Consider the following 144,179-nt stretch of genomic DNA (forward strand, 5'->3'; position numbering starts at 1 on the left):
CCATTTGAGTTTTTTCAACAGTGTGTGATTTTGACTTGAGTAAGTGTCTGCTATCTCTGCTTTATTTGTAATAGTGGTATCAGAGCATAGTGTTCATGTTATAGGGTTTTCTGAGTCAAAATCATGTCTGATCCTTTTTTTTCGAAATCTAGGGTTTTCTTTTCTTTCTTTGTGAAGGTGTTCTTTTAAATCCTAGGGGTTTTTTTTAGGAGTCTTTGTCAGCGGGTGTTTGTTGTGCAAGTCTCAATCAATAATCTAGGTTTTTAGGGCATTTTCGTGCAACACGAAAATGTCATCAACCCGATTCGAAATCGATACATTTGATGGAAAGGGGGATTTCGAAAGTTGGAAAAAGAATATGAGAGTTCTTCTCTCTCATCATAAAGTGCTTATAGCACTCGAGGCAGATGACCGCAAATGGTCACCTGAGCAACTAGCTCGAACTGATGAAATCAAAGAGGATGCCTTCAATTTGATATTTCTCCACCTCGGTGATTCTGTAATCCGTAAGGTTGACGGTATGATTAATCTATTGATCTCTGGAATAGATTAGAATCTTTGTATTCTGTAATGTCTGCTCCTAATCTGGTTTATTTAAAAGGCATGTTGTTTAATTTTAAGATGAATACCTCTAAGTCTATGGATGAAAATATTGATGAATTTATTAGACTTGCTTTGTTATTAAGAGGTACTGATCAGGCATTAGGTGATACTAGTGAAGTTATGATTCTGTTAAACTCATTACCTGATGACTATGATGTTATGAAGCATGCTTTACATTATACTGGTATAGTCCCTAGTATGGAACTTGTTATTTCTGGTATTAAGGCTAAGGAACTGGAACTTAGCACATCTAAGAAAACAGGCAATAATTTGTTTGAAAAAAGAAATGTTGATAAAAGACATAATATAGGGAATGCTGAACAATTTAATGGGTTAGGGCAAAAGGGAAAAAAGAAAGATAAGAAGGGAAAACAAAAACCAAAATGGAAGTGTCACCATTGTGAGAAGAGGGACATATAAAGAAATATGGCTATGATTATTTAAGAAAACAGAAACAAGGGGGTAATGCAACTGTAGCAACTAGTAGTTCTAACTATTTAGCAGAGGTGCTTAATGTATCCAATTGTTCTATTAAAAATGAATGGATTATGGAATCTGGATGTTCTTTTTATATGTGCCCTAATATTGATTGGTTTCATAATTTTAATAACAGGGAAAGTGGAATAGTTTATATGGGTATGGGTAACAACCATTCATGTAGTGTTCAAGGTATAGGTGATATTACTCTTAAGTTGCATGACAACAAGGTAAGAACACTTACTGATGTAAGATATGCACCTGGTCTTAAAAGAAATTTGATTTCTCTTAGTACACTTGATAAGTTAGGATTTTCTTACAAAGCTGAAAATGGTTTTATGAATGTTTTTAAATGAGAAGATTTAATCCTAACTGGTGTAAAGAAAAATGGTTTATATGTTTTAAATGGTTATTTTCACTCCTCTGTTAAATCAAACTCTGCATGCTATATTAATACTGATAAGACAGAACTATGGCACTTGAGACTTGGTCACATGAGCCTGAAAAGTTTGCAAGCACTGTCAAACCAAGGATACATTGGTTCAGTGTCTGCTGAGTCCCTCAATTTTTGTAAACCATGTATGCTAGGCAAGCAACACAGGATGAGTTTTCATAAGGGAACTCACCTGGCAAAGGCATGTCTTGAGTACTTACATGCAGACTTGCGGGGACCTTCCCAGTTTCCCACTCATGGTGGTAATAGATATTTCCTCTCTATTATAGATGACTTTAGTAGGAAGGTGTGGGTATTTCTGCTAAAAACAAAAGATCAAACGTTAGAGAAATTCAAAACATGGAAGATCTTAGTAGAAAATCAAGCTGATAGAAAAATCAAAACTCTTAGAACAAATAATGGGTTAGAATTTTGTAACAAAGAGTTTGATGAATTTTGCAATTCCCAGGGTATACTTAGGCATAAAACTGTTAGAAACACACCCCAACAAAATAGGGTAGCTGAAAGAATGAACCGAACCCCCATGAAAAAAGTGAGGTTCATTTTATTTACTTCTGGTATGCCTAAATCCTTCTGGGGAGAGGCATTGGCAACAGTTTCACACCTAGTAAACTGAAGTCCTTCCACTGCCCTTAATTTTAAATGCCCTGAAGAAAAGTGGACCGAAAGAAAATAAATTTAAATTACCTAAGAATTTTTTGATGTGAAGCATATGCTCACCAATCTGAAGGTAAGCTGGAACCGAGATCCATAAAATGTGTATTTGTTGGGTATCAAGAAGGGACTAAAGGATATAGGCTATGGAAAGGCAGTCTAAGGGTGTTAAAATTATTATTAGCCGTGATGTTATATTTAATGAAGCTATTTTCCCTTGTAAATTATCTAAAACAGAAGAAACAAACCAACATAGTAACACAGATAATTTTATCAGCTTAAGAGGAACTCAAATTGAGGTGGAGCACCCAACTATAGATGATAACCCGCCTGGTGCTCCAGAACCTCAACCAGAAGATGATCCCTCGCCCATATCAAACTTAGACCAGACCTCTGATCATGAGGATCAAAATGGTGAAATTGAGATTGAGGTGGAGCAGCATGACTCCCCTCAACATGATCTTGGTGATTACCAACTTGCCCGAGATAGAAGTAGGAGGATTGTAAGACCTCCTGCTAGGTATGCTTATTCAGACCTAGTGTATTGTGCCTTGGTAGCAAGTGTTGAAATAAGGAGCAGTGAGCCTTCCTCTTAAGAGGAAGCTATCAGCTCCAAGGACGGTAAAAAATGGCAGCAAGCCATGGATGAAGAAATGGCCTCCCTGATGGCCAACAGAACTTGGATTCTTGTCTTTCGTCCAGCAAATCAAAAGTTGATCCAATGTAAGTGGTTGTTCAAACTAAAAGAAGGTATATCTTCTAATGACCCTATTAGATATAAGGCAAGACTAGTAGCTAAAGGGTTCGCTCAAAGGGAGGGAATAGACTATACTGAATTTTTTTCTACTGTGGTTAAATTTAAGACAATCCGCATGATGCTTGCAGTTGTAGTTCAATTTGATTTAGAACTTGAACAATTAGATGTTAAAACTGTATTTTTGCATGGTGACCTTGATAAACACATTTACATGGTTCAGCCTACTAATTATGTTGTTTCAGATAAATCTAATCATGTTTGTTTGTTGAAAAAATCATTGTATGGCTTAAAATAGGCCCTAAGACAATGGTATAAAAAAATTGATAATTTTGTCTTAGGGGCTGGTTTTGTTAGAAGTCAATATGACAATTGCTTTTACTTCATACTATCTGATATTCCCATTTATCTATTGTTGTATGTAGATGATATCCTGCTAATTAGCAAATCTAAGTCAAAGATTAAGGAGTTAATATTAGGAAAGACATGAAAGACTTATGTCTTGCTAAGAAAATATTATGAATGAAAATTGAGAGGAATAGAAGCAACTATAGCCTCAAAATAAATCAACATGATTATTTAGTTAAGGCTGTTCATAAATTTGGAATGCAAAATTGTAAAACTGTTACAGTTCCCCTGGCTGGACATTTTATTTTATCTAAATCTCAGTGTCCCACATCCAATTCTGATATTGTAGAAATGGAAAATGTCTCGTATGCAAATGTAATTGGAAAAATTATGTACTCAATGATAAGTATCAGGCTCGACATTGCATATTCAATTTCCTTACTCAATCGATTCATGTCAAACCCTGGGAAACCTCATTGGGATACTTTAAAACATTTGCTTTGGTACATAAATGGTTCTGTAGGTATTGATTTAAATTTTAAGAAAATGTTTGATACACTTGATCTTGTTGGGTATGTTGACTTTGATTTTGCAGGGGATAAAGATTACAGAAAATCCACCACTGCCTTCTACTTTACCTTGGGTGGAAATTGTATCAGCTGGAAGTCTCAACTGCAGCCACTTGTTGCCCTGTCCTCTACTGAGGCACAGTACGTGGCTGTAACTGATGCCTTCAAGGAAGCCACATGCCTTCAAGGAATTCTCAAGAAAATTCACTTGCTTCAAAGCAAAGTAGTGGTTCTCTTGGATAGCCAAAGTGCCATCTATTTGTCCAAAAATCCGATGTATCATGATCGAACCAAACATGTGGATGTGAAATATCATTATGTAAAGGAAATGATAGCCAATGGAATTGTGGGTATCTAGAAAGTCTCTACAACCAACAATCCTGCTGACATGGGCACCAAGGTATTGACTACAACCAAGTTCAAGCATTGCTTGAACTTGTTACATATCGATGATGGCTAATTCCTCGGCCATCTAGAGCAGTGAGGGTGAGAATTATAGCATGTTGCACTCATATGTTAGATCTGGTATCCTAGTCATTTGATGCTTCAAGGTATTTGTTGTTTTATGAAGCATCAATTGATGCCAAAAGGATGGGAGGTCACTTGGCAACCTTGGGTTGCCCTTTGGGCGCCCACTGGATGTCCACTTTGGCAGCCTCCTTTTGGCCCAAGCCTAAGCCCTTAACTTTATCGGATAGCTTACTGTAGATTGCTTTACATGATGCCATCCGAGCCGTTGTTGTTGCCTTTATTCTTTTGCATCGTAGCCGTCTAATTGCCTTATTTATCGCGCGGCCTCAAGATTGATGAAAGATCGTGGGAGATGAAAAAAAGAGAGGGTGGCCGAGAGTTGTTCATTTTTAGGGTTTTATTCTCTCTCTCTCTCTCTCTCTCTGTAAATCCTTTGTACAATCTTCGTCTTTGTCTTCGTTTTCATTCATATGTGTTCTCTAGTTCATTTAAGGTAAGCTCTTAACATGTATTAACTGGTTTTGAGCATTTTAGAAAGCCAGGGGTGTCTAGTTTGATCTTGTTTTATATGGGTGTAATCGAATTTATTTGTATAGTGCAGTGAGCTCCTCTCACCGAAGCTCAAGTGGGCGTAGCCCCTTTTTGGGGTGAACCACTATAAATCTCTTGTCTCTTGTTTCTTTTGTGTTTTTTATATCTACTGTATTTATGTTTTATACTCTCTGTCGTTTGAGTTTTTTCAACAGTGTGTGATTTTGGCACGAGCAAGTGTCTGCTATCTCTGCTTTATTTGTAACAAAAATTGTTATCCCTTTGTCTCTTAACTGCCTTTCATCTTCTTCTTCTCTATAGTTTTACAGAATTTCTCCTTCGCATAAATTTCTATCCATATCAAACTCATAACCTTTTCTTATTCCAAAATAACCAATGAAAACTGAAGGCAAGGCTTAGGGAGAAAACTTTCCTTCATGAGGTTAGGTATTTGTTGCATAACAAAGACAATCAAAAACTCAATGAGGCAACTAGAAAGAAAGAATACAAGAAGTAAATTGTGGTCGTGAAGGAGTTTACTAATAGACAGTAAATTGAATTGAAATGATTTAAGATGAAGTTGTCGGAGAAAATATTGAAATCGTATTGTATTGTTGTTCTTATCTTTCTTGCATACAAAGCATATGTATAAATTATATGATTATGGGTAATAAATATGGAAAGATTATATACAAAGAAATATATATACAAAAATATCTATTTTTCTAAGGAAGCGACACTTACAAGTAATTAATTAGGGCAAACAAATTTATGATGGCATGTTAATTGTTTTCTTATCTAATGTGAATGAATTAAAATATTTTTTTCTTACGGAAATCAAATTAATGATGCAATATATTATTATGGGTATTTTTTGGACAACTTTTTATGGGTTAGACTCGACCTAGCAAGTCGACTCAATCTCCTAGAGCCCAATAGGGCCAAGGCCGAGCTCGTCAAAACAAGGTCACACGTTGCTAAGACCCGAGCTCAGGCCACGAAACCAAGCAAGCTCTCAGCGATACTTCCAGATCATTGGCCTAACCGTTCAACTCGCATAACAACAAAGCCGCTGAATAAACGAAGGCGAGACACACATAGATTCCTAAGGCAAACTAGATCCCTGATAATACGGAATCCACTCCCAATTTTATGGAATTGATAAGGACACTTTGTCCCCTATGACATTATCCCTCTATTTATGGATTTTGTGAAAATTGTAAACACCCCACACTATATATAAATAGGAGTCAAAAATACCATTGTAAGAGGATTAACAATAATGATTTACTATTTTCTGTCAGAATAACCAGAGAACAGTTGTGAATTAGGTATCGTTCTAATCGAATTACGTAAAAAATTTCTTATGTGTGACTTATTATTTGTTTTCATTTGTTTCTCTTCTTTGCATTTATGCTCATTTTTTTTTATTGCGGGCCTACGAATCACAATCGACCAACTCCAAACATTGACATATATTAACATATACTGAAATATTCACGTGAGAGTTAAAAATATCATTGCACATTTCTATTCGAGCATATAAAGTATAAAATATAATCTAAACTCCTATTCAAGTGAAAGTGAGAATATCTTGTGATAGATTTATCCCATTTGGTACACAAAACTGTCCAGAATTAATAAACTATCATTCACCATCACTCACACTATTTAAATTAAAGCAGATAGTAACCCCCTTTGAGATAAGACAATACATACAACAATTTAAATAGACAAACACATCCCCATAATTAAAACTTGTTGAGTAATTTAGTAAATATCAACAAAAACCATTTGTTCTTATAATTCATGCAATCTATAAAAATATTCTACTGGGGCAAATTTTCTCTATATCTATTAGTAATTGTAGGCATACAATATATGTAAATTCTTAAGATAAATATCTAGAGTTTCAACTTACATAAAAAATTAGCAAGAATAATTTAATATTTATATCCATAATATATAGTTAACATAATATATAAATATTCCTTAAGTAGGAGAAAGTACAATATTCCAATGCATTCAAGATATGATAAAATACTTTTTATTAAATATCAGTAAATACACTTTAGTTCACCAAAAAATTATTTTATAACACTCAAAGATTTCAAATAATATTTTCTAGATATCAAAAATATAAAAAAAAATGCCAGAAAATATTTTTAGGCTAGTGAAGAAAAATAGGGAAATCTGTGCAATAGAAGCTCTGTACGTGCCACAATAATGCATGCGATATGAGTTGCACAAACCAAAGGTTTCTTCAACCTCTGGCAAAGTAATTCGTTGCGAGTAGGTTCAAACTGCGATCACGCACTGCAACAAGAATCCAAAATGTGATCCATTGCAACAAAGGTTGCCTTTAAGCTTTGGTCGGGTTGCCCAAGAAACCCAGATGAGTTGTTTACGGTCACCTAACTCTAAATCCTTTAGTTTTTCTTTAAAAATATACTCACTATTTTTAATGCAATCACTAAATTAATATTACCTACATATGATTCTCAGTCTTTTATCTATGTTTTATAATTTTAAAAAAAAATACCTAGAAAATCAAATGGGCTATGTGATTATAATTTCTACAATCATGGTGTACCGAAACTACAGAAAAATGGAGACAAAGAAACAACCTAGTAAAAGAAATGAAAAGGCCCAGGTGGAGAAATCTGAACTTAATTAATAGGCAAGGGCTTGGAACCTCCTAAGGTAAGGGGGCTAAATGTTGCATCTACATGTTATAGTTGAGAGAAAGTGGCAATTCTTCCAAGGAACCCATTCAAAAACCTAAAAGATAGGCAAATAATTATGAAAAATTTAGCTGCTATAAATTTAGCGTCTAGGAACAATTATTATTTTAGATACCCAACATCAAACAACAACTAGTTACCATTCATGTAACCACATAGATGCACACGAGCCAAGAAAAATTACATGGATTGGAAGTAAACTATTAATTAGCTCTTGCAAACAAGCCAAAAGCTGGATTTATAACAGTGACGCCACCATCAAGTGCAAGATTATGCCCGCTAACATACTTGGACTCTTCACTTGCCAAATAAAGAGCAGCTTCAGCCACATCCTCTGAACAAAGTGTAACCCCCTTAAGGTTTGAATACACGCCCGATGGTTCGTCCTCATTCATATTGAAAAAATCCAAGGCCACTTTCGTTGGTATGAAGTAAGGTGACACACAATTCACACGGATCCCAAATTGACCGAGTTCTGCGGCAATATTCTTGGTTAATCCAATCACTGCGTGCTTAGAGGCTGTGTATGCATGGCTTGCCACCCCACCGATACTTGAAGAAACGCTACCGACCATAATAATGCTACCCTTTCGTGCTGGAATCATTGCGCGGGCTGCGTGTTTAGTGCCTAGAAACACGCCTGTTAAGTTAACACTAATTACCTTCTCAAAATCGGACATGTCATTGTCAAGAATGCTGGGTTTTGCTTTGTCTATTACAACAGCATTGTTGACAATTATGTCAAGCTTTCCATGCTTGGCAACGGCAATGTTGACAGCATTTTCTATGTCTGATTCAATTGTTACATCACAGTGTACAAAAGAAGCTAGTTCAAGCCCCAAGTCCTCACACACAGAATTACCCAAATCGTCTAAGATGTCCGCAATAATTACTTTCGCCCCATGTTTGGTGAATAATCTTGCTATTGACTCGCCAATTCCACGTGCACCTCCAGTAATTATTGCCACCTTGCCCTCTAATCTGGATAAGACTAACCATTTTTCAGTATACGTGTAATTTACTAAGCTTTCTAATAAATAAAATTAAGTAGGATAATATTGCCTTCAATTGGGCGACAAAAACAGTTTGTAAATGATGCAAGAACTGAAGATATGTAGGATTCACTTGAAGAAGGATCATTGTGATAGCGATGATCTTCGTGATTGTGTTTATTGTTCTTCTTTTTTTTCCTTTGAAATGAAACACTTCAATTTATGATGCTGCTGTTGTTACTTAGCATATGCACATATAGATGCGGCATACCTTGGAGTAGTAGCTGGGACTGTTGAAACGCTTGACATGATCGAATTGCTGGTAAATCTCACCTTACTTTGAATGGTAGGCTATGGCTTTGATGTTTCTTTAGGTAGCATTACCTTCCTCTTATATATAATGCCGCAAATGTCCTATAGATTAAGTAGTTCACCTTTGAGTTAGAATTAAGAGAAATAGAAAAGGAGCTAATGGTCATCATAATAAGTCTTTGTTTAGGATTTATGCACTTAAATTAATCTTCCTGCCGGCCAACCAACGCATGCCTCAAAAACGACGAAATTGTGACTGTTGAGTGAAACATATATAGAACGTGTTAGCGCTGCATTAATTTTTTTATATCTAAACATTAGGCCTCAAAAACCCTTATACTTTGATATCTTTTTATGTAGACACTTGAATTTTTTGTTGTTTCGATACAACTCTAAACTATACATTTTCGAGTCAATTTAACCTCTTTTCAAAAATAATATTCTCTATAATTGGTATATCTAACATTTGTATTGATTAAACATTCAACAAAATACACAAATACAAAAATATTATTTTAAGTGTTCAAATATCATTTTTTTATAAATCATTATTTTAAATACGTTTTACAAACTTATAAATTAAATAAATAATTATATAATACTAACTTTTTTTAGATATAATTAAAGAATAAAATATTAAAATACAAAATGAAAATTAGAGAAAATTTTTAAAAAATAAATCTACATATAATAAAATTGAAACTTCAATCCAATTTAAAGTGAAAGTGTTTGGTTTGAAGTTTCAATTTTATTATATGTAGATTTATTTTTTAATTTTTTTCTAATTTTCTTTCAATATTTTAATGCTTTATTCTTTAATTATATCTGAAAAAAAGTTAGTATTATATGGTTATTTATTTAGAAAATTTTTATTTAAATAAGATAAGATTCCATCAAAATAATTTATCTACGATCTTATCAAAATAATCAAGGTTAGTAATTAAGGTTGTTGAAGTTTTTGATTAAGAATATCTACTGTGCATGCATGTCATATCTCCAACCCCAATGTATCAACATGTGCAAGCCGATTACGATGTTTCTACTTTTTTTATTTATCTAGTCTAGATTTGAAAAGAAAGCATATTGGAGTCACGACAATGAAGATCTAGACATGATCAGAGAAATAGAAAAGGAGCTAATGGTCGACATTAGAAGTCTTTGTTTAGGATTTAGGCACTTGATTAATTTTCCTGCCGACCAACCAATCAAGCCTTAAAAACGAAGAAAATGTGATTGTCGAATAAAACATATATGGAAAAAGTGTCAGCGGTGTCGTCATCTTCATTTTACTTGTTAATTACGTGAAATCATTGAAATACTTCACCTTTGACTTAGATTTTTTTTTTTTTAATTTTCTATATCTGAACATTAGATGACAGAAAGGATTCAAGAACCAGAAGTTTGTTTGCTACTACTAAAACAATTTAAGATGCATCAAAAATAGCTCGCCAGAAACTAGAAGATTAAAAAAGAAATAACCAACACATATGTTATGAATTTGGATTGAAAACAAATCATGAACAAACCATCAATCACACAAACGAATACAACGTGAAAAATCCAAATCGAAAATGTTATTATTTGTGATTTAAATAGTGTTGATTTATAACATGTTTTCTTATTTTATGATTCAATTATATTAATTTGACATATATATTTATATATATATATGTTAATTGTTAATTTGGGTTTGTATTTCATGTTCATTTGAAATGAATTTATGTAATATACTATTGCTGCTTTTGCCGTGTTATATGGCTGATTCTATTGGAGTTGTTGATTGTCTCTTGGATCTCATCCTATGGCTCAAGTCTCTTGCCCCTTTATATATAAGGCTTGACGGAAGAGAAATGGTCATTCTGAACCCTAGACGCATCTCGCGAACTCTCTCATTCTTTCTCTGAAAGTAGCAAAAACCCTAACCCTAAGCTCTCTATTCTCTGATCTTTCTCTATCAACGATGAAGTCTGGTAAGTGGGAAAGGTAATAGAGAGATTGTTTTTGAGTGTTGTAAAAGGCTTGTACATAGCTTGTGTTTGGTTTGTCTATGTTCTCCATATTGTAAGTATAACTTGTATATTCTTATTGTCTTTTGTGTACACTATAAATCTTTGTATTGTAATCTTGATATTTCTAGTGGATTGACTAGAGGCGAAACCCTTGTTGTGTGTAGGATCTATTTACGGATTCGAATACGTAAAGTTGTTGCCTATTTGCGTGCATGTGTAAGGGTTTACTTTTCTGTTCTTTCGGATTCTTGTTTCTTCGATTCCGTGGTTATTTGTTTGTTATTAAGTGTTGGTATTATTATGAATTTCTAAAGTTGTATTTTATTGATAATCAAAGCACTTATTTATACAATTTATTTAAAATAAAAAAAACATAAAAAATGCAGCCAAATCTGCTGCATGTTGCACAACAGAAAACTTCCTAAAAAATAGCTGAAAACTAAATCAAGCCTAACAAATTAGAAATTCCAGCAAAGCCATTGACTGAGTCTTGTTGCAGCAGCTAAGGCATGTTGTCAACACTCTTCCTTGACTTTGATGCTACAAATTTTTAATTTTGGCATGTCTTGGATATAAGCATATGAGTATTTTCATAGCCGGCCCAACCAATTTGGGGGCTCTAGGCAAAAAAAAAATTTTGAGGCTTTTTTAAAAATATTAATTTTTTATAAAAAAAATAAATAACACATAATTTTTTTAAAAAAAAAAATCATCATTTCATTAAATTAAAAAAAATTAAAGTTCAATCCACTACAAAATTTGTTAATTTTTTATTTCAATCAATTACATAATTGATGTCATTTTTTATTTTTATTTATTAATTTTTTTTTAAAAAATGAAAATATCGTTTAATTTTACTAAATTTGTATTCAACATCAAATTCATACTATGGGTAAAAAAATATTATTGGTAGACCAACATTAATTCAGTTATTACAATTATTAGTTATAAATTAGATGAGTAATTTAATTAAATATTAAAAATAATCTAATAATTTTTTTAAAAAATTTACACTAGACCCATGAAAAATGTATTATAAATTTATATTAGACTCCATCTCAAATCATATCTATGTTAAATAAAAATGGTTGGAGATACATGTTAGTTGAAAAGTAATAAAAATAAAAGAAAGAGACAACTAACTTAGCTGTTAATCAATAATCACAACACAACAATCAACAAATTAAAGCCAAAAAAATACCCACACAAGAATACAAAAACCTGAAAAACAATATATGTTATACACCCAAAAATAAAAGTTAAAAGTAAAAAAAATCAAAGTTATCGAACACAGATGTTGCTGCTATCTGCAGTCTGTCGAAACGACGAAGCCTGAAAATTGAAGTTAAAGGCTTGAAGCGAGGCTGCAAATTGTACTATGAGTTTGTGAAAACTGAGTTTGAAGCCTGAACTCTGAAGCAAGCAAGTACGAGATAAAGAGAGGGGGGCACTGAGAAGTGAGAAGAAGAAATGAAGAAAAATAACATGTAGAGAGCCAGTGACCTAGATTGCAGAGAGAGAGAGAGAGAATAGAAAAAAATGGGTTTAATTGGGATTTTGAGAAAGAGAGAGAAAGAGAAGTTGGAAGGGAGAGAGAAGTGAAAAGTGAGTTTAAGAATTAGGAACTATGAATATATTATAAAATTGGGCAGACAACTATACAAAATTGGACAGAGAGTATGGGAAGAAAATATAAAATTAGTATTTTGTATTTAATTTTTTAATAAAGTATTTATTATTAAAAAATAAAAAAAATTAAAAATTTAAAAAAATGAGCATTTCACAATTGGGGGCCTGATGCAGCCGCTTACTTGGCCTTACAATAGGGCCGGCACTGGGTATTTTATGGTTTATGGTTATGAGGCATAGGTATGGGTATAGGGCATAGGTATGAATATGATTTTGAGTAGAGTTAAAATAACTCATCCTCTTCTGGTTGGCTATTCATCATTGCTGCTTTAGCTTCATTTTGTTATTGATTTTTGCACACCCTCTCCATATGACCCAATTGACCACATTTATTTCATTTGACATCTGGTCTCCACCAACACTTGTTCTTTGGGTGATTTGTCTTTTTACAATGAGGACAAGTAGGATGATTTCCACCATTGTTCTTCATAGACTTTGCTTGAAAAGTCCCTTCAATATGTCCTTCTTGCCTCATCAATCTTCTTTATTCTTGAGCCTATAAAGCATTAATTAACTCTGCCAAGGAAATGCTTGACAAATCTTTAGCATTTTCTAGAGAATGGATGGTGGCTTCATACCTCTCTGGAAGTGTAACAAGTATTGTAACATCCCGCATCGAGTGATAGGAAGGACCGGAACAACTTACCCCTGATGGGCCTACACGAACTTCCCAAGGGGGTCACCCATCCTTGGATTACCCCAAGTCAAGCACGCTTAATTTGGAAGTTCTTTACCAACATTCAACCCAAAAGGTATCCAGCTAGTGTTGTTTCATTCCTTATACTATCCTCAATATATACTAACTTCTCTGGGCTCTCGAGGTATTACATTCTTTCCCCCTTGAGCACATGACATCCTCGTCATGCGACCTTACAACCGGTCCCAGATCTCCCCCCGATGCATGGCCAATGTGGGATTCGCCTAAGGTGCCTACACGCACCCCCCCTCAGGGACTCAGCGTCATCGCTTAGGTTTACCCCACCACCGCACTTAGAAGCTTAGGGGTTCAGGGGTTGGCTCTGATACCACCTATAACATCCCGCATCGAGTGATAGGAAGGATCAGAACAACTTACCCTGATGGGCCTACACGAACTTCCCAGGGGGGTCACCCATCCTTGGATTACCCCAGGTCAAGCACGTTTAACTTGGAAGTACTTTGCCAACATTCAGCCCAAAAGGTATCCAGCTGGTGTTGTTTCCTTCTTTACACTATCCTCGATATATACTAACTTCTCTGGGCTCTCGGGGTATTACAAGTATTTTTTCAATAATTTTTTGATCAAGAAAATCCTTACCTAACAACCTCACTTTGTTAGCAAGGCTAAGCAACATGTTAGTGTACTCCTTCCCAGTTTCTGACTCCTTCATTCTTTGCATTTCAAACTCTCTAATCAAGTTTAACACTTACATATTCTTTGCTCGTTCATTGCCTTGATATTCTTCTTTGAGATAATTCCAAATGGCTTTTGCTAAAGGCAGGTTCATGATTTTTGTGAAAATATTGGGAGAAACTGTAGCATACAAGTAGGCCATGGCTTTAGCCTTCCTTGTCTTCCTCTCCTTGTGAATCTTTATTTGGTTCACAGTTGGATTGGCCGGCAAATCAATGACTACGTAATCTTCTTCAACTGCTTCACAAAGATCTTGTGCCTTTAGATGGACTTTCATTTTAATAACCCATATTTGATAGTTGTCACCACCAAATATTGGTGTTATCGGCATTCCATGACTTGATTTTGCTTCCATCTTTGCAGATTGTTGGCTTGAATTTGAGTGTTTGTGAATATGATTTTTTTTTTTTTTTTTAGTTTCTCTCAACTCACAAGTCCCTCAAGAAATATGCTCTGATACCATTTGTTCATATTATTATGGATTTCTAAAGTTGTATTTTATTGATAATCAAAGCACTTATTTATACAACTTATTTAAAACAAAAAAAAAACATAAAAAATACAGCCAAATCTATTGCACGTTGAACAACAGAAAACTTCCTAAAAAATAGCTGAAGACTAAACCAAGTCTAACAAATGAGAAATTCCAGCAAAGTCATTGACTGAGTCTTGTTGCACCAGGTAAGGCACGTTTTCAACATTAAGCGAACAGGTTCAATAGAAAAAAACCACAGGCAAAAAAATAAAATATCACTATCGAATATTGCTACAAAATATCACTACCGAATATTGCTACAAAATATCACTACCGAATGATCTCTAATTTCTCAACAAAGATGCAGTTTGCACAATAGAGGACGTGCATCCAAGAAGAGATGATACAATTCCAACTAGAGAGGATGCACACTCAAGAAGAGATGATACAATCCCAACAAGTGATGATACAATCACAACGATGCTACAATTTCTAATTTCTCTTTCAATACTTGGGGATCAACCAAATGCCCACAAGTCGTCCTTCACAAGTTTCCACCCTTCGAGTGGTTTCAAGTCAACTAGTCGCTCCATCCAACCCAAGCAATTCAGCTTATCATGACACTATTGATGACATGTATGATGATTACTATTAATTTTCAATATTTGTTGTGCAATTTTACTTGCGATACTATTTCTCTTAACTAATACTTTTGTGCTTTTGCGATAATTTGTATAATTATTCATTTATTTGGATTTTGATTTTGTAGATAATATATTTGACTTGTTAATAGGTTTTGAATCGGATATTTTTTTATCATTCTTGGGCTTTTTTTTGGGCAAATCTAAGAATTATAGATAGATTTTTTCCATCATTAAATGTTCAATTTTAGAGACGGATCATGTTTCGTCAGTAAAATTGAATTTGTTTTCCATCGCTAATTTTAGCCACATAATGAATCCATCTCTAAAACTAGTGACGGAAAATTGTATTTAGAGACGGATATAAATTTGTAGCTAAAATTAGCGAATAAAAAGAAATCTCGTCTTTGAAATTTTTTCCATCCCCACAACCAAATAGTGACCAATTTTATTACCGTTTTAGCGACAAAAATTTTGGTTTTAGTAAAAAAAAAAAAATCTGTCACTAAAATCTTTTTGTTTTTTTTTTTTTTTTTTTGTAGTGTGTATGCATGTTTGAGGACCACTAGCTAGAATTGATAGAATAAATTAGACATTAATTTATGGCAAATTGTTGTAGATGACATTCACCGAGATGTTGATGCTATACTTGAGACATTACATTAATCCTTTTTAAAAGTTCTTTCATACCTTGTTGAGAACTTCGTCAACTCAATATTATATTGTATATATATGTGGATTAGTTTGTAAGTCTTTTTTAAGATTTTCTTAAGGGTTACCAAGGTTGTTGAAGTTTTTGTTTAAGAATATCTAAACTGCATATCTATCTCTGACCCCAATGGATCAACTAGTGCAATACATAAGGCAGACTGTGCAAACTTTAATTTGTTATTGGCAAAGCCAATTATTTTGTTTCTGATCTTGCTTGAATATAATAATAAATTTATTTATTGAGAATGTAGTTGTTAACATATTTAATTATGTAAGAAAGAAAATAATCAAAGGGTATTGAGAATCAAGATCCTTCCTAATCTGATTCTCTCTGTATATTTTTGACTTATTACTTTTGTTTTATTGCTTAGGTTGTTTTCACTAAGTAAGGCTATTAGATAGGTAGGTCGCTATTATTAAGCATATTTTTATCTTTTCTTTGTGTATAAATTTGTTATTGTACATTCAAATTAAAAAACACAAAAATTATTCTTTCAAAGGAAATTTTACGTGGTATCAGAGTGGGTCATCCTTGTAATATCCTAGCTTTCTGCCACACACCCTCCATTGCCTCTTCTCTCCAGGAGCGGCATATCCACAGTTCTACCTAAAAGCGGCACAACAAGTTCTACATTATATTAAGAAAACACCTAGACAAGATATCTTCTCTCATCCACAAGTTCATTACACTTGAATGCCATTTGTGATGCGGATTGGGTTTGATGATGTCGAGACACATAGAAGTCAACCACATGCTACTATGTTTTTATTGGGAGTTCTCTAATTTCTTGGAAAACCAAGAAGCTAGCTATCGTCTCTCGCTCAAGTGCAAAAGCAGAATATCGTTTCATGGCATCTGTTTGCTGTGAGATCACTTGGCTCCAAAACACTTTATATGATTTTGGAATAAAGCATTCACAACCGATTAAGCTATTCTATGATAATCAAGCTACTCTACACATAGCTTCCAATCCAGTATTTTATAAACGAACAAAACACAGAGAAATTTATCATCATTCTTATTCGAGAAAATGTTCAAGCTTGGGTAGTCAAAACTTATCATATATATATCGACATCAAATCAATCAACCGACGTCTTCACAAATTATTAAATGTGCCACAGTCTTCAAATCTTGTCAGCAAGTTAAGAATAATTAACATCTATTCTAACTTGAGGGGGAGTGTTGATAATCAATATCCTACCTAATCTAATTCTCTCTGTATATTTTTTGCTTATTGCTTTTTGTTTTTTTGCTTAAGTTGTTTTCCCTAACTCGATAGGTAGGTTGCTATTATTTAGGCATAATTTTATCTTTTCTTTGTGTATAAATTTGCTATTGCACATTCAAATCAAAACACACAAAAATTACTCCTTCAGAGGAAATTTTACAGAGGGTGCAGTGCAGTTCCTATGCAAAAACTTCAATATCTAAGTCAAACACTCAAATTCATTGAAGACTTTGATACAATATTGAAATCAATATCAAAGAAATATCTCTTTTGAAATGATAGCTCATTTATTTATAAAGGAGCATGAGAATTTATGATAAGTATTCATATTCTTTTGAGATCAATTAAGATCGATTAGGATTCTTATATATCTTGTTTATCCTTTTACAGAATTTAGGGAAGGATTTTTAGATATTAAAGTTATCATATTCGCACTTTATTTGAAACCTCCCCCACAGGGGGATTTATTGGACAAATTCCAAGAGAACGCAGTCTCCTGAAGCTTATTATAGTCTTTGGGAGACTGTAATCTCCTGAATGATTAAGGTCTCCAGGAGAACCTGCTCTCTCATAGATGTTTTGTATTTTTGGGAGGTCTCTTGAAAACTACTTATTTTGGTCCATGTCAGTTTTTACTTTTTATTTATGTGGTGCTTAAAAGAAAACATATTGGAGTCACGATGATGAAGAACTAAACAAGATTTAAAAAAAAAAGGCTAATGGTCATTAATTAGAAGTCTCTGTGTAGGATTTTTAAGTTAATTTTCCTGCTAGTCAACCAGCGCAGGCCTCAAAAACGATGATATTAATTGTGATTGTAGAGTGAAACATATTGATTGATGTAAAATATATGTAAGCTCTAAATTAATTTGATTTCACCATGTTGGTCAGAACATTGCATTTTTTTCCATGGCAATCACCATCCGAGAAGAAATGAATCAGGTCTGAGGTCTCTTCTTCTTCCTTCTTTGATTTTTTTCCATGGCAAGCACCATGTTGGTCACTTCCATTTGATTTCTTTTTTCATTTTCCCCTTTCTTTGCTGTTGTGCCTGCTTGATGAATGATTCATATATGATCAGTTTCTTTTACTTCTTGTCATGCTCCAACACAATCATAGCTAATCTTCTCTTCTCTCCCTCTCTCTGCGCACATTATATATATATATAATATTTTAAAAGCACCAACATTTTTCCATTTATGAAATTCTCAAAGTCCCAATCTCTACAATTTGAACAACCTTAGAATTCAACTTGTTAAATATTAAATTTCTTAACTTTTTCCTACTATTCACTAGATGGCTACCAATAACCAGATGAAAGGACATGAGCAGGAGATCAAACAAGACTAAACACGTATTTCTAAACCCTATTTTAAACAAAAGTTTTAATGATGCTCTCCATATATTATGTATAATTGTGAAGGTGTTTGCTATGCCAAAGGAAGCAATATTTTCCTGATGTTGGTGCATCTCATTTCTTGTCTAGGCTTCTAGGCTTTTTTTTGGAAGAAAAATGCTATTGGTACAAATAACTAGGTTACTGAGAGGATAATCGAAGGCATCACATGACAAAAATGCCCTAGCCAAATTTGCAAATTTACCACTCCTGCCCTTGGTTGCCTCCTCTCTTCTCTACCATGGCTTCCTCCAACAAGCTCCATCTTGTAATACCCCTTGTTCGTATAAGGTTGCCATATAATTTCGATGAGTTTAGAATGCTAAAAAAATTGGCTTCATTGCAGTTATAAGTACCGAATCGACTGTAGGGAATGTCTCAGAGTGAAATTGTCTAAGGAAAATGATATAGTTTTGATAAGCGTTCCGATATAGGATTTATGGTATCAAAAGAAATCGGATCGGAAACAGTTTTCGGTACAGCTAAAATGCAGCTGCCATTTTAACTGCAAAATCGAATCGTTATAGGAGGCTCCCGAAAAATCAACAGAACCCTAGGGGGCTCCAATTTTGCGTAATGAGCAACCCTTCAGTGGTTTCGGGATGGAACGATAGCCCGGTAAAGACGTTGGGGTAAAATCGCCATTATCGAGTTAATCTTTGAAGTTATTAATTTTGTGTTTTCGGTATTAAAATGCAAATTAATTTGAGGTTTGAGGGCATGGTTGCAATAAAGAAATTTCTCAGGTAATATTAAGATGGAAATTGGAGTTTAAATGAGTAATTTTTTTATTTATTAATGTAATATGTAATTATATATATATATATATTGCGTGTTGTGTGTGGGTGTGTTTGCCCATACCTCTGCAACCCAAAGCCATACCCCTGCAATTCATCCCACGCCTCTGCAAATCCATTGCAACAAGTTGAGTGTGTCACACGCAAGAAGGAATGGGCAGTAAGGTGAGGGAGCTGTTGATCGCCTATAAATAGAGAGGAAAGAAACAAATGGGGAAAAAGTAGAGGGAGCTCGCGGAAGAGAGTTGTGGCCGAGAGCTTGAGGGAGAGAAGGTTCGAGCTTGGGAAGGGAAATCCGAGAGAAGCAAGGGAGAGAGAGTTGGAATGGAGATGGGTCGCAGCCAACAGCGGCCATGGCCGCGCAGAAAAGGAAGGCCAGCAGTAGGGGGCAACCAAATGAGGATCGAGCGAGCTCGGTTGAGGCCAGAGCAACGGCCGGCGAGGCCAAATGCGGCCAAAGCTAGCCGCACAGTTGCAGGCGGCCAGTCACGAGGCAGGGGAGGCTATCGTGATGGCAGCTCACGACGGCAAGCGCGGTGCAGCCGGTGCAGCGGCCTGCGGAGGCGCTAGCGGGCAACGAGGGAGGCGGCAGCACGCGGGCAGTGGCAGGCATGGCGGGAAGAGAAGGAAGAAGAAGAATGAGGAGGAGGGAGGAAGAAAAGAAGAAAAAAAAAAAGAAAAAAAGAAAAGAAAAGGAAAAAAGGGGAAAAAATAGAAAAAATGTTAGAAAAATTCTAAAAAATAGGATTTGGGGATTTAGTAATTTTTCAGAGATTTTGGAAAAGAAAGCAGTTCAGTCACACGTTTCGAGGTTATGGCATGCATACCGAGGAAGCCAAAGAAGCTAAGTTAAGGTAAGTAAAATTCCCTAGAAAATCTCAAAAATTCAATAATATTATTTTACAAATTTTTATAGTGAAATATTCGAGGAAATATTTGATAAATATTTAGTTTGGATTTATTGAGGAAAAATAGGAAGAAATAGAGAGAAAAATAAAGAAAATGCAAGAAATTATGAAAAAATAGGTTTTAATATTTAGTTAAATAAATTTGGTGATTAAGATGCTTTGAGGCTAAAGTTGAGGTGACTTATTCGAATTTTGAGATTGGCATGCAAATCGAGGCGATACACGAATTTCGAGGCCTGTGCGAATATCGAGGTAGCCCGATAAGCTTGAAAAGGTAAGTGGTACTTCCCAACTGAACTTAGTTTTATGGAAAATGCTTGGTTTGTAAGTGATTTATGTTTCTCGAAAATGTTTTCATCATATTAACATGCTCGGATATGTATCCATCACGTAGACTGCATACATGACATGCTATGAAATGCATATGTACACGTTGATATCATTGATCACGCGCATTGTGGCCGTAGGGAGTATGAACTGGCACTGCTGCTTTACTAAGGGTGCACCCATACACCCCGGCTTCGAAGGAGGTGGCCGCAAAAATGGTAGGTAGCATGAAGGGTGCAGTTGACACCTACGATGAGTAAGACATTGCATTCATGCACAAAATATGTTTTCAATATCCATACTTAGATGATTCATCATCTAACTTGGGCCTTGTCCCTAGAATATTCAAACGTTTCAGATGGAGATTGTAGCAGATACGAGGATAAATGAGGCATGAAATGGCACTTAGCAGAGTGCATGAAGAATGAAATGTATGTTATGTAGCCCATGTATTTAAGTTCTGCTATTTTGAATTCTGAACGTTTTGAGGAATGTTGATGTATGTCCTTATGGTTAATCTATGATCAATGTTAAAATATTAGGTTTCGATCATTGCTTCCGCATTTGATGTGTATAATGATTCTCTTTTGAGAAAAATAATTGAAAGTTTTGGGACGGATACGAGAAATAATGTGATTTAGGATTAGTTTCAAAGGAAAAATTTATTGTTCCAGAATTGTCCCAAGTTATAACGCGCCCGGAAAAGCGGGGCATTACACGTCTCGCCTCACTTCATCGTTGCCTTTGCCTTGCCGATTGCCAATGCATCCTCTCGTCGTCCTGCTACAACGCCTCATGCAACCGCCATTGCATCCTGTAGTCGCCTTGCCGCAATGCCTTGTGCCGACCACTGTGCTGCACCATTGCATCACCACTGCAGCCTCGAGATGAAACTCGGGCTTCTCCCGTCTACAACGGCTTGATGATCGGACTTCATCATCAGATGAAATCCGATTCGATCATCGAGCCTGTTATCCCATCAGTACAAGTAGCACGGTTCTTTTTGGAAACCTCTTTTGGCCTTAATTCATCCTTTAAAATTTAATTTCTTTTCTTGCTAGTTGACAAAGAAGAGAAATTAACAGGTTACAACAATGATGAAAATGAAACAATCAAGGGTTGCATTCCACAAGCAAAAGCTTGTTAGAAGAAATACTAAAAATCAAATAACAAAGGATTCCATTGAATTTTGTGTGTATAATATTGTTGACTGTACAAAGTATTTACAAACAAATTTAACAAGATAAACATAAGATCTAGTCAGAGTAAAGATATACCTAATCTAAAATCGAACTTAAATTGATATAATTTGGGATATGAACTAATTTGCACAGAAAGTAGGCATCAAAAAGAACAGCCCCTATAATAGGTAATTAATTAATTAATGGATTACTATTCAGTATTCCGTTATGCTCTTCTCCTTTCTTGATTTGGACAGTTTAGTTAATTAGCTGGGCCTGCAACGATGAAACAAGCTGGAAACAATTAACGAATGCTTCTCGAGAGAGACAGTCAAAGAAATGCTGTCGAAGAAACGAGGACGCATTGTTTTACTTGATTCATGCAAAGTGATATCAATTAATCTTAGCTATTTTATGCATAAATTATAAATATCACAAAGATAACAAAAAATTGAATCTTCAAAATTTGTCATGCCACATAACGGAAAGTGCACTCTAATCACAATCAAAATACCCACTCAACTAATAATAACACTCATAATATATGGTACTCTGTTGTGATTTTGTATTTTTCTGTATATCCCAAATCTTATGTAGAGACCTCTATTTATAGATAAGAAAACCTATCTAATAAGGTTTAAAAGATAAAGATCATCCAAATTTCGAATTTATCTTACTTAAAGATAATTTTATCAGATTATCTTATTTAGAGATAATTTTGTTTTAAGATAAGACTCATCTCATCTTATTTTATTTCTGATCAAATTGACTCATCTTGATCGCATTCGAATATTAATTGACAATTATCTACAATTATCAATTATGATGTATTTATCTACAATTAAGATAAATGATTTTGTTTTTCTAGGAGAAAACTTAGCGGCAAATGAGTCGGAGAAGTTGATTACAGACGCAATAAACTCTATTAAGGCAGACTCGCCTACAAGTAAACAACAGTCCAATTAACTTGTTGCTTAATTTTACAGATTAGAAGAGGTAGGTAGGAAGCAAACACCTGCGGAATGTCTTGGTCACGAGTATAACGTTTTGTGCCACATGATGCGAAGAACAGTTAATGACGATTTCTTCAAGGTTCATTAATCGTCACTAATTAATTACATGTAACTACTGCTACTGGTTCTCCAAATTCCCACAAATTTCCTTTCATTCTAGGGATAAATTAAATATGCCTGCAGGGTTCAAGAGCCATGCTGATAGATAAAGACAAAAGACCCCAGGTTAATTTATCATTATTCTTACATTCTCGTCAAAATTGTCCTTTAAATTTGTTTTCATTCAGTTCCAGTTCAGTAGTTAGCTCTTCCACACACACACACAGATTCATACTTGAGAAAATCGCCAAACTCATGAGTAAAAGCATGATCAACAAATCAAGAACATCGACTAATTCAACTGGTTCCAAATTTCCAATTACACCAAATGTTTAGCTTGGTTAACTACATGATAAAACAAAAGGACTGGGTTCTCAATGGAAATGATTCTAGTCAATTAGTTAAGAAACCATCCCGTCCTAAATTAACTTATTTGGTTACAAATCCAGGGAATGAAATTGAAGTATCATAATGTTTGGCTTTTTCCTTGTTTGTTTCAAACAGTGGAAGCCTCCAAAGCTGGAGTTAGTGAGAGAAGAAATGGTGGATCAGCTTCTCGACAAAGTAGACGACGAAGAATGGGAGCCACTGCAAATTCCACGTAGATCTATCCCTACTTTCAGCCTGCAATATTCCAAACTATAGAGCTAATGGTGAAATGGCAGCTGGAAATATTTTGTAAACACTAAACAGTGGGCCATAGTATGCAAGTGCTAGTAACTGCATGTGTGTGTGTGTGTGTGTGTGAGAGAGAGAGAGAGAGAGAGAGAGAGAAAGAGAGAGAGCGAGCGAGATATTGATATAATTGAAGACTAAATACTAGCATTCAACTATTTTAATACTGTTACTACCAAGGTTCATATTTACCGATCTATATCATCAAACAACACAAAAGGAAATTGACAAAAGGGGAATTTTGGTATGGAAGCTCGTGTAGTGCATGATTCTGCGTGGAGACTGAATTTCACTAACACAGGATGAGAAATTACTGCTCACCTTGTATAAGTCCATCCATAAAAGAAGATGCAATTCTTAAAATTACCAGTAATGCATACAATATGAATCATAAATTAATTATCACTGTTACTACAGAAGAAAATGGTCCTCATGTTCTTACATCGTGAAATAGAAAATACTAATGATCAATATGAATGGATTCTTGCAGTCCAAATGGAAGAATCTTACTACATCTTTTGGGAGGATCCGAAGAATTACAGCTATACAAACCTTGCAGAGGTTTGAGACATCAACTAAAATAATCAGACCCTCTCTATATATGAAACTGAATCAATGCCAAAGCTTCAGGCAAAACCCAGATGGCACAACAGCAGCTCTCCTGCTCGAAATGGCATCCGAGAAAGTGTCTACTAGCTGCCCTGCCAGAGACGCTGGATCATCAATGAGAGTATCCACAAACACCTTCACAACCCTCACTTCCTGTGGGGTTGCTCTCAAGCTGTACCAGGTCAGAAATTTCTGTCTAAAGTTTGTCTCCATATGTCCCTCGCATTCCAACCATCTGATCACTTTCACGCAGTACTCAAAATCCCTATCGCCATTGCCAGACTGCTCCTCGTCCCGCCTTTCCTCACTTCTCTTCTTTGACGAGCTTCCTGCTTGGGGCTCCTCTTCCCGTCCAGACCCACTATCAAGAAACTTGCTGCTGGGTTTGCATCTCACATTTCTTCCCACACCATCCTTTAAGTTTTCCAACTTGCAAGGGGTAATGGGCAAATCAGCTTCTGAGCTACCAACAAATGGCATGCACTCCATGCCTGCTTGAATGTGAGTATTTGAACCACTGTCAGTGCTCGTCTCCTCAATGGTTTGGCCTTCTGGAGAGATCTTCTCAATATTTAAAGCATTAGAATTGGGGGGAGACTTACTTTTCCTTACGGCACCTTCTTCAACCAACAGAGACACAGAATCTCCCGGAGTTCCTCCTTGACCTGTGCCTGAATGGTCAATCACATCATTAGGTAAATTTGTAGCACTTTTGCCAGTGCTTTTGTTCTTGCCGTAAGTGAGATCATTGCCGTCTCTGTTGTCATTCTCATTGCTACAGAGAGGAATATTGTTAGTTTCGTCCTCTACGGAAGATGGATTAGATAAACTGCTAGAATTGGTTGTTGGACTTTCACTTCTTTCTACTGCCACATTCTGCGTACTGTGGACCACATCACCAGCACCGCCAGTTTGGAACTGAACTTCACACGCTCCCATTTCTCTGGTGCTACCACAGCAAACAACCTTTATAACATACTCTGTAGCTGGACTTAGTCCAGACAGCAAAAATCTTGTATTTGGTGTAAACAATGTACATGTTGACTCTGATGGGTAGTCTGTATCTTCAGTTTTTCTATGCCACAAGGTATAATCCACAATATTTTCAGCTGGTAGATCCTTAGAACCCAATATCACAGTAACAGATGAAGCAGAGACATCTTCAAGGCGGATTATGTTCGAAGCTATCAATTTAAATTCTGCAAATATTAAAGCCTCATTTAACAGTTTGAAAAGGCTACTAAGTGATCAGGCAATCATATCAGTTTACCCGAGAAAGGACCAAACTAAAAAGGAGGAACTACAATAGCCAACAAAATCTCACCAGGAACAGCAAGTTCAATGCAACCTATGTAACAAGATAACAGCAAAACCGGCAACTTCAGTTTTGTAAAATCAAAAAAATAAGTTTCCACTGGCAACTTCAGTTTTGAAAAATCCAAAAAGCAAGTTTCAGGAGGGAAAAAAAAACAAAACAAAACACCTGAAACTTACTGCCAGCATAAGTTGGCCTTTCCTCTTGTTACACAGGGACAGCTCCTTATCCACGGGAACTCCATAAATTGTGGCTAGCAATAATGAATAAAACTGACCTTGAATTGCAGGATTGGATGACACATGGGAAACAGTTTCAGCAAGCATTGTATCTAGGGACTCCACTGCAAAGGCACAGATTCGCTGAACCTCTGGGCCTGAAGAGAGCCTGTTGACAATACCCCTAGCCATCTTCACGGGTAAACCAGTTAAAGGACCAACATCTGCTTCAAGCTTCTTCACTGCTTGATCCACAATTTCAAAAAGCTTGTGGTAGTGCTTGGTTCCAGCAAGAAGCCTTTGGCTCAAGGAGACACGATAGCACAATATATCAACCCGCCTGGTATCCTTTGCTGTTATCAGTTGTTTTCTCCAGCATCTAAAGATATTAAAGAAACCAATACAATGAGACAAATTATAACTTCTTTCTAAGCAATCTATTTGACCACGTACCAGAAAGCTTTACACCAACTCTTTAAAAAGAATTCAGCACTTCTCTGAAACCCTTAAAAGAATTATACTTCAACTTAAAACCAGACAGCTTGACTACAGCAATCTGCAATCCCAGTGTGTGTGTGCATGTGTAGATAGATATATATATATGTATATATATAGAGAGAGAGAGAGAGAGGCTGAAGACGAAGATGAGAAGGAAGACTAAGAGTGAAGAGGAGAGGTTTTAGATGGACGGAGGCTTTGGAAGCTGAAGTCAAAGACACAGGAGATGGAAGCTGAAGCTGTTTGTGGAAGAAGTTTTATTTTCTTTCCTTTGAAATGGATGGACCAAAAATGAAAGGGGTAAAAGTTGTGGTGAAAAATTTTGGAAAAATTCAACCACTTCCTGAAAATTTGGAAACAATGAGTCAAACAGTGTTGCCGGAATTTCCATTCCATACAAACCCCTTTTAATTTTCACTTCATTCCATTTCAAAGGAATGAAAACAAACACCTTTCCACAAACATACTTTAGTCTCCATCTTCGTCAGCTTCAACTTCAGCTTCCAAAGCCACCATCCATCTTCAAGCTCTCCTCTGCACTCTTCAGCTTCATCTTCAATCTCTCTCTCTCTCTCTCTCTCTCTCTCTACACGCTCATAAACATATATACATACACACATAGTTGTCAAAAGGCTCAAGGCACACTAAGGTGCAAAAGTTGATCGCCCTCATTTATTAAAATTTTGTATAAAAATACTTAATACATTATTATTTTTAGTATATATATATAAAGAGGTAATGCAAACTTATAAAACCATAAATAACAAATAACGAACACTATATTATTATTCCAATAAAAAATGGCTATAACAACTAATATTATTTCAAAAATGTACTAGAAGTCTAAAACATCAACATAAAGCATTGTTTCAAATTCAAGTTTAAACACAAGAGACAAATTCATAAAATGACAAGAAAGTAGAATGATATACTATTTGAGAACATAACAAATCTCAATTCACAAATAACATTTAGATCATCCTAATGTACCAAAACATCAGCATGAAGCATTGTTTCAAATCTTTAGAAGTTAAAATTATACTCACTTCTCTTTTTTCAAAAAATAAAAAAAAAAACAGATATATGCAACTGTGCTTTCATATTGACAAAAACATATTCTCCAACAATAATCAAGCAACCTTTCAGAAATAAGAAAGAAAAAAAATACCTCAAGTTTGCACTGACAAGTTTAATACTGAGATTTGATGGTTGAATCTGCTATTGGATCATTTTTAATCCTTTTTCCTTTTTCTTTTCAAATTTTATGTAGAATAGCTATTGAAACTTCAGAGGGTCCCTTTTTTTAATGTTAGATTATAGCTAATGAGGTGTTTTATTATTTTCTGAAATTTCTTTTAATTTTTCCAGTTATTACTGGTTAGATTTAGCAAGGTCATCAAAAACAAAAAGAGATGACATAGACGCAAAAGGCATGTGCCTTGCACCTTTAGGTGAGGCACACACCTCAGAGAGGTTCCCTCAGCTGAGCCTTGAGCCTATGAATGCCTGAGGCGCACCTTTAACAACTATGCACACACACCCCATGGTAGTACTTTCTCTCTCTCTAGACACACTGAAGAAAAAGAAGAATGAATTTGCAAGAATTTTTCTGATTTTTTTGAATTTAATCCTATGATGTTTCTGGAAAAAAAAAATTAAACACAGATTAAGAAAGTCAAAACACTATTTTCAGCTTTCTTTTCCTTTTTCTTTTCTCTTTATTTTTTTTTTTTTTTTTTTTGAAAAATGACAGCAATATCACATGACAGGTTAAGTTTTCATTTTTTAACACAAAATGAACACAAAACAAGATTTTGAAAACAAACACTGAAAACGAACACAAAAAAAACTCACAGCATTTCTAACCAGCCCCTTAATGAACAACTAAAGCTAAAATTAGAAAACTCACAGTAACTAAAGGAATTAAGAATAAATTGGAAGTGTGAAATTACTAAATCTAGTCCAAGTTAAAAGGTTCACAGATATCATCCAGCAGCTTCATTTATTTACTATGATGGACATTTAATTAGCTAAAATTTCCAGAAAATAATTGTTTGGGACGCTCAGAAAATGATGACATAATCCATTCTTGAGAAAAATTTCTCAAGATAGCACATATGTTTTAGAAAAGCATGAAGGTCGCTAAAGCATTATGACATTCATGACAATCCATTCTTTGTCATCTTCTTCCTTTATTTTTATTTTTTTTTATGGGGGAGTGGACTCTTTTCATCAGGGGATGCAGCATAACCTGTTCATTGTTGTCCCCAGTTGACCTGAAGTCTGCTGAAGCTTAATAATCAAAACTTTCATAAAACCTTTCAAGAATCCAATAAAGCCCCTCATGTCAAAATCTTGGTGCATGGACCTTTTTGAAATTGTGAATACTTTGTGCCAGACACTCCACACTTGGGATACAATATGGGATATTGTTTATTACATGGTTAATTGTATGTGGGCCAATTACACTCCTTTCTCACCCTCAACTGGCACTACAATCCTTGTCCCACTTCTACCAATCAAATAGTAGCATACAGAAAAAGTCCTAATACAGGGCAGAAGCACTTTTTCATAATCAGTCAACCCCAAATGTGTTATCCCTTCTATTCAGCTAAAGAATCCCATCACATCACTAATCCTTTAAACACTTTTCCTAGGGAAAGTAGGTAATTACACTACTAGTCTCTAAACTTTGCACTCTGTAACAAACTGGTCACTATACTTCCAACTTTTGCTACCGTAGCCATTAAACTTTAATTTTTGTTATCATTCAGTCTCTCTTCTGATTTTTCATCAAATTTTGTTAACAAAAACTGGCACGACATGCATTAATATAAACCCAAAAATCACTTAATGTTAAAGTTAACGTAAGCCCCACAATCAAGTGATTTTCAAGTTTATATTAATTCATACTATGTTAGTTTTAGTAAACAGAATTTGACGAAAAATCAAAGGACTAGATTGTAACAACAATTAAAATTCAGTGGTTGTGGTGACAAAAAAATAAATACAATCATCAATTTGTTATGAAGTGCAAAGTTTATGGATTAACAATGTAATTTACCTAGAATGTATTATATGATTTCAGTTAATAAGGTACCCAGGAGTGTAGACCATGAGAAGAAGCAGAAGGTGAACAAAACAATATCCCGCCCAGACTGGCAAGCAGTTATCACGTTATCTGACTGAGATGTTCATCAAATTTGCCTTCTGTCTCCTTGAACTCCTACTCCAGCCTACCAGAAATGGATTTTCTGTCACCTCATCCAACCTTACAAGCACCAGCTACTCTATTAGCAGAATTTTACCCCACAGAGCCAAGGGTTATGCATCATCCTTATCTAGATCTACGCAGTTTTGGTTGGGGTTTTATAATAGTGATCAGCCCATTGACTGCAAGCCAAAGGCCTTTCAAATTCCATCCTGGGACAACAGCTAAACAGCCTCCAGTTAAAATGGAAAAGGGAACAGAGGCTCCATTCATGTCAAAAATCACATGCCCACACAAATACCTTAAGCCTAATCAACCCAAGCTTGCAAAGAGGCAGCTTCCAAGAATTACAAAGCAAAGAGCAGAGGTACTGTAACGACCTTTGTCCTGTAATTGCAAACTCATGAATCAACTCCATAACATAGACCATCTACTCTACCTTAACTGCAAACATGGATGCCAGTCACGCCACTCCAGCTAATTATAATATGCCAACATGGCCACTTTCTGACTCTGTCTTCAAATACTTCCAATCTAACTCCATTAAACCGTTGCTATAGATGACCCTCCATTGCCAAAATCAAATGGTGGGATATTCACCACTATTGTAACCCAAGTGCTAATCACAACCTCAACAAACCTGCCTCCTATTATCCAAGACCAGCACCCAACCAATCTTCCCAGTCCTGGTTTCAAATTGCCAAAAGACACCCAACCAATCCTCCCCCAGCCTCAGAACCCTGTTTCAAATTGCCAAGATGAACCTTCCTCCCTAGTAACCCAGGTTTCCCCTACCCCCACAGGAACCACGTTCCAGATCACACACACTGGGACATGGTGATTTGGCATCTTGAAAGGAAATGAAACATTCTAGTTCACCTAGATTGAAGACCCAGAATAAAGAGAAGGGAAGAGAGATGTAGCAGAATAAAGAGAAGGGAAGAGAGATGTAGCAGTGATGGGTATCATTGTGCCATCTCCAAGCTGTGATTTTTTAATGATGGGTCTCAGTTCCTCTAGTTGTGGTGTCATCCCAACTTTAAAATGAATATCGAAAGAGGAAGTGTAGGGGAAAAGAGAAAGAGGATTGGGGGAAAAAGAAAGAAAAAGCAATGGGGAAGGGATAATAACGGCTCGAAAGACAAAAGTTTTTTTTTGGGGGGGAGGGGGGGGAGTGGAAGGTGGCAGCTGCAAGAGGGATGGTTTTTACACCCACCCACCCCCCACCCCCCCGGGTTTCAATCATTATGGACCAGCCTTTTGGCTGGACTTTTCTTTTTTAAAGCCCAAAAACTCGGTGTGGTTTAATAGAAAAGCATGAAAACATAACGAAGAAAAACTCTTTGCCTGGACTAATTTTTTATGTTTTTTAATGGAAAAAAACATAAAAATTATTTAGCAGAACAACACCAAATATGTAACTTAATATATTAAGTTACTATAATGGAAAAAAATAAAATTTATGTATGGAAGAAAGGGAATAAGCCTAGAATTAAGGAGGAAATAAAGAAAGACAAAATAAAAATAAAACAAGAAAGACGACTAACCCCCCCCCCAAAAAAAAAAAAAAAGCAAAAGACCCAACATGCTTCCAGAAAAGCTCATTAGTCATCTCTATCTATAGTCTTATCTTCTATAAGACCCTCATTTATGAGATATTCTATCATCAGATCAATAGAGTAAACAAATCTTCATTTATGAGAGCTTTAAAGGCAACTTTGAAACACCACCCAGAACTAAATTCAGGGTTAAGATGCTAACTCTAACTGAATGTAGAAACATTTAAAGTTCCTATTCCCTACCATTCAATTTCATTAAGAGATAACATAAGAATTTGAAAATGCAGAACATACAATCATAGAAGCATAGAACTTCCATTAAGTTGCATGGCATATGAAACTAAAATAGACAACAGTCCAGAGGCACAAACAGAGGTGAGAATTTACCCAAGCAAATCATTTGCTTTCCTGCAAGAAACACAAAAGAAGCTTCCATCCATCCCATCTCTTGCAATGCCAGATTTTTCATGCCTTAATGCACATTCCAAGTGACATGACATCCCACATGCATCACCTTGATAGGGAGGCTCTGAGCTGCAAGTTAACCACAAGCTAGGGTCCTTGTTGTCATCATACTTGTAACAGATGCAGCATGAACACCTCTTGCAAAATGCATCTTCTTGATTTAACTTTGCTTTGCAAGCAGAGTTTTTGCAGAATATAGTATTGCTTGTACCACCTTCACTGTTGTTGATCGAGAGATTGTTGTCTGCAACAGGAAGTCTATTAGGGTGATCAGATTTCCTTTGCCTTTTGGAAGCTCTTTGCCCAACAGCAGAAGACAGCGGATCAGTGTCTGTTATGGTCTCAAGTCCCTGTGATCTCTTCTCAGCTACAATTTTTAAAAGGTTCTCTGTGATTTTCAACTTTGTCAAGCCAGTATACTTCCTTTCTTTTCCCATCTCAGCACACAGTATCTGTAAAATCTCCTGTCGACTCCATGATTGTAGCATTTCAGGGGCTCCATGAGACCACTTTGACAATTCATAAACAAGCTCTCTCTTTTCCTCCATACTCAACTTACTACATTTTGAGGGATCAAGCACAACTCCTGAGGCCAACAAAACAGAATTACCACAGTTACACAGTAGCTCTGAAAATGAATCTAGCATATCCATGAATTAAATTCCCAGGACAATTATCCATACACAATTAAGAATAGAAAGAAAAGAATAAGAACATTGGAAGTAAGGGGTTAGAGTTCTAACATTAATAAAGTTATATGACCCCACAAAAACACCTAAACCTCAAGGTTTCAAATCCTCAAACTGTATATTTTGTTTACGGATTAAGATGAAGTGTTTTGTCCAAATTACATTAAAAAAAAAAACTTAGCACAAAAGGAATCTAAAGAAAACAAGAAATTTTAATTCATTTTTCTCCATAACTGGAATGGCAGTTTATAACTCATCTCTGATATCCTTCCTTTACCCCCGGATGGTTAGACATTCAGAACTTCAGTCGAGAGGCATACTGAAATACAACAGAATTAAACATTAAACAAATTATTGAGTGGCATTGACAAAGAGATCGAACAATATCAAACAACAATGAATTATTGTAGGACAGTATTATAAACTCAGGCATCGAGGTCGCTAACCAAATTTTGTGCAGCATATGAAAGAAACACAAAACTAACTCTACTTGACTTTTCGATGGGGGCCAATAAACATGATATTTATATAATGATGCCCCAGAAATCACCAATCCATTTATCCCGTAAAAGTAACGAGTTCACATTATGATTAGCAACTCAAGATTCCATTACTAAACCTACCAATCCCACAAAAAAAATGGTCAACATCACAAACCGAGAGCAATTTAAACACCTAACCTCTGTGGGAAATAGCAAAACCACTTTGGAGGCATAGAGAAACTCAACCAATACGTTAGAAATTGGAAAAATCGACCAAAACCCAAATCAAGAAATCACAATTTTACAGATCAGCTCTAGCTTTCAATTCATCACAAAAGGGCCCTCAAAAAATTAAACCCTTCGCGCATCGACACGGCGAATATTATCATTAAAATTGAAGACGAACGACAACCCCGGAAGAGAAAAACAAATTAGGAAACAATCAAGAACAGGAAAAGAGCAGAGACGCTTACCCTCAAAAAGGGAAGAATCCATGGCTATTGTTCTATGGCAAACCACTCTCCCTACCACATTACCATCAGAGGCCCAACTTCTCTGTACCTGAAATCGACAAATCAGGTACGCATGTACATGACCGAATCAAAATAGATGGATACACACACATATACATGTATATATATATGAATAAAGCAAGAGTGAGGAATACGAATACGAATACCAAGGAAAGAGGCTAGAAATTCTCGAACTCGGGAGAGATCCATGAGTAAATGGGTCCTCGAGATGGGCTTTCCGATGCCCGAATCAGCCAAGGAAGAGATTAATTATAGATATAGGGAGCTAGAAAAAGAAAAATACAAAACAAAGAGATGGAGATGAGGTTTCATGGAGAGAGAGAGAGAGAGAGAGAGATGAAGAAAGAAGGCAATAAATAAGGGCAGTGATGCAATGGCGAATGCGGCTGCTTCTTGCTTCCATCTTTTTCCGCCACCTCTCTCTCTACCTTCGCTTATCTCTTCCAATTAATTAATTTCGCAATATTCATTCATTCAGATAAATACGGTTTCAAATATTTTATATGAGCGTGAATGACATGAATATCATATCCTCTCATTTACAAACTTTAATATCACATCGTCCTAATGCCTCATCAAACTCTACTACGAACGTACGTATATCCAAATTATATTTCTTTTAAATTTAATAATTATTTTTTTAATTTACCAATTAAAAAAATATTTTTATACTCATTTACTGTTATTATTATTCCTCACGTGCCTTCCTTCCTTCCTTCCTTCACCAGTCACCACCTCTCTGTCTTCAGCGTAAATTCTTTCCACTTCCATCTATCCCATCCCATTCCATCCCTTGTGGTTAAAGATTTGCCAATTTTTTAGCCTAATTATAATAATAATACAAGAATAACATAAATGTAGACTTTCCACTCCAAAATAAGTAAATAACTGTCAAAAGCCCCGGTGGGGTGGGGCCTCCGCCTCCGCCTCGTTTCATAAAGTTAGTTCACCAATTTGTTCAATTCAGGTACTGCCGGTGCCAGTGGATGCCCCGCATGCCATCCATCCCAACAATATCACTCACTCCTACAGTCCTACTCCCTACTCCTACTACTACAATATTATTCAATTTTTTTCTTAAATCATCAATTCTAGCAAAACTAAGGGCTTCTTTTAAAATTATTATGCCAAATTTAACAATTTAGTTTTTCCTTTTTTGTAAACTGATCCATTCTCATATTATCGCACTTGTTGTTGGTAAAATATTACTTAACCAGTTTGGAAAACTGCGTGACAGCACAGCAGTGAGCCAACACGCGAGATTACGGTAATGCCCCTCTGGTCCCCCCCCACCCCCCAATCTTGCAGGACGCCCCTCTGATCACCCCAACCGTCTTTGCCTGGAGAAAGAGATGGGCCTCGTATTACGAAGCTCTGCGGGGGAGTTTCGCGTCACCGTCCAATGGACTCGCACAAGGTGGCTGGAACTGCCACGCGGTTGGCCACGACTGGACCGTCTCTAGAATAGATCTGCTCCGCTCGTAACCCGTCTCCCAAATAATAATGGTACGAAAGATGAGACAGTGACCGGTGCCCCAACAGCCAATTAAAGATTGCTACGGATACGGAGATAGGAAGGCGGTTGTGAATCTTGTGATTGGGCGGCGATAATAATCCACAAGTAAAATATGAATATTAAAATGGCGAATTAATGAACGAAAGCTTTGCCACAATTTGATTGTACGGCAGGTAGTAGTAGTGCTGTGACCGTCTCCTGGTAAAGTTATTTTTTCCGGAAATCATACGAGTTTTGTGTTTAAATACTACTTTGGATTTTTTTTAGATAATAATTCACCTTGTTAATTAGCATATAGTAATAAAATATTTTAATAATAAAAGTTTAAATATTTTTAATTAGTACGAATATATATATGTATGTATGTGTGTATGCCATTAAGGATGATTTGGATCATTAGAGTTACATAAATTTGGTGGGTGTGAGCATGTGAAAGTAATAATTAATTGGGCACCATATATATGATTGGACAACAATATTAATGAATTGTTGCAGGGTCAAGCTCATTCAGTTTTCTCCATGATCTTGACCAAGCCCACCCCCCCTCCTGCAATAGAAGTCCTCAAAGAGAAATATCACCGAGGGCAAGCGGAAAAAGTGGCTGTTATATAAGGAGAATAAAATTAATTTGCTGATTGAGCAACTTTAATTAGCTTTGATTCTTCATCTAGAAGTGGAACCCTAGCCATTAGAATAAGCAGCAAGTAGGGCCATATGAGAAGAATCAAACACACAACATTATTTCATGTGAGCATACAGTATATGCATATATGCCAAGATCACCAAGCATGCATCATCACGCATCGAATATTATATATTATATATATCTATGATGTAAAGGTGGAACCCAATAAGAAAAGGGTGCTAGTTGGTGCTCATCAAATTCCATTGTTGCAAGCTTAAACAAGGAAGCTGCTATATATATTTCTCCATTTTCTTTTCTCAACGATGGCCGAGAAAATTGCTCAGAGAATCCTCTGTTATCAAATGCATAGCATCTTATATATGGAGAGAGAGAGAGAGAGAGAGAGAGAGAGAGAGGCACTAATATAAGCATGGCTAGGGAGGTGATGATTGGCATTGTCTATGGTATATCATTTCAAGAGATACCTAGGGGGCCCCTTTTATCGGGACCAGATTGTGAGGCTGCACACTTTGTCCCCAAGAAAAAGGATGCCACTGTGACCATTTAACGTGCTGTAGTTGTTTCCCATCATCATCGCCATGGATTCAGACTTTATCCTCTCTGCAACCTCAAGCAAGCAACAAAATCATCTATAAACACCGGGAACTCAACGTCGGAAATAGGTGCCATTGTAATCGGCCGAAAAGCCTATTTTTCGTTATTATTTTTATGGCACGAGAATTTGCCAAGGCAAAAGGGTTGGGGAAAAAGGTAAAAGTAATTAGAGAATAACTTTTGAGTGCGAGAGACGTCAGGATTTGGCTTATGTCTAGGCTTAAGCTAACGAAAACATGAAGATGAAGTTGTTCTCACATAGGAAAAATGCTTAGCCCTTGCTATTTGGCTTTTGTGTGTTTCTTAACCTGGCTATGTATATTTTTTTTTTTTTTGTTATTACCCAATTTTAAGGTCTTATGTTTAGAGTTGTGCATTAGTTCGGTTAAACCAAATCAACCGAACTGAACTAACTAGTTTGGTTCAGTTATTAAATTGTCGATTAGTGGTTCAGTTAATTTCAACAAAAAGTTCAATTAATTTTATCAGTTCGATTTTTGTTGTCGATTTAACCGAACTAACCAAGCTGATCGAAATTTCAAAACGATATCATTTTGAGTGCATTATAAAAGGAAAACAATCTTCTGACTTCTGCACGCCCTTCTATCTTCTTCTTCTCAGTTCGACTCGGCCACCTCCCACTTCCATCTCTCGTCCTTCACCCCTATCACCACTATCATACCTCGCCTCCAAGCTTACCGACTGGAGACGAAGACAAAAGGCTAACTGGTCGAGCGAACTTCGTATTCGTCTTCGATTCACATGTCAAAGACGAAAGGTCAATTCACTGGAGACAAATTCACTTCAGCCCTTCGTCTCCCTCCGACACCAACCTAGGATCTCTCTCTCCCTCCGATTTGCACCATTGTGCTCTCTCGTCGACTTCGATGGCCACTTTGGTAAGTTTTTTGACAATTTCTATTTTACATTAAAACCTAAATCTACTAAAATCCAATTATTAGATATTTTTAATTTTTGGGTATGTGAGTCACTGAGCCAAAGTGAATTTGATGGTCGATTTCGATCGTCGGAATCAATCATGGATGGTGGTCGATGACGTTTTTCCACAAACATGTTTTTGATTTTTTTGATCATAAAATTAATCTTTAAATCTACAAAAAAAAAATTAATTGTTTGATCAAACTCATTTTGTTGATATATGAATTACTGTAGTTGGGAGAATCTGATGATTAATTCCAATCATTGGAATCACTAATGGCGATAACAAGATAACAATAAGGCCAAACTAATGCCCGGTCTCTTCGATTATTTTGTGTATTAGTTCAATTTTTAGTTCGATTTAATTATCACTAGGGGCGGATTTAAAAGTGAGTTGCCCTGAGTTGAACCCTAGGGCAGCTCACAACAAAAATTAAAAATTTAAGCTAAAAGTTTAGCCCACCCTACCCTAAAATACTGGATCCGCCTCTGGTTATCACGGTTTAGGTTTTGATTAATTGAGGTTAGTCTGTCAATTTAGTTCATTTATTGCATGCAGCTCACGTATTTTAATTAGTAATTTTTGGTCGGTTCAAACCGATTATTACTAAAAGAGTACTCTTTTAGTAATAACCTCTATTATCAAACCAATCATTTTGTATATTCCTACCTGTGTTTTAGTTTATGTACTCTTTTGGTAATAACCTCTTTGTTTTGGCATACCCGGGTGTTGCTTGTTTTCTTCCCTTCCATCAATCACAACCCCTTTTAAGTGGATTTTTAACGTAATTCAAATAGCCGTCTTACCTTGTGATGCTCCTATGCCCAAGCCTATTTTTTTAGGTCTACCTAGTTTGCCGTGGCTTGTTCTTGGGTGCTTGATTGGCCAACAGCTTTTAGTTGATTATTATATATCTCCTACGTTTTGTCAGCCTTCCCACATGCGTAGCCATAATAATCTGTTTGGGTTCTTAGTATTAGGTTTGTTTATTAAACTAGACTGTTATGTTAGCCTTATCTGTTGACTTAAACTTATGCAAGTGTAGAATTCACATGAAAAAAAATAAAAAAATAAATAATTAAATTATTTAGAATTAAATTTTAAAAAATATTAATTAAAGATATTTGATTGACTTCATTTTTTACTTAAAAATTATTATATTTTTTCAACTTTTAATATTTGATTGTTATTATTTTTCATGTAAATAATCACATACATATACGTAGATAATCAATAATCAAATATACAAATTAATAATCAATTACATAAAATAATCAAACATATGCATATTCAAAAAATAAAATCAGGCAGTGAGTCTCTAGTTGTCCAGCAAGTTCAACCATAGCCACTCTCACCATTCAACCATTGCTGTCATCACTGGTTGTCGTTGCCATCATCGCTGTCGGGCGAGTCACTGTTCATTATTACCGCCTACTGCATCATGGAATCGCCACCCCCTGTATCGCGATCTCATGTCTTCTTCTTGCAACGCATCCATTCATCTTCTCCAGTCATCGCCCACGCCTTCGTTCCACCCATTCGTTGTTGCCTACGCCTTAGTCGATGGTTGTCATCTACGTCTTCTCCGATCATCGCCCACGTCTTTGCCGTCGCCTATGTTCTACAAGTCGCTGATGACTGCCATTGCTCATTACTCACCAATGCCTGCTGCAACCGTCGGATCTGGTCAATCCTTCTATTCTCCGATCAATCCTTCTTTTCTCTTCTTTATTGATGGGTGGTGATGGAAAGGGAAGGCCAACTATGTGGTGGGTGAGTTTTTCTATTTCTATGAAAAATTGCATCTACTCCTCATGAAAAAATTAATTCTAACAAAATTAAAAAATAGCATCACATAATCACAAGTGAGAAAATATTTTTCATAAAAAATTTAACCAATCAAACATTTCAAAATTTAAAATTTAAATATAGTATAACATATATATATATATATGAAAGCAAAGCAACAGCTTCTAATAGAAAAACTTGATAACAACCCTTTGCAAATTATCATTGGCCAAACCATTCTCCAATGTCATTGATTAGTACCTCAATAATGGAGACACTTTTTAATATATATAATTATATATATATCACCAGTACATATGGCTAGTTCCATCTTAAATAAAGTAAAAGTGTTCTCCAATGGAAGAGGAGAGTCATGCGTCCAAGCTTTTACCATTATAATGCATTTGATCGTACTACTCAATGCATAGTTACCAATGGTAGAAATCTTATATTGAGAGTTTACACCTTCATAATAATAATTTGAATAATAATTGTCTAATACATGAAGTCACGAGTTTAAAGATAGAAGAATTTATGAAAAAGTCTGAAATGACTCTTATCAAGCATTATACCAAATGCTATATATAACCAAAATATTAATTTTCTAAAAACTTAAACAGACAATTCAGTACTATATCATGACATTCAAACATTTTCTCTTGTTTTTTTTTCATGAAACCATGAATGAATTATTTTGTGGGTCCTTTTATATTCCAAATTAATCTTAATCAAATTTAAAGCTTTGGGGATGACTAATTGTTTTTTTCCCATTCAATTAGGGGTGTTCAAAAAAATTAGTGTACCGCGAAAATCGCCCAGACTGAATCGAACCAGACTGAACCGATCGTTTTTTTTTTTTTTTTGGCAGTCAAAAACGATTTAGATCTTGTCCAAATTATGCGGTTTGCGGTTTGGATAGTTGGCGGTTCAATTTAAAACCAAACCACCCAAAAAAATAATAAAAAAATTATTATTATAAAAATCTAATAATCGACAGCCCCCTCCTATTTATTTTTTACACTATTTTGTTTTTATTTTTTGTTCCTATTTATGTATCTTTGATTGTCTTTATTTACCAATATTTGTGTCTTTATTTACCATTTTTAAATATCATTTTTAGTGATTTTAAGTAGCATTTCAAACCGCGGTAAACCGCACCAAATCAGATCGCAAATGCGATGCGGTTTGGCCGCACCTAAACCAGACCGGTCTGATTTAGTTGAAAAATCGCACCAACGATTTGGCGTATTGAAAATGATTCAGACCGGCCAAACTATACCGTGCACACCCCTACATTCAATCCTTTGTGCCCTTAGGGGAAGTAAAGAACTAATACCATATAGAATATATTTGCTTTATCTTTGCCAAAAGTTAATTGGGGTGATAGATATGTGTTGTCCTAGTCAAACTAGCTAGTTCTTGCAATTGTAAATCAATCTTGATTTCCCACAAGAAAGCCTGAACCCAATATTATTTTTAAACATGTTTCTTACAGACTAAGACCTAAATAAAAAATTTTGCAAATTTTGAAAGTCTTTGCAGCAATCATAAAGAATAAAATTATTAGGACTAGGAGGTATTGAGAATTGGGATGTGGAGAATTGTTGATTGAGAAACTATATTCTGAAAGTGACAAAATAAAGTTAGGCCACGTTCCATGAAAGTCATATCCAATGAAGTATTGCTGTGGTGCCATTAAAGATAATTGATAACTCACATTAATGTCAACATTATATGGTGTCACTTTTACAAGAACAAATTTGGATGAATCTCTTCTTTAGTTTAGCAACCCAAATGATTCTGGAATCATGAAAAGCCAACCAGTCACTCATTAAAGTTCAATTCTTATAAATATATATATATAGATATACACGCGCACACACGCATTCCCAATTAGTCCAAGTCAACCTCAAAGAGGTTTGATCAACCACTCCTTTTGAATTGTCAAGATGCCATCTCTTAATTCATTGTTGAATTAGAATTAGGTATGAATGGCATGATGATTCTCCCCTTTAAGTAAAACCGTCAAAACAAGTGGGTTGATTTTGTACGAACAAGTATTTAGGTATAAGTCATGATATTAATTAATGTATTATATTAGATGGAAGACTCATAGAGTCTATCATAAATCACATCACCTATCAAAAAAATGAATTAAATTTTCACTAACTGAAAATTAAATTTTTGAATCAAACCAATTAAATTTGTTTAATTATAGTATACTAAAAATTAATTTTTGCTTTCCAATTTGGTTTTGGTAGTATACTTTGATTTTTAACCAAGTAAATCAAATTGATGAAACAATTTTACAAAAATTATTATAAAGCTTATGAGTTATTTAAGAAAATAGTTGATGAATCTGTATTTTACATGGATTGTCATTAAACCAATATGAAGAATAATGAATAAAATTTATCTTTAAATTTGTTTATATAAAATTAAACATGTTGAATTAAATTGACTTTTTTTAAAGTAAATTATATAATTAATTTCAAATTTAATAAGAGTTAAAAAAACAACTAGGATAAAAAGAAAATCCATGCTGCAATGATTTTTATTTATTTAAGTACATTTAATTTTGAATATTTAAAAAAGAATAAATAAGAGAAAATCAGAACATTGCTGGTGCCAGCCCAACCAACCGGCCTAGCCCAACTCGTGAGTAGGTTGGCCAGATGGGCAAGGCCAAATTGTGAATTGGGTGGGCTTTGCTTGCTCTGACTAAAGACCTAACCCTAATCCATAGGAGTTGATATAAAATGGCCTCATTGTTGCAGTTAAGGTTTGGAAAACTCTTGGAATGTGGTTTAATATCTTTTTCGCCTATCTTTTTTGATACGCGATGACTCTTGCTGTTGGCCACCAACTCATCCTCCTTCTGACCAGCGCAACGTCAGAAGGCCACCATAATACAACTATTATTGCCCACAACTGACTATCGCATCACCGCCACCTGACACTGCACGCAACATCGTCCCTTCATTTTCTCTCCAGCACTTGCCTCCGCAAAGCGACCACCATTTATGTGCATCTCAGATAAGTACCACTGCCACTACCTCCTATTATCATCTCTAGTCATTGGATTTGCCATTGTCGTCCCTCTATCATGTGATGCCAATCTCCGTTGTCGATAATCATGAAGCGACTAACTTCGGTTGCCACCATCCAACGAGCCTTATGACAACCTCACTGCCAGCATCCGGGCTAACCTGTCACTACCATCGACCTACTTTAGGTAACACACTCATAAGTTTATAAACCTCTCTCCTACTTCATTATATATATATATATAGATAATAGATAGATAGATATTATAAGAATGAAACTAATGAATATATACACTTGTGTTTCGAAGAGACGTGTTTTGTTCTAAATCTAAAAAACATGTTCTATTAAATTTAAACAAACATGTACTTTAGTTTTATGAGTTATCTTCTCTTTCAAAAGGTTATAATTGTTTGTTTAAGGCATATCCATCGACATCATCTTTTTAATAGGTGTTTTTTTTTAAAAGAGACATCAGAGAACATGAAGCCCTTCTAATTTCTCACTAATTAAGCAACATTAATTAGATTATAAAAAAACGAGAAACTTTTTTTTCAGTTTCTCACTCAGTTTATAAACCCCTTCTCCAGTTTAATTATAGATAATAGTTAGATAGATGGATAGTAGATAGATACATTGCTCTACTAAAAGTTAGATTGATGTCTATTAGCAGGTTATGGCCAAGCAGTCATAGCTACTACCTTTTGAGGGTCTGTACTTACTCTTGCTCCTGAGATAATGTGGCCAAGGTACTCCACTTAAGTTTGTGCAAATGCACATTTGGACTTCTTGATGTATAGCGTATTGAACTTGAGGACTTGTAAAGTGATCCTTAAGTGCTTTAAGTGTTTGGAAAAGGTAGAGCTATAAACTAGGGATATCATCAAAAAAATACCAAAATAAATTGGTGTAGGTATGGCTCAAACATTTAATTCATGAGGGCTTGAAAGGTTGGTGGGGCATTGGTTAACCCGAAAGGCATTACCAATAATTTGTAATGCCCTGGATGGGTTCTAAATGCGGTTTTGGATATCTTTATGGTGCATACGTATCTGATGATCTCTTGAACGAAGGCCAAGATTAGAGAAGACTTTGGTTCCATGTCATTCATCCAATAAGTCCTCAATGATATGTATAGGAAATTTATTTTTTATGGTAAGAGAATTGAGTTGGTTGTAATCAACATAGAATCACCAACTGTCATCTTTCTTTTTGACTAAAAGTAAGAGATAGGCATAAGGATTGATACGAATTTGCTCTTGAACAATTTATGCATCATCTTGCCTGTGATTAATTTCCAGGTTCCCATCTTTGCACTACCAGTTAGGGTGATTCTTCTCCCTCATTTTTCAAAAGTCACTTCTATCTTATTAAAGTCAAAGCAAATTGGACTGACTTCTCTCATCCAATCCATCACTAAGACCATATCACATCCCCCTAATTTTAGTAAACGTAGGTTAGCCTCAAAATCTTTTCCTAGCATCTACTAACAGAACCCTATACATGCAAACTTACACAACATTTTCTGATAATTGGCTATCATAACTGATAAGGGATGAGTCTCTGTTAGACTGCATTTTAACTTGTTGGTTGTATCTTCATCAAGGAAGGTATGAGTGCTTTCACTGTCAATGAGTATCATTAAACTGCCCTAACTTGCTATTCCTTCCACATTTATGATTTTGCTAGTAGTCACCCTTCTTAGGACATGTAGAGAAACTTCCACTTTCTCATATTCTTCTTCCTCACCTTAACTGCTTTCATCGTTTACTTCCCATTCTTCTTTTCATTTCCTTCCAACAACATCAACTGACGTTTACATTGATGCCCTAGAGAATACTTATCTTCGCATTGAAAATAGAGGCCTCAGCCGCATCTGCTCTATCAACTTTCCAACTAATGGTTGTAAAGGTGTTTGGAGAGCCAACCCTTTGCTTCCTTATCCAATTGTTCCTCCATTTTTATTCCATCCCTTACTCTCTTATTGCAAGGGCATCACCAACCATCATTTATTCACTAATTTCTGCTTCTTCTTCAATGCCTCTATAGTTGACTCTAGTAGTTTGGCACACTTTACAGCTTGCTTGATCGTCTTAGGTTGGAACATTTTAATGGTGGAGCATAGTTCTTCGTTCAAGCGGCTAATAAAGCTTGATACGAAGTATCCTTCCATAAGGGTAGGGTTTGAGATCAACATGAGATCCTTTAACTTCTCGAACCTCCATTGATAGGCCTGTATAGTCCCTTCCTACCTCAACTTATTAAACTCTTCAACCACATCTAACATTTTTTTTTCCCCAAATCATTCATAAAGGTCCTCCACAAATTCCCCCCAAGAGCATTCCTCCTTCACCCCATTCCATCCTTGGTACCATGCATCTCCCGTGTCATTCAAATAAGTAGTTGGTAAGATCACATTATGTTGTTCAGCCACATTGTAAGGACCAGACATTCTCTCACATCGCCTCACCTACCACCTTGGGTTATATATGGCTATCGAATAAGGGGGTAATCTTAGGCATGGAAATTCGATTTGATTAGATCTGATTATATTTCCCTATCTCATTTCTCTACATTCACCTCTATCCCCTGATGTTCTATCTCCAAATCAACATATCTCTTAGATCTGAAGTTCACTTCCTAGCCATTCAAAATTGGCTCAAATCTCTTCTTAGGGGGAAATTCGAGCGAGATTCTTACTTGTGTTTTACAGGAAAACATCAGTAAAAACTGTTACATCTGTTCCTTGAGAGCTTGACTCTACTTTCAGATATGATCTTCTAGCCTAGCAATATACACTCTGCTCTCTTCGCACCACAAGTTTATAGCTCGATCAATCATTATCTTTACTGAATTCTTGAATGCCCCCATATAGTTCTGTATATCCACTATCATCGTTGTCACTAGTTGGAGTTATGCCTCCATCTGCTTCATCCTAGTTTCGTCTGTCATATATAACCCACTCTAAAGTCTCATTCGTTCACCTAGAACTTGCTTTGATACCAAATTGTTATAATTTGATACTAATAAGGGAAATTCTTCCAAAATTCAATGGAGAATTGCACGAGAATTGGTGGAAATAGAGAGGGAGAGAGAAGAATATAAAGACAGAGAGAGAAAAAGCTGAGATGGAGAGAGATTGAGAGAATTAAGAGAGAAGATTGAACCAATTGTATTCAAATCATGCCTCTAAGGGCCGAAAGTTGGCTTATGTACCAATCCTTGGTGCCAAACATTTGAATTATATGTTCTACAATCTTCTATCTAACCGCCCCCTTTCTACATCCTTCTATATGTAACTACCTCTTATTGTTATTACAATAATATCTTGGTACCACTATTATTTCTTCCCGCCTTAATGACCAACTTGCTAGTCACGTGACATTCAACTTCACCATTTTTATGTTAAAGTCATTCACTTATAAACAACTTCTCCCCATCTATTAGAGATTAACATTTAGTTGTTTGGGTAGACTATAGAGTTATTTGATAATCTAATTAAGCAAATCAAATTTATATATAAACAAAATCTATGCAAATTGAAATTTTAGAAATTAATTTAATTGAAATAATCAAAATGATTGAATTTTTTTGAGTATAAGTATTATTCTAATAGACATCAATCTAACTTTTAGTGGGCAATATATCTATCTAACTATTATCTACAATGAAATTGGATAAGGGGTTTATAAATTGAGTGAGAAATCGAGAAAAAGTTTCTCGTTTTTCTATAATCTAATTAGTGTTGCTTAATTAGTGACAAATTGGAAGGGCTTCATATTCTCTATTGTCTTTTTAAAAAAGACACCTATTAAAAATGTGATGTCTTTCATGATGAATGTAATTTAAAAAAACAATTATAACCTTTTGAGAGACAAGATAACTCTTAAAACTAAAGTACATATCTGTTTAAATTTAATAGAACATGTCTTTTAGATTTAGAACAAAACACTTCTCTTCGAAACACAAGTGTATATATTCAGTAGTTTCATTCTTATAATATTTATCTATTATCTATCTATCTATATATATATATATATGTAATGAAGTAGGAGAAGAGGTTTATAAACTAATGAGTGTGTTACCTAAAATAGGTTGATGGCAATGAAAGGTCGCCTGGATACTAGCAGTGAGGCTGTCATGAGGGTCGCTGGATGGTGGCAACCAAAGTCGGTCGCTTCACGATTATCGACAATGAAGACCGACGACACACGAGAAAGTGACGATAGTGATAGATCTAATGGCTGGAGATGATGTGGTAGGAGACGGTGGCAATGGTTATTTGAGACGCACAGAAGTGGTGGTCGCTTGGCGAAGGCAAGTGCTGGAGAGAAAATGAAGGGCGATGTCGCGTGCAGTGCTAGGTGGCGATGATGCGACAATTAATTATGGGTAATAATGATTGTATTGCGATGGCCTTCGGATGTTGCACTAGTCAGAAAAGAGGATGAGTTGGTGGCAAGCAACAAAAGTTATTGCATATTGAAAAAGATAGGGGAAAAGGATATTGAACTACATTCCAAGAGTTTTCCAAATCCTAATTATAACAATTAAGCCATTCTATGTCAACTCTCATGGATTAGGGTCGAATCCTTAGTTGGAGCGAGCAAAGCCTGCCCAACTCACAATCTTATCTTGGCCATTTAACCAGCCTACTCAAGGGCTGGGGCGATCGGTTGGGCTAGCACTAGGTTCTAATTTTTTTTTTTTTTGAATATTCAAAATTAAATGTATTTAAATAAATAAAAATCATTGCAACTTGGATGTTTTTTTAACTCTTATTAATTTTGAAATTGATTATATAATTTATTTTTTAAAATTTTTTAATTTAATTCAACATGTTTAATTTTATATAAAAAAAATTAAAAATAAATTTTGTTTATTATTTTTCATGTTGGTTTAAAGACAATCCGTGTAAAAGAGGGACGGATCACGGATGTAGCCCAAGCCCACCCAATTGTTTTAAAAAATGGGTTTTTCGATTTAAAAAATAATAATTTGTTTTCCAAGAACACCGCCGGCACCGCCCCCCGCCCCGTCTTCCCCCTCTCTGCAAACCCTTCTCTTCCAAACAAACCCTTCTCCCTCGCTCGCCCTCTCTCTCTCGCTCGCTCCCCCTCTCTCTCTCTCTCAGTCAGTAGCTGGGGAGGTCGCGTCTTTGGTTCTCTTGCTCTCGCTGGGTCGCTTGCCTCTCTGCATTGCCATCGGGACACTTTGGTTCAATCTTTTGAGGTTTGGTTCAATCTTTGGTGTTGTGTTCGGGTTCAATACCAGTGGAAAAAAATCTTTTGATTCAATCTTTGGTGTTGTGTTCTTGGCAGGCAGGCAGTGGGCATCCCTTCATACTCTAGAGACTAAGAGAGGAGAGGTAAGTTAATTTATTTGATTATGTTCTATTTAATGTGTTTCTATTTTGTTTTGGCTAATTTAACACCTATGATGGGTTTAGGAATTAGGACTTTAGGGTTTAGCAATTGCATTTGGCTTTTTGCTAATTGTGATTTGACTACTGCATTTACTTAGGAATTGCCCTGGCTGGGATTTGTTAACTGTGATTGAATATTTGAATTGCCCTGGCTGGGATTGTTAATTGTGATTGAATATTTGAATTGTCCTGGCTGGGATTGTTAATTGTGATTGAATATTTGAATTGCCCTGGCTGGGATTTTGTTAACTGTGATTTGTTAATTGTGATATACAGGTCTATTAATTGTGTAGTTTTATAAGGTATTTGTATTGCACATTTTTGGTATTTTTTGCTTTCTCCTTTTAAGTTAATGAATTATATTAAATATGCATGTAAAGCTCGTTAAACTCTCATTTTTATCCTTTTTTTTTTTCTCCTATTGGTGAAGCTTATGGTTGGAAAAAATTTTTGAAGCCCCCCTAAGTAAAAAATCCTAGCTCTGCCCCTGGTGTAAAATACAGATTATCTAGTTTCTTAAATAACTCATAAGCTTTGTAATATTTTTCTAAAATTGTCATATGGTTTCATCAATTTGATTTAAAAATCAAATTGGAAAGCAAAATACTACTACTAAAACCAAATTGGAAAGCAAAAAATAATTTTTTGTATACTAATTAAACAAATTTAAACAGTTTGATTTAAAAATTTAATTTCCAGTTAGGATTTATGATAGACTCTAAGTGTTCGATCTGATATGATACACTAGTTAATATCATCACTTATGTCTAAATACTGTTAAATATTGTTCGTACAAAATCAACCCCTTGTTTTGACGTTTTTATCTAAAGGAAGAATCGATCATGCCATTCATACCTAATTCAACTATGAATTAAGAGATGGCATCTTGACAATTCAAAAGGAGTGGTTGATCAAACCTCTTTGAGGTTGACTTGGACTAATTGGGAATGTGTGTGTGTGCATGTATATATATAAGAATTGAACTTTAATGAGTGACTGATTGGCTTCTCATGATTTCAGAATCATTTGGGTTGCTAAACTAAAGAAGCGATTCATCCAAACTTGTTTTTGTAAAAGTGACACCATATAATGTTGACATTAATGTGAGTTATCAATTATCTTTAATGGCACCACAACAATACCTCATTGGATATGACTTTCATGGATTGTGGCCAACTTTAATTTGTCACTTTCAGAATAGTTTCTCAATCTACAATTCTCCACATCCCAATTGTCAAAACCTCCTAGTCCTAATATATATATTTTTTAATTTTATTCTTTATGATTGCTGCAAAGAAGACTTACAAAATTTGCAAAATTTTTATTTAGGTCTTAGTCTGTAAGAAACATGTTTAAAAATACTATTGGGTTCAGGTTTTCTTGTGGGAAATCAAGATTTACAATTGCAAAATCTAGCTAGTTTAACTAAGACAAACATATCTATCACCCAATTAACTTTTGGCAAAGATAAAGCAAATATTCTATATGGTATTAGTTCTTTACTTCCCCCTAGAGCACAAAAGATTGAATGGGAAAAAACAATTAGTCATCCCAAAGCTTTAACTTTGATTAAGATTAATATTGTTTTGGAATATAAAAGGACCCACAAAATAATTCATTCATGGTTTCATGAAAAAAACAAGAGAAGATGTTTGAATGTTATGATTTTGTTGATCAATGAGAGCATTGGGTCATCATACATAAAGGATTATAGTGTATTGTCTTTTTTAGGTTTCTAGAAAATTAATATTTTGGTTATATATAGCATTTGGTATAATGCTTGATAAGAGTCATTTTCGACTTTTTCATAAATTCTTCTATCTTTAAATTTGTGACTTCATATATTAGACAACTATTCGATTTACTATTGTATCATTATGAAGGTGTTAACTCTCAATATAAAAGATTTCTACCATTGGAAACTATGCATTGAGTAGTACGATCAAATGCATTAATCAACCAGCTTGATTACATCAAATTGATTAACACTAATGCTTTAATAAGATTCTGGTAAAGCTTGGACGCATGACTCTCCTCTTTCATTGGAGAACACTTACTTTATATATATATATATATATATTAAAAAATGTCTCCATTATTGAGGTACTAGTCAATGATCTTGGAGAGACTGAGAGAGATTGGTTTGGCCAATGATAGTTTGCAAAGGGTTGTTATCAAGTTTTTCTATTAGAAGCTATTGCTTTGCTTTCATATATATAAATATATGTTATACTATATTTATAAGTCTAAATGCTTGAAGCATGGTTTGTCGGGAAATGAGGCATTTGTACATTATGAATTACTTTTTTTTTTTTTTAACATGAAGGCTCGAGCCAAGCTCACAAGGTGATTACACTAAGATAAGTTCAAGTCAACAGATAAGGCTATCATAACCGTATAGTTTAATAAGCAAACCCAAATTGTTGTCAGGGCCTTGGGGTATAGTAGTAATAGATAATGGATGTATTCCTTATTTGTATCTATTGTTTGTTTGGATTGAAACAATTGTACTTAGAAGTAGTTTGCAGTTGTACCTAGAAGGCAATTGCCTTCAGTTATAATTGGTTCGAATATTTGACAGTCCTATCGGCACCAAATCACTGCTATCTAGATCGGTATATAAGACTGATCCATCATAATTCATGGTATGAATGAATACAATTGAAACATTTCTGATTTCCTCCTCCAAATTCTCTCCCTCTCGCTCTCAATCTTTCTCTCCCTCACTTCCTGTTCTTCTAATCCTCCCTATTCTTCTTCTAAATTTCCACCCCATTCTTCTTGTTGAAGTATTTGCCTAAGGATTGGACATATGGTCAAGGGAGAGGAAGGTCGAAGAGAAGGAATTAGATTAAATCTTCTAGAAGACCGATAGTTAGGGATTGTAACGGTAATTGCCATGTGTATAAGGCGGTTACCAAGACCAACTCTCGCCCTCTATAGTCTATAAATAGAGGGTTCGAGGGTCTCATTTTCTCCTAATCAGTTTTCATTCTATCTTGAGAAAGTGTATGTGTTGTGTATGTGCAAGAGAGGAAAGTGTTCATTGTTTTGTAATCTCCGGGTTGGGCAGCTTGGTAATAGGGCTGTGAGTGTAATTAGTGCATGTAATCTTGGTTTTCCAGTTTCAAGATAATGAAGAACAACATCATCCCAGTTTGGATGTAGGTTCTCCATTAGGAGTTTCGAACTAGGATAAATCTCTTGTCTAGTGTGTGAGTGCTTTGTTTTTGTATTGTTTTCTTGTATCCTACTTTCTATCCTATTCGCGTGTGAGAGATTGTATCCATCTTGAGGGAGATTTGAGTGTGAGTGTGAACGGGAATTGTCACAACAATCTGATATCAAAGCGTCCGTTCTTCCCATATCCAAGATTTCCAGGAAGACTCGAGAAGGAGACGCAATCCTATAGGCAATCATGGCTTCCATTTCATCCTCTTCCAAACACTATATAGAGAAATTTGACGGGCAAAATGAATTTTCCCTCTGGAAGATGAAGATGAGTGCACTCTTCGACAATCTTGGCCTTGAGGAGGCACTAGAGGGAGAAGCAAAAATACCAAAGTCTTACACGACAGAACAAAAGAAAGAGATACTCAAGAAGGCATATAACACTCTTATTCTCAGTCTCGGTGACAAGTTTTGAGGGAGGTATCCAAGATGAAGACGGCTTTGGAGATATGGCTCAAATTGGAGAGCCTCCACATGACCAAGTCCTTGTCCAGCTGTTTATATTTCAAGGCCCAAGTTCTTTACATTTAAAATGCATGATGGTAAGAAATTGCAAGCTCATATTGACAGAGTTTAATAAACTCTGTCTTGATCTTGAGAATATAGATGTAAAGTATGAGGATGAAGACAAGGCATTAGTCTTGCTTTATTCCCTCCCTAGGACTTATGAGACCTTTGTTGATATCTTAAAGCATGGTAGAGATACATTGTTCTTAGATGATGTCATAGGGGCCCTAAATTCAAAAGAATTATGGAATAAGGTAGAAGGAAAAGCATCCCCAGGAGATGCTCTTACTGCCAAAATCAGAATTGATAGAAGAGACACTAGGGGAAGAGGAAGGTCAAGGTCTAGATCAAAATATGGAAAAAGGCCTATTAAATGTTATTATTGTCATGAGGAGGGCCACATTAAAAGAAATTGTCCCAAGAAAAGAAAAGATCATCAAGAGAAATCTAATGATGGAATTAGTGTTTGTGAATTCGTGTATGACAATGCTGATGCACTAGTTGTCTTTGGAAAAAACCGAGAGTAATGGGTCATGGACTTCGGTTGTTCATACCATATGACCTCTACAAGACATTGGTTCCAGAATTATCAAGAAATTAATGGGGGGAAGGTCTTGCTAGGTAATAACCATGAATGCGAGGTATTGGGGATTGGTGATATAAGACTTAAAATGTATGATGGATCATTTAGAACCCTAAAAGTAGTAAGGCATGTTCCAGAACTTAAGAGAAATTTAATTTCTCTTGGTGAACTGGATAGAAATGGCCTTAACTTTAGGGGTGATAGTGGAGTCTTGAAAGTCACCAAGAGTTCCCTAATATGTATGAAAGCAGTGCTTCAGAATGGTATTTATATTCTGCAAGCAGCCACTTTAAGTGGGGAGGCTGCAGTGGCCAGCAATAGTGCCCATATGCAGGCTAGATTGTGGCATTTAATGTTAAAGCGTTTGTTCTAGATTAGGGCTTGTAATGATAGGGATATTTTTCATGTAATGTTTATGCTGTGTTTCTAGAAAGATTTTATTATTTTTCTAGGGCTGACCGAGTTGGTTGTAATTGCCAGTTTTGGGCAGTCGGTCAGGAGGCTTTTCTCCTTTTAGTTTCTTATATATAGAGGCGGAGGGGAAGGCATTTAGGTGTGGCTTTCTTTCTCGGATTAGTGATCTGTCTTGGGATAAGATTGAGCAGTGAGGAAAAGTGTATATCTTTCTTGTATCAACTCTATATAGCTTTCAGGTTTATGGGCTAGGTGAGAGTTGAGTTTGAGTGCTTTGTAATCTTGTATTAACATTCAAGATAGTGGAGAAAGTAGGGGCGAAAGCCAAGCTGGATGTAGGTCTTCATTGAGACCGAACCAGGGTAAATTCTTATGTGTTGTGTGGTTCTTGATTTGTTTTTTGATTGCTGGTCATTTGCGAATTAAGGAGAGATTTCATTTGAGTGTTTGAGTGATCATATAAAGGGTGAGATCTAGGTTAACATTTAAGAATGTCACATATCAGTGAGCAAAGGCTCAAGGAGCTAGCCGAGCAAGACATTTTAAATCAAGGGCAGGTTGCAGGACTCAACAAATGTGGGTCCTGCATCTATGGAAAGGTTGCCAAAGTCAAATCTAGCAAGAAAGCAATCAGTTATTCCAAATCTCCATTAGATTATATCCACTCGGATCTTTGGGGACCATCTCAAGCCCAAATTCATGGAGGCTCTAGGTATTTCTTATCTATCATTGATGACTATTCTAGGATGGTCTTGAAGTCAAAGGATCATACCTTTGAAGCTTTTAAGACATGGAAGAAGATGGTAGAAAACCAAATGGGGAGGTCTATCAAAACCATTAGGGCCAGCAATGGGTTAGAATTCTGTAACAAAGAATTTACACAAATGTGTAATGAAAGTGGGATAGTTAGGCACTTGACAACTCCAGGAAACCCAAAACAGAATGGATTGGCTGAAAGGATGAACAAAACTCTATTGGAAAGAGTGAGATGCATGTTATTTCATGCAAAATTGCCTAAAACTTTTTTGGGGGAGGTTGTATCAACTGTAGCACATGTGATCAATAGATCATCATCTGCTGCAATTGAGTTTAAGACACCTTATGTAAGATGGTCAAGCCATAAACCATCCATAGACCACCTTAGAGTGTTTAGGTGCCTTGCCTATGCTCATATGAAGCAAGGCAAGTTGGATCCTAGGGCTAAGAAATGCCTATTCATAGGATGTCCCACTGGAGTTAAAGGTTATAAGTTGTGGAACCTTGAGTCAGAGGGGTCTAGGACTATTGTCACAAGAGATGTGACATTTGATGAAGGGGCAACCGTGGAATTATTAGATGCAAAGGTCCATCCAGTCTTAGGAGAAAAGTCTAAGTCTATAGATATAGAAGTCCAAGAAACAATATCTGAAAATGTCCAGGAAGACTCTCACGAGCAAGATTCTGCTCAATATGAAGAGCGTGAGGAAGAGAGTGATGTTGATTCTAGTATAGGTGACCAGCTTGATACCTCTAGGTATAGTGTGGCTAGGGATAGACAACAAAGAAGTAGAAGGCCACTCTTAGATATGGATTTTTTGATTTAGTGTCATATGCACTAACAATTGCATCCAAAGTGGTAGGGGAGGAGCTTCTCACTTTTGAGGAGGTAGTGTCATCAAAAGATGCAAAAATGTGGATAGAAGTCATGAAGTCTCAAATTGAATCTTTGAGGGAGAACTAGACATGGATACTAGTTGATAGGCCTCAAAGATAGTGGGTAGTAGGCTGTAAATGGCTCTATAAGATCAAGGAAGGGACTGGAAGCAATCCAAAACCTAGGTACAAGGCTAGGTTAGTCACCAGAGGGTTCACCTAAGTCCTAGGTATAGACTTTAATGAGGTTTTCTCACCAGTTATGAGACATACCTCAATTAGGGTGTTGTTTGCTATAACAACCCACTTAAACCTAAAATTAAAACTGTTACCACAACTTTTCTCCATGGAGACCTAGATGAGAGGATATTAATGGAGCAACTAAAGGCTTTGAATCTAGAGGAAACGCGGAGCAAGTATACTTGCTTAAGAAATCACTTTATGGGCTTAAGCAATCACCAAGACAATGGTATAGGAAATTCAACTTGGTAATGTTACCAAGGGTATGGTAGAAGTTGCTATGATTGCTGTGTTTATTTTAAACCTGTATCACCTAGTGTTTCAATCTACTTGCTCCTTTATGTAGATGATATGCTCATAGTAAGTCAATCTGAGTAAGAAATTCAGCAATTGAAGCTGAGATTGAAGTCAGAATTTGAGATGAAGGGGCTAGGGGAAGCACAAAAAATTCTAGGGATAGAAATTTCCAGAAATAAACAGCAAAGGAAATTATACCTATCTCAAGAATCCTATCTTGAAAAGCTAATTAAAAGGTTTGGAATGGCAGATGCAAAGGTAGTGAATGTGCCATTTGCCCAACATTTTAAACTATCATTGGATTAGTCTCCAAAAGATAAGGAAAATATGAAAGAAATGATTAATATTCCTTTCTCTAGTGTTGTGGGCAGTCTAATATATAGCATGGTGTGTACAAGGCCTGATTTGGCTCACGCAATAAGTGTTGTGAGCCGATTCATGGAAAATCCAAGTAGAGCACACTGGAATGCAGTTAAGTGGGTGTTTAGGTTGTGAAAGGGACTACCAGCATGGTTTTGTCCTATGGTGGAGCAAATATAGGAGAATCAGCTAGTGTTTTAGTGTATTCGGATGCTAATTATGCTGCTGACTTAGACAAAAGAAGATCATAATTGGGTGTGTATTTAAGTTGTGGAATTCTACTATCAATTGGAAATCAATCCTTCAACATGTGGTGGCTTTATCAACAACTAAGGCAGAATATATAGGAGTATCAGAGGTGATTAAAGAGGCTATGTGGCTGAAAGGCCTAGCCAGTGAGCTCCTAGGGACTATAGTGCATGCCACTTTGATGTGTGATAGTTAAAGTGCCATACATTTGTCCAAGAACTAGGCTCACCATGAAAGGACAAAGCATATAGATGTTCGTCACCATTTTATTAGGGAAATATTGGATAAAAAGGAAAATTTTGTAATAAAGGTTGTAGGTGATGATAATGTTGTAGATATCTTCACAAAAGTAGTTCCTATGGTAAAGCTAAAGCATTGTTTGAAGTTAATTTAGATGGTTGAAGAGGCTCGATAAGAAGATTAGGTCATGTATGGTTTGAATGCAGATGGCTATCTTGGAGCAGTCAAATCCTATGCAAATGGTGGAGATTTTGTTGAAGTATTTGCCTAAGGATTAGACATATGATCACAGGAGGCGAAGGTCAAAGAGAAGGAATTAGATTAAAACTTCTAGAAGATCGGTAGTTAGGGCTTGTAATGGTAACCGCCACGTGTATAAGGCGGTTACCGAGGCCTTGTAACTCTCTCTCTCTATAGTCTATAAATAGAGGGTCTGAGGGTCTCATTTTCTCCTAATCAGTTTTGATTCTATCTTGAGAACGAGTATGTGTTGTGTATGTGCGAGAGAGGAAAGTGTTCATTGCTTTGTAATCTCTAGGTAGGGCAGCTTGGTAATAGGGTTGCAATCAGTGCATGTAATCTTGGTTTCCTAGTTTCAAGATAGTGAAGAACAAGATCATCCAAGTTTGGATGTAGGTTCTCTATTAGGAGTTCTGAACCAAAATAAATCTCGTCTTGTGTGTGAGTGCTTTGTTTTTGTATTGTTTTCTTGTATCCTACTTTCTATCCTATTCGCGTGTGAGAGATTGTATCCATCTTGAGGGAGATTTGAGTGTGAGTGTGAACGGGAATTGTCACAACACTTCCAATTTCCAATCCAAACCCTAGGTACACGACAATTGGTATCAGAGCCAACAATTCTCGGCTATGATTCTGTCAAATCCTATTAACTAATCAACGAGCATAGTTCAGCGAATTCCGGAGCTATTGGGAAGGTGATTGGGCGGTAGATGTTCCCTGGCTTTGGTTCCAATTCGATTTGAAGGTTGCTGAAATTAATTTCAGCGATTAAACCTAGGGTCTGGTGATTCAACAGAATCAACGAGCTCAAGCATTCCACCGAGCTTGGTTGGTTTCTCGGCTAGGATTTAGGAAGTTGTAACAATCTACCAAGACAACCTCCAGAAACGATTCAGGCAGAGTTGCTTGAATTCCGAAGCAACGTGGAGTACTAGAGACTTGGAATTGGTTTCGGGTATAGGAGAAGATTGATTCTCCGAATTTGATTATGATGTGTGGAGGTGATTGATGGCAAATGAGCGATTTAGGAAGTTGAGCGACGGATGACTCTCGACAGTGAGATCGCCTTCAATTTCTTCTTCTTGTGCAAATTTTGACTATCCTAGCGACGGAAAGCATAGATAGATCCCAACAAATCCCTAGCAACGATCCTCAGCTATTGCCCACGATCGTTATAGGGTGATAACGTGAGTGAGTGAAGCGCATCTTGAGCGATGGCTGATCCATAGCGATCGGGAGTAGTGATTCCCAGCGATCGGCTTGGATGGGGAAATCGTTGAGTTGCAGCTGTTGTTAGTCTTAATCAACGGTCAATTGCATATCAGAGGAGGCTAATCAGGTGGCAGTAGGAGTTTTCGGAAGCAGTGGTAGAATTGATCGAACTACTAAGTTGATCAATTACAGTGGTGGATTTTGGCGTGATTAAGGTATAGATTGTGAAGGTGGAGCAACAGGTTGATTTGTTGCTATTTTTTTCGAGTCACTATAGTTGTGATTCCTAATTTGAAAGTAGATCAGAGTAGCGCAGTTGAAGCAGATGGGCGATTCATAGTCGCAATGCAATGAAGCTAATTCCACAGGAGATTCTGGCAATTCAACGCAGCTAATTTAACAGAGTCAATTGGATTCTCGAAAGTGTACAATAGAGCTGAAGACTCTTTGCAGGTTGGATTGAGCCGTTTGCTACTCGAAGTGGAAGGGTGAAGCGGATTTGGAAGCCATTTCATAAACTATTGCAGTGATGGGGGCTCTGTATTCAAATTTTGCGGGCGAATTCAGCTTCATTGATTTCGACGGAGGAAGTCTTGGAAGCGAGTTTATAGGTGTATGCAACGATCACTTCTCAATTCTGACGGATAATAATAGTTGTTTGATCCTCAGTAGAATCATCCAGAGCTGTTCCTCAGCCGGTGATTCCACTAGCTATTTGAATTCTGATGGCGGATGATATCAGGATGAAGTTGAGCGAATCTCAATTGCAACAAGTGACATCAACGATGACGGAGAGGTAGATCCATGTTGGATCTATAGAATCGACAGTGGATAAGAAGCTAGACAATGTTGCTGGTTTGTTGCGAGAGGAGATCAATCGTAGGCGTGAAATTATAGATGAATTTAGAAATTGGATGATGGACTAGTACATGATAATGTTCGCCAAACAGAATTATGTTAGATTACCTGCTTGTTTGCTTTTCAGAGAATATTCTGATCCAATTATTATAGAGAAGCTATCGGATCCTTTGAATAATCCTTATTCTCCTCATGAGGTCTTGAAAATGAAGCCGCCTAAGGGGAAATCAAGATTGTGGGAGACAGATTCACCGCCTACTTTAAATTTTGGGCAGAAGAAGTATTCTGATTTAGGCAGCAATGACAAGAAGGATGACTGTAATATTGGGAATAATTTTGGCGGTGAAAAGCATTATCTAAAGGGAAACTGTAGCGATCAGGTTTTTGGGACATCGGATCCAAAGGAACTATCCAATCCCTTTGAAAAAGAAATTCATGAAGAGGAATATTCTAGCAAACAGAAAGAAATAGATATGGCTGAATTGTCTGCATGGAATTAGGAGGTTTCAACTGAAAAATCAGTCGATATTAAGGAAGTTGATGCTAGAGTCCTTCAGCAGGTTTTCAATTTATAGGGATTTGAGGAATCAACTAACGTGAACCTGTCAATGGTAACTCAAAATTCAGGAAGCTGATAATTCGGTGGATATGCAAGCTATATGTTAGAATGTTGTCTTGAGAAATCTAGAATATAGGCAGTAAGAATGCATCAAAATTAGAGGGTATAAATAGGCAGGTCCCTACTTGTAATATTAGTTATTAGTGAAGGGGTAAAATCGGTAATATCCAGTTGTTTAAAAGCCTAAGTATTGCCGCCCTAAATATTCTATAAATAGAGAAAGAGGGCTAGGCATTAGGCGCATAATTCAGTTGTTTCTCGAGAAAGCTTTGAGAGAGGAAATGCTGTGTTTTAGAGTAGTTTTTGTAATCTTGAGAGAAGGCTTGTAATTGAGGGGGTGCAACTGATGTACGATCATTCTTTCTGAATTAAAGAAGGCTGCTCTTGGAGGGTTCTTAAGGCTGGATGTAGTGCCAATTCAATTGGCATGAACCAGGATAATCTCAGTGTTCTTGTGGATGTGTGGTTTGCATTTCTGTATGTATTCTTGTTTGTTTTAATTTTGTTTCTGTTGATTCTATTAAATCTGTTCCTAAGATCAAATCTGTGAGTGTGTGAGAGTAAGTGTGGTAAAATTCATGTTCAAGAAAATAGTTCCAGCAACCCTAGGAATAACACTATAAATCAGATGGGAGATGAGAACTGCTATGAAAATGGATTTCATGCACCTAACATGCTGGCCAGGGATATTGTTTCATTGGATAATCCGATTATAAATCATGTTAGGAATGAATTTGAGTCCCTTACTGTTGCTGGAAATGGTATATTTGGAGGGATATCTCTCGCAGAAATATCTTCCAATGTTGTAAAGATATGTGGACTTGATAAGAAAGTATGGGGACAACATGTAATCGGAGGACAGCTACAGAAAAGACCGGAAGCAGGCTTTACGGCTGGAAACAAGGTCTTGCATGAGTTAGACAATGCAATTTTTCAAGGGAAGTTATGGCACTGTGTGCCAATTAAGCAGAACACTAAAGTATGGGGACAACATGTAATCGGAGGACAGCTACAGAAAAGACCGGAAGCAGGCTTTACGGCTGGAAACAAGGTCTTGCATGAGTTAGACAATGCAATTTTTCAAGGGAAGTTATGGCACTATGTGCCAATTAAGCAAAACACTGCTTTGGTGTTGGGGAAAATTGGTGTGAACAACAGTTAGCAGGTTTCAACTACTCATTATGACAACCAATGGGCGGTTGCTTCATATTTTAGTTCAGCTGATGAGTCCAAGAGAACCATGGACAATGTGTTAGGCTTGCAAAAGTTTTTCAAGATTGCGCCATCCAAGCTGTGGAAGAGAAGGAAAAAACATATTAGAAGCTATGGAAGGGTGGCATTTCTTGGGGACAAGAAGTGTTTTAAGGCTGGGGAATGTCAGGACCCCGAGGTATAGTAGTAATAGATAATGGATATATTCCTTATTTGTATCTACTATTAGTTTGGATTCAAACAATTGTACTTAGAAGTAGTTTGCGGTTGTACCTAGAAGGTAGTAGCCTCCAGTTATAATTGGTTTGAATATTTGGCAACCTTATTGATACCAAATCACTGCTATCTAGATTAGTATCCAGCATAATTCATGGTATGAATGAGTACAATTGAAACATTTCTAATTTCCTCCTCCAAATTCTCTCCCTCACTTCTTGTTTTTCTAATCCTCCCTATTCTTCTTCTAAATTTCCCCCTCATTCTTCTAATTTCCAATCCAAACCCTAGGCAAACCCTAGGTACGCAACAATTGTTCACAGAGGTGGACTCCTCCTTCACCCCACTCCATCCTCTATACCATGCCTCTCCCATGTCATTCAAATAAGCAGCTGCTAAGGTCACCTTCTATTGTTCAACCCATTGTAGAAACTGAACATCCTCTCACATCGCCTCACCCACCACCTTGGGTTATGGCCATCGGATAAGGGGATCTCCATCTTAGGCATGGGAAAAACAATCTGATTAGATCCGGTTATATTTCCTTGTCTCCTTTCTCCTACATTCTCCTCTATCCCCTGATGTTCTGTCTTCAATTAAACAAATCCCTCAGATCTAAAGTTCACTCCCTGGCTATTCAAAATTGGCTCAAATCTCTCCCTAGGGGGAAATTCAATGAGATTCTTACTTGTGTTTGACGGGAAAGCATCAGTACAAGCCATAGTTACCTGGTTCGTGGAACACTTGGTACGCAAAACGCAATACAAGGATGTGGTACGCCACTTTTCCCAGGACATGGTACGTGGAGGATAAGCTTCATTGGTTCGCCACTTTAGGTTATGGTATGCTTTGGTGCACCAAAGTGGAACACCTATGAAATATATAAATTTTTAAAAAAATATTTTAAATTTTTTGACTATATAAATTAGGAAATAGAAACTAATACAAATGATAAAAATTCTTAAGATAGAGAAATGATGAAACTTACTTTGGAATTGGGATTAGGACTTAGGAGTTTAGGATTGAAAACAATGAAGACATCAAACAAGATCAATAAGATTCATGAACAAAGTCTTGAATCTTGATAACATTCATAATTCAAGTTCGAGATCGATTAACATTTATGAATCATGATTAACATTCACACTCATCTCATAGTTCATAACTTCATACTTCATACTTCCATAATCCATATGCATACATGAATGCATCAAAAAGTTACAACTTACAAATTACAAAAAGACCACAACAAATGAGCAAAATTTGTAGAGGGTAGATTTAGGCCTCTCAACACTTTCTTCCCTTTTCTTTTGTCGTGCTTGTTTTGGAAGGTCTTGGTGGCTTAGTAACAAAAGATGCACTTGTTGAAGTTGAACCCTCTTTCATGTCTTCATCTCTACTTGGCACATTACCAAAGTCCTCATCCAAATTTCTCCATCTTAGATCCTCAAGTCTTAGGGTAGAATCCTCTATGCATGAATCATCTGGATCCATATCCCATTTCCTAAATGGCACCTCTTTGTAGTTTTCCAAGAAATGCGATTGAAGGCTAATGTTTGAGTGAATAAACACTATCTTATAAGCCCTTGTGCAATTTAATCTATTCCTTTTAACACTGTGAATATAAGAATATGTGCTCCAATTTCTTTCAGCAGAAGAACTACTTACTGGCTGTGATAATACCTTTTTTGCTACCTCTGCCAAATCTGGAGTCTCTTAGCCATATGTGGACCACCAATCAAATTGCATCCATTGTTACAACATCCATTTGAGCTGCTGCCATTGCATATAATCCTTTCTAGGAACTCCTCCAGGGGCTGGTTTTTGAAGATAATGAAGGTCATAATACTTAGGACTCAAAGCAAACCCAATACAATGCATTGGAATGCTCATTTTCTCCCACCTAGCCAACACAATTCTTTCCATTTCAGGATAATCGCTTGCATAGTTGTTTTCCTTCATGATATCTTTTATTTCTCCAAGCATAACATCCATTCTTTCTTACATTTCTTCCATCTTAGCACCATCACCATCCGAAAATTTGATTAGCTAATAAATTGGTTTGATAATGGTGATAATATTTTCAACTTCTTCCCAAAATTCTTCACAAATTATAGTATCAGAAACTAGAGCACCCATTGTTCTTGTTCTTTCATCCCCACTTTTCACCCGTTCTTTCCTTGTTTTTTGAAAAATTGTGGCAGCAAGTGCCTCCCTACAATCTATTAACCTCTTCAACATGATGTAATTGGAGGCAAATCTTGTCTTGGCCACTTTAAGCAAATCAAGTCGGGAATTACTTCAAAAAATTGCCAAAGATTGTGAATGGTTAACAAAGTATTTAACTATAGCTTTTCCCTTCTTGTATGTGCTCTTCAACCACGCAAATGAATTTTTAAAATCCTTAAATACCAAGTTCAATGTGTGCACAACACAACGGGACCAAAAAATATGCTTGTGTACCTTTTCAATTTCTTTTTCTACCAATTTGCAATTGGCAGCATTGTCAGTAACCACTTGAAGAACATTGGATGCACCAATTTCTTCAATAGCTTTCAGCAAATACTATGAGATAGCTGCCCCTATTTTTTCAATACCAAAAAAATCATCAGCATACATGAACATAGCTCCTCTACAGTTCACTGCTAGAACATTAATTAGTGGCTTGAGCTTAACATTAGACCAACCATCAGAAACTATCAAAACCCCCTGATGATACCAAGTCTCTTTTATTGGTCCTAAATCCTTCTCAACACTCATTTTACATTCATCCAACAATGTTGTTCTTGCCTTTTCTTATAAAGGACACTTATAATGAGCTTGGTTAATTGCTCTTACCATCTCACACCATTGAGGGTTTCTTAAAATATTGAATGGAATTCCATTGGCACACAATGCCTTCATCACTTGTAAATCCATAGCATCTCTCCTTATCATATCGAAAACTTCTTCAATTTGATTTGCAAGTTGTGACTTTTCCTTTTTAATGATTATGGAATTCCTAAGAGAGAGACACACATCTGCCTCTTGAACTCTCGTTCTTAACTTTTCATATTCACTCCTATTATTCATCATTACAGCACATCTTTGTATCCCTACCTTCTTTCTAGGTGGACCAAAAAAATGATAATGTTTTCTTGTATATGAGCTATTCTTTTGTATTTTGCAATGTTCACATTGCTGAATTTTTGAGCCTCCCGGATTCTTACCTTGTACAGCACCACATATGGTAACCTCCTCCAGCAACGGCTTTGAGTTTGAATTATAACTTACTTTTGTAAGCTCTTCCTCTAATACACATAAACCTGATTGTTCTTGTTGAATTGGGAGCACTGGAATGCACTCAATCTTTGCCAATTCCAGTCACACACACACACGATTCAATCCCAATTACAGAAATAGAAATATAGACTAGAAACTGAAATCAAATGACAATGAAAGAATACGCAAACCACAAGAAGACAACCGTTTATCCCGGTTCAGATTATTAAATGATAATCCTACATCCAGTCTCTTGATCCTGAGAGTAATCCACTAATAATTTTGAAAAACAGTACAAGAATCCCTCTTGCACGAGTACATCAATCATGAGATTACAATGACTTTCTTGATCTAGACTTTCCTCACTTTACAGCACTCGTACAACAGAATGAATGATACCCAAGCGATTGCCCTATGCCTTCTATTTATAGACATTTTGGGCAGACAATACAAGGCAATATAAAAATAACACAATACCTATTATACCCCTCATACATATACCACCATTAGACACAATCTAACTAACTAATTCTGCCTCTTGGATATACTTGGATTCTCTTGATTTCTTCTAGGCTACACTCGATGCAAACACACAACAGTTCTATAGTCACTTCATCAGTATCTTCAGCTTCACTATCTTCACTTGAACATTCATGCAACTCAACTGGTTCCCTAAATTTTCTCTTCCCAAAAGCCATCACAAATTGCTGTATACACGAGTTACTGGAATAAGTAAAAATAATAAAAGCTATACGCTATGTACCTTTGGGGGGGGGAGGGGGGAAGAGAGATAGAGGAGCTTACCAAGATGTAGTGGAGCAACAGTAAACATAGCAGATTGAGCTAGCTGAGGAAGAATTCTAACTAGTTGTTCATGCATGTATGAAGATAACAGAGGAAGAAAATGTAACCTGTTGTTTGTGACTTCGTGAGAATGTATGCGTATGGGTATGATTTAGAGACTTGGAGAAGAAGAAAGATAAAATAGTAGTTTTGTGGTATCATTGCATTTCAGAATGTCTCATCACATTTAATGTTGGATGGTAGCGGAGGAGAAGTTTCTTTTCTTTGGCTGCGTATATTATATATATATATATTTATTTTGCTATATTATATATACATCTATGATATATATACATTTATATTTTGCTTGCTATGGAAGTGTGCATGCAGTGAAAAGAGTGTCTTTCTTTTATTTTTGGTTTTTATTTAGATATTCATTTTACCATTTTCTTTTCCAATTTCATAATTATTTGTTATTTTTCTACTAATTATCTTTTTTTATTCTTTTACTTTTTATTCTTTTTTCCTCCTTTTCTTGTTTTTTCAATTTTGAATCTACATCTAACTTGTCCTTTTTTGTGGGAAGGGGAGTTGGTCTTTCTTATTTTGATGTCTAATATTTTTTATTTTTTCAATTTTAATTTTTTTCATTTCTTCTATAAGAAAATTATTTTTCCATTATAAACTTAATCTATAAGTCATATATATGATATTGCTTAATGAAATAAATTTATGTTGTTCCTTGTGTAACTAAGGCTAGTAATTTAGGAAGTCTTATATTTCATGTTATTTTACAGAATAAATTTTATTCTTTCTCATTCCAATAACTCAATTTATGAGCTGTATATTTCATGCTATTTTACTAAATAATTTTTAGAAAAATATTTTACTTTTAAGAATATATATGAGATTCATTAATAAAATATAAAATATATAGAATCTGTTTATATTTATTTTTTCATATTCAATTATAGTTAGTTTTGTTGTTAGTTTTTTTTAAGAAACCCTATTTTCATGTTAAAAAGGTAAGAAAAATATGTTAAATATATTAATAATGATAAAAATGTCAAACAAATAAATATTAATATAATAATTATAAAATCATAAAATTCAAGAAAGTACAATGGGATGTGGAGTTCCAATAAAAAGTTTCAGCCAAAAAGTGAAAGCACAAGTCACGAGAATGTAAATGACTGTTAGGCATAGTTGGGGAAATGTCTCATCATGCAAGAGTGCGTGAAGCACACCCAAGTACAGGCTGTAACCACGTGTAGGTGCACATGGGCACGACCCAACTATTGCGCCAAAGCTAGCATGATTAGTATATATAACTGATCAAGAGCGCCTAAAGGAATATGTTGAATGAATTTGGAAATTAGTTTCCCTCCATCTCTTTCTCTAACTCTCTCTCAAATTCTGATCTCTCTTTTTCTCTCTTTCCCAATTATCTCTTCACTATCGTTCTCGATCCCTTAAGACTATATTGTCAGATTTGAGAATTTGATAGGAGCTTCAACTGCATGACTTCCCTTACACCTGATTGGTTTTTGGAAGTAACATTCAACTATGATAAGGGAGAATGGACCAAGGAGCTCATGGTGCAACACACTATTGACCCAGTTAGTCGACCTGGCTATACACTGGAGAATGGATTATTAAGGTACAAGGAGGGAATGGTGATTGGGGATGATGAAGACCTCCAGAAGAAGGTATTGGTAGCACTACATGACTCTCCCATTGGAGGACATTCGAGAGTGCAAAATACATATGGCTGAATTAAACAACTATTCTACTGGCCAAGATTGAAAAAAAATAGTAACGGAGTATGTGAAGGGCTGAGACACTTGCAACAAGCGTGGGCATGAAAACACCCATCCTCCGGGGATGTTGCAACCCCTACCCATACGTGATCAAGCATGAACCAATATTAGCATGGACTTTGTGGAGGGCTTACCAAAATCAAAAGGAAGGGACTGTATATTGGTGGTGGTTGATAGGGTAACGAAATATGCTCATTTCTTGAGTCTAACTCATCCCTTTACCGCACAAGAGGTGGCTAGGGTGTTTCTAGACCAAGTGAGCAAGTTACGTGGGCTACCTCAAGTAATTGTTTCATATAGGGACAAAATTTTCACAAGTTTACTTTGGAAAGAGCTAATGAAGTCCCTAGGAACTTGCACGTCTTCCTCCTATCATCCGAAAACGGATGGGTAGACTGAGCTGGTCAATCAGTACCTAGAAACTTATTTGAGGTGTGTGCTTTGTGCATCCTACCGGGTGACACAAATGGCTTCCCTTGGCACAATGGTGGTACAACACCAACCACCATACCTCCCTAAAAATGACACTATTTGAAGAACTCTTTGGGTACAAGTCGCCTCTATTACCAATGGGTGACAGCCATAACTTAGTTGTTACAATGGACACCTATTTGGCTCAAAGGCAACAAATGGTGCACACCCTAAAGAAAGAGTTGGCTAATGCACAAAATCGGATGAAACAGTTTGAAGACAAGAAAAGGAGTGTGAGGTTTTTTCTGTGCGAGATAAGGTGTATTTGAAGTTGAGACGAGTCGAATTGAAGACTATATCTCCCAATGCGGTAACTAAACTCAATCCCAAGTTTTATGGTCCCTATGAAGTGATAGCACAAGTGGGTAAGGCTGCTCCCAAAAGTGTCCTACATCCATCCTGTGTTTCATGTATCCCTCCTTAAGCTTTCTTGTGGCAACAACCTTGCAAGTCCTACTCTACCTCCAGCAGCTTAAGCAACTCAACAAGAGGCTGGACCTATAGCCATAGTGAGCAAAAGGGTCATCTACAAGCAGAGGGTACCAATGACACAAGTGCTTGTGCGTTGGTTTAACCTCCACCTAGAAAACAATACCCGGGAGTATTTGCCTAATCTCTTGAAGCAATTTCCTAGGGCAGCAAGACTACTTTGACCTTCTTGAGGGCAAGTAAGGTTTCAAGTAAGGGGAAATTGTCACGTGACCAGCAAGTTGGTTACTAAGGCGAGAAAATATAATGGTGGTACCAGGGTATTATTGTAATAACGATAGAAGGTAGATACATATAGAAGGATGTAGAAAGTGGGTGGTTAGATAGAAGATTGTAGAACATGTAATTCAAATGTTTGGCGCCAAGGATTGGTATATAAGCCAACTTCGGCGGCCCTTAGAGGCATGATTTGAATACAATTGGTTCAATTTCCTCTCTCAATTCTCTTGATCTCTCTCCCTCTAAACTCTGTCTCTCTCTATCTTTCTATTCTTCTCTCTCTTCCTCTCTATTTTCACCAATTCCTGTGCAATTCTCCATTGAATTGCGGGAGAATTCCTCTTGTCAGAATCGAATTCTAACAATTAACTTGAATTACTACTTACATTCATACAATTAGAAAAGGTTTCTATACGCTCAAGTTAGACTTCCAACTCATGTATCACATCACTTGTAACAATTTTCTCCATGCATGACATTCACACCCATAATCAATTCTTATAGTTGTAAAATCAAATTGAATTTCAAAAAATTTAAATGAGATTAATTTTGTAACCAAAAAATTAATATGTACACGTATACATAATCATTATGCCCCATTAAATACTATTTAATTTTGAAACTACCAATTAAATTTAAATTAAATCCTTCCACTGATCAAAACCTGCTATGATCCAGTATATTATTATTATTATTATTATAAAGACCTAAATTTGAATTTTGAAAAACGATAATAGTAAATATTAAATATTAATAATAGAATGTAAGAGAGAGAGAGAGAGAGAGAGAGAGAGAGAGCCCATCCCAAGCCCAAATTATGGGCTTCCGAGCAAGGGCATGGGAGAGTCTGCCCTTTCCCACAGATCAATTCTGCAAATCAGAGAACCAAACGATCAATTCAATTCAATTCAATTGAGAGAGAAAATCAGAGATCAAGGAGGATATGGAATGGTTAAAGGGGGATATAGAATAGCGTCTGATTCCCAAATCAATTCAATCCTTGATTCAGCTCTGGCATTCTGCATATCAAAGGCGGCAAAATCATCTAGGGTTCATAAAAGTGGGAGTTCATCTAGGGTTTCTTGCTTCGTCAACGGTAAGTCCCCTCCTCTCTCGGCTTTTTAGTTAGTTTGTCCTCTCCGTTTCCTCCATTCCTCCCCTCTGCTGAGTGTTGACTGTTGCCGGCTGCCTGGGGCTTCTTTTCTCTATTAGGTCCAAGAAGGGTTTGGTTCTGTCCTCTTCTCTACAATTGTTTTGATTCATTTTTGGTTTTAGATTTTCATTTTAGTTTTGGATTTCCATGTGTTAGCTTTAGAGAGGAAGCTTTCTGCTTCATCCTGTGTGTTCAAATCAGTTGTAACATGGTTACATCTTGAAATTTTGAAATCTTCAAAGTGCAGTCTTGTCTACTGCAACTGGCTAGAGGATAAAGCGAAGAGAGGCCTTCGGGAATTGAAGGTCCTTTTTGTTTATGATTGCATTTGCTATTCCTGTGATGGCATTTTCACAGGGGTGGTAGAAGAGAGCTGCTTCAGGCAACTATTAAATCTAATTAGATGTTCTGGAAACTCTCATCGTATTTTCTCCACTTTTTAATTTTGAATTCTTATTATAAACCTTAAACCATCTGTTGGTTGAGACTAGCTTGGTGAACTTTGTAGATATGAGCATTTTAAGTAAGTTAATGTTGGGATGTAATGGAACCATTTTCAATTTAATGTTGAAAAATAGGAGTTAATTGATTAATGTATTCTGTTTTATCTTGATAAGTTATGCAATGCACAAATTAAATATTTTGAATTTAATTTGATGCTCGTTTTATGAATTTTTAGATTCTATTGTCTATTATAAGGTTAGGTGCAATAAAATAAAAATGGTTATGATTATACATTATTAATTTGAATGGTTCTTGAATTCATTATTACAAGTTCCGGGCATGGTATGCATTCATGGGTTGGGGGTGAAGATGGGACACCAGATCTTTCCCCATGGGTATGGGATATTGTGCTCAAGGATACAGTGTCAGCAAACCATGGATCCACCTTGCCTCATTGCCATTACCAATAGTGGTGCTAGGACCTACCCCTCAATGGGGGCAATGTTTTTAAGGATAATGATTATTATTCCAAAAAACATGCCAAGCACATCTTTTTGGCCTTTATTTAATTTAATATCATGGCAAATCATGTATTTAATAATGAAAATTTTTGTTTTGCTATATTCCAGTTAATTGTCATTAAACTAAGATGTGAATATTTTTCAATAGATTTTTCAAATGTTTTGGTGAAAAATTATAATGGTAAGATTGACAACGTCTCTTTTGCAAGTATATTCTATGTGTATTAATTTACTTATTTGGATAACAATTTAAAATTTTAAAAGATCAGTAAGAAAATCTTCTAAGTTTATCTTAGCTTGCATATTTTTGGGAAGAAAATCATCTTGATCACCAGATTTCTAGAGAGATGATTGTTCATTTATCATTGCTTTTCTTAAGAAACTTGTCCATAAACATAACTTACTAAAATAATTTTCAGTTTAAAAATATTAATTTAAAAACTATCAATTAATTAGTAGTATAATTCACATAGTTGGTATTACAATTATAATTAGTTAAAATTATCTACCCTAAAAGACTTTAAGTTTTAATTATAACGTTTTAAAATGCTATATAATAATCTATCATTTTCTCTTTTTAGGGGGCAATTTTCAAAAATTTTACAAATGTTATTATATGCCTTATTTGCAGTTTTTTTTCAAACTTGGGGGGTGGGGGGATGTTGAAAAGTGTTACAAATACATCTAAAATGCATTTTTTCCAAACTAGAGGGGGCAATTTTGAAAAAACTTTCAAACCTTACACCTAAAAATGCATGTCTCAAACTCGATGGGAGGCAATTGCCCCATCTCAAGTAGATGTGGCTCCGCCACTGGGAATTACCAGAAGTGAACAAGAGAGATTGAACATAGCTTTGAAGCTTGACTTGACCTGACTACCCTACCTAGAGGACTACCGATAGCTTGACCTGTTTCTTGAACTCAACCCAAAAAACCAATCTGGGAAGCTGATCTTGAACCTGTCCATTCCATCCCATTTTGTACGAAGTGACTTAGTCCAACCCAAATTTCAGAAACTTACCGTTTTGACCTGTTTTCTGCAAAGCAGCCCAATTTCATTTTAAGTCTGAAAACCCTAAGCATAACTCTTCCCCACCCCACAATATTAAGTTTTGGCTTCTTCCACCTTCAATCTGCAGAATCAATCTTTAGTTTCCTTTCTGTGATAGGGATGAGGATAGAGATTTGTTGACATTGTTTCCTATTTTGATTTTAGAAATTAGCTTTAGATTAGGATTTATCTTATTTTTTATTTGATAGTTTTGATACACTTTTGGATCCATATCTATAGTTGGGCTTGGATTCAAAATTCTAGTATAGTTGTGATTATATTTGGTCTATAGGTAAGGCTTTTGGTGTATTCTCTCTCTTCTTCTCTCTTGGCTTTACTTCTTCTTAATCTCTTCTTTTTCTGCTCAACTTTCTGCAATCCAATTGCTGTCCCACACCGTTCTGCTTTCAATCCAAATGCTCTATCTTGCTTGAATTTATTTCTTTATTCTATATATTTCAAGTTAGGAGGGTGTTGTCTGAATTGACTTGTGAAAGACCAATTTTAAACTGATCTCTAAAACTTGAATTTATATATCTATTGCAAGCTTGATTTATTGCTTCAAGAAGTCTTCCCAACTATGGCCGACTCTACCCAGTGGGATTAAGGATTGATATTTTGTTATTGTTGTATTCTAATAGCAGAAAGAAGTCTTTCCAACTATTATAAACAATATTGGATTTCTGGAACCTTGATTTTTTGTTTTCTCTGCAGATGGAAGGCTCTCGTCCCTGTAAGAGTTGTTCAAAGAGGACTCTAGTATCAGATGATGTAACTGGAACCTTGGTTTGCTCATCTTGTGGCACCGTGCAAGAGTTTGATAATTTTCAGCACCATTTTGGTGGCCTTAGTGGCCCAACTGGGACGTTTGTCCGCACTGGCACAGCTGGTTCTGGCAGTCTCTATACTTTCAAAGACAAGAAAATATTCAGAGCCAAAGACACATTGGAGCAACTGGTTAGGTTACTGAACTTTTCGCCTTCAAAGACAGATGAAGTTAGGATTATGGTGGAGCGTATTACTGAAAATGAGTATGGCCAAGGTGATTGGTACCCTGTTCTTGTTGGTGCTTGTGCTTATGTAGTAATGCGGAAAGATAACAAATCTTTGCCCCTTGTAGAGGTGGCAGACAAGGTTGGTTGTGACATTTATGAGCTTGGTCAGATGGTTAGTCGGGTTGTTGATTTTCTAGAATTGAAGTTGCCAGAATTTGATATTGTAAGTTCGTTTGAACGAGCAGTCAGAACTTGTTTTGATGCAGTAATTTCAGTGGATGAGGATAAGATTGAAAAAATGTTGAAGCAGGGAACCTTTTTACTGCAATGCATGGTGAAGTGGTATTTGACGACAGGCAGGAGACCAATTCCTGTGGTTGTGGCTGTGTTGGTATTTGTTGCAAAATTGAATGAAGTTGATGTTCAGATTGAGGATGTGGCCAAGGAATTGCATGTGGCAGTTGCTACAAGTAAGTTGCGGTATAAGGAGCTCTTGGAATGTCTAGTGAACGTTGCACAAGCATTGCCTTGGGGAAAGGATATTACGGTTAAGAACATTGTAAAGAATGCACCGTTCGTTATGCAATATATGGAGTTGAAGTCCATGTCTAACCCCAATGGGAAGAGGAAGAGTTTAGGGCATGTTGGATTTGATTTAGATGATCTCATTGGTGATTGCTTGAGGAAAGAACCTGAATATTGGATGGATAGCTGTGGCATAGCCAATGATTCTCAGTACTTTGAGGTAAAAGATAGGAGTTGTTCTCCAAGATGGAGTGCAGAAGATCTGGATGAGCTCAAGATTTCGCCTGAATGCTTGTTGATGATATATTCAGAGTTGTCAAATGAAGTTTCTAATGCTAAGCCAGTGGGAGATGGTGGAATTAACTGCAGAAGGAGAGGCTTAGACCTCTTTGAGTGTAGGGACTGGTGGAAAGGAAAATCAGAAATGTGCAAGAAGCTTGCCCTCAAGAAAGTAATGGACAAAGATGTAGGACTGGATGCTGTGCCTCCGTCGTTCAGGGCTGGATGCTTGGCGTATGAAACGAGGAGAGAAAAGATAAAGGCTGCTAAGCTGCGCATTGATAAGATTATGCGCCCGCCAAATCCCAACTCCGATAACAAGGATACCCCCAGCGTTTCAGAAGGCATAAACATGGGGAAGAAACGGAAGCGAAGGGGAATGAAGGTTGATGTTGATTGGGAAGATTTTGTCATCGAGACCCTTCTCCTTCATCAGGTGAAGGAAGTCGAAATAGAGAAGGGGCATTACAATACCTTACTGGGCTTGCATGTCTTCGACTCTTGCTCTGGGAGTGTTTAATCAGCTTCAGCGAGTGCAAGGCCTGGTACTACCGATTGTTGCTGGACTTTAGACCAAGCACTTGTCCACATGCTGCACAAGCCCATTATATCCTTGTGCGGGTGTAAGGGCAGGGCAGAGGCCTTAAAGTCTTTTGTTTGGGCCTTGGTTTGTCTGCACATTTTTTGCCTTTGCCTTGACAGCTTTATTAGTGGTTAGTTTTTTTAGATGTGAATATATGTTTAGTATTGTAATGATTTGTTCGCGTGAAAGAAATCTTTGTACTTCTATCTCTTTCATGGGTTCAGGATATTGTAATTTTGTGTTCTCAACAAAGCACATAAAAATTAAAAATGTTCAATTGGTCACCTGAATTCTAAACCTTTGAGCAATTTCTATTAATGAACATATATGTTAGAAGTCCGTTATATCCAAATTTGGGTTTAACTGTTAACGTTTGCCATAGTCTTCTTTAGTTTCTATATGCTAATCGTCTTTACATTAATCCTGACTTCTTTAATGACTGTTTTAGATGCCAAACATTATTTCTCTTTACTTTTTTTTTTTTTTGTATATCCCCTCATGGAAACTGATTGCCATTTAGTTCATAAAAAATTAACCGACCCATGAATTTAAAACAATATTTTCGTTTGTGCGGGAGAAAAAAAAAATTGTAGAAACTAAACAAATCCCTAGAGAAGATCAAGATGAGGCTGAGGATGAAAGCAACTAAAGAATTCCGTAGATGAATTCAACTGCACGCTTGGCGGATTTGGCCTAGCTAGTCAGTCAGCACGTGAAACGTCATTGCCAAATGATTATAATACTCAACTTCACATTGCAATTTGGTGGTGTGTTAAAAAATTAAAAACTATATTATATTATATTATATTTATAAAATAAGAGATGAGGGTACATTGTCCTTGATTCAAGCTCATCTGTTAACTTCTTCCCCGGCAAATCCCTAACCCCCCATCATTAAAAATACACACACACACACATATATAAAACAGTAGTTTTTGTTTGCTTAGCTACTCATTCTTCTTCTTCATCCTACTCTTTCATCCTTCCACCAGTAGTCCTCTCAGTCAAAGCAACTCATCAGTAAAAAACACATAAATAAATGAGAGAGAGAGAGAGAGAGAGAGTGAAAGGCAGGTGGGGGTGTGGCCGACATGAATAGTAGAAGGGGCAAAAAGAAAAGGGAGGGGAACATGGATTGAGACTAAACTCAGAGAAAGGATTATTAAAGAAAGGGTCGGCCCACAACTACAAGGGTGGGTTTAAAGAAGGAGGGAGGAGACTAAAGAGAAAAAGAAAAAGGATCGTCTTTTTGCAGCTCATCTGTACTCCTCCTCCTCCTCCTACTACAATACTACTACCTCCTCCTCCCTCCCATTTGACTACTACTTTTCCCTGCGCTTAAAACGTAGCCTTTTCTGCAGTTGCCATGTGCTTCCTGGGACCTTATCATTTCTTTTCTTTCTTTTATAGTTATTTATTTTACTTCAGTTATATTAATTCACAGGGTTCCCCCAAGATACAAACACACAAATATATATTCAAACTGTATAACTGGGTGCTGCTTAATAATGTAAATTTTCTATAGATTAAGTTTACTTCCAACCCGCCGCTTGCAATAGCTAGCTGGCCGCCCACAGCTGGAAATTGACTCTTCTTGATCACTTCAATGCTACGTTTGGGACTTTTAGGATTTGCAGAACAAAAGGAAAATGAAACGCAAAGCCTATTTTTGTGGGGTTTAATTGCATGAAACTCTAATTAAGGAAATCCTTCTTCAGTACTGCGTATTGTGAGGTTTTCTGCAGCGTCATGACAATCTATGGAATGTGATAATGATTCTGAGGATTACATCTTCATCATCAATGGCAGATTAGCTATTGACCTAAAAAAAAAAAAAAAGATCTTTGACCAGAGAATATTAACTAGGAATTAATTGCATTACCACACGCGTGTGCACCCGCAAGTATATATTCAAAACACTGCAGATGCATGCAAGTTGGGTCTCCATTTTGTCTTCAGCTATGATTGCATTTTATCTTTGTTTTGTTTCTGTCTTCTCACGGGACTCCTTTCTTCTTGTTCCATTCTCCATCTCCTTTAACAATGTCAGTTTAGTAATTCGAAGATTGCTCAATCGCATATTAATCAAATTAGTCTATTGAAAAATATTATTTTGGATACGTTCATTGGAACCGGTCTCACAAATTTTAAGAGGCACGCTAAACTAATACTTTTAGGTGCGTTATTTGTGATGCTGCTAAAAATTAAAAAATAAATAAATACTTGATGAGTAGTACAGTTTTGCTGGTAAAATTAAGCTCCCAATAATTTGATGTTAGGAGCTTGAAAGGGCTAGCTTCTATGATTGGACATCCTCCGGGGCCCCTTCATATATAGGATGGCCTTTTGGATGAATGAACTCATCTTCTTTACTAATGAAACTACTACTTGTTTTAAAAAAACCATTAAACACCACACCATGGAAGTACTTAATTATATAAAAAGTATGATATATATTATGTGCTAATTGAATCAATTGATAAATTAAACTATTCCACAAGAGAAGCCAACATAGATGAGAGCTCCACAACTTTCCCACTTCCTTTCGGAGTTTAAATTTGCTTTTAAGTTTACGAAAATGTGGAGATAAGAACCCCCTTAAGTAATAGCATCCAATTGTATCACTGTTACAAAGTAATGCTACTTTACACTCGTCCTCTTTGTATGAGTAGTATAGTTTTTTTCTTTTCTTTCTTTCTTTCCCCCCCTTTTTTTTTGTTAGACTGTATGAGGACAGTTCTACAACCTTTAGGTTGTGATACGAATCTGTATTTCCTAAAAAAAATTGCAATCCCTTAAATTATGCTACAAAGAGAGGCAACCTATAATTAATTAAATCTTCAAACACACACTTTTGCAAATACGAGATGAGATGATATTCCAAAAAAATAGAAACATTGAATTTGTACATGGTCAACAATTTTACATGCATTTTTAATATTCAATTTTGCATGGGTAATTTATTAGAGAAACATGTGTCAACTATATTACCTAATCTCATAAAATTAATAACTGTATCTAATTAAAAATTTTGAATAAAGATGTGTGATATTACAAGTACCATTAAAGCTAAACCTAGGGCTAAACTACAAATTAAGTATTTGAATTTTACTTGAATTAAACTAATATACGAAATTTCTTATATGACCAGACTTTGAATTAAAGCAGAGGAAGATCAATTATCTTCGCCACATTTTAGAATAGCACTTACAACAATTAATCATTTGCCTACTAATAACATCAGTCACCAATACCAACGTTTATGTACATATGTATATATATGTATATAATCACTCTGATCAGCTTAACAAAAGGAGCAAATATGGTATGTGTGTGTGTGTGTGTAATATGTTAAATTAGAGCTCAAATTGGTGGTTTATTCAGTCGAGATTAATTAACAAGCATGTGCAAACACATGAATGCAGTCAACAGAGTGGTCAAAGAAGAGGGCATAGTGGTGGGGAGAGGATCTAAGACACGCCGAAAGGCACAAAGGACAGTCATCATCCAAGGCGGGGGCGCAATAGAGACAAGAAAAGACGGGGATTTGAATCTCTCTCTCTCAAGTCCCAGCTAAAGCAGCCCCAAAAAGTTCCCAACTTAACCATCTCTTCTATCCGTAAGATGGGTTTTGTTTTCTGTCCTATATATATACTATACTATTACATATTCTAATCAATCTTTCTAAAGTTTGTTATCTCACTTTTGGTCAATCCACTGGCCCCCTTCATTAAGAGCCCCTTGAACCTTTCTAGACTACTTTGCATTTTAAACTCCATGCTTTTTGTCTGCAAATCCTTCAATAATATTCTTCTTCATGGGATGGCCACTATGCAATCATGTTTCCTCTTTAATAAAAAACAAAAATTATGTTAATCCATTAGCCAGTGCACGAGCTCCTGTTTCCTACTAAATCCCTTAATTTGCTCCCAAAATTAACACCCTATTATGTTATGATTGAAGGGTTTCGACCTGCTTTAGTTATAATAATGATATTTCTTGTGATTAAAAGTTACCAGATTAACCAATTAAAGAAAAAAAATTATATTAAAAAATAACCCTCCTATGGCGCCTTCTAAAAGAAAATGAAGAGCTAAATTTGGATGGGGCGGTACGATGAGCATCTAGTATATAGCATGGGTTCCATCATTGTTGTCTCATCAGCTCAATGTTCTGGATCCAGGCGACATTCAGTTCAAATTTGTTGGTAACCTCTCGGACTCGGCTTTCCGTTACCAAACCAAACTCGTAGGTGGATATTTTAAAGAAAGAATTGCAACAATATCTGTCAGTATTTACGCCTGATTTTCTTTGAAAATAATTAAAGATATATACGACTTTGTAAATGCGCAAATCATAATAGGTTCATTCCTCAGTCAAGATACCATATTATTCTTTCAACAAGAAACTGTTGGCATACCTTTTTCTTTTATTTGAACAAGGAACTACTCCAAGACAAAATGTAGTAACATGAAATACTTCTCCAAGAGCAACAAGACCCAACCGTATCCATTAAAATGTTGCTTTCAACATATGCTCTGTCGCAGATTCTATTTTTGTCTTATCGAGCATTATTCAGTAGTTCTTATGGCAATGTTGTGTAAATGAATGCTGAAAACAACATATGTAGCCTTGTCATATTTCCATGTAATTTTCTCACGCGTTGGGGGTCTAATTTGTCCATGCAAATTTTTCTACCTATATATATATATAATATTTCCTGAACATTCCACAGGTAACGAGGCAAATCGTAGTTTTCAAACTTAGACCACGGGTTCATAGCGGAGAGAGAGAGAGAGAGAGAGAGAGAGTTCAGATTTAGTACTATAAATAAAGGCAGGTTTAAAGATTACACAAGGATTCTCACCTTCCCATTACCCCTATGAATTGAAGTCACTAAAGGAAAAAAAAAACAAAAAAACAAAATGGAAAGATCAAAAGAGAGCCTTGACCGTAACAAAGAACTTGAGTTAGTACTCCTAGCTACTGTCATAAACTACTAGCCTTCTGAAATGATTGTCAGTTTCCATTTCATCTATTCAACACTTCTTTTGACCCTTCTGTGCATGCAGACCCAAAACCCTTCCCTTTTCTCTTATTCACATTCCGATATTGATGCCATCATTCCATGCCAAAAATTGGCGTCTGAAACACTGATAGATTTGGCTTGGCAGATTGGAATGAACGAAGGGATGGGGCAACCCAGTTCCCAAATGTGGATCCTTCATAACTACTACTGCTTGTATTCAAGCCTATGGGTGTGGCAAAAGCGACCGTACTTGAAATGCCCATGTTTTGCTGCTCTAGGAAACCGCCATTGAAGAAGCCATTACTGTTGGTGGTGGCGGTGGCAGTGGTGGAAGTGGTGGCGTCACTGACTGAATTAGTGCTTCCAGAGAAGTCCATGCTGAACGGAGTGGTGGCATTAAAGCCGGAAGTAGCTTGGAAGAGCGTGGATGCGCTAGGGTTTGGATTAGGGTTTCCCTTGGCATTATTGAGAGAAGAGTTGTGGAAGCCAAGGATTGACCAGTAATCAGCTGCGTCGACTTGTTTGATTGGAAGAGCAAAGCTCAGTGTTGAAGTTGCAGGCTGTGAGGCAAAGGTCAGGGAAGAAGCCGAGGAGAGATCCCGATCGTCGGTTCGGCCACCGCCGTCGATGCTCTTGTTATCGGAAGCTGAATCCGACGAGGCCTTGGATTTGCCGGTGATTCCTCCGATGGGAAGATTGCTATTGATAATGCTCTTCACATCGTATCGGCTCATGTCGAAGTTGGTCACAGCATTTAGCCCTCTGAACTTGATTGCTGCGATATCGTAGGCCTCTGCAGCTTCTTCTTGGGTGCCTAATAACACGCATTCAATCTCCAAATATAAAAAGATCGACCTTCGAAGGTAATAATTAACAATAAGTTAAACAAAATAGAGTCAAGGAAAATGAAGAACAAACAAACAAACTCACTGAATGTTCCGAGGTACAGATCTTTGTTGCCTGCAACTCGGCCTATTCTTGCTTGCCATCGACCATGTTGATGGTGCCTGCAAAAGTAAGTATTTTGGAGCCGCATTAATAAAGCCATTAAAAGGCAATGCGTTCCTCCCTTCAAACGACAGAAAGAGAAAAAGTGCATTGCATTAAAGTAGCTAACCTTGTCACTCCTCTATAGATAGAGGCTCCTCTTGAAAACCCACTACTTTTCCTGTCAAAAGATTAAACAAAGAAACTCGTTTTAAGTATTGTCAAATTCTTCCACTTAATTAAAGCCCATCTACTTAAAAACCAAAAAGATATGACCGGCAAGTATAAAGGTTGCGAGTTCTCATCGTAAAAAACAAAATAATTGTATTTACCTTCGAAGAGAGGCAACAAACTCTTGCCTAGTCATGTTCTTCATCTCCTCGAGCTCCTTCTCATAGTTGGATACCTTCAACACAACCAAGATTGTTCAACAAACTTATAATTAATAACTAATGAAACTTTAAGCAGACATGTAGACAACAGCCCCATATAAACATGTCAGTGGGGATGATTTTTTATATATATACACACATATATATATGTAGAGAGAGAGTGGAAAATGCAGCACACCGGAAAATTGGTAGTGGTGGTCGGCCCCCAGTATTTAAGGGCGGCGAGATCGTAAGCTCTAGCGGCTTTCTCTTCTTTATCATAGCCACCTGAAATAACCAGAAATGAAATGTGTGAACAGAAGGATCCAAGGAGAATCTAGGCTTGGCTCCATGTCATATGTACGGATTGCACATAAATATTATATCATGCAAGAAGAATCTTTCTGCTGAACAGTAAACAAAATGATGATTATTTTGATCATAGCAAGGCAATGGAATTTGAAAAGACCACGAGAGAAGCTTACCTAAATAAACTGGAAATGATGATTTTGAGATAAATCCATGGACAGCCATCACGTGTCCCATACGTGCCACATGAAGAAACCATAAGTTCACACATTAGAATCTTCTTATTAGTGAATGGCGCACAGTAGCACAAATCATAACCAATAAATCTGATTTTACACTTGTGGCTTCCATATCCAGAAGATCTGAGTCTCTCTTCCCATCTCTATGCATCTGACTTGTTACATCACAAATTTTCACCCAAAAATACTAAACAAGTTTGAGGGCCAAATAATAAACCCTTCTTCTCGATAAACAGAAATTGGGTCGTGATGGTATTGCACGAAGACTGAGAATCGGATCTTCTGGCGCCAGACAAGTGTAACACTCTCGCTCAAGTTAGCAAACATAACTAGAAAAAACCTAGACAGAGAGAGAGAGAGAGCGAAGACATTACCTTGCCTTCCTTTCCGGCTTTGCCCTTCCCTTCTGCAACTGTTATCCCACAAATGAGCTTCATATCTCCCGGTCCATCTATGTCTGTAAAGTCAAGTAGCAGGGACATAACTGTAACTTTGCATGCAGCAGAATAGCCTTGACATGTCACTATTCTAGGGTTTCTTTTGTATCAATTATCTACCTGGTGACGCCTCTGTAAATAGAGGTGCGCTGGCCGAACGTATCAACGGCCTTCTTCGCAGCCGGCTCAGGCGGCGCCGCCACCAACTGCTTCTGGTTATCACTTTGTTCAGTGGAAAACCCCCGAAGGAAGCTGGCAGCGATAGTCTTCAGCTCCGAGTCATACATCCCAGTTTCGGAAACAGTGGCCGGGGTTTCCCTGGCGAACTGGCATACGTCGGTTGCTCCGGCAGCGGAGTTTCCGCCGCACCCGCCGAGGAAGTCCGCGAGCTTCGGCACGCCGCCTGTGAGCATGGAAAGGTCCGTTGCTCCGTTTGCATCTTCTCTTCTATGATCTGTAGATCAAAATTATACACAGCATATATATATATATAAATGTTTACATGCAGATCAAAAGAAGCTCCATATCCTAGAGAGAGAAAGAGAGAGTACTGGAGTGGGAGTTGAAGGCTTCATAGAGGCAGAGCTGAGAGGAATCAGAGGCCAGGTGATGGTTGGAAAGAGAGAAGGCGAGCCAGTTCTGAGAAGAATCCATCGTCGGTGAGCGTGAAAGGGTTTCTTTGGGAAACAGCGTTGTTTCAGTGAGAGAAAAAATGGGGTTTCAAACGATGAAGTAGAGGGAGAGCGGGTGAAGATGACACAGATATAGAGGCATCAAGAAAGAGATGGGGAGAGAGAGAGAGAGAGAGAGAGAGACGCACGAGAATCGAGGCCTTTCGCTCTCTCTTGATATGTATGAATGAATGATTATTGATTATGGAAAATTAATATTCATATGCAACTGTGTGCATAAATTAATGCGATATAGAACCGTGGAAGCATTTCATGGGATGACTGGGCGGTCTCTCTATCTGTCTGTCTCTTTTAGTCTACGTCGCAACAAAACAATATCTTCCCACAGAGATCAGAGACAGATGCACAAAAGAGATTTTCTTTTTTCTTTTTTTTACTTTTTTATTTTTCCCTTAATTCTTTAGGGTTAGGAGAAAAGTGGGCGAGAATGAGGTGTTGTTGGTTTTGTGGGGAAGAGTAATTAAGACCCACTTCCAAATCATTTCATTTGGCCCCATGATCGTCAAACGTGTCATTCCCTATGTATCTAATTCAAATCCATGCATTTTATGGTTTTCCTTGTCGAAATTAATTTTAATACAAAATAAATATTAGATACATGCGTCTTATTCCACCAAAGTTACAAAGTAATTTAGAAATAAAGAGGAACTGTTATTCCTCACAAGAGTTTTTTTTTTTTTTTTTAAATAAAAAATTACACTCTAAAAGAAAATAAATAAACTAATTTTACATTATTGTTGTTCAAAGTTCTAATCTTTATGCATGATTTTAAGACAAGATGTCACCCCTCATCAAAAGTTTGAGTTTGGTTTAGAAATAATCATGAACTCTCAATTCATAAAATAGTATATTTACATATGTGGAGGCAAATTAAATAAACATTTATAAACTTCTCTCTATTATGTAACCTATAATTTGACATCGACTCAAAGATAATTCACTTAAATCTTTTCTCTGATTCACGCCGGATGGCTCTTGTGCACTAGCTCTTTTTTGATAAATATAATGAGAAATGAGAGAATTTTCAAATAGTATAGACTAACTTAAATAAAATTCAAGCCAGCATACAAAGATATGGACCTACTGAACCTCCATTTCCAAGTAATTATTAATTTAAAAAATAACTCATAAACCCCTATATACATACAGAAATCCTCAACCTACAATACCTTCTGCCTACATATGTTTATTTATATTAAAATTCATTTAAAAATAATATTTGACCCTCTAATATATATGCTAAGCTCATCCGAATTAATGCAAGAAGAGTGCCATTGATGGAAGGAATGAGTAAGGAGGAAGCGAGGTTGGCCGGGTGGCATCTGTGGTTGTCGCTTGGTTTTGGCACATGTCCAGCATCCTAATGGCTGAAACCTGAGGCATCATATGGCCTAGGGCACACTAAAGATACTATATGTATATAAAAATTTCCTAATTGCATGCACATGCCTCTCTTCACACGTGTCTTCTTCCATGGCTGACTTAACATTGCAAATAACCTCCTCTCACAACACGCATACCCTTTGTCTACACATGTATGTATGAAACCAACATCTACGTGTCACATATATATCAGCTAATTAGATTGATTTTAATTATGCGTGCATGAAACTCTTTTACATCATGAGAATTTGAAAGAAGATGTGTATATATATAAATATACATAAGTTTTACTCAAATTCGTAAACAATCTGACGGGGCTGTAGAATAAACGGGGCTGCAATGATATCTATCCTTAAGAGGGTTGGCTTTGGCGTCTGCTAGATGCATAGGGTGAGCCATGCTTGATGCTGTCGGATCATGATGGTGTGTGTGTGTGTAATAGATTAGATTAGATTAGATTCTAAAGAAGATAGATGTTTCTGGGCATAGATGGATCGCTCCCATGTGAATCAAATCTTGCTCTTATTGGCATGTAAGAATAAGGTGCAGCAAATAATTGTAAGGACTTTCATTATTCGTGAGGTGGGATGTATATAACAATGAATTGGATTAAGATAAATATGCGTGGAAGGGAGACACATGAAGCTGCTTTTCTTAAGCCAGCTTTAGTATTAGAATAAGGGTCAGATGTGAACACGTAGCAGGCTAATATAGCTACCAAAGAAGTGTCCCAGCTCAAAGCTTAGCTTTTTATGGCCAAGTTTGATTGTGAAGGCACTGTAATCATTCTAAAGATTAATTTTTAACTTTGCCAAAAAGAAGGAATCGGTAAGACTCAGCAGTAGAGGAACAAAGCCAAAAATCATATATATATATATAGCAGGTTGGATATACAAGTACTCCTCAAATCTTTTTAACTATACAAATAGAAAAAAATTAATCTGTTAAAAAATCGATCGAGTTCTACGTACACTACCAAAAATAGAGAGAGAGAAATTTTGATCTCAATTAAACATTTATTTATAAATAAGTCTATATATATATATATATATACTCGGAGTTATGCGATAGAGAGTAATTAAGTTAGATACGGGTGGAGTGAGTTAATTGGATTTTAGAGTTAATTGAGAGTAATTAAGTTAGATATATTCCATATAAATATCTTCGTTTAAAATAAGGGGAGAAAAATTAAAGGAGAGTTGGTGTGAAATGGAGGAGAGAGAGCAGCAGAGATTGGCAGAGAAATCGGCGGGAGTGTGTTTGCATTTGATCGCCAGTTTCTTTCTTTTGTCTTTTCCTTTTGATTTACCTTTTCCTTCTTTCTGTCTATCTTTGTTTACTTACAGAGCCCCCAAAAGCTAATTATTTAAAGGCAAGCCTCAAGCTGTACACACACAAGCTTAAAACTATTGCCCATTTGTCGTCGTCGGCATAATAATAAGAAGAAGAAGATATAAAGAAAGTACAGTTAAAATGGTAATCGTTTCAAAGTCCCCATTTTTGTCTCCAGTCAAACTATACACATATCTTCCAAAGTAATGCCATTCCAATTCGCTTGTGGCCGGAGAACGAATCATTCCTCACGTTTGCACACCCCACCCCCCGCTTCTTTTATCTTTTTATTATTACTCTATCATCATCTCATCCTCCTCCTGGCCCCTCCCACATGCACTTCCCTATTCTACCCCCCCTCTTCAATATCTTTTTCCAAGTGTCAATTGTGAATTTTAATCTTTTAAAAGTAAAAATAATATTAAAAAATTATTTAAAAAATATCAAGAAAGAATATAATAGGAAAATATGCATGGTTGTCAAAATTTCAATCTATCTCGTACGATTTTATGTATTAAGAACCTCTAAACGACTCAATACCCATATAAAATCTAAATTGTAGTAGAATTAGAGTAAATCCCAATTCAACTTGTAAAATCGGTAGAATCTCGAGTTAGACAATAATTTTATCAATTCCAACTTTCATGCACAGAAATGTTGGAGACGAAAAAAATTCAATCTAATTAGCATAGTATTAATTCTGATTTGAGGGATGCCTTCTGCCTCTATGAACCCTTATTTGTCTCTCTAAAACACCTTCGTCACGGCCTTCCACTGTTCCCCCATGTTGCATGGTTGCTTGGTGCTCAATGTCACATGGTTGCTTGGTGCTCGATGTCGCTGTCGATTCACAAATTAAATTCGATTGTTCGATGCTGCTGTCGATTCACAAATACAAATTGTCGGCTAAGCCACCATCGATTCACAAACATTAATTGACGTTTTTGTGCTCGCTTGCTTGGTGCTATCGTTTTCGTGCAACATGAATCAATTCATAGCTCCAATTGCTCAATGTTGCCATCGATTCAGGTTAAAAGGGTGTACAACTTCATCTATTTCTTCTTTTGCAATTTTTTCGTTTGTTTATTCTTTTGCAATTTCTTGGTCTGGTTCAGTGATTCCTATCCATCATAGCTTCATATGTTTCTTCTTTGTCTGTCTTCATTAATTTTATTATTGTTGATTTTCTTAATTTGAAAGTGAATTTTACCAATGTGTGTTTGTAATATTTATATTAGGTTATGACTCGTATGACTTATGAGAATTTATTAGGAACTAATTTTCAAAATTTTCATTATAGATGGATGAATGATGATAAATAGACTTAATATTTAGAGATTTCATATTATTAAGTATTTTTAAAATAGATAGATGAAGTTATTTTAAAATATGTAATGTACGTGTATTTCATTCATAATAAGGAATAATGTTGAAATAATGATGTTATTAAGCAATTAATGTTAATTTATTTTTTATAAAATTATATCATTATAAACTTATATTTACCTAGATTAAAGGATATTTTTAATTAATTCTAAAGTTTTACAATTTTACGATCCAAATTTATGATTCAATTTTATAAACCCTCGTTTGATTTCACCTAAAATCTCAATTTTAACGACCTTGAAAATATAATTCAAAATACATAAAATAGACGTATTACTTACAAGGTCAAAAATAGAATGATAAAATCGGATGATCCTACTTAATTATGGAGGATATTTTTTTTTAACATGAAAAAAATAAAAATAAATGACTCATTAAAATTCTACTACCCAAATAAGAAAAATTGATAATTTAACAATTAATAAATATTGTTACCAGTAAATCGTATTCTTTATATATGAAATAAGTTCAATCAACTCATTTGAATGAGTTGTTAGGTTTTTACATTGATTGTGGGCTATTTATTGTAATGAAAGAAAGCCAAAAATGTCTAACAACTATATATAGAATGTTATAATAATTAAATTATTATGAATGTTTCATCCAGTGTATTTTTATTGGACCAAACATAATTAAAAGCTACATCTCTAATAACTAAGATAATATTTCACATAGTAAAATTAAAATATTCGTTCAATTAGGAGACATATTTTGTATCACTTCACCGTATAGTAAGAAGTTGTAATTATTATTATTATTATTATTATTATTTTAGGTGTATAATCATGCTATCCTATCAAATAAATATGCAAATTATTTGTGTCAACTCCTCTTCAAAAAGTTTTAAATGTACTTGAAAACTCATCATCACCTAAACATTAAATACTAAAACCTCAATTAAGTAAGTTTTAATTATATATCATCGTGTCAGCAGCCATAATGTATTAATTACGTTATTAAATTAAACGTCCCTTGCTCTTGAGAAAAAGCCCCTTCAATAATAAAGGACAACGTTCTTGTCGTTGTAGGGGGGTTGAACGAACGAGGGGCAAGCAGCAGGCAGTGTGTGATTGAAGATTCAACGTTGTGTGCACGTGCCCTTCTCTCCCGCAGTCCCTTAACACTTGTCACGTGGGGGAGGTGGACAACAAGAGTAGATGTCACGTGACCGCTAATTATATTACACTCATCTTCTGCCAACGGTTTACACGTGTGACCTTGAAATTGCACCGTATCGGCCTTCTCTAAGTGCCCAATTTCTGACTAAATTAACAATCTTACTGCCGGTATCATTATATTCGTATTCTATTATTATCATTATGTTATTTATTTTTTGCAGTTATCTGAAGGGATCATAATACATTGCGCCAACTTAGACCCAATATGCCACGGGGAGAGAGAGAGAATCCATGACCCTTAAAAATGTTCTCAAAATAGCATTTCTTTGGGTACAATACAGCCTTCAACACAAGCAGAAGGCATCACCTACCTCCATTCACAAGTTTACTAAACACTGAATAACCACAAATCAGGCGACTCCCCTAGCAAAATTGTTCAGTTCCGGAAAGCCTATGATATGATGCTGATAAAAAGATTATATGTAGCAAAGTTTTACCCGACGTGCTTAAGATTAAACAGTTGGTTTCCCTTTTTCAAATGCCACCTATGGATTTTGCTTGAACAATATTGACAGGTGGATCGTACACCTGTCCATTCGGCTAACTTGGGTTGGGCCAGCAAGCTCAAACCATTTCCAACAAAGCAATGCAACCACCTGAAGCTTTGGAGCACATCGTTTTTCATTACCGAAAGTAGAAACCAACCCAACCATAGCCAATAGGACAACCACCCATCTTGATTCATTGTTGAGTAGTAATAGTCAGCCATAAATGAACCTTGTTCAACGAGAAAACTAGTGAGATTTTAACCATCTATCTATACATATACATATATATGTTATACCCCAGAATTTAAAAAGATTAAAGTCCTCTCTTTAGAAAAAAGAGCCAGCACTCCTGCCCGGTACTCTATCGGACACTCAAGACTTCAACCATTGCCAGTAGACTTGAAGTGATATTCGTCAATTGTCGAGTAAACCAGTCCTTCATCTTCAAGAGCCTTGATCGATATTCTGTCAAATATTCAACAGCGAAACAAGGGAGACACAAAAAATTATAAAGTGCATTCAAATTGAACAGTAGAGAGAGAGAGAGAGAGAGACGTGATCTTCTCCAATGGCATGTTTAATTGTTGGGCAATTTCATTAACGTGCACCCCCTTTTCCCTTGCGCTGAAAATGTTGGAAGATTTTCAGCAGTTAATAACATCAATCTCATTAGCCAAAAAAAAAAAAAATCTATCTACAATATAAAGAGTGAAGCAAAATTACTAACAATTGGAAAAACTATGCATCATAAATCAAGAATAGATAACAGCCACACCTCGCCTACTTAAGTAGACTAAATGCAAAAATCATGAAACTAGAGTTTAACATTAGTTCATAACAATGATCAGGCAACCATACGGAGGCCTACTTGACTTTGAGGTGAGGTAAATTTGATTACGTATAATTGTTTGGTAAAATGACAAAAAGATATGAAAAATAATGAGTACCATATTATTTTTTGGTTGTTTTACAAAGATTAAAAGTGAAATTTGAGACGTACGATGCAAAATGTTGGGCAGCCTCAATGCACCCAAAGGCAGCCTGAAACGCAGCCTTAATATATTTCCAAATCAACTGCACAGATATTGATCAGTTGACAAAAAATGTCTAGGTCACTAGCCAATTCACTTAAAAGAAGAAAAAAGATCTTCATTTTCTTTTATTAAGGTCTAACTAAATCAAAGATCTGCATTAGCCCTTGCCCCTTTATTGTAATGGATGAATTCAAAAGAAACATCCAAAAACAGTGCCTTAGCATATGTTATTTGCATACAATATTGTTTTGATAAATGAAACAAAAAAAGGCATCATAACATGCATAAATATGAAATACGGAGATATCACTTTAGAATCCAAAGATTTTAAACTAAGTACATTGAAAACTATTCATGTGGAATGTGAATTGAATAAAAATAGAGTGCAGATAACGTAAGTATGAAGCTTGGTGATCAAATAATCTGGAAAAAAAAAGATAAATTTCAACATCTTAAATCAATTGTTCAAAAAGAATGGAAAATTACGGGGTATGTTAATCATATAACATAAGCATGATGATGTCACGAACCTAGGGTTCGTGATAGGTTAGAAGGGGAATTAGGGAAGAAATCAGAATTAAAGGAAGGGAGAAATCAGTAGAAGAGGGAGAGATATTAAGAGGAAAGGAGGGAGAAATAGTAGGGAGAAAACAGAGGGAGAAGGGAGAGAATTGTAGAGAGAGAATCAGATTTTCTTTAATCAATTCATGCATGTCTTCTCCTCTTACAATGGGGCATTTATATAGGCATAGTAACTAGTTAACTAATTTCTAACAACATCCTAACACCCATGTGCTTCTAACAACTTGTAAAAATATCCTAACAACCCATTAAAATCCTATTACAATAATGCCCTTTTATTATTCCTTGGGTCATGACAGATGATTAATGTGAAGTGTGTCCAAAATTTTATGCAACATAAATTCTCTTCAAAGCTAAAAGAGAAGTCCCATCAAATGATCATAAGACCATCTTTGTTCTGCAGCTCAAGATTTTAGATAGTAAAACACAACATGTGCAAAATATGAGTGGTACTGAGATAAGAATGTTATTGCAATCATACAAGAAAGGACAATAAGAAACACGAGCATGCATAATAAGGCCAAACTAGCGCCTATTGAAAATAAGATAAGGGAGTTGCAATTAAGATGGTTTGAACATATGAAAAGAAGACCAACAAAAACATTTGTAGGGCAAGTGGATGAGTTGTAACGAAAGAGGGAGAGTAAAACCAAACAGAACTTGGTGAGAAAACCTTATACATAACATATAACATAATGGATATGTCCATGGATAGAATCCATGACTTGATCATTTAGAATTCATGTAGCTGACCCCTGTTAGTGGAATTAAAGCTTGTGATAGTTGTTGATTGTTTAACTAAGCTAAAATAAGATTAGCATAAAATACATACTGTAACTGGAGACCATTGTAATTCTATTCTTCAGCCAAAAAGAACTCACAACCAGTTCACTGTGTGAAGTTAAAACCTGTATTTCGTTTATAAAGCTGGTTACGAGACAGTTAATTGTCAAAGTGGGATGAAAAAATACAGTTCAGGTTTCTAAAGTAAAACTTGGGATGTAAGGCTCTATAAGATTAGTTTAGTGCACCAAAGAAGGGGGGCCAAAAGACAAGCAGAAAATACTCCAGTTTGGAGACATGATGCATGAAAGTAGACATTTGCAGAAAGAGAGAAGAAGAAGAAGAAAAAGAAGAACAAGAGAGAAGTAAAGAGGATAAACAAGAAAGAAAAAAAAAAAAATCAATAGCATTCAAAGTCATCAAAAGCTGATTTTTCTAAATACATCATGTGCCTTATTTACAGGCAAAACTAGATAAAATCCTCCTATTCAAGTAAAATCAAGATAAAACGTAACTAGAGATAACAAGATAGTAATATCAAAGGTTCAAATCTAAACTAACTATATTTCTAAAGTTTAAACAAAAGATAAACTAAGACAAGATAAATATAAATCATGCGATATCCCTATAGGGCAGGCTATGCTAACTGAGATAACCAGTGGCATTATGAGTATCCCGTGTAGTCATTCAATGCTGCACAAGGAATTGCCGAAAAGGACTTGTTAGCAAAGAACTGAAAGCAGTGTGTCAACAAGGGAAAAGGGAGATGCCTTAACAAAAATTGAATTAGTAGAAGAATGAGGCACACAATCTTCTCCTTTTTTCTCTTTTTTGCCCTTAAAAACATGAACATTAACAGAGAAGTTGAAATGGAATCCAACTGTTCACCCTTCCCTTCATCCTCAATGTGCATGACAATTGACAAGTACTCTCCAATTTATGCTTTTCCACTGGATATGACAAAGTAATAACATGAAAGACACATGAATGCTTTAGTATTTACAATGATGGGAGAACATAAAAGCTCAGAGTCTTATGAGAAAGAAAATATTTTTCCTTCTCACATACATAGGAGATATAAAATGCCTATTTCCTTGATACATGTTAATTTATTCCTTTCTTTCTTTCTCTCTCTCTCTCTCTCTCTTTTGGCTTATTTCCTTCTTACATGTTAATTTCATTTTAGATTTAGAAATAGTAATGTATAATTTCAGAATATTATATGATAGAACATATGTTAAATGTTTAGGAGATGCCCATGTCTCAACACTAGGCTACAGCATTTTGCCTTGCCTGACCGCTCCAACCTTTTCTACCAAAAAGGACCTCAATTCATTTTATGATGTCTTACCAAAAAGGAGCATGGCCTATATGGGACCATAGAACTTCATTCCACTTTGGCAGTGTATAAATCAGTGATCTATACTAACCACGGACATTTATTTGGACAAACATTATAGCTTGAGTGCCATGTGAAACATGGAGGAATACTGTGGAATAGAAGGAAAAAGACAGAGACATACATGACAAAAAGAAAAAAAGCAGAGGTAAGGGATTAATCTCCACATTATTATGTATATCAATACTGTGGTGAGTCCAATAGGACCTTTGTTCACTAATTTCCTTCTCAACCAAACAACAGCTAAAAGTACTTTCCTCAACCTGGGGATGGTTGTCTACCTTTCTAACTTCCTTTCTATATTTTACATCCCCCATCCCCAAATAAAAGGGGGGGGGGGGGGGGGGGGGGGGAAAGACAACGTAGCCAATCAATGATGTAAAGCAAACGTTGAAGTGGCTATATATCAACCCCTTGTACATAAACTCTACTCAGTGACCTATCACAAAAAAAGGTTGCATTTCTGACATTCAAAGCAGTATCTTGGATAATTACTATATGGTCATGTGACTCGTGAAAAATTGAAGTCAATTCACAGAAAGCAACACACGTACTTCATTTCCACCCTTCTACTGCACTTAAATAAACATAGTAATGGCTAGGAGTAAGAACACTTCAAACACACACTATCTTCCTCTGTTTTTTGCCTATTTGCTAGCACAATATACCCACATAAACAGGACCAAACATAATTCAAAGGGGGAAAAACAACGTGGATAAATCAAATTGATCTCAGAAGAGTACAGATTGTACATCACTCACAGGCATGAAGGTTGCTGAAGATAATCTATCACCATTTGGTCAATGCCCTTGAGTCCATCAGTGCTGAATTGCCCGGCATACTGAAAAGCATTGTATTTATGGGAACAATACATAATCAATAAAAGTTAACAAAATATGGGATCATCAAAATTCACTAGCTTACTTGATTTGAAGAGGCAGCTTGGTATCCCTTTGAAGGGGTGTTAACTGCAGAATTTGGTATGTTGAGAATAGGGACACCACCTTGCAGCTTATATTAGGGAAACATAATCCATCATGAATAAGGTACATCACACTTTCATAATACATGGGAGAGTACAAAGAGTTAGACCAATACCCTCAATCTGCTGTTGTAGAAATGGACATACACACACTCAAAAAAGTGGTATGCAATCTCATTATAGTCAGTTAGAGGCCTGAAAAGAATGAGTTGTTTAGAAAAGAATATTTACCTCAAACAACATAAAGAGCATTGCAATTATCAAAATAAGCATTTAGATAATTTTACCTGATAGAAAACACAACTAATTGCCTTTTACCCTGAAATCCTTTCAAGTGTCCATGAACCCGAACATACATCCCATTTCTAACATTGAAATTAAAAGAAAAACATAAAACAGTGAATACATTTCCAAATCCTAAAATTAACATTAAGGTCATATGAAGGATATGCTTGGATGTTACTTGAATTTCAATTTCTGAGTTCAACTTTTACATTAACATTTGATTTAAGTATTCATCATCTTCATCTTCAGTATGAACATTAACAATGAAAACCTTCAAATTCAACAGTTGACCAAAAAAGCCATAAAGGTCTTGCAAAAACAATGGTAAACTTACGATATTCCCTCCATTTCTTTGGTATCCAGAGCTTCATTTACCCTGAAAATATATAATAAGAAAGTTTAGCTTGGTTCTTGAATAGACAATTCAACTGCAAGTCACCAAAATATTTACAAGTTGATTATGCAAATTTAGGTAAAATCCTGTTAAAATTGGCAATTCACCAAAATAACATCTTAACTGAGATACACACACAGAGAAGGGGTGGGGGGGTAGAGAGAGAGAGAGGGCTGACCATCTATTACAGTCGATGCGTCCTGTGCCATCATCTATCACAAATGAAACATCAGTTATCCTTTCTGCTTTGTTGCAAACCATCCCCACCAACGTAACCTAAATATATCAATTGCAATTCAAGCACCTACTATATATTTATCTAAAAGAAAGGAAAACTCAAAGAAAATGACCGAGAAGTTTAGAGCTACAAGATGCCCTACATTGTTCACATCAACACCATCGACCAGGAAATTTGACTTCTCGTCGCTTGACTGAAAAGCTTCGCTTATTTGCTTCACCGTCAACGGAAGCAATGGCTGGGTATCACGACTCTGCAAAACCAATAAAAAGCACAAAAACCCTAATTATGCACCGCAGAACGAAATACAGCATAAAAGATCTAAAAATAAAACTTCTGGAAATAATATTTTTATTTTCAATGTTTTTCATTCTGATTTTCTAAGCAAACAAACAAGACTGAGCGAAGCGAGTTGTTTCATTAGAGATTTAGGAATTACTTTGGCGGGAGAAAAGGAAGGATCGGCGGCGGTCTGGGTGGCCTGAGAAGGCATGAAACCGCCACCGGAGAAGGCGGCGTTGCCGTCGAACTGGCTCGTCGTGTACATCTCCTACTCCCGCTCACAAACCCTAAACCAGAGTCGAAAACGGTAGTTAGGGGTTCAACTTTTGGGATTTCAGAATTATATAGTGGACGTCGGGACCCTGGGGCTCCCGCCAAATTAGATAAACGTTCTTAGGGAAAACAGCGACACGTTCCGTTCGATAAAAACAATTGTTATAATAATTACTTTCATAATTAAAAAAAAAAAAAAGAAGATCCTTTTATAATTTTACATTTTTCAACTTAATTTTATTTGTATTAAAGTTTCTCATTTGATTTTATGGAATTAAAAAAAACTATATTGTCATTTTATGTCCTTACAGTAAGGACAAATATATATATTTTTTTAATTAGACATTCTTTTTGAGTTAGCAACAATTTTCTTAGAGATAATTACATAAATATATCTTAGATTCATTATAATATATATTTTCATTAAACTTTCAAAAATATATCTTCATCATTTTTTAACCTAATAAAAACGTATCTAAAACCTAAATTTTTATTAAAAAATCTATAAAAATAATTAATACACTTTCTGTTGGATGTTTTAAAAAATTCTAAAAATTTTAAAATTTTTAAAAATTCCTAAATATCTTGTATATTCTCGTATGATTCTAAAAAGTCTCCCAGACAAATGCCCCTCGAAGTCCTTGAAAAGTCTTCAAGACAGTCAAACCTTAATATTGTATAGTTTGAAGACTCACCTAGAGTCTTTCAAATCCAATTCACTTGATGGCTTTGAAGAGTCTTTAGACCCACTTGAAAGAAACTCATCAGCGACAGTTTTACCCCGAAGACTCTCCACCCTCACTCGATGCATCTCTTTGAAAAGTTTGAAGGCTTTCAATCGTAGACTCCTACCAAATATCTATAAATACTTACTCTCTAAGGTAAATGGATCTTTTTGAAACTCTTTTCAGACCCTTGGATCTTTATCTATATTCTCTAGAACCAAAAACTTAAGACTCTAAACCCTACAAGACTCATCGAGAACCAATTCTCCTAAAGATTGACCTTGGACATACTACATACACGCATTTTATACTTGTATCTGTACTTTATTGTATGGACATTAATGTCTGGTCTAGATATCGGAGAGCACGCATGGGGAAGATCTTTGTGTGTTTTCTAACAACCTTTATGTTGCAGATACTTGAGGATCATATCTCGAAGAGCTAGAAAACTGTTCCTCAAAGGACTCCGAAGAAAGTCACTCAAAGACTCAGACCCATCTGGAGACCATTTCCCAAAAACTCCCAGAGTTAGTCCGCCCTAAAGATTCCTACGATTTTTCGGGATCCTAAAACCTTAGCCCTAAGTCAAATTCGAGTTTTCATTGACCCCTGGTAACTATTTGAATTTTCTCAAAAACTTCTAAAATAAATAAATTTAATTATTATAATTAGGTAACTAGACTTTCCAATCTACAACAATAAATAAAATTATCTATCAAAATTTTGACCTTTTCATACTTAAAACCCTTTAAATAATTTTTTTAGTTATACATTTATCAACAATTTTTATTAACCTTGGGAAATGTTTTAACTATTTTTGTAAAATTTTCTCTTATAAAAATTTATTGACCTTTCGTCAAACCAATAGATTATTAGTCTAATTATAATAATTATATATACAAGAACAAACAAACAAAGCATGTAATAAATACTCTCGGTCTTTTCCTTTTCCTCTTCCTCTTCACCTTCATCTTCATCTTCATCTTCATCCATGGTTCTCAATTTGGTAATTTCCCTTGGCTTCCATTGAGCATGAGAACTCATATGGTCTCTAGCTGTGGTGCTTCGATTGCAGCTCATGCCTTAGAACTCATAATAATTGAGATTCAATTGTATAGCACAGCTTGTGATTTGGTTGGAGTCAATGGCTATTGGAGTCTTCAATTAAATACCACTTGGCATTGTAAAGCAAGCATGCACGTTGAAGCAGTAAATAATAATAATATATATAACATCAAAGAGGAACCAGTTTAATAAATACAAGGTGACGTCAAAGCCTTCTTCCTAGACCGACAAGACCGGCTCTCACATTCCAAGGAGTGCAGCCGTAGGACTGATCCTGCGAGTACTTCCCGGACCTTGACAGCTCCAAGAGAGAGGAACTGTTGGAGGAGGAGGAGGAGGACGACGACGACGACGAAGAGCTTGAATCGCGAAGCAACGACACAAAGTCCTGATCAGACCCGGAAGAATCCCAGCTAGGAAACCTCAAGGGCACGGTATTGTCAATTTTCCTGCTTTTCTGAAGCTTGAAGTTAATTTTAATTCTCTTCCAAAACCAGATCAATCTTGGTGGGGCCTCCATGTCCTGCTCGAAACATGGCCTAGGCAGACTATGGCCTTGCACTGCCGGTGGAGGATTGGGGGGCGGAATGGCTTCTTGCTGCACCGGCTCACTGGATTTTCCGGGCATCGTTTCCCACGTAAATGGAACCCCTTCTGCGAGCTGGTAATACAAATGTGAAGACTGACCTGCTGAGGAATTTCTCGACATGATTTTGCTAGCCAAGAATCTATCAACCTGTTCGGGACATGTGCTTGTGTATATTAATTCTCTTCATTCTGTGAAAAGTTCCGAAAGAAGATATAACTTCTCATGATCAAAAAGAAATACATCATTTTGATCCACTAAACCAGTACTGTCCTACAATTTTAATCTTCAATCAACTGTGGTAGACTTGTTGAGCAACACAAGGCCACATAAGGGTACTTGATATCTCTTACAATACCAAAGGAAAACTGTGAATTGAGCAACAAATTAAAACCAGGAACAAATATGAAACTAGAAACGTCTAGTGGCACGAACCAGTACCGATGTGATGTCAGCAGGGCTGCAAACAAAAGGTCCATGTAGAGGATCCTTTTCGAACTCCGGGGACTCTGAAGGATGGCGATCTGAGCAGGGCATTGACGAAGATGAAGATTCAGAACTTGGATTATAGGCTGAGGCTATAAATTTTCCATCACACTGGCATAACTCTGAGCTTTCAAATTTCTCACTGAACAGTATCTTCTTGCACCTCTTCCACAGCCGGCTGACCGGTTTCCATCGGTTGGAGTCCTTGGGCTGCTCGACACAACTAGGCGTCGGCAGCCCCAAGCCCTGCAGTGCCGGTGGAGGGGTGAGGGGTGGAACCGGCTCCTTTTCAGGCAGGTTCTTGGGCGTCCCCGGCTGCATCTCCCATTGAAATGGGACGCCTTGAGCATCCCGGTAATACAGACGAAAAGACTGCCCTGGGGAGGAATCCCTTAGAAACAGCCTGTCAAAATAGAAGCCATCTCCTTGAAGCACTGTTACTGGCTCTTCTTCTACCTTGTTCTGGTCCATTTCCCCTGATCAAATGGCTTTGTTTTCAAGTACATACATATATATATATATATATATCTTTCTATGCTCTTCGGGTCAGTCTGGTTGCTGGGACATGAAACCATGCATTTATAACCTTCAATTCGCGGTCTTCAATGGCGAATGACTCGGCTTCCTCAGTGACAGAAAAGCAAAGGAAAGAAGATTGTCAAGAAGGCTACTTTCAGCCATTTTTGGCCATTGTTAGGGGCTCTCACGCATGTGAAGATGTGCAATTGCCAAACCCTGAAGCCATGCTTGCCTTTTCTTTCTTTCCACTTACCGCTCCCTTGAAGACTTGCTTTAAACTACAGATACAAACCAATGAGGCATTATGGAGACACCTTCAGATATTGGTACATTGAATGTCAGCATCAGTTTAATTTAAATATCAATATATATCGTCGACTTCCTTAGGTTTTTCATCCTGTTCTGTTTTCTTACATTTTTTCCCCTTCTTAAAGCGAAGTCCACGCATTAACCTAATTAGTGTGAGCAAGAAGCTATACGGGTTACACAAGTTTAAAAAAATATATATTAATTAAATCAAGAAAAAATACTTAACTTTTTGGATTAACTTATGATCAGAGATTATAATAGTTTCATTTGACATTAAAATACAAACCTTTTTAGAAATAACCTCAAATACAAATTTTTATATACTTATGATTTATGATCTACTACACATGTTCGATTAATTTACTTTATACACTTAAAAATAATAATTATCATCTATGGGCAAAAAATAGAGAAGGAAAAAAAAAAAAGGCGGCTAGCCTCCGCGCTGCAGCAGAGGTGGAAAAGCGACAAGCAAGCAGTGTCAATAGAGAATGCAAATTGAAAAGGTGGTTTGGAAGGAACCCATGATTGATTAGGCACAGATGTTCTATGTAGCTGTGAATTTGATTAATTATATGTAAAAAGATTGAACGGCTTATTAGGAGCAAACTTCCAGTGTTTCATTCTCGAAGCAATCAACCAAAGGTAACCGAATAGAGGGAGCCTTTACTTTTTGTAATTTTTTCAGGTGCTTCGGTTGATGAAGTCCAAGGAAAACGACTCCCGCTTGACCTAACCTCGGAGAACAAGAACCTGGCCTGTAGCCACTCATTTACCCCAATATAATTAGAAGAAAATCAGGAAAAAAAATTATGAAAGAAAGTCAGCCTAAGTGGATTTGGTAGCCAAGGAATGCCGTGAATTTTAGGAAACATGCAACAACTCAACTTCCAAACAGTTGCTTCTATCTCTTCCTCTCTTCTTTAAAAGAAAGCCAAGGTGAGAGTCTAGGCGGTATTTGGTTGAAACCACTCTTATACAATAACTGGAACTCCCATTTGTCCAAATTATCAACATGGGCCTTTTTTGCAACATTAAAGAACAGTCCCAAAAGGTTCCTTTGCAATCAAAATGCATGCGGAGTTGCAAAATGTGAGTCCGAAAGCATCATTGAGACTTATAATGTAAAATCTAATGAAAATTACGGAAGCCAAAGAATTTGATAGAGAACTATTCCCTCCAATCATCTTTCATATGTGCGTATCAGTATAAGCTCCAACTAAGGAACAATCATACACTAACCAAACCCGCCATCACGGCTTACAAGAAGTACACTCGAGTTTCCTACAGGTACAAATATATCATCCTCCATATCTTAGCCAAACTAAGCATAGATCCTCCTCCTACATTCTATCTAATTGTAATTAAGCTTAATCGGCACAGCAGCCATCCACCCCATGCCAAAATAGTATCAATTTGGATTGAAAACGAACAGCCAGCACGATAGCATTGCAAACTCTGCTTAGGTGGTTTCACAGCCCCTTAGCGCCAACAACAGAAACTTGTTAGATTTGGAACCACTAAAAAACAGAATCATTTATCATCAGATAGATCAAACTTTGGTAATTAAATTAATCTTTTCCTCTTTTGTTCTTGTTCTATTTGTCTTGTACATAAATGTATTGTTTTCCACAAACTACCAACACAGCCAATTACTGTTGGACATAAATTCAACTAGTCTTCTTTGTATATTAAATGTGAATAATATAGAAAAGTTTGTGGGGCGTGCGTGTGTGCGCGCTTGGTCTTATGACATATCCATCATGAAGATCAACAGCTTTATTTAGAAGACCTTTCTACTTCATTCCAAAGTATATCTTGCCAAAATTCACTCCAGAAACAGCCAGTTCATCTCTATAAGAACACACCCGTCATGTCAAGAATTTTAAAAATTCATAGGACATGAAAAGCAAAAATACTCAAAAAATTGATAGGACATATGAAAAGAAAAAATAAGCAAACAAGCAATTCAAGAACTACAACGGCAGTTATAGTTCACCATCCAAAATGGCCAGAAGAGTAGATTCAGAGCAAGTTTATACCTCAGCTGGTGATGAAATAATTGAATCCCTGTCAGAATTCAAATGGCCACTCAGCCTCCTGCACAAGTACAAATAACAGGATGAAACCCCACTTAACTGAGGGGTACAAGAAGTGAAAGGCAATACCTTGGCCTCTCGGATTTGGCAAGATGTTTAGACATTATGGATGCCTGCAATCAGACGCAATGTTATGTTTCATTTTTTTCTCAATGGGGGAATTAGAAGTAAATTGCAATACAGTCAATTTTGAACTGAAAAAGATTCAGTGCATTTACCATGGTGGAGTATTTGGCACTCACCTGACATAGAGTCCACTTCCAGTCATGTAAAACATATTTACAAAACTCAAGACACAGCACAGGAAATATAAATCTATGCCAAAGGTAATTAACAAGTGCATGCAAAGATACATTTCATCATTTACTTTCAGCCACATCCAAATTTGTGTACGTAAGCTATAACTTCACCAGAAATAGCATATAACAACCCTCCTAATGACCAGAATTTAATATGTCGCCATAAACATCCCTGTTGAGATGAAATCTAATGGGTATACCAAGTCTTAAGGCAGTTAAATAAGAAATTCTGATAATGGAAGAGAACCCAATATATAGGAGTAAATCAGGTAGGTGCTATGTGCAAATGGGGATCATTGGGTGGACTGCTTTTGGATAGGAATCCTCATCCTGATACTTGGACGACTAATAGATATTGAGGTTATGGAAGATGGCTCCAATAATATGCTTAGCTAGTTTGGGAATGACAAGGGTAGGTATGGGATAGGCACCCCAATCCTAGATGTGCTGAATACTGTGCACCCCCCTCCCTGTCTATAATGAAGGAAGCACTATCAACAAAGACGATAAGACTACATATGCTGCATGTGATTAAACAAAGGGAACAAATTTAGATTTTGATCAATATTTGTGGAAAATTCAGTACCTGCTCCTGGATTATGCTCCTTGCCTCAACTAGCTGAGCTTCAAGCTCAAGCTCCCTTTCAGTTGCTTCAGAACTGACTTCTGCCTCTCTTTGTGCATCTTGCAGCTGGCCCATGCGCTCCTAAATTGTGGAAGCAGCAGACAAGTACATCAAGGCTTGTTAAGATTGACCACCATATGCACACTTAGGAATTAAAAAAGAAAGTACAACCTTTATAGACGCCATTTTAGTTCGAAGACTTTCTTCTATTTGATCTCGAGCAATGTGAAAAGGCAGGTCAAACACATCCTGAAAGTAATGAAATCATTGGTCTTGCTTCTCAAAATGGGAATACCATCTATCAAAAGGACACACTTAATATCCAGCAAGAATTTGCCTACCGTCCTCCCGCCCAATGGCGACTGTGAGGGATCAGCATCCAGTCTTTCATTAACTGGTAAAGATTGCTTGGCTAAACCATTTGGAGCATTCAAGAAATCACGCATATCCACCTGCAAGAGAGATATCTTAGAACCATTTGTGTTCAATCAACTACTACTAATGAATTTTCTTACAAGTTGGAAGTTCTCAAACCACAAGCTATATTTAGGTGCATATCATTCTCTGGCACCTTACATTTCCAACTGGAAGGGGGGGACTTCTGTTGCTCTGGAAATGGATATTTGCCTACCTGGAGTATACAAGCCTTGTACAATACATATACTATGTAGAGACTAAAGATACAAGTTTAACCATAAAAGTTATATCTACAGATAGTAAGAATTCTTTTTTAAGCTAGATTTTTATTTTACATTGAATTGAAATTTCCGACTGTGTTAGAATTGTTTTATTTTGTACATTGATACTAAGAATTCTTTTTTAAGGATATATGCAATTATACATCATATTAATGTTAAGATTTTCTTCTAAAAAACCCCTAAGAAAGTGTTTATGGAGGCATTTAAAAGGTATGCTGCAATGTGCCCACAGATGTAGTTGTTGCAATATTTAAGCATCTGAAAAGTGGCTCACAAGCTAGAAGTCGATCTAGCATTTGGAGTAGCTTAATGATTTTGAGGGAAAAGTAATAACCATGACTGAAGACGCCAGCATATAAGGATGTGCAACTATGATTAGCAACATTACATGGAGATAAAAGGAGAACATCAACAATTGAGAATAACAATAGCTCTTGTATTTTCAAATCCATGGGTGATTTTCATATTCTAATGGCACAGAGAAAATAGATGCATGATTTTTTACTTGTGGAGAAGCAAAATTATTGATCATCCAAGAAGAAAACAGTCAACTAGCTTTGTCAACCCTTTGGGATTGACCAAATTTAATTACATAAGGTAAGATGACCCCTGAAAGAAGGTGGCACCATATGAACCAACTAAAAGGTCCAATAACTGAAGGAGCAAGCGAATGTGAACTAACAAGATGCCCAGAAGAGAGAGTAGGAAAAGTCACTTAATCCTAATCACACCACAATCATATGCATGTTCCTTTCCAGCACAAAGGATGCCATCCAGCAGGGAAGTTGATATTTTAGCATCAAGATTATCAAGGCATCATTTTAAGGGAGCAAGTTGAATTTGTATATGCTATAGTTCTTTAATTAAATTGTGGTAACTTGGCTGGTTATGGTGACAGAATAACCTGATTATCAGTATTCTGTACTAACTTGTTAAATAACATAACCCTTCTAATTCCAAAACTACACCACTACAAAAATCAAAACTTAATCAGTTCTTAAACCTAACTCATAAAGCAACTGCAGTCAGAAAAAGGACAGTATAAAACTGTGAACTGCAACAAAAAAAAAAAAAAAAAACTCTCAGGCTACCTGCATTGATCGTAATAATGCCCTCAAATCAGCATTCTCTGCCACTAGTTCTTGATTTTTTGCCTCATAAGCATCCACCTGCCAGTATATTTACCCATAGATAAGCTATGTGCTGAGAAAATTTTAAGGGTATCATAATTCATACAATTTTCTTGTAGAAGTCATTGTCAGCCTTCTTCCCATTCCATGTTCCACGTTGTCGACCTTCTTTCTGTTGATATAAAAGCACAGAGCTGTTAGATAAGGGAATCATAGAACTTAGGATCTATAAGTAAGTAATTCACCAATTACCTGAAGTAGATTCATTATCTCCATTCCTGATCTAGATTCCTTCTTTTTCTCCATTAATACTTGGTTTAGCCTCTCCTGCAGGAAAAACAATATCTCCCTGTAGTTCATTTTGTATTTAATTGTCTAAATGTATTGTTTGTGCGATGTATAAACTCATAGTTAACCATGGCAACCCTACCTGCAACTTTATATACTCCTTTTCTTTTTTCTTCATCTCATGTATTTGTTGAGTTCGCACTTGCTTTTGCAGGGCCAAAATGCATTGAGGTCAGTACCTTAAGCATGGGAGGTATCAAAGCAAAATTTTCTTGGGGAAAAAAAAGTTTTTAACCTGGTTACCAATAACCATCCTTTGAAATTCATCTCGTTCCTGCTGTAACTTCTCAATTTGGGCTTTGAAAGTTGCAGTAGCTTTAGCTTCCTAACCACATTGAAATTTAAATAGAACACTCGAAAGAGAAAACTTAAGGAAAGAATTAATGCATAATGCAATACAAAGGAATGCTGCACTTCCAAAAAAAGGGAAAAAAACCATATGCGGCTAACCGTTCTAGTAATTGTTGCTATCTCCCTGTCTTTTGCTGATAACTGTGCTTCAAGCCTTTCTACTTTAGCCTCCAACCTTGATATGTCTGATGCAAGTCTATCAAAGAAAGGAAGTATTTCTCTAAGTACTCCAGTTTAAAGTTGAGTTAAACGATATATAAATAATAGCCATATTCCAACATTTTATCCTTTTGCCAATCAAGAATGTAGCACTCCATTTAGTAATGTGAAATATCATGTCTTATTTTGTTATTCTCCCAAATGGCACCTTTTATTCTTTCCCCCCCTTTTTTTTTTTTTTTGGGTGCTTTGCTTTGCAATTTAAAGCTGATTCCAAGCCCAAATAAAGGAGAAAGGTTGCATTAAATAGCTGTCAACCAATGTAAAACTCATCAAATCAAATATCATGAATTCTAGACAAATGAAAAAATCTTTGGGTCTTAACTGTCTTGGTGATACACTGTATTGCCTCAGTGTGGTAAAAATTGAGCTAGGGCCACTATATCAGCATCCACATGTAATGTTAAATCTGCAAGATTTCTTGCATTTTCATGAAAGGATGCAAGAAGTTAATCCAGGATCATAGAATAGAATGGATCGCGGAATATCAAGAACTTGTCGAATCCTTGATCCGACAGAGTTCTGTCTCCTCTTTGTAGAAGAGTTAGGCGGGAATTGTAGTAGAGGGAGAGAATTGAGGGAGAAGGATCGAGAACGAGAGGGAGAGTATTAGAGAGGGAAATTGAGAGGAAAGGCAATTCAAATTGTATTTGATGCCTCAAAAGAATTAGGGGCGACCTTTTATACTCAATCCCCATGGGAGGTTGGACCCAATAAAATGGTTACCACCACCCGCATTCAAATTTAAACGTTCCACTTATTACAGCCATCTATTTCTTATTACAGTAGTTCCCCACATAGGTATACAACAGAACTTTGATAGGAAAATCTATGAAATCAATGGACATGATGATTAAGAGAAAAACTAATATATGTGCCTCCAAGAGACTAGATGGATTGGAGAGGAAGCTAAAATATTGACAGAATCATAAGAAACAGTGTGGATGTGCAGAGGATTTTGTAAGCAATGGAGTGGGGATTATTATGGATAACATTAAAAAATTTCAAAAAAATAGGGTACTGGATGTGAAGAGAATAGAAGATAGGATTACTGCAGCTAAAATTATTCTAGAAGGTGATACTATGAATATTGTTAGTACACATACACAAACAGTGGGGTTAGGAGAAGAGATAAAAACAAAAATTTTGGGAAGATTTAGAAAGGTTAGTGCAAGAAGTACCTAAAGGAGAGAAGGTTAGTATAACAGGTGACTAAAATGGTCATGTGGGCAGGGAAGGGAATGGCAACAGAGATGTACATGGAAGTTATGAGTTTGGAAGATAGAAATAATAAAGGCAAAGCTATTTTGAATTCCTATCATGTGCTCTAAGAGCACAGGATGAGGTGCATTGAATAAACCTCAACCAATCAGATGATGCCACATAATTGAGGTGTACTTAATTGAGGCATATCAATTGAAGTGTATTTAACACACCTGAATCACTATTCAATAAAGTAGAGAACAAATGTTATGTTAGGGCGTCTTAGTAGGTTTGAAGAAAATAGGAATTACATGTTCTATAGATGTATATGTCCAAACGAAAGAAGCAAGCATTGAAAAAGAAAAAAAATGGTAAAGCTGGATGAGATAATATCTATAATTATATATAGAAGCATGGAAATGCATAGGAGAAGAGGGTATTTTTTGGTTAACAAAATTACTTAATGTGATCCTTAAATCAAAAAAGATGCCGAATGAGGGGAGGAATAGCTCTTTAGTGCCTATTTACAAGAAAAAAATATATCTTCAAAGTTAAGGAAATTATAAAGGAATCAAGCTAATAAGCCAACCCCACCTAATGAAATTAAGGCTTGATATGCTGTTGTTGCTGCTGCTGCTTTGTGATTTATAATATCTGGCATGTTCTTATTTACCCTGCATTGCTGAATTTATAAGATCTAGTGTTCTTTTCTTGTTTCTCCATGGAAATATCAGTCATTTTGTTAATGTTCCAATATTGCTCATTTTCTAGTTTTCAGTTTTGAGAAGGGATGTTTGCTAAGCTCCAATGCGGCTTAAGATAGTAAAGTGAATTGGCTTTCTTTATCACATATGGTTCATAATTCCTTCGCCCAAAAAGCCCTTAAATCTGCATAATGGTGGGACTCAATACCCAAAGATACACCACGAGATTGCCACTACTTCACACCATCTTTGCCGACCCACGACTTTTACAGACAAGCTGTGAAATGCCCTAGGACAAACATTCTAAAACGCATAACATAACAGAAAAGTACGATAATGCAGCAATATATTGTAAGAGCAAAAAAGTTGAGCAAAGATCAAATTCAACATGATTCAGCACTATGCAGATCGTAATCCTCACAAAATATCATACCTTTGTCTCTGATCATTAGCAGACTCTCTAAATTCAATATCGCGTTGCCTCTGCTGTAACAGAGCATAAATGCAATTGCAAGTGCGAGCAATTGAAACCTACCAAAGCAGAAAACTTCAGATAAAAACCAAAACCTAACAACACAACAGACATTCAGAACAACGACACCGCACCGGATCGTCCGCGAACAGATCGAGAGACGCCGGAAATCCGAAGGTAACGAGCGTCTGATTCAAGTACTTAGTGCAATGCTCCAAGTTTCCGACATCGGCGAACGAGTAGTCACTGTAGCGGGGAACCAGAGGCGTAGTTGAGATGAAAATGAAATTCACAAGAAAACAGAAGCGTTAGAGATGAGAGAGGAGCGTACCCCATGCCGAAACTCGAGTGAGTTGAAGGCTGCGTTAAGAGAGAAAAAAAAAATGGAGTCAGGGAGAGTGAGGATGGATAAATTGGAAGCCATTGTTAGGGTTTGGAGGAAACATACTCTGAGATCGAAGTCTGTATCGGACATTGATGGGAGAGTTTTCCTCTTTTTCGTCTTCTTCTTCCTCGTCTCTGGGAGGCGTGGCCTGGAAAGATAGATCTGAATGGTGGCCAAATTTGAATCTTGGATTTTACCAAATACTACTATTAAGGTTTAAATTCGACATTTTGAATTCTCTGCTTAAAGCAGGAGACAAAGCCGTCATTTTGCTTCATTCTTTACTCTTCCCCCACCCGACTACTTCCATTTGTATCGATCATCTACTGCTCTTAACTAAACACTCGCGTCCTCAGTTATCGTGTTCTAATACAATGCTTTAGCGATTGATTAGGTAATTGTTTAAGAGTGAGTCATTACTAATCTTACTTTAATTTTTTATAAAAATAAATCATAAACCCAGAACATTAAAATATCATTTGATGTTTCAAATAATTGAATACAAAATTCAATTCACCTAAAACTATATAAATGGGTAAAAATTAGTCTCAAATTTTAATTCCTTTTTATCATTTTTACTCATTAATAGCATTTTTGTACTTTAAAGAGCGTTTGGTACTAAATAAATTTTTAGATTTCTGATATTTATGATCAATAAAAATACTTTTGAAAATTTTTATTTTTCAAGATTTATACAATTTTATATTTGATTAATTTTAAACTTTCTCAAGAATGTGGATATTTTTTTTTTGAGAATTTTAGGCTACATTTTCTTTATTGTTTTCAAGTTATTTTTAATTTTTAATTTTTTAAAATAAAGAAAACTCGTTCTCTTTACTATTTTTAAAAATATATTTTTGAAAACAAAAAAAAAATTACAAAGAAAACTCAAAACAACAAAAAGTTGTTTTGAGTGTTTTCATCCAGCACAAACTCAAAACTCAAAACACATTTATTTATTTATATTTTATTATTATAATAAGAAAAAATATTATAAAATTCATTAACTTTAAAATATATATATATTTTAATAATATATTAACATTGAATATTTTTAATTTACTGAATAATCAAATTTATTGAATAAAATATTATTAAAAAATTATTTTTAAAAGTTCAAAGAGAACGCGTTTTCTAATTTTCTATTTTGAGAAATAGTTTTTCAAAATGACAAAGAGAACGCGTTTTCAATTTTCTAAAAATAGACTATCAAAACAGAAAATAAAAAATGAATTCAAAACTCAAAATTAAAAATTAAAAAGCAAAGAGAACGCAACCTTATTGTCGACGTTTGATTTCGGCCGACCGTGATTCGTTTTGGGCCGCGGTGAGTCAATCCAAAAATACCGAGCAGGAAGGAAGAAAACCCCTCCCCCCGACGTTCCAAGCGTGTACACCAGAATCTTTTACGTGGTTCGGCCAGAACGATGCCTAGTCCACGGCCGCCATCTGATCATTCTCCCAGAGTGGCGGTATCTGATTATATTTTTCTTGTCCTCCTTTCTTGCCCCTCATGGTCTCTTTTATTTCCATTTATCTTGAGGGGCTTTTACAATCTAGATAATATATAAAAATACAGTGTTTGTATAATGGGGGACAAATAGTTCTTACCACCTTCGCAAGACCGGGAGTGGCATCCTCATTACGGGGGGCATGGGCTGTTACAGATAAAGTGATCGGACCCTACCTCTGACTTCTCAGCAGCTTTGCTGCTCATGCGAGCTGGAGGTTTTAGGCGAGCGACCTGGATAGTCCAGCGATCTGGAGGATATTTCAGGAGCTCGTTAGTCGATTGCTCCGAGCTCGTTGGGGGATTACCGGGAGCTCGCCATATGCTCGCTTTACGAGTTCCGGATCTTTGGTGGAGGCTGGACCTTCCTTGACGAGGTCGTCCGGGCCTTCTAGGCCTTGGGTGATTGGGCCGGTCTATCGGACTGAGTCTGGCCCATGCGGAGTGATGCGGGAAATACATATAACATAAGCCCCCCAGTTCGCGGCACGATCTTCGTGCTGGGAACTGACGCGTGCCAGCTGTTCTTCCATCCCTCCGACTTCTGTCCAATCACCTTAAGTCTCGTCGTTCCACGCAGCACGCTTTGTCGGCAGCGCATTTAATGCGCGCCCCCTCCCCATTTCTACGCATGATTACACTCGTGGGACCCACAAGCTGTTGTGCGGCCGCTAGATGCGGAGCATGTGATAAGTCGTCATTCGATCCGACGGTTGGGATGGACCAGGCCGTCAGTATAAATAGTGGGGAGTGTCCACCCGCTTCTTCTTTCACGCTATTTTGAAACTCCCTCAAACCTTTGCCTCCCTACTTTCTTTTTTCTCTCTCGAGGCCTCCGTTATCGCCGTGCTTTCAGACGTCTGTCGTTCTCGTCCGGTGCTTGGTACGAGTCCCCATTCAGTCGTCAAGCGCAGCTTTTAGGTAAGTTTGTCGTGACTTTCTTCTTCTTCTTGTGAGGCCGTCCACCGTTGGTTAGCCGTCGGTGGTTTCTCTGGCTTCGTCGATCGATGTCGTTCTCATTTTTGGAGAAACGGCACGATTCGATTTGTCGTTTGCTGGGCCTTTGGGTCCAATGACCTTAGAATTAGCTTTTCATGGAACACCGGGCTTGCGGCTGCAGCCCCTCCGCCCTAGGCGGCACCCCTTTTGCGAAGCGCTCGGCCTGGAAGACCTAGGGGACGTTTTAGGGTTTTTCTTCTAGTTTCTTGAGGTCTGGTTCGCGACTTGCGACCTGACTGTTCTCTCTTTTCCTTTGTAGATGTCCAACCAACACCGTGGAAATTCAGGTCAAAAGCGCTACAATTATATCGTAGGAGAAAACGACACTTCGAGCTCCGAAGATTGTCTCATTATGGAGGGCCAAAATCTTGGGGGTGCGAGCTCGGGGTGCAGGGAGGTCGCCGTCCCGACCTCTCGGGAAACCGAGCTGAAGGTTCAAGATCAGATCGCTGGTGGGAGTGCTGATCTTGCGGTCTTCAAGAGATTCTCGTCCAAGGCCAAGCTTCACGAGGTGATGACTTGTGCTCAGGAGTTTCGTCTCCCCAGGACCTGCCGAGTATACATCCCTGCATCAAGCTCCCATGCAGCCTACCCGCCAGCCAATTTCATAGCTATTAGCCCCCAACACCTCGAGTCTGGCTTTAGGTTCCCAATAGCCCTGTACCTTATCGCCCTCTTGAACGACGTCAAGCTCGCCCCCTTCCAACTAACACCGAATTCGTATGCCCAACTTACTTCTTTGGCCGTTTTATTCCTTATAAACAAACTTCCTCTCCCTTTGCCAAAACTGATAAGATTTTTATTTTCTTTCAAAAATGCCAAGGACGGGCTGTATTACCTGGCGGCTCGTCCTTCTCCGTACAAGGCCGCCCTTCCTCAGGGTAAAGCAAAGGGGAAGTCCAACGTGGGCAATTACAAGTCCAGTTGGTTCTTCGTGTCTTGCCCTTCCTTTTCTCTACTTAGGAATTGTAGCTTCGCACTGACCCCTGGTAAGAGAATATGAGCTCTCACAAATCTTTCCTTTGTTCCGAGAGTGCTTGCTTTAACTTGCTCATCCTTTGATGCAGATTTTGGGGGGAAGAAACCGATTTTATCGGCCGAGGAGACTGATATCCTTGGCAAACTTGTGGCTGCGGAGTCGAGCTCGGAGATTCTTGAACTTTCGAACGAGCTACTTCGCGAATACGAGCTCGCCCCTCCTCTTGGCACCGAGACTATCGAGGGAGATCATTTCAGGGACTTAGGTGCGGAGATTCTCCCTTCCGGCTTACAGCTCGCTGAGACGAACAGTTCAAGAGGGGAAGCCGACCAAGACGATAATATGGTTGATCTCGAGCTCCTCCAACCGAAGCGTCATAGGGCGAGGTCGAGCACTACGTCCTCCATAACTCCGAGCTATAGCTCGCGGGATGGCAGGTCGGAGCAGCCGCAGCCGCAATCACGCCCTCAGCAGCAGCAAACCCAACAGTCGCGGGGGGGGCAGCAGGAGCAGCGGCAAAGAACACTGCCCTGTCAGCCCCAACAGTCAAAGCAAGCTCATCTGCAGCTGGGGCATCGGCCCCCTGCCTCCCGAGACCATGGTTCGAGTGGAGCCCGTGGGAAGGAGGTCGCAGTGGAGGTTCGAGACGCTCCTGCTGCCAGCTCGAAACGGAGATCGGACCAGCTACAACAGGGAGAGGATATCAGGGCCAAACGGGTCAGGGTCCGTGAGAAGGAGCTGGCCGTGGAGGCCCTGCCAGGAGGGGTCTTTGTTGGTCCCCTCCTGGATTCCGTGCCCGACTTCTTGGGTCCGAACTCGAAGCCCCTCGACGACCCGAAGTTAAAGGGAATCCCCCTTTGTGATTTTGTCGCCCGTCACAGCCTGGTGGTAAGTAAGAATTCTTCGTACCTCGGTTTCTTAGCCTACTTTTTTAATGAGCTAACATTTCTTCTTTTGCAGACTTCTCTCGCTGCCGTGAAGCTCCGAGCTCAGTACAAAGATTTTGAGGAGCAGCTTCAGTCGGTGAGCATGTCCCGTCAGGTCAAAATAGCGAAGCTTGAGGACGAGAAGAACGCCCAAAAGGCCGAAATAACGAAGCTCTCGGGCGAGAAGAAAGATCTCCAGGTCGAGCTCCTTGCCACTCAAAAGGAGGTGGAGGGTTGCTTGACGCATCTGAGGATGGAGATCCAGAAGAATAAAGATCTCGACGAGGAGCTTCGCAGGTCGAAGAACATGTGGGAGCAAGCCAACTCCGGGCTCACCGGCGAGCTAAATGGAGCGAAGGCGGAGTTGCGGAGGGCTGAGGAGCGACTCAAATCAACCGAAGCAGAGCTTAGGGCGGCGAAGGAGGAGCGGACACTGGCGGATGATCGTGCCGTCCGATGCGAGGAGCTTGCCAAGAGGACCATTGATGACATAAGGGCGGAGGTCGGAGAGCGGATGGACGCGGCGTGTAGGGAGACCAGATCCGACACCTGCTCGGCATTTCTGTACACCCTTTGGGTGAACCATCCTGAGATGGATTTCTCCTTCTTTGGTGCGCAGGCTGTCGAGGAGGTGGCTCGGTATGCTGCCGAGGCCGCGGAGGAAGCTGATGATGCCAGTCCCCTTGACTCGTTTTTGGTCGCAACGCAAACTCCTCAAGTCGGGGCCGAGCTATCCGGGGTCGCCGCGGCTCAGCCTGGTGAGACTGCCAAGGAGCCTCCTGTGGAGGTTGCCGAGGTTTGCCCAGCCGGGACTGTCGAGGTCGATCTCCAGCCGACCCTACCTACTGAAGCTCGCCCTGTCGAGGTTGATCCTGCAGAACCGAACGCCCCTTTTAGCTAGGATTCCCACGTGTATTTTTTTTTTTTTTTTTTGTAATGTGAGCTTCATCTAATAATAAAAATTGGCATTTTGTGCACGTTGCCTCAGATTTCTTTGCGAATTCAAGTTAACTCTGACGAGGTTTTGGCATGACGATTCTTGAATCATGTCTTGAAAGTAACTTCTTTATGGTATAACTTGAAAATTTCTTCAACAAAGCTCCCGTATTTTTGAAAGGTTCACTGATAAGGAACTTTTGAGTATGTAACTTGATAATAAACTGTTCGAACATAGGTCCAGGTAGATCCGGAGTTTTATCAGCTTGTAGACTAACGCTCTTTAACTAGCTCGTTGATGATAGTTGTAATAATCAGCGCGAACACTCATACTTAGGCAATTTCCAGGAAACCCCGTTCGGCATATTTTGACGAAATAACGAGAGCCTTCCCGAGATATATGTAAAGTCGGATGGCCTTGTGATCTTGTCTAACATGTGGTGGCTGAGAAGCTCGTTATAGGGCGTGTGCCTGATAGGTCGCGAATGCTTTATTTTTAGCCAAGTTAAGACGGACCTCAGCTGATAGGGTCCAATACGCAAAGTTTGCTACGGTATGAGATTATGCCATGGCCTCGGCCGGCATGTTGAGGCTTTAATAAGTTTTCAATAAATTGGGAGCGAACACTCAAGTAGGTCGCAGACCATGGATTTAAGCCAAGATAGGAGGACCCCAGCTAGTGAAAGCGCAGCCTGTACTACCAAGTTATATGTTCAGGCGGGTCATAGAGTGACCCCAGCTAACACACCATGGCTTGTTATTTCGTTTGACTTATACGGCCGGGATATGTGTCCAGGTAGGTCGCGTTACGGCCTCAGCTAACACCCAGTGGCTTCTACAAGTTTTATTTGAACTGAGAGGGAACACCCAGGTAGGTCACAGACCATGGCTTTAAGCCAAGATAAAAGGACCTCGGCTAGCGAACCCAAGCTCGGGGTTACTTGTGGAAGTGGTTGCTCAGTAGGTTCCAAACCATGACATAAAGTCAAGATGATTGGTTCTCAGCTCGCAAACCACGACCTGAGGGAGGGACCAAGGTGAATGCTCGGTTAAGCCATTGACCGTAGCGCCGCGGCTAGGTTATTTAGGCCTCAGCTCGCAAACCATGGCTTCTCGACCCCTCGTTACGGGGGCATTCAATCGAATACCAATAAGAATAAAGTGCAATGAAAGTTCATAAATTCTGACCAGAATCATGAAAGTCATTCGTAATGAAAAAGACGGAGCATAGGCAAGAACGATTACATTTATCTGAAGTAAGGACGAAGGTGCTCTGCGTTCCAAGCTCGTGGGAGAGGGAGACCGTCCATGTTTGCCAGATGATATGCTCCGTTATTCAAATTTTCTTTGATGATAAATGGACCTTCCCAGTTAAGACCTAAGGTGCCATCGCTTGCCGCCCGTGCTCCTGGCAGTACTAGGCATAGTACCGGATCTCCGACGTTGTAACGTCGGATTCGGACCTTCCTGTTGTAGTATCGTGCCACTCTTTGTTGATAAATGGCGATCCTCACGCGAGCTACATCTCTTGACTCCTCGAGCAGGTCCAGATTAGCCGCCAGTAGCTCGTTATTGCGATCTGAGCTGAAGGTGGCCCTTCGGTGGCTGGCCACTTTATTCTCAGCGGGGATCATAGCCTCCGACCCGTATGCCATTGAGAATGGGGTTTCTCCAGTGCTGTTTCGGGCTGTTGTCCGATAGGTCCATAGCACTGTTTGCAGTTCGTCCACCCAAGCCCCCTTTCTAGCCTCAAGCTTTGTCTTCAGGGTCTGCTTGATTATTTTGTTGACTGCTTCGACCTGCCCATTGGCCTGGGGGTGATCAACGGCGGTGAAACTCTTTTGAATCCCCATTGACTCGCAGAATTGGATGAATTGCTCGCTGGTGAATTGGGTTCCGTTGTCCGTTACTATTTGCTGTGGCACTCCGAATCTGCAGATTATGTTATCCCATGTAAAAGCTTGTGTCTTCGCGCTGGTGATCTGTGCGAGCTCTTTGGCCTCTGCCCATTTGGTGAAGTAGTCAACTGCCACTATGGCATGTTTGCATCCTCCGCGAGCCGTGGGCAGCGGCCCGATTAGATCCATGCCCCAAATGGCAAAGGGCCAAGGGCTGCTCATCTGCTGCAGGTAAGCCGGCGGAGCTCGCGGAATCTTGGCGAACCTTTGGCACTTCTCGCATTTTTTGACCGTCTCTATGGCATCTTGCTTCACGGTGGGCCAATAAAACCCTTGTCGGAGGGCCTTTTGTGCCAGAGAGAGTGCCCCTGCATGATTACCGCAGTGGCCTGCATGAATTTCTTCTAGCACAGACTGGCAATCGATGCCGTCAATGCACCTCAGGAGTGGGGCTGAGAATCCCCTCTTGTACAGTCTTTCATCGTAGATGCAATATCGGGCGGCTTGAGCTCGCAGGCGACGTGCTTCCAGCTTGTCTTCCGGTAGTTTCCCGTCTTGCAGATACTCCAAGATGGAGGTCATCCATGAGTTTTGGGGCACCGTGATCAGTAGCATTTCATCTCGTTGTTCTGTGCTCGGGGTGGCCAAAAAATCGACAGGTATGTCCCCCAAGAATTCTACGTCTCGGGCAGTTGCTAGGCGAGCCAGAGCGTCCGCATGAGAGTTCTGGGAACGGGGGATTTGATGCATTTCATATTTTTCGAAAGTGGCTAAAAGTTCGCGTGCCTTCTGTAAGTATGCTGCCATCTTCGTGTCTCTGGCCTGGTATTCTCCCCGCACCTAGTTGACAACTAGTTGAGAGTCGCTGAAGATCTCCAAGAATTCAGCTCGTATTTCCTTTGCCAGGCGGAGTCCTGCTAATAAGGCTTCATACTCGGATTCATTATTGGTGGCTAAAAAACCGAACCTCAGGGCGCAGAGGATTTTGTGACCTTCGGGGCTTATTAGCATAACCCCGGCTCCCGCTCCTTGTTCGTTCGATGATCCATCGACGTATAGTTCCCAGGACGGTCCTTCTAGGTTTTCCGGCTCCTCGTCAATTGGCCCAGTAAACTCGGCAATGAAGTCTGCCAACGCTTGACCCTTTATCGCTGTCCTTGGTTTGTACTTTATGTCGAACTGAGCGAGCTCAATAGACCATTTTAGTAAACGGCCTGAGGTATCCAGTTTTTGGAGGATTTGTTTCAATGGGTATTTGGTCAGGACTTCGATCTCATGAGCTTGAAAATAGGGTCGCAGCTTCCTTGATGCCACTATTAGACAGTAAGCCAATTTTTCGATTGGTGCGTACCTTGTTTCTGCATCGATTAGGCTTTTGGAGACGTAATAAATGGGGTGCTGCACCCCTTCTTCCCCCCGAACGAGGGCCGCGCTGAGAGCCTGTTGGGATACTCCTAAGTACAAGGTCAACCTCTCTCCCTCCTTAGGTTTGGCGAGCAGTGGGGCCTGTCCCATGTACTCCTTTAGTTGTTGGAATGCGAACTCGCATTCTTCTGTCCATCTGAAGTCTTTCTCCTTTTTTAGAAGCTCGAAGAACGGGGCACACTTGTCAGTTGCCTTTGAAATGAAACGGCTCAGAGCCGCGACCTGACCATTGAGGCTTTGCACCTCCTTCTTTCTTATGGGCGACCTCATGTCGAGCAGAGCCTTAATTTTGTCTGGGTTGGCTTCAATGCCTCTGTTGTTTACCATAAACCCAAGAAATTTTCCAGAGGCTATACCGAAGGTGTACTTGAGCGGGTTGAGCTTCATCTGATATTTCCTGAGGACTCCAAACGTTTCTCTTAGATCGGAAACGTGGTCCGTCACTTGCTCGGATTTTACCAGCATGTCGTCAACGTATACTTCCATGGTTTTTCCGATCAGTGTTTCGAACATCGTATTGACCAGCCTCTGGTAGGTCGCGCCAGCATTCTTCAATCCAAAAGGCATGACCTTGTAACAATAGAGCCCCCGGTCGGTTATGAACGAGGTGTGCTCTTGGTCCGTGGGGTTCATGGGGATTTGGTTGTAGCCTGAATAGGCATCCATGAAACTGAGGAGGCGGTGACCAGCCGTTGCATCCACGAGCTGATCGATTCTGGGGAGGGGAAAGCTGTCTTTAGGACAGGCCTTGTTCAGGTCGATGAAGTCGATGCAGGTCCTCCACTTCCCGTTTTTCTTTTTTACTAGGACCGGGTTGGCCACCCAGACCGGATAGTGGGCTTCCTTGATGAAATTATTCGCCAAGAGTTTGTCCACTTCTTCTTTAAGAGCGGTATAACGCTCCGGAGTCATTGGCCTCCTCTTCTGGCGCACTAGCCTGTAGCCTGGATCTACGTTGAGCCTGTGTGACATGACTTCTGTGGCGATTCCCACCATATCTTCGTGGTTCCATGCGAATACATCAAGGTTAGCTTTAAGGAAATCTGTAAGTTGGGATTTTACCTCGGGGGCTAGACTCTTGCCTAGCTTGAGGTGCCTTTCCTCGTCTGCCTCGCCGACTGAGATATCTTCGAGCTCTTCCATGGGACCGGTGGGCTTTTCGCAGTCGACCTCGCGTGGATCCAGGTCCTCCCATCGCCCGGTTGATCGCGGGCCGACTTTTGCGATGATATTTACTTTCTTTCCCTTCGCTCCCATTTTCAGGGCGTCCTCATAGCAACGTCTTGCGAGGTGCTGCTCGCCTCGTACACACCCTACACCGTCTGGGGTTGGGAATTTCACCGTAAGCGACCTGGTTGAGGTGACTAGATCCAGGTCGTTCATCGCCGGCCTTCCGAGTACGACGTTGTATGCTGATGGGCAGTCAATTATTAGGAATTCTGCCAAAGTAGTGGCCTGGCAGTTCGCATCCCCGATGGTGAGGGGAAGGTGATTAGTGGTTAATTTTGTAAAAATTTTGTTATAATTATACCCTTCTTTCGATCTTAAATATGGTTTAAATTAGATATTAATATATATTTTATGGTTATATGTAAATTTAAATTGAAAGATGAATGAAATGAAGTTCTAAAGTAAATAATAATAATATATAAAATTATATATAATACATATATATCATTATATGCATGCATGTAATATATATATAATATAATCTAATATATATATGTGCCATGTGTAATACATATATATAATATATAATTTATTAATAACATTAAATTATTTTTATTTTTTTTAGGCATGAAGAATTCAAGCCCATGAAGACTTAAAGTCCATGAAGAATTCAAGTCCATGAAGAAATCAAAGCCATGGAGAAATCAAGTCCATGAAGAAATCAAACCCATGAAAAATTAAAATCCATGAAGAATTCAAGCCCATGAAGAATTAAGGCCCAATTTGAGCAACCCATGGAAAATATTATTTGAAGAAGGCCCAAGAATTATTTTTAATCCTAATGAAGATTAAAAACCAATTTATAGAAATCTATTTTTATTTTTTATGTGAGAGCTTTATTAGGTGTGTTTTTTAGCTAAAATCCATTTAACTATTAGGTGGATATTATAGCTAAAATCCATTTAACTTTATGAGTGCTTTATTAGGTATGTATTTTAGCTAAAATCCATTTAATATTAGGTGTGTATTATAGCTAAAATCCATTTAACTTTAAGTGTGTGAGTGCCCATTAGATATAATTATGTCTAATTGAATAATTGAAATTGTGTGGTTTGTATTGCATCTTGTGGCCTATAAATAGCTCACTTGATTGCATTTGTAAGTGTGATTATTATTCTTGAATAAAAGTTTAGTTGTTTCCTTATAATTCTCTCTTTGAGAATTGTTCTTGTTCTTTCTCATTTTCTTTAGTACTTTCTCTTATAATCTTACTTTTTTTTCTTTCTTCTTTTAAATTCTTATGTCATTTATTATTACTTTATTATTCACCGCCTAAATGGCCGGTTAATTTGTGCCTTTAAATTTCTGTAATTTTAATTCTTGTCATTTAATTATTCATCGCCTAAATGGCCGGTTAGTTTATGCTTTTAAATTTCTTGTCATTTAAATTCTGTTATTTAAATTACGTCATTTAAATTTCTGTCAATTAACTTTCAAATAAAAATGAGTAGTTAAATCTAATCTTGGGTTAAGGTAAGGACAGTGTCCAATGCCAATGATTCCCAAAGAAAGCTGCGCTTTAAATAAATAACATTAATTTAAATTTCAGTATGAGTGTGTATTAATTATTAAAAAATCACTAGATTTGGATTGGAGCGTAAGTCTAACTTAGAGCTTTCATGCTATATATGAGAGTTACTAGAACTGGAAACGCTATCATACCCAAACCCGGATGATTAATTTAGTTGTTTTGTATATTAATTGTAATTGGATTTATGGTAGTTGCTTAAATTAGAATCCCGCATATCATGTATGGGGATTGCTTAACCTAGAACTATCATCATCTCTAATTGCATTTAATAACAAACCCTCATATCTGAAATTAAATTAATGTTGCTAATCTTATATGCTAAAATTTGGGAATCAACGGGTTGGTACTGAAATTGTCTTAACTCAAGCACTATCCAAATTCATATTTTTACGTTTAATGTTTTACTTTATTTTCTAGTATCTGTTGTCTAAAAACAAAACCATAAAAAATATTGTTGTCAATTTGTCCAAATGCGTGTGCGTGTGTGTGACATTCTTTTTCTTTTGCCATAAATAAATCTCTCAGTGGACGACCTGGATTCATCCAGAAAATATAAATTTAAATTTGGACTACAACTGCACTCGTACACTGGCGAGTATAAACCTCTCACTAAAATAAAAAAAATATAAAAGTTTTATTATGATTTGTTTTTATTGTGTTTTAATTGCAGGGTGAGAGTGCAGTCAGAAGGCTGATCCGACCGACGGGGATCACTGCGTCTCCCGTGAACCCATAGAGTGGCTCTGGGGACGAACTCAACTGTTCCGGTCCCAAACCCATCTGATCGAAGCATACTCTGTACATTACATTTACCGAACTGCCCGTGTCCACCATTATCCTTCGCACTTCGGAGTTGCCGACCTGGGCTCGTATAACGAGTGCGTCGTTGTGCGGCCAATGGACGTCTCTGGCGTCTTCTTCCGAGAAAAACATCTTCTCTGGGATCGGGTTACCCCTAGGCCGCTTCGCGGGAACCGGCTGTTCGCCCGATCTCGCTAGCAAGACATGGTTGGCCTCTCGTATGTATTTGTCGCGGGATTTGTGGGAGGATCCAGCGAGGTGGGGCCCGCCATGGATCGTGTAGATGGTTCGTACAGCCGGTGATTGGTCATCATCGGTGGGAGGCTGCTGCTGTACAGGTGGCTGGCTTGGTTGATTAGTCGGCCGCACCACGTAATCTTTCAAGCGACCTCTTCTTATCAGATCTTCGATGGCGTCCCTTAGGCCCAGCATTCCGAGGTGTTGTGACCCGCCTCGTTGTGGTACGCGCAAAATTTTTCTTTGTTTCGGAATTTGTTTGGGGTTCTTAACGGGTTGGGCTTCCCGAATTCCTCTTTGTTCCTTTCGATGGCGAAGATCCTTTCCTGGGGGTCTGACAGGGCACAGTAGCTGTCAAAGCGCTGTGATCTATGAGGTCGTTCATCTCCCTCTGCCTTCCGAGCTAGCTTGAACACTTCATTGCTCGAGCGCTCCCCCCGAGCTTCTCTTCCGGCGTCTCCGTTGTGCCTTCTCTTATTCTGGCTGGAGCCCCCAGCTTCTTCTCTCGACCCGACGGGCTTCTTCGTCCCGAAGGCATCTTTCCATCGGATTTCCTTGGAAGCTCGTTCATAGAATTCCCCCAGGTCTTTGACCGGGGTTCGGTAGATGCTCTCGTAGAGCTTTCCGTCTTTTCGGAGGCCGGCGGAGATCGCCGTTAGGATACTTTCATCCGAGGGATCCTCGACGTTGCTCACCTCGCGCCTGAACCTGGCGATGTAATCCCTTAATGGCTCGTTTGCTTTCTGGAATACGGTGGCGAGGTGGCAAGGTGGCGCGAGCTGCCTCCTTAGAGCCCTGTATTGGTTAAGGAACCTCTGTTGGCACTCTTCCCAGCTGTTGATGCTACGAGGTGGAAGGCTCCTGAACCAAGCTCGGGGGATGTCTCCTAAGATTGTTGGGAAGGCGCGACATTTAGCCAGCGAGTTGGTTGTCTGTAGATCCATTTGCACGTTGTACTCATCCAGGTAATCATAGGGGTCGCTGTCCCCATTATATTGTGGCATGCTCGGGACCTTAAACCTCCGGGGCAGGGGTTCGAGCTCAATTTCTCTGGCGAATGGGGTCCTATCCCCACGGCCATTATTCTGGCTGCGGACTCCTTGTCGTTCTTCCAGCTGTCGCACCCTTTGATACAGCTCTTCCACAGTTGAGTCCGGTCCTACTGATTGCTGGGCTTGCGATCGCCTGCTTCTTTCTCGGACTGGGGAGCGGTGAATTGGGGACGGATAGTTATCCCCGATATCTTCTTCCGCGGGTGGGTGTCTCTCCTCCCGCGGTTGGCGGACCCTGCGAGGCGATGCCGGTGGGTCGTGGACAGCCCGTGCTTGAGCTTGGGCCAAAATTCTGACCGCGTCAGCGAGTTGCATTACCGTATTCTCTAATGCTTCCTGGCGCTGCTGCCAGTCCCGGATCGTCCCTGTCCCAGTGATTTGGACAGTAGGCTGGACAGGGACCCGTGGTGGTATGCCGGGAGCGTCTCCGGCGGGCGGCGGCAAAGAAGTGTCGGCTGTCGGGGCAATGGGTCCTCCATTTGGTGGTAAGTCTCGTGGTCGGTCGTGGTGATTTTCAGGTGGGTCGACCGCCGCCTCGGAACTTCTAGTATTCCTTCCTCTAGCCATGGCTATTGATCAGAGCGGCCCCTTCCTCTAGCGCCAAAATGTCGACGTTTGATTTCGGCCGACCGTGATTCGTTTTGGGCCGCGGTGAGTCAATCCAAAAATACCGAGCAGGAAGGAAGAAAACCCCTCCCCCGACGTTCCAAGCATGTACACCAGAATCTTTTACGTGGTTCGGCCAGAACGATGCCTAGTCCACGGCCGCCATCTGATCATTCTCCCAGAGTGGCGGTATCTGATTATATTTTTCTTGTCCTCCTTTCTTGCCCCTCATGGTCTCTTTTATTTCCATTTATCTTGAGGGGCTTTTACAATCTAGATAATATATAAAAATACAGTGTTTGTATAATGGGGGACAAATAGTTCTTACCGCCTTCGCAAGACCGGGAGTGGGATCCTCATTACGAGGGGCATGGGCTGTTACAGATAAAGTGATCGGACCCTACCTCTGACTTCTCAGCAGCTTTGCCGCTCATGCGAGCTGGAGGTTTTAGGCGAGCGACCTGGATGGTCCAGCGATCTGGAGGATATTTCAGGAGCTCGTTAGTCGATTGCTCCGAGCTCGTTGGGGGATTACCGGGAGCTCGCCATATGCTCGCTTTACGAGTTCCGGATCTTTGGTGGAGGCTGGACCTTCCTTGACGAGGTCGTCCGGGCCTTCTAGGCCTTGGGTGATTGGGCCGATCTATCGGACCGAGTCTGGCCCATGCGGGGTGATGCGGGAAATACATATAACACTTATATTCTCATATTTGGTTTATATACAATATTTTTAAAATTTATATTTTTTATAAAAAATTACCATTATTTAATTTTTTGTTGAAAAATAATAAATTTCTTCTAATATATAAAATATTGAGACGGACAATCTTTTAAAAAGTCAAAAATATATATATTTTTTCATATGTGTGTATATATAGATAATATATATATTTGTGTGATTATATATGTAAGAAGAAAGTTATGGCAGGGATAATTATGAACTATGTTATATGGAAACACCTCATATGAGCTGTTTTCTCGTTTTCAAAACGTTTCCTATTCCCATTTTGGATCATATTTATGTCAATTTTTTTAGAAAAATGATCGTTTCTAAGTTTCTGTTTCCTATCGAAAACGTTTCCCGTTTTTGTTTCCGTGCAACATAGATTATGAAAGGGTTATTATATTTTAATCTTTTTATTTGTTAAAATTTTTTTCAAATTCATGAGAATAAGATTCTTAACCCCCATGAAATTTTTTTTGTGAAAAAGTTAATTAAAAATAAAATATGGGAATGCTATTTTTTTATATATTTTTTTAAATTATACCAAAAATAAGAATACAAATTATCGACTTGACATTTTTAGAAATTTAAAAACTTTTTTTTGGTACCAAACGTCCCTTAATATTATTTACTTTCGTCAAATATCCACCGAGTATAGCACAATGTAAGATAGTTAGGTTTTCTATTCTCTAACAAATAAAAACATACACTTAATTTGAATACAAAATTTAATTTGGAGTTTGGTTTTTCCCAATGATCCAGGGGCAAATCGAAAAGCAAAATGGCAAAGTTGGTTGATGTCATGGAAGAGTGGAGCATTCATTGGAACCTTCCAATTTCCATGGACCCATCCGCATCCATGATTGCAAGCATCATGGGCCTTGGCACTCATAGAAGAAAGCCCAATGAACCCAAATAAATACACACAATCACTCCACAAGCCAGCTCTATTGGGCTTCCTCGTCAATAGGTTAAAAAAAAATTCTAATTGTGATATTATAATTTAATAAATATATTTTTATCATTACGTGTTCATGATTGAATACATAATAGTTGTCGAAATTAATTTGAATACATTATACATGATAGCCTATTATTAGATTAAAGCATTAATTAAATTAGTATGATAACACAGTATCATCATTCCAATAAATATTCTCCCTCTTGCTAGGCTGACAATGGGCTATATAATAATTATATTTTGTGATTTATGGCAAGGTTGGATTATCTTCCTTGGAGGGGTATTCTGGTAATTTTATTATGCCACATCCATTTTTACTATAGGAAATTTCTAGCTGGTGTTGTTTCTTTTCTTACACTATCCTCGATATATACTAACTTTTATGGGCTCTCGGGGTATTACATTCTCTCCCCCTTAAGCACATGACGTCCTCATCATACGACCTTACAATCGGTCTCAGATCTCCCCCCTTGCATGGCCGATGTGGGATTCGCCTAAGGTGCCTACACGCACCCCCCATAGGGGCTTACACACACACCCCTCAGGACTCAGCCTCCTCGCTGAGGTTTGCCCCACCACCGCGCTCAGAGGCTCGGGGGTCGGCTCTGATACCACCTGTAACGACCCGATCGAGGGATAGGAAGAACCGGAACAACTTATCCTGATGGGCCTACTCGAACTTCTCAGGGGGTCATCCATCTCTGGATTACCCCAGGTTAAGCATGCTTAACTTAGGAGTTCTTTGCCAACATTCAATCCAAAAGGTATCCAGCTGGTGTTGTTTCCTTTCTTACACTATCCTCGATATATACTAACTTTTCTGGGCTCTCGGGGTATTACATTGACTTGTAACATCCCGTTCGAGCGATAGGAAGATCCGGAACAACTTATCCTAATGGGCCTACACGAACTTCCCAGGGGGGTCACTCATCCCTGGATTACCCCAGGTCAAGCACGCTTAACTTAGGAGTTCTTTGCCAACATTCAGCCCAAAAGGTATCCAGCTGGTGTTGTTTCATTCCTTACACTATCCTCGATATATACTAACTTCTTTGGGCTCTCAGGGTATTACATTCTCCCCCCCTTAAGCACATGACATTCTCGTCATGCGACCTTACAACCGATCCCAGATCTCTCCCCCCTTGCATGGCCGATGTGGGATTCGCCTAAGGTGCCTACACGCACCCCCCATAGGGGCCTCACGCCGCCCTCGGGACTCAGCCTCCTCGCTGAGGTTTGCCCCACCACCGCGCTCAGAGGCTCGGGGGTCGGCTCTGATACCACTTATAACATCCCGTTCAAGCGATAGGAAGATCTGGAACAACTTATCCTGATAGGCCTATACGAACTTCCCAGGGGGGTCACCCATCCTTGGATTATCCCAGGTCAAGCACGCTTACCTTAGGAGTTTTTTGCCAACATTCAGCCCAAAAGGTATCCAACTGGTGTTGTTTCCTTCCTTACACTATCCTCGATATATACTAACTTCTCTGGGCTCTCGGTGTATTACATTCTCCCCCCCTTAAGCACATGACGTCCTTGTCATGCGACCTTACAACCGGTTCCAGATCTCTCCCCCCTTGCATGGCCGATGTGGGATTCGCCTAAGGTGCCTACACGCACCCCCCATAGGGGCCTCACGCCCCCCTCGGGACTCAGCCTCCTAACTGAGGTTTGCCCCACCACCGCGCTCAGAGGCTCGGGGGTCGGCTCTGATACCACTTGTAACATCCCGTTCGAGCGATAGGAAGATCCGGAACAACTTATCCTGATGGGCCTACATGAACTTCCCAAGGGGGTCACCCATCTCTAGATTACCCCAGGTCAAGCATGCTTACCTTGGGAGTTTTTTGCCAACATTCAGTCCAAAAGGTATCCAGCTGGTGTTGTTTCCTTCCTTACACTATCCTCGATATATACTAACTTCTCTGGGCTCTCGGGGTATTACATTTTAATTTGTACAGACCCTCCACTATTTTAATTTATAGTTAAGTTAATATAATGCTATAATATATATATAATATATATTATGATAATAATAATAATATTATTATTAAGATTAAAAGTAATCGAGAGTCTAATATTTATTTAATAAGTTATTTTCAAACTTTTAATTAGATATGTTCGTGAGATCTTATTGAGTCAATTAAGATGTAAGTGCATATGATTTATAAGTAATTAATAATTTTATAGTTAATATTTATATTTATTGATAAAAATTTATTAAATCTATATTGCATGTAAGGGACAAATTTATCACTTTATAGTGGCAAGTAATTCAAATGGATAATGACTTTTTTTGAATATGTGTATTTGCATTTTATTTTTCTTATTTATTCTTTTTATACTTCTCACTTTGTTCACAAGCAAGAAGAATTATAGGTTTTTTTCTAATACTCGCAGATTCTGAACTCTTTATTACAATAACAATTTTATTTTTTCTTCTCATTTTCTTAATCCATCCAATCAGTGTTTCTCTAGTATCAAAAAGCTAACGGAAGAAAACATTTAGATATATTTTTTCTCTAACTAAAATAATAATTTTAAAAAATATATTAAAAATCTATCATATCTCATTAGTAGTGAACTGTTAAATAATATCAAATGATTGGTGAATTGCAAAATCAATTTTTTTTTGAGAAATAAGAAAAAAATGAATAAAATAAAATAGCAATTAAAAATCTGAAAACCCAACTATCTGAATCCCAGGGTTCAGGAAGCACCGTGCTTCCCGAACCTTGGGATTCGAAAATATTGTGCGTTTCCTGAATTTTGGAATTCGAAAAATCTACTAATATATACAATATTTACTTACACACTAATTCAGAAAATTAGGGATTCTTTGGAGTTTCCAACTTCCCAAACCCTTAGAAACACATACTAATACATACAAGATTTAGATTTACTTGTGTGTGATGTTATTTTTTTGAGTAATTGTTATCTTTTTCATCAAACTCTCCCTAATTCGTTATAAACATTTGAGTGTAGTAATCCATGGCTAACTTCGACTCATTAATATTTTGAGAGAAAATGGCTGAGTAATGATGGGTGTGAAACAAGAGGAATGAGTGACCTTGAGAAGAAAATAAATTTTCAATTTTTGATGGTGGGTATGAAATAATAAGTAATTGCGACGGACGACGGGTAAGAGGAAATTACAGAGTTTGCCGGTGGAAGAAAGTACGATGTAAGGTGGTTGGTTAACGTGGGTGGTTGAGTATTGAAGATGAATGGTAAAATTGAATTTTTTCTTGAGGCTATTTTAAGTATATTGAAAAGTGACTGCAGAGAGTAAAATCGTGGTTGCAAATAGAATTTCCCTTTACTATAATGCCTTTACTACTTTTGTAAAAACTCAATCTTACCCTTAGTTAAAAAAAAAAAAAAAAACCACAATCACTTTCAAATAAAATGTTATCTTGTTCACGTTGAATAACATAACATTTATCGGATGAGAGTAAATATGAGAGGGTGGGCGTGGACCCTACCTCCTCTGGTAACTCGTATCGAACAAACTTAACGTGAACAATAGAATAGTACTTTCACTTTTACATTAATTTAAAGTGATATATTTTATGTAAATACAAAAAATAATATATACGTGTGGCCCTTGACATGGTCACTCGTTGACAAAAGGAGACGTTACCATATATCCATATATATAGTTTTTCCTTCCTATGGCTGGAGTCGTACTAGGGTGAGGTGTTAGGCCGCCTTATTGATTTGAGGGAGGTTTAATTGAGAGGGCGACGTCTTTTAGATGCTTGACTTATTGAGTTTGTTTTGTTGTTCATTTTAATACATAGAAAATGGAAAGAGCGACTAACAAGTACCAAGCAAAAATAAGTGCGTGTTAATCCAGACTCAAGCAGCAAGCATGATCTGTTGAGGACGGAGGATCCTTAAAAGGTTGGGAAATGAATATGAATGACCCAACTTAAACCAATTCATCTGCGACAAATTCAATCTTGTCCAACGCCCTTTATCCAATATCCATGAGATGAGAAGCACGACTCTCCGATCCCACAAACGGAAACGCAGCGCAATCTTGGTGTCTGAATGAAGGAGGTTTAGGCTGCGAAGACTTCCTTCTCATTGCCAACACTGACGCAGATCCTCGCGCAACGCCCAGAGCTCCCCGCCAATGTCGCTGTCCCCGTCGCTGTCCCGATACCCAGCTCCATGGTCCTGAAGTTGAACAAGCCCTCCACCCTCCAGCCGTGGCTTTCAATAATTTTTCTTCTCTTCATCCATTTCTTATTAACATGATATATAAACGTTAAATGATTGGGCTTCAACTAACTAAAATTCAAATATCGTAGAATTGTTTCAGTTAAGGTTAACTAATTTATTGCACGATGAATTGGCATGGTAGGATTGTTTATGCACGTTTGCTTAATTTTTCTTAACCTTGTATTGGTTATGTAACTAAGTCAGCTTCTTACTCTTTTTTCATAGAATTATTATACATAACTTGATTCCGATCGTTTAACTAACCACTTAACTTAGTCAGATTTGATGTGTTCAAATATTGCCCATGTATATAAATTATTTTTAAGTACGTGTTTTGACAAAAGCGGAAACATAAAAAAAGAGCGTTGAAACTGGCAATGAAAGTGACGCTGCTGCTGTGAGCTTGACTTGTTAGAATTTACTTTTTTTTTTTTAAATATTATTTTTAAACATTGTTATATTTCATTTTAGGAAAATTCTATTCGCAACCCGTAAAATTGCTCTTCACAACCTATCCCATGCAAAATGCCCCACTAATTTTAAAATTTCAATTTTAACTCCACAGCTATAGCAGAGAGGAGAGAGAGAGCCGACCCACACACACATATATACACACACACGATTTAGCTATGACAGCCGCGACCATGGAAATTGATCCACCTGGAGGCCGTCGCAGAGAGAGAAAGAAAAAGAAAGAGAGAGAGAGGGGGGTCGGCCATGACCGACCTACACACACACACATATATATATATATACACACACAAACACACCTATATATATATATATATATATATATAGACACACACGCATGGCAGCAGTCGGGGAACCCAACGTTCCTCGACTCGGGGAAATGGTGGCGGCATCGCGACCGCTACTACCATAGCGGCTGACGAAGGCAGTGATACTGCCATCGTCGCCAAGGTGGGAAAGGGTCGAAGCGGAGGTTTTTGATGGCTGTGGCCATGCTTTCATGTGTGTGAGTGTGTGTATATATATATAAGTGTGTGTGCTAGGCTGAGTTCTATGGTTGCGGTTACCATAATCGCGACTATGTTATGTGTGAATATATATATATATATATGTGTGTGTGAATAGGCCAAGACAGTCGATTCACTATCTCTCACTTCTCTTGGCTACAAATGGGTTGTGGGGGCTAAATTGAGAATTTTAAAATTAGTGAAAAATTTTACGAAATATGAATTGTGAAGAGCAATTTCATGGGTTGCAGGTAGAATTTTCGTTCATTTTAAATTTGGGGCTACTTTACAAATATTTTTCGAAAAGCCCCAAATCACATCATGCTTAATTGAAATTTATATTAAATTAATGTTGCTGCTTCATCTGGTCATCTCGTGGTGGTTGAAGATACGCGCGGACGTACCAACACGTTCGAAACCTAACTTTTACAGTTATTTAATAATTGTACTTCCCTATATGATGGCGTATGCAAACCTATATTAGTCCATTAAATTGGGTAATTCCACAAGGAGGCTGTAATTTTTTTTTTAATTTTGGATAAAGACTTAAATAATTCGTTATATTTTAATGGAAGATTAAACCTGTTAATAAATTATTTAATTCGATAATTTAACTCAAACTCGATGTAAATGAGTAGATTTGGATCAACTCTTAATAGGTTTAGATAATTACTCGTGTATGTACTATTCTTTATATAAATCTTGACTTTTTTAAATTGTTCAAAATGATCAAAATAAAACTAATTACTTAACTAAATAGTTTTTAGATTATTTTATTTTGTTTTTAATTTTAATATTTTGATTAGTATTGAAATTTAAATATAAATTAACATATTTTAATCTTTATAGTTATTTAACAGATTAATCTATTTACTTATTTAATTAACATATCTAAATTAAGATTAGGGGTTTTTGAAATAATAAACTAAAAGATTATATTAAAATTGAGTTTGAATAGATCAAATGTAATAGTGATCCGATTCAAAGTCTGCCTAATTTTTTTGTTTCGACACTTCTTTTGGAGAGTTAAATTAATTATTATATTTTTAAATTTGGAACGAAATTGGTAGCTTTAACTTAAAAATGACAGAATAAACTACTTATATTTTGAAGCTCGAAATCGCGTTAACTATTATTTAAATACCATTTTAATGTTATTTAGAGACATTTTAATTTCGTGGACTCGATCTACCTTTAATCAAAAGAAATTAATAATTCGATACATACAGTTCAAATGGAAGTTTGGAACACCAAATCCAATGAACCTGACGCAATTGCAAATATCCAAATTGTGATTCAAAAAATTTCAAGCAGTCGTAATCATCAGTTCACAAGATGGGACTCCTAAATCGCTATTACAGACTGTCCCTCTTCTAATTATTTGGAATTATGTTTTTTTTAAGTATGATTTTGGATTTGATTGGTATAAAATTCACACTATTAAATCAATACAAATATTGTCGGATGATGATATGACCCTAAATTCGAAAGGACGTGTCTTATTTTATTATTTTTAAAATACAGTGTCTAATTTACCTTTGATCTCTTATTGTTCTCCATACTAAAAATATTAAGAAGTAAATTATAAGATGATTACAAACCTTGGATGCCATATGGGTCTTGTGATTGGATTCCTGGAATCGTATTATTAAGATTAGAGACGAGCTTTGGGGGTAACATCTGATGTTTAAGTTATTGTAAAACAAATGATTCCTAAAGAAAAAAGGAAGTGTCACATCACATTGGCCATGAACTTTGGATTGTTCAATTATTCAGTTGGGGTGGACTCCCGTGGCCGTGGGTAAGCTCCAAAGCCAGAAAGAAATCAAGTGGTGACCGAATTTTATTCTGCTTTTGTGTCTTTCCTTCTTGCTTTGCCCATCGAATGTGAAATGTCCCTCATTTTGGCCACCAAAAACAAGATATTATTTTTAGTTGGTTGGTTCTTTTATTTGTCGGGATTTTAAATTTAGTCACGAAAATAATCGGCCTTTGAGTCAGTTGACCGAGCAGAGGAGGAGGAGGAGGAGGGAGGATTAAGGACTGGCGGAGAAATAAAATAAAATAAAAAAAAGCATTTTTGACGCGTTGCTTGGCGGAATGGAACTGGAAACAACTACAAATTGTGGTTGATTTCTGGTGAGGGAACTTAACCATGGTTAAATAAGGGTGTTAGGTGGGTTTGACTAGTCTAGGTCGAGTTTGGTAGGCGTTGGGGGTCTGTATTAAAATGCCCACCACACTCGCCTCTTTCCCTCTCTCTTTCACAAGAGAGTCTCTCCCACCTCCACCCATTCTCGCACCAAACTCCAAGAGGGACTCTCTCTCTCTCTCTCTCTCTCTCTCTCTCATTTTCCCCGTCCATTTTCTCGCCCTCCAAACGCCTTCCCCTCCAATATTCAATATGCAGTCCAGCTCCGAGAAGGTGTCCGTTTCGCCGTTCGATCTGATGGCCGCGATCCTCAAGGGCGGCAGGATCGACCAGTCCAACGCCTCCTCGGGATCCGGCGAGTCGCCGTTCGCAGCGCTGGCGGAGAACCGGGAGCTGCTCATGATACTCACGACCTCTGTGGCCGTGCTGATCGGATGCGTCGTGGTTCTCATCTGGCGTCGATCGTCTGGCCAGAAGGCGGTCAAGGCAGTGGAGCCGCCGAGGCCGTTGTCGGTGAAGACTGAGCCCGAGCCGGAAGTCGACGACGGCAAGAAGAAGGTTACTATATTCTTCGGCACTCAGACCGGCACCGCCGAAGGCTTTGCCAAGGTTGGTTGGTAATCGTTTTAGCTTTATTTCGATGGATTGGCTGTTGTCTGGTCGATTAAGTGATGGAAATCCCTGCTACTCCTTGTATTTGATGCTTTTTGGTCGTTTGAGAGACTGAATTACAACAATTTTCAGGCACTTGCTGAGGAAGCTAAAGCGAGATACGAAAAGGCCACTTTTAGAGTGATTGATTTGGTGCGTTGGACTTTTTCTTTTTGCTCTTTCTCCCCCTTGTTCCCATCTCTTTTAATTTAATTTACTGTGATTATTTTAAATTGTTCTTTGTGTCAGTAGTAGTTGGCTTCTGTTCTTCATTTTCTTAATTGAATGAATGGCTGATAGGATGATTATGCCGGCGATGATGAAGAATACGAGGAGAAGTTCAAGAAAGAATCTTTGGCGTTTTTCTTTTTAGCAACGTGAGTTGATTCCTGTCCGCATCTTGGGATCACATATAGACATACATGATTAATGTTTAATTGTTTATGTATGTCTGTAGTTAATCTGTTTTTTCGCTTGTGGTGTAGATATGGAGATGGTGAGCCAACCGATAATGCTGCAAGGTTCTATAAATGGTTTACAGAGGTAAGTTCGATTAATTTCTTTTGACATTTGTAACTGTGGTTCTTTCGCCAAAAGTGATATTGGGTTTCATGGGATATGCTTTATGATTTCTTGTTAGGCAAAAGAGAGAGAGGAATCGCTTCAGAATCTCTCATATGGAGTGTTTGGCCTTGGCAACAGACAGTACGAACATTTTAACAAGGTTTGAATTGGATTTACTTCAACTTTGGATCAATTTCACATGCATAAATGTTTATCTGCTCGAGTGCACATATTTGTTGTGCTTGTTTCTGAAGGGTTGAATTTCTTGTGTTGGCATTGGCAAACAGATAGCAAACGATGTGGATGAGCAGCTCACTGAGCAGGGTATGTTTTAATTTCCCGCTTTGTCCTGATATGATGCTCGTATTTTGCCTAGTTGTTGGAATTTGGGCATGTTGAGATGAAATTCCTGTAAATACGGACTGGATTCTTAGTACGTCATGCATCTTATTACTTAAGATAGTTAAAAGAACTACTTCTTAGTCAAGTAGATGTTTTATGGTACAGCATAATGTAGTTGCATTGCTGTTAGAAATTTACTAGGTGTACCACTTGCTCCTTAGCTGAATGATAGGTGATAGAATATGTATGCCAGAAGGAAGTTCATTTTGTCCTATTATTGTGATTAAGAATATAACATCTTGGAATGTCTCTTGTCAATTGGTTGAATGAACTTCAAAAGTTATAATTAGTAATTTTGATAGTGTCATTATCTATTTCATCTTTTTCAGTTTTACCTTTTATTAATGTTATTTGGAAACATGCTCACATGATGACTCTTGTAACTTGTAGGTGCAAAGCGTCTTGTTCCAGTGGGTCTCGGAGATGATGATCAGTGTATTGAAGATGACTTTGCTGCATGGTATGGAGAACATGAATCATCACCTAAAATGCACAGGCTCCTTATTCATTGGGACACATGAAACATATGCTTGCTTAACCTCATCAATTGTTGCTTATGCAGGCGAGAGTTACTGTGGCCTGAGTTGGATCAGTTGCTAAGGGATGAGGATGATGCAACCGTGGCAACTCCTTACACTGCAGCTGTTTTGGAATACCGTGTTGTAATTCACGACCACACAGATTCATCCATAGCAGACAAGGGTATGGATTTGGCAAATGGTCATGCTGCTCATAGTGCACAGCATCCATGCAGGTAAAATGAGAGTTCCCTTACTTTTGGGTTTGCTTAATTATATGCTTCATATTTGGGCAGCCTAACATTTGTCTTGCACCTGACTTTAGGGCTAATGTAGCTGTAAGAAGGGAGCTCCATACTCCTGCCTCTGACCGATCTTGCACTCATTTGGAATTTGACATTGCTGGCACTGGACTTGCGTAAGTTGCAATCTTATTATTAACTTGTTAACTTTTTGTACTGTAGCTTTATATACAAAATAGCTACTCTGAATATTAAACAAAATGAATTGTAAAACTCATGCATGTTAATAATTTATCAATCTTGTTATCATGATCCACTCATTTCCTTTGGTCACAGGTATGAAACTGGAGATCATGTTGGCGTGTATTGTGATAATCTGATTGAGGTTGTGGAGGAGGCTGAAAGATTGTTGGGTATATCACCAGATACTTATTTCTCCATTCACACTGACAAAGAGGATGGCTCCCCTTCTAGAGGCTCATTGCCACCTACTTTCCCACCCTGTTCCTTAAGAGCTGCCTTGACTCAACATGCAGATCTTCTGAGCTCTCCCAAGAAGGTAGGTCTTGTGTTGTGTTTGCAAATGTTGTATTGCTCCTCAAAATATGTTGTCAATTATCGGTATCATTTGTTAACACTTGTGTTTTGCAGTCTGCTTTACTTGCCCTGGCTGCTCATGCTTCTGATCCAAATGAAGCTGAGCGATTGAGACATCTAGGATCTCCTGCCGGAAAGGTTTGCTGTCTTTTTTTTTGAATTTTTGTAATTATATTGTTCCTCTATTTTACTTAACACATGTATGCTTTTTCAATCCCCAGGATGAGTATGCACAGTGGGTGGTTGCAAGTCAGCGAAGCCTCCTTGAGGTCATGGCAGAATTCCCGTCAGCCAAGCCTCCACTTGGAGTTTTCTTTGCATCAGTTGCCCCACGCTTGCAGCCTAGATATTACTCAATTTCATCCTCCCCTAGGTGAATAAATCTCTCTCTCCCTCTCTCTCTCTCTCTCTCTCCCCCCTGCCCCCACTCTTATCATATTTTAGATTAAGTGTATCACTGTCGTGAATGGTGTAAATCATCTATCTTAGTGCTGTTGCATTGATTATGTTATAATGGCCACCAGTACCCCTGGATCATAATGTAAATTGGAAACATGTATATTATCTACGTCCTCTCTCTCCAAGATGCTCTGTAAACAATTGAACCCCGAAAATGCTTAATCCCTGCTTGGACTGGTCAAAAGTGTCATGCAATGATCTGCATCATTTCTCGGATGGCCACCTAAACTCATCAGAGGTGGTCTTTGGGAGTAACCATATTTGTTTACATGGGTTATATCCATTTTGGTTTGCCTGATGGATTTGACTAGTATTTTGGAGAATAAATATTTTGATACTGTTGAACTTATACCATTGACATTTAGATTGCTGATGTCTCTTCTTGCAAGAGTTGAAGCCTCATAGGGTTTGAAAAGTTACTATCACCACAGAATAAATCTATTTATCTTTTGTCTTACCCTATTTTGGCTTTATCCTTCATTTACTGCATATACAAACTTCTGGAATGCAAGTACTTGTTACTGCTCAATTATTCTCTTTTCATGGTGTTAGTTGCTTACATTCTGTAATAATGTTTTCCAGGATGGCACCTTCGAGAATTCATGTTACTTGTGCACTAGTTTATGAGAAAACACCAACTGGACGCATTCACAAAGGAATATGTTCAACTTGGATGAAGGTATTATTTTGTATTTTAATTTCAACTATTATGGCTCGTCTTTCAAATGAGATTAACGTGTTAACAGATTGGTAAAAATAGGAGGCTGACTCCATGTGAAATGAATGCTAATTTGACAAGGGCCAGGCCATTCAGATTTTTCATTTTTTCATATTTATTTTGTGGGCATGATGCAACATGAAAGAAGAGGCAACATTTGTATAACTATATTGCTATCCAATAGGCTAATTCTAAATGAGAATTTGTGATGCAGTTTTAACAATTTCCTAATGCATTTTCTCTCCTTGGTATCTTTCCAGAATGCTGTATCATTGGAGGAAAGCACTGATTGCTCCTTGGCACCAATTTTTGTTAGGCAATCCAACTTCAAACTGCCTAATGAAACTAAAGTACCTGTTATCATGATTGGCCCTGGAACTGGATTGGCCCCTTTTAGGGGCTTCCTGCAGGTTAGAAATTGCAATTTCTGCTGTTCTATGTTTTGTGAAGTTACAGGCACTAGGAACTTTGAAACTAATATGCCTGTCATATTTCAGGAAAGATTGGCTTTAAAGGAAGCTGGAGCTGAGCTAGGACCTTCTGTATTATTCTTTGGATGCAGGAACCGGAAAATGGTAAGTGATTTACGGGTGCAATTGCAGAAGAATCCTCTGCAAGTGATTTGCTTGCTCATTAATATTTGGATCAAATGCGTTCTAATTTCTATCCTTGCAGGATTATATTTACGAGGATGAGCTGGACAACTTTGTCAAAACTGGTGCTCTTTCGGAGCTGGTTGTTGCCTTTTCACGTGAAGGACCCACTAAAGAATACGTTCAGCATAAGATGATGGAGAAAGTACTGACCTCTTTCACCAATCCCCTCTGTAGAATAAGATATTATATGTTTTTGCAACTGCTTTTTATCTTGAAATGGTTAAGAATAATCTTCTTTTCCCATTTATGGATCCAGGCTTCCGACATCTGGAGCATGATCTCTCAGGGAGGGTATGTTTATGTTTGTGGGGATGCTAAAGGCATGGCCAAGGATGTTCATCGAACTCTCCACACAATTGTGCAAGAGCAGGTATGGACATATGGATTGAATCTTTGACTTAGAAAGCTTTGGATGGATGTATGCAGCCTCCCTCTCCATTTGTCTATTGTTTAGAAAGGTGGTTGCGTGTTCAACTACCTCACAACCTTTTTGTGGTAGGGGAAGGCATGAAAGACGCACGCACAAAGGTTATTGCATAGATCAACTACCTGTCTCCCTTTTTGTGTGGTAGGGAAAGTCCTGGAGGACACACATACACGTGTTCATAGAGAGACACACACACACATTTTTTCAGGGCTAAATGGCCTACCAGTGGGCCTGCATAGAGAGAGAGAGAGAGAGAGAGAGAGAGAGAGCTTTTTGTACCACCACCACCACCACAAGCTCAATCCCACCAGATAGGTTGGTTACCTGAATTCTATACCTCCTATTCATGGCCATAAAGATATCATCGTTTGCGTTTGAATGGAACGATTCATGTTGGTCCGCTAGATATTTGTTAAAATTTTTCAAGGCCAAACCCTGAAAAGATTTGATGTTTGATTTCAGGGATCCATGGACAGTTCCAAGGCAGAGAGCATGGTGAAGAATCTACAAATGAGTGGGAGATATCTCCGCGATGTGTGGTGACCATTCCTTCAAGTGCAGTTACTGGGATTAAATATGTCGCCACGGGGAAGAGAAGAATTGGATTTGATGTTGACGTACTCTGGTATTAAAGGGGGATAAAGCGGGAAGGCAATTTGGGAAGCCTACTTGCCTTTCAACCCCAATATATATTAGGAAAGAAATGCGTGGATGTTGTTGCTATACTGGTTGGGTCTATGATTCATTGTACTCTTTTTGCTTTACCATTTTTTGGTTCATGTAATTTTATATTACACAAAGAGTATAAATTATATAGCAATAATGTTTAGAGTTAGTTACTCATCTGTTGTAATTTTCCTTTATATATTAGCCCCCGATGATGGTTTATCAATGGAAGCGTCGATTTTGGACACCTATATGTACGCTTAGTGCTTAGGTGGTGTTATTTTAATTGAAGTTTGGTGCCATATACCATGAGTCGATTTTATGATCTTGCTCTCTATCTCCCAATCCCAGAAGTTGGTAAGGCTCGAGTAACGTGATGTGATGGTGTGGCTGTTTGAACAAAGGTGCTCGACACATCCATGGTAGTTCATTTCCGCTTGGGCGGCTTGTCCAACAAACCTACCCTATTTGGGGAATTTTTTTCACTGATATTAATGCATTTAAGAAAACACACAACAAAACTCATTTATTCTCTCTTTTTCTCATTCAAATCAATCTCTCTCTCTCTCTCTTTCTACGCATTAACACCAACTAGATCTTGCCTAAGATGTGTGATTTACTTCATTGTTATCATATTCTTGTTTTATTTCATTTTTCTATATGCACTGGGGGTATATTAATGTGTATATGTCATATATGATTGTATCCATATGTGTATGGGTAAGTGAGTAGTTATTGGGAGCGTAACAATCAGATGAGCACTTTAAGGATGTTCACCATTGAGATTTATGTAGATTTAACAAGATTTATCGAGAAAGTGTCAAGATGCATGCGTGCACATATGATTTATGGCTGTTCATAGGACCTTATCATATAAATTCAAGTTTTCTATTCATCTTGTTGAAGAAGGCGAAAACTTTGGTATTATGATAGAAGAAACATGACTTTAGTACCATGTTAAGAAAGATAAAACAAGAGAATGAAAAAGAATATCAAAATGTATTGTATTATACTATCTTGTAAATGGCATAATCCACAATGGGTACATGTAATTTCTATGACTAACTTAAATAGGTAATAAACTACATATAAAAAGATTACAAGCAATATATAAAACATCTATAAGATGCAAAAAATATTCCTACACATCTATGTATCTTCCATTGCTTTAGACTTTGACTACTATGGTTTATTAAATTGGGACGTCAAAGTATTACTTAGGCTATTTCTATAGGCCCTTTTATTGTTGCTTAGGGCATATTAGTTTTCTGGCCTATTACTCCCTTAGCCATGGTTGTGGGGAGAGACTATATGTCAAAGAATATACTAGGCTAGACTTACCATATACGACTCGATGGATTATCCCTCGGGTTGTCGATGGAAGGATTCATCTGTTCTTCAAATAGAACTCCAATCTATGTACTCTCTATTTCTATCAACATCAGTTAACCAAGAAATTTGATAAGCAAATAATTATTTAATTTCATATACAGTTTCATCTTCTATATTTTCGATGTTATTTTTATAGAAATTATTCGAGAATTGTATATGTTGCTGTCAAAATACAATACTAAATTTTTTTGTACGAAAGAGTGTCTCAAGAAGTTTTGATTAGTCTATGAGTGAACTGTGAGAAAAAAACCAATTAGGGATATGAGTGAGCCTCACTCATGAGTCTTTCGATACTTAAGTCGGTCTCTTGAATGAAGTGTAAAAAATCAATAAAATTGTAATTTTTGTAGAGTTGTGAGCGTATATTAGAAGAGGAATCTCGCATTTATAAGGGGGGAGGTGGTAGGAGAGCCACAATTTTTGATGGGTATTTTAGGTTCTCTTTTGGATTTGTAGGCGAGAATATTGGAGCATGAAAGTATTCTGGATAGCAATTGTCGAGTGACTAATGAATTCTCGAGAGGGTCTCTCAATGAAATCGAGAAAGGTCACTCATCGTAATCTCTTCCATACCAGTCGTCGGGTGACCTCATTAGTATTTCGGTCACACTAGTCCTTCAACCAAATTTCTCGCGAGTCTTTTATGGGTCTTTTACATGTCTCTTGCTTTAGTCTCTCATGAATCTCTCGCAATCCTTTTATTTAGGTCTCTTGCTTACTTGGACTAATGTTTCTTGATCTCGATCTCGATCATTGATGATTTCATGCCCTTATGGTGTGTTTTTGTAGCGTTGCTCTTTTGATAGTCTTTTTGGTCTCTTTTTTTTAGAACATGAATCCATTTTTTTGGACACAACATCATACAAATAATATATATTTTAGATGAACTACTTGCCATTTATCTTCATGTACAACACATTTAGTATGGAGATACCCTCAAGTATTTTGACATTGTTAAGTGGCATTTCCCATCATAAGTGGCTCAATTTTTCAAACTAGTATAAAACATACTTGGTATAATGTCGACACTGATACAACATTGGACCAACAAGATAGGTGATATATGCATACACTTGAGTGGACGATGCATCACCACTGGCATATCAAGTTGTGGCAGCAATGCCATTAATAAGTGGTTATAAGATGTTAAGAACTACACCTTCGTCTTACAAAATTATATAATGTAATATCGAAGAATCATGTTGAGATTATTTTTTATTTATTTAATCACTCGTTAAGGTGAGTTAATTATTTTTAAAAACTAATGGTTTTATAAACAAAATTGGTGGTTCAACGCGCTTTTCTATATGCCCTAAATGAATATGTAATTTTTTTTTTTGGAAATTAGTTAATTTTTCAGAGCAAAAAATATTAACCTAACTCTGTTTCTTCTTTTCTGTTTCTTTCTTAAATTTCGAAAACAAACTAAAAAAATCTAAAAATGACAACCAAATGAAACGAGTGCAGGTGATGGATCCAATGACGAAATCAAGGAACTTAGAATCCTTAAAGTGATAATAATGCAATTCAGGGGAGTGGCAGCAGCAGCAGCAGCAGCTGCAGCTGGTTGAAGAATCATATGAATGAATGAATATGACATTATTATTTTAGTACTATTATTGGGCTGTTGATTTGCAGTGATGATAATGGAGGAGTGGTCCAATTACTAATTAATTAATTAGTCATTTCAGTTGTACGTCTTCCCAAACCAACCATTATTGCTTTGCAGTGCAGCAGCTTCCATGCATTCCTCTCCCTCTTCCTTTGCGGTTAATAATTGCCTTTCCTTTCTCAAAAGCAAATGCGCATAACTCCAAGTCCAGCGCCTGCTTCTACTCATGAAAGGTGGCTGTCAAAACCCCACACCAAACCACTTAAATAACTGTAGAATAATCGACAAGCAATGCCGGACATGAGTTTCTGAGGCAATGAGACGAGACGTAAAAATGGGTCTTGAATTTTACATTATATTTAAAATTTATTTTTTTATAATAAAATATAAAAAATAAATAAATATTTATACCATAAGAATAAAAATTACCACAAATAAAACGAAATGAAAGATACTACCCTAAACGAAACGAAATGAAGGAGTAACTAACCGCTGAAAGTTGAAATAGATCTGGAGTTAGAGTATCTGAGAAATAGATCTGAAAGATTGAATTTGATGACCCAATCAGCAATCGAGAGACAGCGAGCCACCAGCCACAACTCACAAGGGCGAGCGACGGAGGGCGATGGCGAGCCAGCGATCGAGCAGAGCAGCAAAAAGTGATGCTTGTTGGGCGAGCACCCGAGCAGCGAGCCACCGGCCACGAGGGCGAGGCAAGTCAGTGAGGACGAGCAATCACCGATTGAGTAGTGAGAAGCGAGAAAAAGTGAGGGCGAGGGCGAGGGCGAGGAGCAGCAAGAGGAGAGAGAGACAACGAGCTACCAGTGATGGAGCAGCAGCGAGAGGCGAGAGCGAGGGCGAGGGCCAGGCACAACGGAGCCAGAGAGGTAGGGCTAGGGTAGCAAGCGAAAGAGAGTGAGGGAGAAGGGTCGTGAGAAGAGAGTGGGTGGGCGGAAAAAACATAGGGCCCTAAGTTGTGAAATTTTCATGGGCCCCTAAGTTGTTAAATTTGCATGGACGACTTTCAATTTATGGGCCCCTAAATTATGAAATTTCCATGGGCCCTGAGGCAGCTGCCTCTTGAGCCTCATGCAAGGTCTGGCCTGTCGACAAGGACCTAAATACCCTAAACTAATCTCACAATTAAATAGTCAAAAAATTAATCTCCTAATAAGAGATTATAATATTTTTTTTATAATAAAGTTAACATCCGGATGTTACGTATAGAATTAAAGCAGATTGGCTAAAATAAAAAAATACATCTGAGGTGTTATGTGATGGTAAAATCCCATTAAAATTGAAATAAAAATTCTATAGAACAACTATAAGATTAGTCTTGTTATATGACTCAGAATGTTGGATAGTCAAATACCAACATGAGCAAAAGATGAACGTAGCAGAGATGAGGATGCTAAGATGGATGTGCGGCCATATAAGAAAAGATAAAATTAGAAATGAAATTATTCGTAATAAGGTATGAGTAATGACAATTGAGAATAAGATGAGAAAGATTAGACTAAGATGGTTTGGTCATGTGAGAAGTAGACCAAGAGACGCTTATGTGAGGAGAGTTGATGAAATGGACCAATTAGTCAAAAAAGAAGGTAGACACAGATCTAATAAGATTTTAAAAAAGACATTAAAATTTGATATAAAATGTATGAGTCTAAATGAAGATATGACAAAAGACACAAATATATAGAAATCTAGAATTCATATACTCGACTTCACATAATGAGATAAAGACTGAATATGTTGTTGTTGTAATATTAACACCCTTTTAAAAACAAGTTGACAGACTTGTATAGGTCCACTTAAATTAACACCATAATTAAACACTCGACCTAAAGTCGTGACTATACCCTACCGTCACTAGTTGGTTTAGTGAAAGAGACATGGAATCTCAACTACCCCTAATTGTGAAGCTCTTGGTTGCCTGCCCTATTAATTGCGTCACCAAATGGCCTGGCCTGGCAAAGATCGAGAGCTTCACAAAATAGCTGTGGCTGTGGCTGTGGCTGTGGCTGTGGCTGTAGGCGGCGACGGCGTGGTGGTAGGTGGGGTTGGGGTAGTTGAGCTCACATTTACACATCTTTGGCCAACACTCAGCAAAGCCAATAATGCTGCCTTCATTCCACACTTATGCAGGCTTGTAAATAATATCCATCTTTCGGGCAGCTTCTTCAGTGCCCTGTTACAAAGTCAATGCACCTGCTCCTCAAGGTCCCATTTTTGTCAAGTCCATGTCCAACCCTGCTGGCTGCTGACTGTGTCGAAAAAAAAAGAAAAGAAAAGAAAAGAAAAGTTTTTACTAAAGGTGAAAGTAAAATTATTCTTGGGTCATGGTTTTGACTAAGAGAGGCTAAGTCATGGATGGAAAATTTGCCAAGTCATGCGAGTAGTTTTTGCAATTGAAAAATTTGTCCTTTTGACTAAAATAGTTTTTTGTGGACTAAAAGTAAATACATAATTAATAAAACGCCTTAGAGGAGTGGCCCCTTTTTCATGGTTGGGGCCCTTGCAACAAAAACCCAAGTAAAATGGTTAGCATTGGATTAAACACACGTGAAAATCATTTAGGATTAATCGTTCTTATCGATTACTAATTAAGCTATTAGGAAGAATTGTTTTTATCTATCTCTTGTTCAATATTTATGAGATTGATAAGTCCTCTCCGGCCCCCAGCCATAATATGATTGCAATATTGATCTCTAGACCTCTTTTAGAGAGCACGTCGATCTACTTCAAGTCATTATCATTCCCTATTAGGGTCATTAAAACTTTTTACAGCTTCTCTATGTGGGGATTTTGTGCTTGTTAATTAGGTGATGTGTGAATTTGAAGCTATACTAAAGAAAGGGCCGCAAATGATCTAAACTATAATAATATTTTCATTATTCCTATTGATCATTTTAGGCTCGGATGGTTAGTTCATTTATGTCAGCCTTGTTCTTTGTTTTGGAAGTGGTTCGTTATCATGCTAGTTCCTTTCACTCAACCCTCAGGTTGCTAACCCTCAAAATCTAACTCTATAAAGTCTTTGGCTAGGTTGCTTTCTCAATATTTAACGTTTACCTACCAAACAAAAAAAAAAAAAGAAAAAGAAAAAGAAAAAATCATTCAAGAAGATTGTTAAGCTTGAAATTTGAGGTTTGATGATCAGAGTACATATAAATGTTAAAAAATTATTTATCATATGAGCTGTGAAGTAGAGAAGTGACTAAATCACATTATTTTGAATATACAGTTATTAAAATGAGTTTAATTTCTGAATTATTTTAAATGGGAGCTATTATTATTAGAATACAGGAGGAGTACTGTCAGTTATTTAGAGAATGGCTGGCTGGCTGGCTGGCCCCAACCACATGAGATGAGAGGGAGTCAAACTTGAGAGGCATCCGCCGGCCGCAGCGCGCGGGGTTGTCTCCATGCCTCCATGTTATTCCAATTTACAAGAAGTAAGAATCAATTAATTCACCCCCTCCCAGAAACACTTGTTAATTAATTTATTTTGAAGGACACAACTATATATATATGGTTTTAATTTATTTATGCGTTGAGCTTGCTTTTTCTTGACGCTTTTTTATCAGCATCCCCATAAATACCGATTTAATACTTCACCATCTTACCTAATATATATATCACAAAAAAAAAAAGAAAAAAGAAATTGACTCTACACCCGCTTTCTCATTAACAAGCAAACATATTCCCCCGGCACTCTTTCTGCAGCAACCCCAACTTTTTTTTTCTCCATATATTTTGATATTGGAGTATTTGTGAATCAACAAGTGATATAAAAATTAAATAGAATTTGTATGCATAATCTTAGGTTCGTATTGATGATACACAAAGTAGAGAAATAAAGTCTGCAAATACGTGTAGGAGTGCTTTGCATGCAATCCTTTCTATTATTTAAATAATAATAATAATAGTAATGATATGATGAGACGGAGAGTACGTAACATAATGAATGTGATGGTTGTACGTAACATAATGAATGTGATGGTTGGCAAATCTCAGTTTGAGACAGTTTCTACGACATTTGTGCTCTTTAAGTCCCTCTCTCTCTCTCTCTCACACACACACACACTTATATGTATTTCATTGCAACCGTATCCGACACACACTCTTCCAACACAGCTACTTTCTCCTCTAATTCTAGCCCTAACTAAGCTCATCTCTCTCTCTCTCTCTCTCTCTCTCTCTCGTTCCAACACTCCTCCCTGGAAAGACCAAACCCTCTTCAGTTCTTTACTATAAACACAAAAAAATGATGAACAGCTTTGCTTCACAACAAAGGCAAGAGTCCCTGAAGAGGAGGTGGCAGGAGAGGCGGCTCTCCGCCGTAGACGGCCACCAGCCCCCGCCCTCGCCCAGCGTCTACCGGCGGCCATCGTTTATGGCCAACCCAAGCAGTACTACTATTCAGAGTTTTCCTGTTGGGTTTGAGGAGGACTTATTAGTTTCGAGCGTTGTGCCGCCGGTGACGGTGGTGCTGGAAGGGCGGTCCATCTGCCAGCGGATCAGCCTCCACAAGCACGGCAGCTACCAGAGCCTTGCGAGGGCGCTCCGCCAGATGTTCGTCGACGGGGGCGCCGGACCGGTCGCTTCGGACAGTGATGTTGATCTTTCGAATGCAGTTCCCGGCCACCTCATTGCCTATGAAGACATGGAAAACGATCTTCTTCTAGTTGGTGACCTCAACTGGAAGTAAGTTCTTCTTGCTTGATATTCACTACTCTTAGCATCGGATATGCACGCCACATCTCGCATACACACATAAACTAAGAGATAAGATAATATAAAAGATTTATGTGATTCGATCTCTCACAACAAATGATATATAATTAATTCACTTAATAAGTAGTTTTGCATTAAAAAGAACTACAAACTATCTAAGATCCTAACCAAAATTTTTGCATGGGCCAAGTTAAAAACTGTTGCAATCATCACAACTTCAAATAATTGGTGATTGGACTCAAGTTATCAAGTTTGTGTGCCGCAAATTTAGAACCCACAACATAATAATCTTTCTACATATCTTCTCATATGTTAATAATGATTCATTAATACCTATATATATATCCTAGAGGGGCTTATTGATAAATAATTCTAACAAGATCAAGCCTTTTATACGTATCTATTTCTATATCCTGTTTCCAGTTTTTATTTGAGAGACTCTTAAGAGATACATGATTTGCGTATATGAAAGTTTTAAATTAAAAAAATATGTTTTTCATAGTTTTACTTATATGACTAAATACTGTTGGGTTAATTGAGGAGTTAAACCCAAAGAGATCTAATTAATGGTTTTGGAGTGAATTAGTCTCTGATCTCTCTCTTTGATTTCTCCAGAGATTTTGTGAGAGTTGCCAAGAGAATCCGCGTAATTCCAGTGAAGGAGAATTCAAGGAAGGGAAGACGAGGAGCTTAATTAATTAATTCATTAGAGTCGCAGCTGGCATGGAGATCGATTTTGCAGGATGATGGATCCATATATATATATATAATGATTAAAATTAAACCAAATTAACCCTAGCTTTCTTATTGGGCACGTGATGAACAAGTGTGTACTCAAAGCATGGTCGATGTGAAGTTGCTTGTCTCTAATTTCTTGAATAAAATTGCTTCCATTTTCAATATATACGTATACTTCTTTAATTTCATTGCTTGAAGCATTAAGTATGATCAGCAGTAGTTTTATTGTGACGAAATGCATGCTTGTTTGTACGTATATATGTTACTTCAACCGATCGAAGCTTCTCTACTTCAATAAGCGATCTTGCGTTGTGAAGGATATGAGTTTTCAAACTTTGTTGTCAGGTTATGGCTACGACCTTCTTGCTTTTGCTTTATCCTTGATAAGATTTCTCTACTTATCGAAAAAATAAAGAAAGAAAAAAGCAGAAGAAAAAGGTGCAATAAATAAGATTGATTGAAAGTTTGCTTTGACAGAAACAATAAAAAGAGGAGAGATTTATAATCATGTATCATAAATTTGAGTAGTTTTTTTTGTTTATTATTGTTAAAGATAAGTTTGTATCTCAGAGTGAGAATGGGGCTTAACTTAGAAAACACTATCTCGAAATAGTTTGGTTTAATTAGTATAATTGTAATTGCAATTTTACATTTGTAAGCATGCACGGTTATGAATTTTTATAATTGTATTTGTGATATGTCTTAATATTAGATTTAGATTACATCAAGAATATTTTAATATATTTTAATTAGTCAAATTCATATTTTTGTCCCTATAATTTTATGTTTTTTTCTGTACAATGATTTGAGCTTTTCATTATTTTGATTACATATTTATGGATTATGTATTTTCGAGTCAATTGCATACTTTATCAAAATTGAGTTGGAGCATACAATATGGGTGCTAAAATGTCCAATTTATCCCTCTATCCTCTACAACCCATTTCCAAGAAACTCTCCTTGTTGACCGCTAGGGATGTCAATTGCAACCGAAATCGTGGGAAATCGAATCGAAATCGAACCAGTCAACGTAGTTAAAAACTGTTTGACTGGGTAATGGTTTGGTTTGGGAAAAAAGCGAACATTGTTTCAACGAGTATAGTTTGGTTATGGTTTTTACTAGATCCAAACCAAAACTCGAAGCAAAACTGAACTGAATGTGTAGGTAATCGAACTAAACTGAACCGAATATACATATATATATAATAGATATTTATTTATTTAATATATTATATATACACATAATATATATATTGACTAATGCATTTTTTTATAAGTATTTTAACTTATGCATTACAAATATATAAAATATTTAACATTTATAAAGTAATTAACAAATAAAAATAAAACCTAATCTTAAATTATTTTATTTTTATCAATCAAATAATTATATCCAAGGAGTTTGAAGTTAATTTGTAACTTTATGCAAGAAGAAGATAACTTTATTAGAGTTTGTCTTTGTTTGTTGTGGAGTTATATATCAAAAATTTTTATAAATGTCATTTGCAAAAGTTTGTCTTTATTTGTTGGTATGGATCAAACTAAAAAAATCATGGTTAAAATTGAAATCGAACCGAAACTGAATGGTTTGGTTATGGTTTTAGTAGTTTAAGTTTGGTTTGATTATGGTTTTGGCAAAAACTGAAACAAAACCAAACCATTGCCAACCCTATTGACTGCCATCTTCGTCACAACTTCTTGCTTCAATGGTCAGAAACAATTGGGATGTAGAGGATGGAGAAGAAAATGGGTTAGGGTAAAGAGGGTTTGCAAGGGATGAGGGATTGGTGGAGATAGTGGCTGGCAACGAGATTGGGTGGGCGGTGTGGCAAGACAAAAAAATTCCAATGATGAGGTAGGGGAGGTGGTCGATGATAAGTACAAAGGATGGCGAGAAGTTGTTCCAGTTGCTGGAGAGAAAGAAAGAGTAGATGAGATGCTAAATAAAGAAGGAACTGAAGAGACGTTGGAGAGAAAAAGAGATGAGACACTACAAGAAAAACAAGTTTTAGCGACAGAAAAATCCATTGCTAAAACGTAAAATTCCGTCGCTAAACTAATTTGTGACGGAATTAGTGACGGACAAAAACCGTCGCTAAAAGTGACGTCGCTGAAATTTAGCGGCGGAAAATAGCGACGGGTAATTTAGCGACGGAATTGTTCGTCGCTGATTTAGCAACGGACTTTTTCGTCGCTGATTTAGCGACGGAAAGTTCCGCAGTTAAATTAGCGATGGAACTTTCCGTTGCTAAATTAGCGACGGAAAAGTCCGTCGCTAAAATCAGCGACGGACAATTCTGTTGCTAAATCAGTTAAAATTAAAATAAAAAAATGAAATTAGCGACGGCCACTTTGTCCGTCGCTGGTTTCCAAAAAAATAATTAAAAAAATTAAAAATTAAAAAATAAAAAATAAAAATAATTAAAAAATAAAAATTAATTCAGGGACGGGAACAGCCCCGTCGCTAATTATTTAGAAAATAAAAAAATAAAAATTATTATTTATTAATTTATAAAAAATTATATATATAAAATTTTTTATTTTAAAATTTTATAAAATAAATTATAATTCATATAAATTAATTATTAAATAAATTTAAAATTGTTGTTTATTTTATTAAATT

General features: G+C 37.4%; 9 protein-coding genes across 15 annotated transcripts; 3 read left to right on the top strand and 6 right to left on the bottom strand.

Moving 5' to 3' along the window:
* Positions 1-7,703: 7,703 nt before the first annotated feature.
* On the bottom strand, positions 7,704-9,010 carry LOC127806600 (borneol dehydrogenase, mitochondrial-like). Its single transcript, XM_052343984.1, has 2 exons — positions 8,869-9,010; positions 7,704-8,586 (listed from the first exon to the last, which is right to left on the bottom strand). Exons 1-2 carry the CDS (start codon positions 8,904-8,906, stop codon positions 7,809-7,811), a joined length of 816 nt encoding a protein of 271 aa, XP_052199944.1. The 5' UTR covers positions 8,907-9,010; the 3' UTR covers positions 7,704-7,808.
* Positions 9,011-23,823: 14,813 nt separating this feature from the next.
* Positions 23,824-33,446, bottom strand: LOC127806196 (VIN3-like protein 2). Of its 4 annotated transcripts, none has more exons than XM_052343329.1 (6): positions 33,179-33,446; positions 32,973-33,054; positions 32,252-32,336; positions 31,251-31,914; positions 25,655-25,974; positions 23,824-25,261 (listed from the first exon to the last, which is right to left on the bottom strand). In XM_052343329.1, exons 4-6 carry the CDS (start codon positions 31,874-31,876, stop codon positions 24,066-24,068), a joined length of 2,142 nt encoding a protein of 713 aa, XP_052199289.1. In that variant the 5' UTR covers positions 31,877-31,914; positions 32,252-32,336; positions 32,973-33,054; positions 33,179-33,446; the 3' UTR covers positions 23,824-24,065. The 4 variants fall into 4 exon arrangements, with proteins under 4 accessions (XP_052199289.1, XP_052199288.1, XP_052199287.1 ...); XM_052343328.1 differs by having other exon boundaries at positions 32,973-33,060; XM_052343327.1 differs by lacking the exon at positions 32,252-32,336 and having other exon boundaries at positions 33,179-33,445.
* A 13,111-nt stretch (positions 33,447-46,557) lies between these two features.
* LOC127806993 (plant-specific TFIIB-related protein PTF2) lies at positions 46,558-72,052 on the top strand. 2 transcript variants are annotated; one of them, XM_052344649.1, is made up of 3 exons: positions 46,558-46,793; positions 46,887-46,929; positions 70,023-72,052. In XM_052344649.1, the coding sequence occupies exon 3, from the start codon at positions 70,023-70,025 to the stop codon at positions 71,625-71,627; it is 1,605 nt and encodes a 534-aa protein (XP_052200609.1). In that variant the 5' UTR covers positions 46,558-46,793; positions 46,887-46,929; the 3' UTR covers positions 71,628-72,052. The 2 variants fall into 2 exon arrangements, with proteins under 2 accessions (XP_052200609.1, XP_052200608.1); XM_052344648.1 differs by having other exon boundaries at positions 46,883-46,929; positions 70,023-72,051.
* Positions 72,053-76,465: 4,413 nt separating this feature from the next.
* Positions 76,466-79,914, bottom strand: LOC127805734 (AP2-like ethylene-responsive transcription factor AIL5). The gene is made up of 9 exons (XM_052342487.1): positions 79,614-79,914; positions 79,183-79,516; positions 79,000-79,082; positions 78,563-78,571; positions 78,277-78,365; positions 78,039-78,112; positions 77,837-77,887; positions 77,650-77,726; positions 76,466-77,533 (listed from the first exon to the last, which is right to left on the bottom strand). The coding sequence occupies exons 1-9, from the start codon at positions 79,714-79,716 to the stop codon at positions 76,812-76,814; spliced, it is 1,542 nt and encodes a 513-aa protein (XP_052198447.1). The 5' UTR covers positions 79,717-79,914; the 3' UTR covers positions 76,466-76,811.
* A 5,778-nt stretch (positions 79,915-85,692) lies between these two features.
* Positions 85,693-91,859, bottom strand: LOC127806286 (replication protein A 32 kDa subunit A-like). Of its 2 annotated transcripts, XM_052343485.1 has the most exons (10): positions 91,659-91,858; positions 91,362-91,472; positions 91,160-91,257; positions 90,922-90,963; positions 90,590-90,667; positions 90,419-90,497; positions 90,245-90,331; positions 90,082-90,161; positions 86,077-86,145; positions 85,693-85,986 (listed from the first exon to the last, which is right to left on the bottom strand). In XM_052343485.1, the coding sequence occupies exons 1-10, from the start codon at positions 91,764-91,766 to the stop codon at positions 85,902-85,904; spliced, it is 837 nt and encodes a 278-aa protein (XP_052199445.1). In that variant the 5' UTR covers positions 91,767-91,858; the 3' UTR covers positions 85,693-85,901. The 2 variants fall into 2 exon arrangements, with proteins under 2 accessions (XP_052199445.1, XP_052199446.1); XM_052343486.1 differs by lacking the exons at positions 85,693-85,986; positions 86,077-86,145 and having other exon boundaries at positions 90,078-90,161; positions 91,659-91,859.
* A 1,798-nt stretch (positions 91,860-93,657) lies between these two features.
* LOC127806288 (uncharacterized) lies at positions 93,658-95,257 on the bottom strand. Its single transcript, XM_052343489.1, has 2 exons — positions 94,592-95,257; positions 93,658-94,300 (listed from the first exon to the last, which is right to left on the bottom strand). The coding sequence occupies exons 1-2, from the start codon at positions 95,105-95,107 to the stop codon at positions 93,770-93,772; spliced, it is 1,047 nt and encodes a 348-aa protein (XP_052199449.1). The 5' UTR covers positions 95,108-95,257; the 3' UTR covers positions 93,658-93,769.
* Positions 95,169-104,339, bottom strand: LOC127806287 (uncharacterized). 2 transcript variants are annotated; one of them, XM_052343487.1, is made up of 16 exons: positions 104,061-104,339; positions 103,944-103,972; positions 103,747-103,858; positions 103,574-103,671; positions 101,114-101,210; positions 100,899-100,988; positions 100,746-100,808; positions 100,568-100,642; positions 100,422-100,487; positions 100,277-100,354; positions 98,829-98,939; positions 98,659-98,736; positions 98,449-98,568; positions 97,633-97,676; positions 97,507-97,564; positions 95,169-95,433 (listed from the first exon to the last, which is right to left on the bottom strand). In XM_052343487.1, exons 1-16 carry the CDS (start codon positions 104,085-104,087, stop codon positions 95,263-95,265), a joined length of 1,317 nt encoding a protein of 438 aa, XP_052199447.1. In that variant the 5' UTR covers positions 104,088-104,339; the 3' UTR covers positions 95,169-95,262. The 2 variants fall into 2 exon arrangements, with proteins under 2 accessions (XP_052199447.1, XP_052199448.1); XM_052343488.1 differs by lacking the exon at positions 95,169-95,433 and adding an exon at positions 96,584-96,945 and having other exon boundaries at positions 104,061-104,336.
* A 22,973-nt stretch (positions 104,340-127,312) lies between these two features.
* LOC127806411 (NADPH--cytochrome P450 reductase-like) lies at positions 127,313-133,321 on the top strand. The gene is made up of 18 exons (XM_052343677.1): positions 127,313-127,783; positions 127,919-127,978; positions 128,126-128,202; positions 128,311-128,368; positions 128,466-128,549; positions 128,677-128,713; positions 129,182-129,251; positions 129,354-129,545; positions 129,635-129,727; positions 129,888-130,110; positions 130,203-130,286; positions 130,370-130,521; positions 131,190-131,286; positions 131,586-131,735; positions 131,823-131,900; positions 132,001-132,123; positions 132,238-132,351; positions 132,871-133,321. Exons 1-18 carry the CDS (start codon positions 127,427-127,429, stop codon positions 132,949-132,951), a joined length of 2,130 nt encoding a protein of 709 aa, XP_052199637.1. The 5' UTR covers positions 127,313-127,426; the 3' UTR covers positions 132,952-133,321.
* Positions 133,322-140,174: 6,853 nt separating this feature from the next.
* Positions 140,175-141,706, top strand: LOC127806646 (auxin-responsive protein IAA33). The gene is made up of 2 exons (XM_052344059.1): positions 140,175-140,788; positions 141,434-141,706. Exons 1-2 carry the CDS (start codon positions 140,349-140,351, stop codon positions 141,510-141,512), a joined length of 519 nt encoding a protein of 172 aa, XP_052200019.1. The 5' UTR covers positions 140,175-140,348; the 3' UTR covers positions 141,513-141,706.
* The last annotated feature ends 2,473 nt before the right edge of the window (positions 141,707-144,179 follow it).

Source organism: Diospyros lotus, chromosome 7 (assembly GCF_014633365.1).
Source record: "Diospyros lotus cultivar Yz01 chromosome 7, ASM1463336v1, whole genome shotgun sequence".
Lineage (NCBI taxonomy): Eukaryota > Viridiplantae > Streptophyta > Magnoliopsida > Ericales > Ebenaceae > Diospyros > Diospyros lotus.

What these genes read in the sequence shown, in the direction of transcription:
- LOC127806411 (XM_052343677.1), top strand. Translation starts at nt 127,427, where the DNA reads ATGCAGTCCAGCTCCGAGAAGGTGTCCGTTTCGCCGTTCGATCTGATG. An exon ending in TGAGCAGCTCACTGAGCAGG is followed by an intron (nt 128,714 to 129,181) that starts GTATGTTTTAAT and finishes TGTAACTTGTAG; the next exon opens with GTGCAAAGCGTCTTGTTCCA. An exon ending in CTTTTAGGGGCTTCCTGCAG is followed by an intron (nt 131,736 to 131,822) that starts GTTAGAAATTGC and finishes GTCATATTTCAG; the next exon opens with GAAAGATTGGCTTTAAAGGA.
- LOC127805734 (XM_052342487.1), bottom strand. Translation starts at nt 79,716, where the DNA reads ATGGATTCTTCTCAGAACTGGCTCGCCTTCTCTCTTTCCAACCATCAC. An exon ending in AGCCTTCAACTCCCACTCCA is followed by an intron (nt 79,517 to 79,613) that starts GTACTCTCTCTT and finishes TTTGATCTACAG; the next exon opens with ATCATAGAAGAGAAGATGCA. An exon ending in CCACCACTACCAATTTTCCG is followed by an intron (nt 78,113 to 78,276) that starts GTGTGCTGCATT and finishes GTTGTGTTGAAG; the next exon opens with GTATCCAACTATGAGAAGGA.
- LOC127806288 (XM_052343489.1), bottom strand. Translation starts at nt 95,107, where the DNA reads ATGGACCAGAACAAGGTAGAAGAAGAGCCAGTAACAGTGCTTCAAGGA. An exon ending in GCCCTGCTGACATCACATCG is followed by an intron (nt 94,301 to 94,591) that starts GTACTGGTTCGT and finishes TGTCCCGAACAG; the next exon opens with GTTGATAGATTCTTGGCTAG.
- LOC127806286 (XM_052343485.1), bottom strand. Translation starts at nt 91,766, where the DNA reads ATGTACACGACGAGCCAGTTCGACGGCAACGCCGCCTTCTCCGGTGGC. An exon ending in CTTCCTTTTCTCCCGCCAAA is followed by an intron (nt 91,473 to 91,658) that starts GTAATTCCTAAA and finishes TTGGTTTTGCAG; the next exon opens with AGTCGTGATACCCAGCCATT. An exon ending in TTAGTTGTGTTTTCTATCAG is followed by an intron (nt 90,498 to 90,589) that starts GTAAAATTATCT and finishes CATTCTTTTCAG; the next exon opens with GCCTCTAACTGACTATAATG.
- LOC127806196 (XM_052343327.1), bottom strand. Translation starts at nt 32,994, where the DNA reads ATGGATTCTTCCCTTTTTGAGG. An exon ending in GGATTCTTCCCTTTTTGAGG is followed by an intron (nt 31,915 to 32,972) that starts GTAAGCGTCTCT and finishes TGTTGGCCTCAG; the next exon opens with GAGTTGTGCTTGATCCCTCA. An exon ending in AAAGCAAATGATTTGCTTGG is followed by an intron (nt 25,975 to 31,250) that starts GTAAATTCTCAC and finishes TAATATCTTTAG; the next exon opens with ATGCTGGAGAAAACAACTGA.
- LOC127806646 (XM_052344059.1), top strand. Translation starts at nt 140,349, where the DNA reads ATGATGAACAGCTTTGCTTCACAACAAAGGCAAGAGTCCCTGAAGAGG. An exon ending in GTTGGTGACCTCAACTGGAA is followed by an intron (nt 140,789 to 141,433) that starts GTAAGTTCTTCT and finishes TGATTTCTCCAG; the next exon opens with AGATTTTGTGAGAGTTGCCA.
- LOC127806600 (XM_052343984.1), bottom strand. Translation starts at nt 8,906, where the DNA reads ATGTCAAGCGTTTCAACAGTCCCAGCTACTACTCCAAG. An exon ending in GTCCCAGCTACTACTCCAAG is followed by an intron (nt 8,587 to 8,868) that starts GTATGCCGCATC and finishes AGTCTTATCCAG; the next exon opens with ATTAGAGGGCAAGGTGGCAA.
- LOC127806993 (XM_052344649.1), top strand. Translation starts at nt 70,023, where the DNA reads ATGGAAGGCTCTCGTCCCTGTAAGAGTTGTTCAAAGAGGACTCTAGTA.
- LOC127806287 (XM_052343487.1), bottom strand. Translation starts at nt 104,087, where the DNA reads ATGTCCGATACAGACTTCGATCTCAGA. An exon ending in AGATAATGAATCTACTTCAG is followed by an intron (nt 100,488 to 100,567) that starts GTAATTGGTGAA and finishes TTATATCAACAG; the next exon opens with AAAGAAGGTCGACAACGTGG. An exon ending in CTAAAATGGCGTCTATAAAG is followed by an intron (nt 98,569 to 98,658) that starts GTTGTACTTTCT and finishes TCCACAATTTAG; the next exon opens with GAGCGCATGGGCCAGCTGCA.